Below are 121,896 nucleotides of genomic sequence, written 5' to 3' on the forward strand. Positions count from 1 at the left end.
CGACGTGTGCAGCAATTGAGCCTCCTTATCAGCTCCCTGACAGCTCAGCAAATGCTCTGTGGAGAAGACCAGCCTTGCTTTCCGGGTCCCTCGGGTTTCTCTGTCCTGCCAACTCTTCAAGATGGCCACATCCTCTGTGGTTTCTCTTTCCCTCAGTGGAGTCCCTGTTTACTCAGATCAAGGGCACACCTGTGCTCAGACCAGGCAAATGCCCCCAGGGAAGAAAATGGGGATCGGGGGCCTAGGAAAGGTTCTTCCTTCCCCAGGTTAGTTGCTTCGGATTCTTTGCTTCCAAGGCTCTCCATTATCTTTCCACATATGCTTTGTACAGTGTATCCAGTTTTCCTCTCTTTACTGCCTTAGTGTAGCCGTTGTGATGGCCTGTTGCAACTCTGTATCTTACCCAGAAGCAGATGTCCAAGTTCCTTCCCTCAGCTTGGCTTCCTCATTGTGAAATGATGATTATGGTGTGAAGTTTAAATGAACAGAGGTATGGCAGTGCCAACACAGTGCCCAGAGCACAGTGGGCACTCAGCAGGGTCTGACCTGTGGTCAGCCACCTAAGGGATTTGCAGGGCGGAGGGCCTCTGGGTCCTGCTGAAGAGCACTGGACTTGGAGTCCACAGGTTCCTTGAATCCCAGCTCCCCCATGTGCAAGTTGCATGACCTTGAATAAGCTGCCTAACTTCTCCTAGCTTCAGTTTTCTCCTCAAAGAGGAAAACTCATGTCCATCTCATAGTCTTGGGCACATTAAATGAGATGCCATCTGTGAAGCCCTCAGCAACGTGCATGGCTGGCTCTCAGTGGGTATGCGGTGGTAACTAGTAGTATATCTTCTCTCACTAGATGAAGTAAGGCAGGTGGATTAAAGCATTATAGCATTTGGAGAGTGCGAAAAGACCAAATGTCATAATGGGTATCAGAAAGATATAAGGCGATGATAAATATTTCTCACATTTTCTATCCACTTAGCAATTTTCTCGAGTGTTTCGACATTATCTCTTCATGTTCTCATTACCACGAGGTAGTAGACAGTAGAACAAATATTACCTCCATTTTAAAGATGAAGAAACTAAGCTTTAGTGAGATTAACTGAATTAGCTACTCAGGCACAGAACCAGAATAAGAATTAGTCTTTACATCCCTAGTTGCTGTCTTCAAGGACCTAATAATCCTACCATGAAATGGGCCAGAGAGGGACGCCTAGGCAGTTCAGTGGGTTATGCCTCTGCCTTCAGCTCAGGTCATGATCTCAGGGTCCTGGGATTGAACCCCACATCGGGCTCTCCGCTCAGCAGGGAGCCTGCCCTCCCCGCATGCCTGCCTCTGTGCCTACTTGTGATCTCTGTCTGTCAAATAAATAAATAAAATCTTAAAAAAAGAAAGAAAGAAAGAAAGAAAGAAATGGGCCAGAGAATATAATCAGGTGGTATAAGGTAATCAGCAGGGGTATGGTAGAAGGTCAAAGAGAGGAGAGCTGTGGGAAAGCTTGCTAGCCATGACTGTGTTTATGGGTTGTTTAGAACTCCAGTCATCATTGCCTAGTGCAGACCAGAGGTCTAAAGAGAACCAATAAAGCCCAGAAATCCTGAAAAGATGGAGACTGGGAGTGAGTTCATATTTCAGGTGGTTTGGCAAGGTCCAACTGCACATTTTTTCTGTGTTCATTCAGCAAAAATGTTTTCAGCTCTTACCTCCTAGCAGGTGCTGTGTTAGACACTAGAACACAGTCAGGAACAAAAACATAGTTCCTATCATCATGGAGTTTATGGTCTAGTGAAAGAGACAAACAATGATGAAATAAAGCCACACACAGATATATGATTACAAAATACATGTCATGATGAGAAAGTACCAGGTGTGTTAAGAGAGCCCCTAACCGACAAACTTGGACAAGGGCTGGGAGGGGCACAAGAAGGCCAACTCTGAGAGCCCCACAGGCAGAAGGCTGTGGGGCTCCTTCAGGGGAATCCCCACACAGAGTGGATGGAACAGACAATGAGGGAGAGAAGGCCAGGGAGGTCAAAGAGAGACTGATCACCCAGGACGTGGGGCACGGAGGCCCCCTAGGCCCATATGGCCTGGGCCTTTAGGCTGCTCTGGGAGCTGGGTCTTGCTCTAAAAGAAATGTGAAGCCACCAAAGCCGTAAGCAATGGGGGAGAAAAAGGAGCAGAGGGTGGCCTTTTTGGGGTTCTTTGATCATAAACAACAACAACAGGGTCTGGCTTACTTCAGAAAAAGCTAATTTATTGGAAGCAGATGTTGTGGCATCAAAGGAAAGGCTAAACAACAGGATCTTAAAAAGGACAGGAACAAGGGAAATGCCACAGACCCCAGGAGTGGGGATTACAGAGAGTCACCATCATCCCCAAGAAGCTGCCTGACCACTTTCTAGTCCTTGTGCTGCATCTCTCAGACTCTGATTCCCCAGGGAGAATCTCGGACCGCTCGGTTTGGGTCACATGCTTACTTTTGGCCACAAGACAACACAACTACACTGACAGACCCTCATTAAGACAACTTCCAAGGGGAGGAACGTTCTCCCAAAGGAAAATCGCAGAGAAACTGGGGAGATGTCCCCAAAGAAGTGGGAAGGGATTCTGCCCCCCCCCCAAAAGAAATTAGGCATTTACTACAGACTCTGAAAAAAAGGTAAGAGGATCATTAAGGACAAAGTGAATTTACCTGTGGTTTTGCCTAAGAAACAAAGTCAGGCAGCATCATGTCAGGGGTTGGGCCATAGGGGAGGTTTGGGAGATGAGAAGTAGAGAAAGGAGGTACCACATGGTGCCTAATATCAGGTCACATGCCACATAACCCTCCCCAGGCCTCATTCTCTGACTCATCCATAACATTCAGAGAGATAAAGTAACCAACCACTAAATAAATAAGCCACTAAGCTATGGAGAGGTGGCAGAGGAAACTGAAAAGGAATTTTTTTATTCCACCAATAATTATGTATAAATATGTCCATCCAAGGAAGAAGGCTAACTCTGAAGTGTCCCCCTGCTTTGGAAGGATGAAGGAAGGGATAAGTATTACCCATCCATGAGATTCTGGATGTCAGAACAAAAAGCCAGGAACATGAGCTGACAGACTATAGGCAGGAAGCACCCAGAGACAGGCCAAAGCCCCTTCTCCTCCTCCTCCTAAAGATCTATCGCATTAGAATAGCACTGTAGTTTCCTTCCTGGACAGGCAACTTCCCCCACCATATGCTAATTCAATGCTTCATTTCTCACCGGAAGAACATTTCATTGTGGGTTGCAGTATCTTAAGAAATCCACAATGCTTCAAAGAAAATAGACATTGCAAAAGAACTAAAGATAAAAAGGGCACAGGCTTGGAAATTAGGGTGGGATAGAAAGCTTTGCCTGTCTCGGTGCTATTTCCACTGGAATAGAGCTCAAGGTTCTTTGTGCAATTTCAAGGCATCAGCCTGACAGTTTCAGAAGATCTTATTCCTGCCCCCCCCCACCTTTCCGCCCCCAAACACACATTTCTTTCATTGCAATGAGATGAAAACTTTTTGGTGCAAAAAGAATGGCATTGATTCTAAGGAGAAAGCTCAGAGATGAAACTGACGTGTAATGTGTCAAGTCTTCAAAACTCCACTGCCAAAACCAAGAGATGTCTATTTGCAGAAAGACAGTGGGGAAAATTGTGGCCACTTCCAACCGCACATGTTGCTTCCACGTGAAGCAAGCTGATGAATTTACAATAAGACCTTGGGCAAATAAAGGAACGTGTGGAGGAAAAGTAGCACATGTTCCTTAAAGAGGAAACTCTTACTACTAATGCATTACAATAGTGTCCTTACTGGTCTCTCCAGCCTAGATCACTTTTTCCACTTCACTCCACTTTACACCAGCTCCCAGATTGGTCTTTCTACCCACACACCACCCTAAACACTAATGTGCCTACCCTCTTAAATCTTTCTAAACTTAGCCCACTTTCCCTGAATTTTTCCTTGACGGTTTTTGTCATATCTGTGCACCATTCAAATTATTACTTCGGGGCTCCTGGGTGGCTCAGTGGGTTAAGGCCTCTGCCTTCGGCTCAGGTCATGAACCCAGCGTCCTGGGATTGAGCCCCTCATAGGGCTCTCTGCTCAGCGGGGAACCTGCTTCCCCCTCTCTCTCTGCCTGCCTCTCTGTCTACTTGTGATCTCTGTCTGTCAAATAAATAAATAAAATCTTTTAAAAAATTATTACTTCGGGGCGCCTGGGTGGCTCAGTGGGTTAAGCCGCTGCCTTCGGCTCAGGTCATGATCTCAGGGTCCTGGGATCGAGCCCCGCATCGGGCTCTCTGCTCGGCGGAGAGCCTGCTTCCTCCTCTCTCTCTGCCTGCCTCTCTGCCTGCTTGTGATCTCTCTCTGTCAAATAAATAAATAAATAATCTTTAAAAAAAAAAAAAAAAGAAAGAAAAAATTATTACTTCATGAATTTGATTAAACTGCCTCATTTTCTTTGTTTTCGTTCATCATAGGCAATATTATCATTAATGTTTAAATTTTCCAAAGTTCATTACTATAAATGCCTAACTGGTAAACTCTAAAGTGTCCATCATAGGCCACCGAAAACCATTTCATGCATCCCCTGTACACTGAGCTCCCCTCATTCATCCACCCAGCACTCTGGCCAAAGCAGACGATTCACCATCCCCCCACCCCACCCCACCCCACCCCCACACACACCACTCACTGCAGGGTTTGTCCCACCACCCAGCTCTGTCTCTCAAATCACACTAATCATTCAAGACCCTCCACTGCCACCCCTTCCTGAGGTTTTCCCAGATGCACTCAGGAGTTTTTTCTCCCTGAGCTCTCACAGCACTTAGAGCACCAGGACTTCTTTCTTAGAACTCTCTGTTGGCCTCTTCGAAGTATGAGGTTTGGTAGACACCTTTCCTTTCAGAATATCTGCAGGCTTGCTGAGACCAGAGGTCAGAGCTGGTTATTTTACATAGGCTCTTGCTCAGTTAACACTTGCTGGATGAACGCATTCTCCTTGCTGACCAGTGCTCTTTTTGGCAAAGCACAAATCTGCTCATATCATTCTCCTGCTCCCCACAAAATAAAAGTTCAATAGCTTAGCAGACATAAAGAAACAGGGTCCTTCGTGATTTGGCCTGAGTTGTGGGGGAAAAGCAGTCTCTTCCCTCTCCCTTCGCCCTGGCGGAGTAAGACTTGCCCTCTCTCTCCAGTGTGTCAGTGTATTTTTAGCATTCTCTTATAAAGCCAAGGTGATAGGGAATTCCCTTGGCTAGTAAACTAGGTTCCATTGCATCCCTTTGCAAGTCCTGCACAGACAGAATGGTGGTTATTTTCATGTGTCAACCAGACCAGGGACAGGGTGTCTAGACATTTGGCCAAACATCATTCTGCGTTTGTCTGTGAGGGTGCTTCTGGACACAGTTGAGTCAGTAGATAGAGTAAAGCAGATACCTCCTCCCCCACCCTGCCATGTGGGTCTGCCCCATCCAAAGAGTTGAAGATCTGAATAGAACAAAAAGTTGAGGGGCGCCTGGGTGGCTCAGTGGGTTAAAGCCTCTGCCTTCAGCTCAGGTCATGATCCTGGGGTCCTGGAATCGAGCCCGGCATCAGGCTCTCTGCTCAGCAGGGGGCCTGCTTCCTCCTCTTTCTCTGCCTGCCTCTCTGCCTACTTGTGATCTGTCTGTCAAATAACTAAATAAAATCTTAAAAAAAAAAAAGTTGAGTAAGAGAGACCTCCTCCCACGTGACTGCTATAAGCTGAGACATTGGTCTTTTTCTGCCTCCAGATTTCAACTGAAAAATCAGTCCAGCGTTTGGACTGGAAGTGCACCGTTGGCTCTGCATCTGCAGACTACAGACCTTGGGACTTTTCAACCTCCCCAGTCATGTGGGCCCATCCCTTATAATATATATTCACATACATTATTTTGGTTCTGTCTCTCTAGAGAATACTACTAGTACAGATGATCATACACCTTGCTTTAGAATGTAAAACTCCTTAGCATTTTGTTCTCGGTCTTTGGGGCCTTCGTCAAAATTTAGAAACAACAGGGAAAGTCACACAAAATTATGCCAGCTTATTATTCTGTAAGTGTGTAAAGTTTTTCCTAATCCATGTGAAGAAAATGGGGATCATCTATGAGATACAATAAATATTCACACTTGGACTTGAATGAGTTATATTCTCTCCCTTCCCACCCCCCTATAAAAATGAAAACAAAGGTAAATAGGTTATTCCCATAGGACCCTATGGAAATAATCAATTATCCTTTGCATTTGTTCCCTCTCCTGTTTCCTGGTCCCGTCACTGGCTTCACGCTTGTCTACACAAGTAGGCGCGCGCACCTTCCTCTCACCAGCAAACACAGAATCGAAACAAGGATGAGAGGGAGCTACTGCTGCTTGAATGCTACAGAGAAAACATTGAAGGAGGAGAGCTCAGCCACCTGTGACCAAGGCATGGGTTGTAATCCGGAAACCAAGGCCCTTGCCTTCCCTCTCTCTGGGTATCAAAGAAATGGCTGGTTTACAAACCTGGAGCCCACAGACTATTTTCCAGCAACAATTGCATAGCAACAAGATTCATGCACTGCAAACCCAGGAGTCAAAAACTGTTCACATCCTGCTTATCAAAACCAAAGTTACAAAGTGCCCGGGTGGTTTACTCAAGCAGGCATCTGCCTTCAGCTCAGGTCATGATCCCAGAGTCCTGGGATTGAGTCCTGCATTGGTCTCATTTTTGTCTCTTCCCTACTCTCATGCTTTCTCTCTCAAATAAAAAAATAAAATCTTAAAAATTAAAAAAAAAAGTTATGATAGAGGCACGCCAGTCTTCTTTTTCCAGCAGTAGGGCAGTCTCGATATACCAAACTACTTTCTCTATTGAAACTGAGACACTGGATAAAATACATCAGCATCTTTTTAAAAACACATTGCTTAGCTAGCACAAAGGCCAAAGTGAACCTAAAGCAAGAATCCTGGGAAGGAAAGGTGCCGAGGCCACCTCCAGACCTAAGTTTCTGTTTCAACAGCTGCAGAGTCTTGCAGTTCATCGAGTAAAGTGTGAAATCCTACAGAGGTCAAGGAACTCTGTTTAGGAACCCCTTGCCAAACCTGATATCCCCTCCCAAGGGCTATACTCTCAAGGTAGGAATAGAGAGGAAATAAACCCATCATAAGAAAGGGGGCAATAAGGAAATGGCCATGTTATGATCTTGAAGTTGACAGGGGTGGGGCGGGGGGGGGATGGCGTGGGCAGAGGGGTTTCATGTGAAACCTCCCCTGAGAATTTGTAAAGCCAGCCTTGAAATCATACTCTGTGGTATTACCTTCAGATAACTGATCTGCAAAAGTCCAAGTAAATCCTCTCCGGAGAGACAAAACCTCAACTCAGGATACAAAGCATTTCCAAATTTTCCAAGGAAAAAGAGCAGCTTACAGGAAGAAAAGAGAAAGAAATCACACAATTCACAAGGAAACAAGATGTTAAGATCAACAAGGCAGAAAGTTCCACAGGCAGCAAAATCAGATCTCAGCTCAAGGGTTGAGATTAGGCAATCTAGAAAGTTAGCTTTTGCTACACCATCTTTGCCTGTTTTCTCCCATCTCCAAATGTAGACCTCTGTCAGCTTCTATCTCTCCACACCTGCCTATTTCTTCCCGATACTCTGCTTTTGCCGCTTCTTCAACCTGTGTTTCTCCACAGACACCTTCCCAAAGCACCAAGAACATGTCCAAAACTTTCCATTCAGGAAAGAAGAAAAGAAAAGGAAACTTGCTCCCCCCACCCATCTTGCTCTACCACTCTTACAGCTGGGTTTCCCAAAGAGTGGCGACAGTGACTCCCCCACTGTCCATTCACCACTAAACTGCAGCCCAGCCTCCACCCCCACCCCCACTCGTCTGAATTAACCCTTACCCCAGATTCCCGAGTGACCAGAGCACCGAATCCAGTCAAATCTTATCTCACCTGATTCTGCTAAGGTTCTGTGCTCTGACAATTCCTCCCATTCCGAAACTTCTCCCCCACCTTCTCCTCCACCACCTCTATGACATCACTTTCTTCTGATTTTGCTCTTACATCTCTGGTCATTTCCAGCCAGTCTCCTTTAAGTATTATGTCTCCTCTGCCCACTTCTTAAAATGTAGTTGTTTTAAAGTTTCCATTCTTAACACTTTTCACATCCTCCCTGGCCATGTCATCCACTCTCGTGGCTTAAAGCACCCGTCCCATCTCTGGGGCATGCATAACCTGGCAACGTAAGAAATCTTTCCAGAGGGCACTCCAACATGAATACTTCCAAGAGAATCTGTTTCCAGATCCTCCATTGCCATGTGTACTCCTTCCTAGAGTCAATCTGCCTGAGAATATGCCTGAGATCAAGCTGTCTTCCTTTAAAAGCTCTTTCTCACTCATCCTAAATCTGAGAAGAGTACATCTCTTCAGAGTTTACAGAAAAATCTCTGTATTTTTACAGAAAAATCCCAGCGACTTGAAAAACTACTGTTGGAGAAAACAGTCTGATGGTTGCTAGAGGGGAAGGGGGGGGATGGGCAAAATGGGTGAACGGGAGTGTAGCGTGAGGGGTGAAAGGAGATACAGGCCTCCAGTTATGGAATGAATAAGTCACAGGCATGAAAGGCACAGCATAAGGAATATAACCAATGGTACTGTGATAGCCTTGTATGGCGACAGATGGCAGCTGCACTTGCGGTGAGCATAGCCTACTTGTATAGACTTGTCAAATCACTCTGCTGTACACCTGAAAGCAATGTGATATTGTGTGTCAACTATATTTCAATAAAAAAATTGCCATAGACATTGCAACTACCTACAATGACTATAATACAAGGAATGACTATAATATGGGTAATAAATGCTCTTGCAAGTTAGAAGAGTTCCAACTATGCTTTCAGTAAAATTGAAGAAAGACCAAATGGAGGTGTCAGCTTATTGATCATTTGATGATAGTTTTTGATGAGATATCCATATGTGAATTGGGTTCATAATTCAGAAGGGGTTTAAAGAACTGATTGGCATTGCTCTAGCAACTTCTTCCTCCCTCATCCACTTACTTATCTTAACAACGTTTCTCAGCATTAATATTAAAGCAATGAAAAATATTAAGGGAATTTATGCTGAGCCCTGTATTATTCTAGCAATAAGGAATATTCATCCATGGATACATGAAGTAGTAGGAAAAAGTCTCAGGCCCACCGAACTCGTTAAGAGATGCAGCTCCAGTAATATTTTACTTTTATGTTTAATAATTGTGTATTTAAGCTATATTGTTATTTTAACCAGTAATTAATTTTGTACTAAGAATAATTTTAATGATAGTTCAAGCTAGAATAAATTAATTAACCCTAACACTTAGGGTCTTAGGAGGCAAAACTTCTTCTAATAAGCATATTTTTAAAATAAAATAAACATATAATAAGGGGAGAGCAAGAGGGTGGAGGAGTAGGAAACCTAAATTTCGTCTGCTCCCAGGAGTTCAGCTAGATAGTTATCAGACCATTCTGAACACCTGCAAACTCAACAGGAGATCGAAGAGAAGAGCAGCAATTCAAGGAACAGAAAATCAACCACTTTTTGGAAGGTAGGACGTGTGGAGAAGTGAATGTGAGGTACAGGGAAAGAGACTGCGGGGGGAGGGGGTCAGGTCCCGGCAGGTGGTAGAGCAGCAGATCACAAAATCGGAACATTTAGAAGTGGCTCCACTGAGGGACGTTGCTCCCCGGTATCAGAGCAGGGAAGCTGGCTGCAGAGACGGAGCCGAGGAAGAGGCTCTCCACTTGGGGTTACCTTATACCGTGATGAGGCACTGTCAGACCACTGCTCTTCGGGCAGGGACCCCACAAGCAGCAGAGTCAGGAAGACACCTTCCTTCCCGGGGAGGAGTAGCATGGGAGCTGCAGGAGTCAGGGGGCATTGGAGACTCCAAATAGGCCATGTGCCAGACACAGAAATCCTCAGTCACAGTCCAGGTGAGCTCCGAGCATGGCCAGAGACCAGGGAGACAGGAAGGGTTGACTGCTTTTCTCTGAGGGTACACTGAGGAACAGGGCCCAGAGCTCTTCACTCCTCCAGGCTGGGGATTGGGAGGCCACCATTTTCATTCCCGTCCTTCAGAGCTCTACAGAAAGCATCAGGGAACAAAAGCTCCTGAGAGCAAACCTGAGCAGATTATTTAGCCCTGCCCCTGGCAAGGGCAGTGCAATTCCTCCTCCAGCAAAGACACTTGAGAATCACTGCAACAGGCCCCTCCTGCAGAAGATCAGCAAGAACATCCAGTAAAGACCAAGTTCACCAATCAATGAGAACTGCAAAACTTCAGAGCTAAGGGAAAGCAACACGTAGAATTCATGGCTTTTTCCTCATGATTCTTTAGTCGCTCAAAGTTAGATTGTTTAAATTTTATTTTTTTCTTATTCTATTTTTAAAAAATTTTCCCCTTTCCCATTTTAACCTATTTTAACTATTTTATCTTATAACTACCTTTTAAAAAATCTATTTAAATTTTCATTGTTATACTCATATTCTATCCCTCCATTGTATTTAAATGTATTTTTTATATACATAGAGGTTTTCCTTTCTTTAAAATTTTGGGATACAGTTTCTCCTAACAGATCAAAATATACCCTAAATCTAGCATATGGCTTTGTTCTAATCTCTAGCCTGATCACAATATCTCCCTTTTTTTCTTCTTTCAACCACCTTCTTATCTTATCAATTCCTTTTTTAAAATCTTTTTTAAATTTCACTTTACAATCATATTCCATCCCTCCATCATGTTTACCCTTACTTTTGTGTGTGTGTGTATGTGTGTATATATATATAAGTTTTTCTTTCTTTAAAAATTTGGGAGACATTTTTTTCTAACAGACCAAAATGCACTCAAAATCAATTGTGTGGCTCTGTTCTATTCACCAGTCTAATCATCTCTATTAAAAGAAAGCTGGGGTGGCAATCCTTATATCAGATAAATTAGATTTTAAGCCAAAGACTATAATGAGAGATGAGGAAGGACATGATATCATACTTAAATGGTCTGTCCAACAAGAAGATCTAACAATTTTAAATATTTATTCCCCTAATGTGGGAGCAGCCAATTATATAAACCAATTAATAACAAAATCAAAGAAACACATTGACAATAATACAATAATAGTATGGGACTTTAACACTCTCCTCACTGCAATGGACAGATCATCTAAGCAAAAGATCAACAAGGAAATAAAGGCTTTATTTTTTTTTAAGATTTTATTTATTTATTTGACAGACAGAGATCACAAGTAGGCAGAGAGGCAGGCAGAGAGAGAGAGGAAGGGAAGCAGGCTCCCTGCTGAGCAGAGAGCCCGATGCGGGGCTCGATCCCAGGACCCTGGGATCATGACCTGAGCCGAAGGCAGCGGCTTTAACCCACTGAGCCACCCAGGCGCCCTGGAAATAAAGGCTTTAAATGAAACACTGGTGGGACGCCTGGGTGGCTCAGTTGGTTAAGCAGCTGCCTTCGGCTCAGGTCATGATCCAAGCATCCTGGGATCGAGTCCCACATCGGGCTCCTTGCTCATCAGGGAGCCTGCTTCTCCCTCTGCCTCTGCCTGCCATTCTGTCTGCCTGTGCTTGCTCTCTCTCCCTCTCTCTCTCTGACAAATAAATAAATAAAATCTTTAAAAAAAAATAAATGAAACACTGGACTAGAAGGACGTCACAGATATACTCAGAACATTCCATCCCAAAGCAACAGAATACACATTCTTCTCTAGTGCACGTGGAACATTCTCCAGAATAGATCATATCCTGGGTCACAAATCAGGCCTCAACTGGTACCAAAATATTGGGATCATTCCCTACATATTTTCAGACCAAAGTGCTTTGAAACTAGAACTCAACCACAAGAGGAAAATTGGAAAGAACTCAAATACATGGAAACTAAAGAGCATCCTACTAAAGAATGAATGGGTCAATCAGGAAATTGAACAAGAATTTTAAAAATTCATGGAAACAAATGAAAATGAAAACACAACTGCTCAAAATCTTTGGGACACAGCAAAGGTGGTCCTGAGAGGAAAGTAAATAGCGATATAAGCCGTTCTCAAGAAACAAGAAAGGTCTCAAATACGCAACCTAACCCTACGCCTACAGGAGCTGGAGAAAGAACAACAAAGAAAGCCTAAACCCAGAAGGAGAAGAGAAATAATAAAGATCAGAGCAGAATCCAATGAAATAGAAACCAAAAGAACAGTAGAACAAATCAATGAAATCAGGAGCTGGTTCTTTGAAATGATTAATAGGATTGATAAACCCCTGACCAGACTTATCAAAAAGAAAAGATAAAGGACCCAAATTAATAAAATCATGAATAAAAGAGGAGAGATCACAACCAACACCAAAGAAATATAAACAATTATAAGAACGTACTATGAGAAACTACACACCAGCAAATTTGACAGTCTGGAAGAAATGGATGCATTCCTAGAGACATATAAACTACCAAAACTGAACCAGGAAAATAGAAAACCTGAACAGACCTATAACCAGTAAGGAGATTGAAGCAGTCATCAAAAGTCTCCCAACAAACAAGAGCCCAGGGCCAGATGTCTTCCCAGGGGAATTCTACCAAATATTTAAAGAAGAATTAATACCTATTCTCCTGAAACTGTTCCAAAAAATGGAAGGAAAATTTCCAAACTCATTTTATGAGGCCAGCATCACCTTGATCCCAAAACCAAAGACCCCATCAAAAAGGAGAATTACAGACAGATATCCTTGATGAACACGGATGCAAAACTTCTCACTAAAATACTAGCCAATAGGATCCAACAGTACATTAAGAGGATTATTCGCTGCAACCAAGCTGTATTTATTCCTGGGCTGCAAGGTTGGTTCAACATCTGCAAATCAATCAATGTGATACAATACGTTAGTAAAAGAGAGAAAAAGAACATATGATACTCTCAATAGATGCTAAAAAAGCATTTGACAAAGGACAGCATCCTTTCTTGATCAAAACTCTTCACGGTTTAGGGACAGAGGATACATACCTCAATATCATCAAAGCCATCTATGAAAAACCCACAGCAAATATCATCCTCAATGGGGAAAAACTGAGAGCTTTCCCCCTAAGGTCTGCAACATAGCAGGGCTGTCCACTATCACCACTGCTACTCAACATAGTCCTAGAACTCCTGGCCTCAGCAATCAAACAACAAAAAGAAATAAAAGGCATCCAAATTGGCAAAGAAGTCAAACTCTCATTCTTTGCAGATGATATGATACTTTATGTAGAAAACCCAAAAGACTCCACTCCAAAAAAGCTAGAACTCATACAGGAATTCAGTAAAGTGTCAGGATATAAAATCAATGCACAGAAACCAGTTGCATTTCTATACACCAACACAAGACAGAGGAAAGAGAAATTAAGGAGTCAACCCCATTTACAACTGCACCCCAAACATAAGATAGGCAGGAATAAATCTAACCAAAGAGGTAAAGAATCTGTACTCAGAAAACTGCAAAGTAGTCATGAAAGAAATTGAGGAAGACACAAAGAAATGGAAAAACATTCCATGCTCATGGACTGGGAGAACAAATACTGTAAAAATGTCTGTGCTACCTAAAGCAATCTACACATTTAATGCAATCCCTATCAAAATACCATCAATTTTTTCAAAGAAATGGAACAAACAATCCTAAAGTTTATATGGCTCCAGAGAAGACCCGAAATAGCCAGAGGAATGTTGAAAAAGAAAGCCAAAGTTGGCAGCGTTTCAATTCCAGACTTCAAGCTCTATTACAAAGCTGTCGTCACCAAGACAGTATGGTACTGGCACAAAACAGACACCTAGATCAATGGAACAGAACAGAGAGCCCAGAAATAGACCCTCAACTCTATGGTCAACTAATTTTCAACAAAGCAGGAAAGACTGTCCAGTGGAAAAAAGACAGCCTCTTCAACAAATGGTGTTGGGAAAATTGGACAGTCACATGCAGAAGAATGAACCTGGTTCCATTTCTTTACACCACACTAAAAAATAGACTCAAAATGGATGAAACACCTCAATGTGAGACAGGAATCCATCAGAATCCTTGAGGAGAACACAGGCAGCAACCTCTTCGACCTCAGGCACAGCAACTTCTTCCTAGAAACACGGACTAAGGCAGGGGAAGCAAGGGCAAAAGGGAAGTATTGGGACTTCATCAAGATCAAAAGCTTTTGCACAGCAAAGGAAACAGTCCACAAAACTAAAAGACAACTGACAGAATGGGAGAAGGTATTTGCAAATGACATATCAGATAAAGGGCTAGTATCCAAAATCTATAAAGAACTTATCAAATTCAACACCCGGAGAACAAATAATCCAATCAAGAAATGGGCAGAGGACATGAACAGACATTTCTGCAAAGAAGACATCCAGATGGCCAACAGAGACATTAAAATGTGCTCAATATCAGGGAGATACAAATCAAAACCACAGTGAGGTACCACCTCACACCAGTCAGAATGGCTAAAGTTAACCAGTCAAGAAATGACAGATGTTGGTGAGGATGCAGAGAAGGGGAACCCTACCACATTGTTGGTGGGAATGCAAGCTGGTCCAGCCACTCTGGAAAACAGTATGGGGGTTCCTCAAAAAGTTGGAAGTAGAGCTATCCTATGCCCCAGCCATGACACTACTGGGTATTTACCCTAAAAATACAAATGTAGTGATCCAAAGGTGCATGTGTACCCAAGTGTTTATAGCAGCAATGTCCACAGTAGCCAAACTATGGAAAGAACCTGGATGTCCATCAACAGATGATAGGGATAAAGAATGTGTGGTATATATGTACAATGGAATGCTATGCAGTAAAAAAAAAAAAAAAAAAAAAAAAAAAAAAAAAAAAAAAAAAAAAAACATTGGGGCGCCTGGGTGGCTCAGTGGGTTAAGCCGCTGCCTTCGGCTCGGGTCATGATCTCAGGGTCCTGGGATCAAGCCCCGCATCGGGCTCTCTGCTTGGCGGGGAGCCTGCTTCCTCCTCTCTCTCTGCCTGCCTCTCTGCCTGCTTGTGATCTCTCTGTCAAATAAATAAATAAAATCTTTAAAAAAAAAAAAACACCCCAAAATCTTGCCATTTGCAAAGATGTGGATGGAACTAGGGCATATTATGCTAAGTGAAATAAGTCAATCAGAGAACGACAGTTATTATATAATCTCCCTGATATGAGGAATTTAAGAGGCAGGGCAGGAGGTTGTGGGGTTAATGGAGGGAAAAATGAAACAAGATGGGACCAGAGAGGGAGACAAACCATGAGAGACTCTTAATCTCAGAAAACAAACTGAGGGTTGCTAGAGGGGCAGTGGGTGTGAGGGTTGGGGTGGTTGGGTGATGGACATTGGGGAGAATATGTGCTATGGTGAGCGCTGTAAATTGTGAAAGAATGATGATTCACAGACCTGTACCACTGAAACAAGTAATACATTATATGTTAATAAAAAAATAAAAAATAAAAATAAACAGATAATAATATTTTTTCAGGCAAGTATAAAGATTCAAGAGAAATGTTTCAAGCATAAAAATTACTTTAGGATTACACTTCATGGAAAAGATGGAATGGAAATACAAGTTCAAGGAGAAAAAAAAAGATGTCAAACTTTCGCTCAGGTAAAGAGGTGTTTATTCAGACTTTTTCATGTAGCTAATGAATATGTACAAATAACAAATTATGTTGTACACTTGAAACTCATATAATGTTGTGCATCCATTGCACCTCAATAAAAAATTATTTGAGTCAAGTTTCTCATCAATGAGAAATATTTAAAAATTGAGAGCTCGCCATCTACAAGCATTGATCAAAAATTTCCTGTTGTCATGTCAAGCACTAAACCTGATACATAAAAACAAATGGATGATGGTAGGTAGCAGATCACACTGACACTAAATTTCTCCTGGGTGCATTAAAATGAGGAACATGACCATTTTTTTTAATGTCAATATTTAAAATACATTAGAAACAACATCTTTTGCAAACTTAAAATTAAAGAATTTTGTATGTCGGTTGAAAAATAAATGAGGGTAAATACTGTACAATTTCACTTTTATGATGTTACAGAACAGGGAAAATTAATCATGAAAAAAATCAGAACAGTGTTTGGTGCTATAGGTGGTGGTATAGACCGACTGTAAAAGGGTTCAAGGGAACTTTCTAGGGTGATAGCAATGTTCTATACCTTAACAAAGTTTGAGGTTAGAAAGGCAAAAGTGTTTGTCAAAAATCATCAAATGGTGTACTTAATATGTCTAAATTTCATTAAGGTAAATTTTATCTCAAGAAAAAAAGAAAAACTATAAACAAATATATGAACTCTAGTTCATGTTATGCATGCTGAGGAATTTAGGGGTGAAATGTATTGGTGTCAAGAATTTATTTGGAAATGTATAAAAAATAAGATTGACAAATGGACAGATAGAACTAAAACAAAATGTTTATAGTGGAATCTAGGTGGTATGTATATGTTGTTCACTGTTCAATTTCAACTTTTCTGTTTGTTTGAAGATATTCACAACAGGGGCACCTGGGTGGCTCAGTGGGTTAAAGCCTCTGCCTTCAGCTCAGATCATGATCCCAGGGTCCTGGGATCGAGCCACACATTAGGCTCTCTGCTCAGCAGAGAGCCTGCTTCCTCCTCTCTCTCTGCCTGACTCTCTGCCTACTTGTGATCTCTGTCTGTCAAATAAATAAATAGAATCTTAAAAAAAAAAAAGAAAAATATTCACACAAAATATTGGGGAACAAATAATTTTTTTTTCATAATTCTTTAAGGCATATATGGGTAAAAATTTGAAGACCATTGGTTTCTGTCATCACCATTTGTTAATGAATCTTTAACCTAAACTTACAGCCCAAACCTCTCTCCAGAATCTCAGTCATCTTTCCATCTGTCTCCTGGAATGCTCCATCTGGATTTCCCATCAGTTCTAAAACTCAACAAATCCAAACATGAATTTATTGTCTTCCTGTGTCAGTTAGAAATACCATCAGCTACAAGTAACAGAATAGAACAAACAAAACAAGGGTGATTTCTCTTATGTAACAAGAGATCTGGAGGTAGGTGGCTGCTGGTGTTGGTTCATCTCCTGGCTAACAGGTCTACCATTCCCTTGCCTTCCCTCATAGTCACAAAGTGTTCTGCGTCTCCAGGCATCATGTCTGAGTTCAAGATAGGAAAAGGGGGAAGGAAGCAATGCCAGTGACAACTGAACTTTTATCAACACAGCTTCAGATTTTCCAGAAGCCTCCCAGCAGACTTCCCCATAAATCCCATTAATCAGACTGTTGCCCTAGCTGCAAAGGAAACCAGGAGGCAAGTACTTAACTTCCTTATCCTCTAAATTCAATGAAGGATTGGGTGATGGGTGAACCTGCCTACAGTATCTGTAACATTCTTCCCAACCCGCTCCACCTCCTATACCCCTCATCTGTGTTTACAGTCCCAGGACCTGACTAGTCACCCAAGTAAGGAGCCCCAGGAGTTATCTTTAGCTCTCTTTCCCCTCTACTCATCATATCCACTGTTTGGATCTTTTCTCAGTCTTTGAATCTCTCTCACATCTGAGCCTCTTTCCCATACCCACTGCCACTGTCTTGGCTCATGTTCTCATTTCCTCCCTGAACTGCTCTAACAGTCTCTTAGTCTCAAGTCTTAACTTCAAACCATCCTCCATGTGGCCCCAGGTTGACCATTCTAAAAACAGACATCTAACCATCTTATCCCCTGCCTAGATGTTATCTGTGGCTTTGCCTAACACCTAGTTTAAAGGCTAACTTCCTTAGTATGTTATGTAACATAGTCCTGCAGTTTCCTTAATAACATACTCCTGAAACTGCCTCGTCAGAGTGCCCCAGTCCTGTCAAGGATCAACTCCCTTAAGACACAACTTCCTAGAGGGAGGAGCTGGGGAAGTCGATACTCAAAATCCAAACCTGTTGTGCTAGGCAGACAGCCATCTGTCTTTAATACATTTGTGCTAAAACTGTAGTATGAAAGAACAATAGATTTACATATTATAATAAGGGATCTTTTCCCAGAGACTATAGAATATATCATCTCTAAATGTTATTTTATCTTGGAGACATAAATTTAACAATATATTTAAAGGTTAATGTCATTGTTGTTCATTCAGTTCAGAGATTTACTGAATGCCCACTATGTATTAGACACTATACTTTAGTTCTTTTCCTTTATAATAGAACAGAGATGACAGATCTAGAACAGTGTTCAATTGAAGCTATCTGCCACTTTCTGCATACCTAATGACTTCCATCTTTTTCTCTATTGCACTATTTAAGACTTATTCTTATCACCAGCATCAGCACTTTCATGTTTCTATCTTCTACTCATTTTCATAAATAAAATTCATTAGATATTCAAACATATGTCTAAAGGCACAGATGGAGGCAAAGATGGCAACATGGTCAAAACTGGTTGATTTTTTTTTTTTTTTAAGATTTTGTTTATTTATTCGGCAGAGAGAGAGAACACAAGCAGAGGGAGCGGCAGGCAGAGGCAGAGGGAGAAGAAGGCTCCCCACTAAGCAGGGAGCCCAATGTGGGGCCTGATCCCCCGAGTAGAAGACAAACACTTAACCGATTGAGCCATCCAATCCAGGCACCCCAAAACTCACTGATTGATAGAATGCCATGTGATAATAGTTAAGCTTTCTAGAGCACTTATTTTGTGCCAGGCACCCTTCAAGGCACTCTACAAATAGGATCTCCTTGATCTTCACAACTCTATGAAGTAGGTACCATGATCTCCACGTGGCAGATGAGGAAACTGTGGCCCAAGGGTAGTTTTGCACCTTTGTCGGATGAAAGCTATGCCCAACACCTCCCAGACTCACCTCCTGTCTGCTTCACTTGAGTTAACTACATTTCTCCTAGTTCCAGGTGGTGGTCTGTGGTCTCTCCAGCGTTATGCTTCTGCACATGCTGTCCCTTCTGTCCCGACTGCTTGTCCTCTGTGCTCATTCCTGGAGACCGAGTGAGGCCCACGCTTCTCAGTGAAGTCTCCTCTTTCTGGTGAGGTGCGGTCAGGCTGTGGTGGCAAGCACCTTGCCCAGCGTCCTCATCCTGCTCTATTTACGTGCTTACAGCTCTCTCTCTCTCACCAGAGATGATGCTGCCAGGCATGGCTGTCTCCTCATGCTGGAGTCCCTGGGGCTTGCTACTATGCCCGGCCTGGAATCAGCACTTAAAGGCTTGCTGAAGTGATGCATAGCATCCCTGGATTTTACACTCTGTTGTCGCCCCCACGCCGTCTGACACCACATATTGCAGACACTTAGTCAATGGGGAGCGGGAGCCTGGTTTCCCAGCCAGCAGCCTAACTTAATGAAACAGAGCAAAACAAAACCCGCCCCCTTTTCTCCCATCTCCACATCACAATAATCCCCGAGGGCCTGAACTCCTTTCCAAGCCCTCCCATCAGTCGAATGCAGAGGGACCCTAGGGAGACCCTGACTCCCCTCCGCTGGCTAGGCGGAGCAGGGTGGGGAGCAGCCGTCAGGGCGCAGAGCAGCCTCATCCCGCGCCTTCTGCCAGTTCTTGCCTATTAAGGTAAGATTTCTCGGAGGAGAGCGGGAGGGACCGGCGGAGGAGCCAGGGGAGCACAGACCCCGGCCGGGTGCCCCGCGACGGGTACTGCCAGCTTCAGGGCAGCCCCGGATCCTACTTTGCTCTTCTACCCGAGGCCACCTTCCTAGGTTTCCATAGCCACTGAGGCCATGTCCTCATTCTCCACCGCCACCGCAGGCCTCAAATGAGTCTCTGCACAGGACGCTGATTAAATGGGTCTCGGGTCCCCAGCGGACGCTCCTTCCCGGCAGAAGCACCGAGGGCGCTGCGCCCGCGGGGCACGGCACCGGCAGAACGCACCCGGCGTTACCCGGGCAGAGCCCGGGACGCGTCCTTCCGGCCGCCAGATCTCCGCGCTCTCTGCGCCCCCACCCCACGCCAGACTCTCGGGGTCCTCGGGGGCCGGCTCCCGCCCAGCGCCCGGCTCGGGCCCCGCCCCTCCGCCCCGCCCCCCGAAGGCCCCGCCCACGGCCCCTCGCGCTCCGCCCCCTCCCCGCCGGCTCCCGCCGCTCCCGGCGCTCCGAGCGCGGGCCTGGGGACACGGGATCCCGCCGCCGGGGCCGCAGCATGGGGCGCTTCCGCGGGGGTCTGCGGTGCATCAAGTACCTGCTGCTGGGCTTCAACCTGCTCTTCTGGGTGAGACCCGCAGCTGGGCAGGCCGGGCAGGGGAGGGGCCGGGCGGGGGCGCAGGGCCGGGGTCCCCGGGGAGCTGGCCGCTGCAGCGTCCGAGCCGGGCTCCAGAAGGCTGGGTGTTCAAAAAGGCTGAGGTGAGGAGGAGGCAGACAAAGAGGGAGGGGAGGGATAGCGGGAGGGATGGAGGGAGAGAGAGCAGAGGGAGGGAGAGATTGAGCAACAAGGAACGGTGAGAAGCGGGTTGGGGGGGTGGGGGGACACCTTGTGGCTCTTCCCTTTGAGGAAGCTCTGCCTCAGCTGGTGACTCCAGGTGCGGGGACACCAGCCCCTCCTCACCTCACCTCCTGAGGAGTCAGCTCCCCACCTGGCCTCCGGGGCACTCACCCCTTGTCTCTCTGCCCTTCCGCTGCAACCAGGGCCTGGCCAGGGCGCTGGGAGAGAAACCCCTGTGCCAGTGCGGGGGCTGCCAGGGGTGGTGCCCCAAAGCGCGTGTGTGGAGACACCACCTGGCGGTGATGGTTTTGTTTAAGGAAATTGGGGGTAGGAGTGAAAATGGTGAGAGGGGGGCAGCTGTCGTGCTTATTCTGGGTGTTAGAGGAGGGTACTTGGCTGCGAGGAGGTGGTGATACTCTTCCCTGAAGCGAACGGACAGAAGAGAGGGGCTTCCAAAGGGCAACAGCATCTCCCAACAGCCCCTAGCCCACAGCCTCTGCTAAATACCACAGATGATCTCATTCAACTTCGCACTGAACCAACATTCCCCGGATTAGTGGTTCACAGAGAGACAGGGGCCATGCCCCTTGTCTCCCATATTATTGGGACAAGGTTAGGGCCAGACTATCCCTATATTCCCTGGTTACCCTGTCTCAGGCTCTGGAGGACTGCAAAAATTATCTTGTCTGCACATTCCTCTTGGGCTTTCTGAAGAAACTGTCAGTCAGTTAGACCCTGAGGGAAAATATAAATATTGTTTTGGGCTCTTAACGCTAGTGGGGAACAGCAGCAGCCCGGGTACTCAGAAGCAACTAGGAGAGGGGAGGGTGGTGATTGTCCTATCTGCTCCAGGGAGTTTGTCTTCCATGACTGCAACTAATTAATTATTGAATGATGGGCTCTGCTTGTGTCTGCCAACCCATTAGCCCAGATGCCTGGGTGACTCCAGCAACTCTAACCTCTCATAAGACAACTTGTCATGCTCTGCATCCTTCAGCAGGGGAAAGTGTGAAGGAGGCACCCCAAAGACGGCCCCTGAATTTTAAAAACACACATGGTTTTTGTACACCGGGCATTTACACTCAGCACACTACAGGGAGGGACATTTCTAAAGGTCCTTTATGTTGGCTTAATTTAAAAGGCTGTTAATTATAGATGTCATGCTTCGGTGACACCCTTCGCTCTCACTGCTTACAAATTCAAAACAAGTTTTCTCTCAGCCTCAGAAGGACTTCTCAGGCTGGGCTCAGTGCTTATTTAGTGCCTGATGCTGTGCCAGCCTTTCCAGAGATCATAGGAAGCATTTATTGAATGTTTTCAGTGTGTCAGGGACAGTGCTAAGCACACTGCATTCATTATTATACTCAATCCTGACGGTGATGCTCATGTATATAATATTGTTATCACCATTTTTACTCATGAAGAAACAGAGGCGCACATGTAGATTGACTTGCCCAAGGTCACATAGCCAATGTGTGGCAGAAGTGGGACTCTGACTCAGCCTCTGTGGTCCTAAGCGCTGTGGCACATTACACTCTTAAGCAGTGGTTCTCAGAGGGTGGTTCCTGGACTAGCAGCATCAGCATCTCCTGGGAACTTGTCGGAAATGTACATTCACTGCTCCATCTAGGCCAGCAGAAGCAGGATCTCTGGGGGAGGGACCCAGTAGTCTATGTTTGCAAGCCTTCTAGATAATTCTGATGCTTTCTTAAGCTTGAGAACCAATGTCAAACAATTATTAAATAAATATTATAAAGATAATTTATAATATGTAAATATAATTCAGTATATATAATTTATAAATATAAAATGCTGTTCCCTAAGATGCCAATGTTGCTAAGGAAACAAATCCAATGTATATAGAACAAAAAGTTAAGAAGTATATAATCAAGTGACAAATGTCACACTTTTGGCCATACATAGTAAAGAAGGTAAGCAGGAACAAAGCAATGTTTGAGCATTTGCCATGTGTTAGCCACTGGGGTTAGACATGACCTTTTATATATAGGAGGGTGCCTGGGTGGCTCAGTCAGTTAAGTGCCTGACTCTTGATTTTTGGACTCAGGTCATGATCTCAGAGTGGTGAGATGGAGCCCCACATTGGGCTCAGCGCTCAGGGAGGCATCTGCCTGAGATTCTCTCTCCCTCTCTCTCTGGCCCTACCCCTTGCTCTCTCTCTCTCTCTCTTTCTCTCTCTGAAATAAATCTTTAAAAAAAAAAAAAAGTTCAGAGAAAGGATTGCAGCAACAGTGAGGAGTCAGGACAGTTGTTCTGAAAAATAAGGTGTTTAAGCTGGACCTCAGAGGACTGGTAGAATGAAGGTGGGCAAGGCAAGAGGGGTGACATGCCACCTACCAGAGAGGAACAGCACAGGGCTGAGTGTGACTACCATCTGACAAAGGGGTCAGGCTCGAGGGCAGAGATTCCAAGCAGGGTGTGTTTGAGTAAGTTATTCTTACTTCTAGGTGTGTGTTTGCTCATCTATACCATTAGAGCAATAGGGTTTTCAGGAGGATTAAAACAAAATGGTGTGAAGTGCCTGACCTCATCTTCTTATGAACCTAGTACATAGTAAGTGCTCAAAAAACATTATTTTTTTGTGCCTGTTATTATGTTATTAGTGCCTGCACGTAGGAGCATCCAGTAAAACTTAATTCTCTTTCCCGAGTCCCTTAATTTGGGGTAATAGCATCTATGTTCGCCAAATGACTTGGAGCTTGTCTTTGTTGTAGGGTGACTACACATTATCCTCTCAATTTGTACTTGTGAATTTTCTCCACTCGAACTTGGAATGTTTTGAGAGCAGGCTTTTTTTTTTTTCTTTTTTTCTTTTTTCCTCTTATGTTCACAATTATATCTCCAGGGCCTAGAACAGAGCCCAGCACACAGGAGGCATTCAGTAAATATGCGTAGAATGAATGAATGAATCTGCAGCTTAGAGCACTTGGTACCAACGGCCTTCCCAACTTGCACTGATAATCAATGATCTGAAAGATTGATCTACCTCTTCCTGCACATTACCTGTTGATCTGTCCTTTGTCTGCACAGACTGAACCCAGGAGGGGGTTATGGGGCCTTCCTCTCTCCCAACTCCATGGGAGGATGGGGCCGAGGGTGTCTGAACAGCGCAGTTATGGAGGCTTTCCCGAGTCTTAGATATGCACCACCATAGGGAAAGGGCCAACTGAAACCGGTACATCATCATTTAGGGGAAAGTGATTATTGGGGATAAATTATCTAGATATCTGCCTTCACTGTAACTGAGGGAACCTGATTCCAGGAAAAGCCCCACCCTAGTTTCTGAAGTTGTTTTTCCTGGTTGGAGGGGTTTGTGGGAAGTTTGTGGAAGGGCAGAGGGTGGGGGCTGGTTTTCCTCGAAGACTCAGCTTTAGCTGTGACTTCACTTGTCTTATTCACGCACCCCTTGGCATGCTTGGGTGCCTGCCCTCCTGAGCTATAAAGTCCCCCTCTTTGACCGTACTCTCTTTTCCTATCAGGAATTCACCAGAAGGCAGGCAAGGAGGTGGGGGGCGGGTGTGTTCTGTGATCTGCAGTTTGTCCCCTTGGGTGACCACACTCTTTCCTATCAGGAATTCACCAGAAGGCAGGCAAGGAGGTGGGGGGCGGGTGTGTTCTGTGATCTGCAATTTGACAAATTGATTTGCAGGCTCCTCTGGCAGCTTGGTTTAAGTAAGTTTCCCTAGGCTGTGCTCCTGATTTTATAAACATTCAGCTAGATCCTGCCAGAGCCGGCACAGCTCTGCCAGCCCAGGGCCGCCAACTGTATTCACCACTATATTTTTTAAAACAAAAGTAGAGCCTGGTCATGAACCCCACTAAATTCATTTCTGTTGTCATGGTTGATGTCTAACATGGAACCCCTCCCACCATCTGTCATGTCTAAATTCGGACACTATAATCAGATAGCACGGCATAGGCCCGTGCCTCTCACTGGAATCACCTTTATTTTTTTTTTCCTCCGTTGCATAGCAATATAAATAAAACACTACAGTCCACCAAGCCACATATGTTGGTTTCAAGAAAAACTTGGGCGCTGTTTATTCCTTGCTTTATTGTTGTACGCTCAGCGTTTTCCTATCATTGTGCTGTACTGAGCAGCTCGGTGTTAGCGACCGAGAGGAAGCAGGACTGTTCACATGCCATATATGGCTTGTCTGAACTTGCTTTCCTTTCCTTCTCACCAGCATTCATGCAGCTCTGGGGGTTTGGTCAATGTCGCCTAACGGGTGGCTGTTAGGAATGATCGTGTCCCGCCAGCCCGGGAGTGAAAGATGTTTGATGCTACTGGGTCCCAGTAGCTACTGCCTCCTCCTCTTCCTCAAACTTGTTTCAAACAGTAATTTCAGAGCTAACACCCCTGTCAGGAATACTGGTTGAAACAAAAAATTTCCTGAAGAAAGTATTCTTTGGGGTCCACCCAAAAGCTAGACCACCCCAGAAGGCAGATAGGAATTTCCTTGGTCTTCTTGTAGGATAGTCTTCGTTTCTCATAGCTGTCAAGGTGGGAAGACAGCAGGAGAGGCCATCCTCCCCTGACGTGGATGAGAAAGGCCTGGTGTGGCTGGAAGGGTCCAAGTGTCTATGATAAGGGCCAGTGTGCAAAGGCTAGAGGGCGAGTGCCAGCAGTCCACAGACCTCGAACAGGTCCAGGCAGGATGGCCATTCAAAGCCAGGGACTCAAAGCCAGGAAGGTGGATGCTGGCATCACACTGCCTGGGTTGACTCTTCCCTGTATTATTTACTAACTAGGGGACCTTGGGTACACTGTTTAGCCTATTTGAGCCTCAGTTTTCTCATCTGGAAAATGGACATAATTAAGTACCAACATCAACCTGTGATTTTTTAGTGCAGATAAAATCGGTTAATACCTGTCAAGTAGTAAGTAGTATGGTCCGCGTACATAGTTAATACTCAGTAATGTAAGATAGTAGTAGTAGTTATATTTAAGCACTGGAAACACAAGTAGAAACCAGAATCCAAGAGGTTCATAAAAGTAAAAAGAAACAGCAAATAAGCATCCTAGGTCCAACCAACCAAGAAAAAGAGCAAGAGTTCCACAGATTCTCAAAAGCATGGAATTCAAAGGAGAGATTTCCTTCTCTGCAGGCACTTGGGAAACATATACTGATGACCTAGTGTGTGCCCAGCACCCTGCCAAGTGTCTGGGCATTCAAAAATGATGAAGACTCGGTCCTTGATTTTGAGACACTCGGGCGTCTATTTACTCCTCCATTTTGCCTTGGAGTAGTTTATTTCCTCTCTAGTGTCTTTGTTTCCTGAGGCAGTGGCTATCTCTTGCCAAAGGAGGAGGGATCCTCCTCCTTTCAGCCCTCAGCACCTAGCAGAGGTTCAGCAGTTACTGGCAAAGCTCCAGCTCCCAGGATTCTGGGCATCAATGCCCACACAGGCACTGCTCTTCGTTCCCTGCCCTGACCCTCTGCTACCAAAGGGAAGCCTTGGAAGGCACAGGAAAACCTTGGGGATTGGTACTGTCTCATTTCAGTATGTATGCAAATCATCTGAGGATCTTGTCCAAATATATATTCTGTTCTACTGGGTTTTTTTTTTTTAAAGACTTATTTATTTATTTATTTATTTATTTATTTATTTATTTATTTCAGAGACAGACAGAGAGAGAGAGAGAGAGAGAGAGACATGCACATATGTGCATGAGCATGCAAGCGGGGAGGGGCAGAGGGAAAGGCAGACAGAGAATCCAAGCACACTCTCTGCTAAGTGCAGACACTGAGCTCAGTCCCAGGACCCTGACATCATGACCTAAGCTGAAATTAAGACCCTGAGGTCATGACCTGAGCTGAAATCAAGAGCCCAACACTTAACTGACTGAGCCACCCAGACACCCCAGTAGGTCGGCATTTCTAACAAGCCTCCAGGTGATGCTAATGCTGCTGGTCTAAGGAATACACTCTGAAAACCAGTGGTAAAGACCTACTGGTCGCTCACATTTCTGAATGGGGCAGAGAGGACCCTATGTCTTGGCTTCCTTATGGCACTTCTCTCTCTCTCTCTTTTTTAAATTAACACATAATGTATTATTTGCTTCAGGGATACAAGTCTGTGAAATATCAGTCCTACACAATTCACAGCACTCACCATAGCACATACCCTCCCCAATGTCCATCACCCAGCCACCCTATCCCTCCCCGACGCCCCAGCAGCCCTCAGTTTTTTTTCCTGAGATTAAGAGTCTTTTATGGTTTGTCTCCTTCCCTGGTCCCATCTTGCTTCATTTTCCCCCTCCATTCCCCCCACGATCCCCCACCCTGCCTCTTAAATTCCTCATATCAGAGAGATCATATGATAATTGTCTTTCTCTGATTAATATATTTTGCTTAACATAATACACTCTAGTTCCATCCACGTCATTGCAAATGGCAAGATTTTGGGGGCGGGGGTTGATGGCTGCATATTATTCCATTATATATATATATATATATATATATATATATACATACACACACACACACACACACACCTATATACCACCTTTTCTTTATCCATATCATCTGTTGATGGACATCTAGGTTCTTTCCATAGTTAGCCTTTCCATAGCCTTTCCATAGGCTATTGTGGACATTGTTATAAACATTCGGGTACGGGTATCCCTTTGGATCACTACATTTGTATCTTTAGGGTAAATACCCAGTAGTGAGACTGCTGGGTCGTAGGGTAGCTCTATTTTCAACTTTTTGAGGAACCTCCATGCTGTTTTCCAGAGTGGCTACACCAGCTTGCATTCCCTCCAACAGTGTAGGAGGGTTCCCATTTCTCGGCATCCTCGCCAGGATCTGTCATTTCCTGACTGGTTAACTTTAGCCATTATGATTGATGTGTGATGGTACCTCACTGTGGTTTTGATTTGTATCTCCCTGATGTCGAGTGATGTTGAAAACTTTTTCATGTGTCTGGTGGCCATTTGGAGGTCTTCTTTGCAGAAAGTCTGTTCGTGTCTTCTGCCCATTCCTTGATTGGATTATTTGTTCTCCAGGTGTTGAATTTGATAAGTTCTTTATAGATTTTGGATACTAGCCCTTTATCTGATATGTCATTTGCAAATACCTTCTCCCATTCTGTCAGTTGTCTTTTAGTTTTGTGGACTGTTTCCTTTGCTGTGCAAAAGCTTTTGATCTTGATGAAGTCCCAATACTTCCCTTTTGCCCTTGCTTCCCCTGCCTTAGTCCGTGTTTCTAGGAAGAAGTTGCTGTGCCTGAGGTCGAAGAGGTTGCTGCCTGTGTTCTCCTCAAGGATTCTGATGGATTCCTGTCTCACATTGAGGTGTTTCATCCATTTTGAGTCTATTTTTTAGTGTGGTGTAAAGAAATGGAACCAGGTTCATTCTTCTGCATGTGACTGTCCAATTTTCCCAACACCATTTGTTGAAGAGGCTGTCTTTTTTCCACTGGACAGTCTTTCCTGCTTTGTTGAAAATTAGTTGACCATAGAGTTGAGGGTCTATTTCTGGGCTCTCTGTTCTGTTCCATTGATCTAGGTGTCTGTTTTGTGCCAGTACCATACTGTCTTGGTGACGACAGCTTTGTAATAGAGCTTGAAGTCTGGAATTGAAACGCTGCCAACTTTGGCTTTCTTTTTCAACATTCCTCTGGCTATTTCGGGTCTTCTCTGGAGCCATATAAACTTTAGGATTGTTTGTTCCATTTCTTTGAAAAAATTGATGGTATTTTGATAGGGATTGCATTAAATGTGTAGATTGCTTTAGGTAGCACAGACATTTTTACAGTATTTGTTCTCCCAGTCCATGAGCATGGAATGTTTTTCCATTTCTTTGTGTCTTCCTCAATTTCTTTCATGACTACTTTGCAGTTTTCTGAGTACAGATTCTTTACCTCTTTGGTTAGATTTATTCCTGCCTATCTTATGTTTGGGGTGCAGTTGTAAATGGGGTTGACTCCTTAATTTCTCTTTCCTCTGTCTTGTGTTGGTGTATAGAAATGCAACTGGTTTCTGTGCATTGATTTTATATCCTGACACTTTACTGAATTCCTGTATGAGTTCTAGCTTTTTGGAGTGGAGTCTTTTGGGTTTTCTACTTAAAGTATCATATCATCTGCAAAGAATGAGAGTTTGACTTCTTTGCCAATTTGGATGCCTTTTATTTCTTTTTGTTGTTTGATTGCTGAGGCCAGGAGTTCTAGGACTATGTTGAGTAGCAGTGGTGATAGTGGACAGCCCTGCTATGTTGCAGACCTTAGGGGGAAAGCTCTCAGTTTTTCCCCATTGAGGATGATATTTGCTGTGGGTTTTTCATAGATGGCTTTGATGATATTGAGGTATGTATCCTCTGTCCCTAAACCGTGAAGAGTTTTGATCAAGAAAGGATGCTGTCCTTTGTCAAATGCTTTTTTAGCATCTATTGAGAGTATCATATGTTCTTTTTCTCTCTTTTACTAACGTATTGTATCACATTGATTGATTTGCAGATGTTGAACCAACCTTGCAGCCCAGGAATAAATACAGCTTGGTTGCAGCGAATAATCCTCTTAATGTACTGTTGGATCCTATTGGCTAGTATTTTAGTGAGAAGTTTTGCATCCGTGTTCATCAAGGATATCTGTCTGTAATTCTCCTTTTTGATGGGGTCTTTGGTTTTGGGATCAAGGTGATGCTGGCCTCATAAAATGAGTTTGGAAATTTTCCTTCCATTTTTTGGAACAGTTTCAGGAGAATAGGTATTAATTCTTCTTTAAATATTTGGTAGAATTCCCCTGGGAAGACATCTGGCCCTGGGCTCTTGTTTGTTGGGAGACTTTTGATGACTGCTTCAATCTCCTTACTGGTTATAGATCTGTTTAGGTTTTCTATTTTCCTGTTCAGTTTTGGTAGTTTATATGTCTCTAGGAATGCATCCATTTCTTCCAGATTGTCAAATTTGCTGGGGTATGGTTTCTCATAATATGCTCTTATAATTGTTTGTATTTTTTGGTGTTGGTTGTGATCTCTCCTCTTTCATTCATGATTTTTTAAAAAAGATTTTGTTTATTTATTTGATAGACAGAGGTCACAAGTAGGCAGAGAGGGACGCAGAGAGAGGGGGGAAGCAGGCTCCCGCTGAGCAGAGAGCCTGATACAGGGCTCAATCCCAGGACCCTGGGATCATGACCTGAGCCGAAGGCAGAGGTCTTTAACCCACTGAGGCACCCAGGCACCCCTCATCATGATTTTACTAATTTGGGTCCTTTATCTTTTCTTTTTGATAAGTCTGGTCAGGGGTTTATCAATCCTATTAATTGTTTCAAAGAACTAGTTCCTAGTTTCGTTGATCTGTTTTGTTCTCTGGTTTCTATTTCATTGATTTCTGCTCTGATCTTTATTATTTCTCTTCTCCTTCTGGGTTTAGGCTTTCTTTGCTGTTCTTTCTCCAGCTCTTTAGGTGTAGGATTAGGTTGTATATTTGAGACCTTTCTTGTTTCTTGAGAAAGGCTTGTATCGCTATTTACTGTCCTCTCAGGACCACCTTTGCTGTGTCCCAAAGATTTTGAGCAGTTGTGTTTTCATTTTCTTTTCATTTGTTTCCATGAATTTTTTCAATTCTTTAATTTCCTGATTGACCCATTCATTCTTTAGTAGGATGCTCTTTAGTCTCCATGTATTTGAGTTCTTTCCAACTTTCCTCTAGTTTCAAAGCACTTTGGTCTGAAAATATGCAGGGAATCATCCCAATCTTTTGATACCGGTTGATACCTGATTTGTGACCCATGATGTGACCTATTCTGGAGAATGTTCCACATGCACTAGAGAAGAATGTGATTCTGTTGCTTTGGGATGGAATGTTCTGAATATATCTGTGATGTCCATTTGGTCCAATGTTTCATTTAAAGACTTTATTTCCTTATTGATCTTTTGCTTTGATGATCTATCCATTTCAGTGAGGAGGGTGTTAAAGTCCCATACTATTATTGTATTATTGTCGATGTGTTTCTTTGATTTTGTTATTAATTGGTTTACATAATTGACTGCTCCCATGTTAGGTGCATAGATATTTAAAATGGTTAGATCTTCTTGTTGGACAGACCCTTAAAGTATTATATAGTGTCCTTTCTCATCTCTTATTATAGTCTTTGGCTTAAAATCTAATTTATCTGATATAAGGATTGCCACCCCAGCTTACTTTTGATGTTCATTAACATGGTAAATTGTTTTCCACCCCCTCACTTTAAATGTGGAGGTGTCTTTGGATCTAAAATGAGTCTTTTGCAGACAGCAGATCAATGGGCTTTGTTTTTTATCCATTCTGATACCTTGTGTCTTTTGGTTGGGGCATTTTTCCCATTTACATTCAGGGTAACTATTAAAAGATATGACTTTAGTGCTATTGTATTGCCTGTCACTGTTACTGTATATTGTCTCTGTTCCTTTCTGGTCTGTTACTTTTAGGCTCTCTTTTTGCTTAGAGGACCACTTTCAGTATTTCCTATGGGGCTAGTTTGGTGTTTGCAATTCTTTTAGTTTTTGTTTGTCCTAGAAGCTTTTTATCTCTCCTTCTATTTTCAGTGACAGCCTAGCTGGATATAGTATTCTTGGCTGCATATTTTTCTTGTTTAGTGCTCTGAATATATCATGCCAGTCCTTTCTGGCCTGCCAGGTCACTGTGAATAGGTATGCTGTCTTATGGCACTTCTCTTAATTCCAGTTACAATTTAACCATTATTGTTTCAAGACTTTTTTTTTCATATAAAGACTTGATGGTTTCTAGAATTACCAGGTAGCCATGTTTTCATTGTCCATTGCATTTCACTGTGTAATTTTAGAACATCCATGCAGTGTGTTTGGACCTCCAACTGTGTGGCAAAAGAGAACATAACCTCTGTCTTCTACCTTAATATTGACAATTAATATCACAACAGGGCTGTTCTCCTGAAGTAAGTGATACTGTACTGACTACTGAGACATGTCATGGTTGCTAAAGAATCAGGAGGAGGAATGCAGGAAGAAGCAAGTAAAATGAGAATATCGGGGGCACCTGGGTGGCTCAGTTGGTTAAGCAACTGCCTTCGACTCAGGTTATGATCCTGGAGTCCCAGGATCAAGTCCCGCATTGGACTCCCAGCTCTTTGGGGAGTCTGCTTCTCCCTCTGACCTTATCTGGTATCATGTTCTCTCTCTCTCTTTCTCTCTCTCTCTCTTAAATAAGTAAATGAAATATTTTTTTTTTTTTAAATGAGACTATCAGATTGGTTGGGATCACATCTTACAGATGAGTAAGGGTTACCCTGGCCCACCTTTTAATCTTTTTTGGGTTTAATTGGGAACAAAAATAATAATGCTAATTAACATTCATATGATGTTTTAGTTTACCAAATGCTTCCACATGCATATCCCATTTGATCATGGATTACAGCAATCTCATGAACTAATGTAATTATCCCCATTTTAGAGGCATTGATGCTGAAAGTCAGGCCCGCCTGGTATATGAGAGAAGCAGGTTAGGTTGAAACCAGTACTGATCAGTTTAAGGCAGAGGAAAAGCAAGATGGGAATTGAGAAGGGATATGTATCAAGAGATTTTTTTAACTCAATTTCGGTAGCAAAATCTTGAGGAAGAGCAGTGTGATGTAAATGCAAGCTCTGTGCTGCTGCTTTCCTGAGCACATTTTGTACCCTGGCTCCTTTAATCCTCACATTGACCCCCTGAAATAGCAGCTCTTGTCATCCCCTAGTGTACACAGAAGGAAGCTGAGGTACGGAGAGTTTCAGAGATTTGCCAGGGACTCAGAGACAGCCAGCAGCAGGGCTGGGGTTCTGTGTGTGGCCCCAGAGTCTATGCTGTCCACCACTCCAATATGCAGAGGAATGGGAGACAAGGTTGGAGCTATGATGAGCACGTGAATTCCGATATGGTGGCTAGGCTACTAACCACATGTGGCTATTCAAATTTAAATTCATTAATACTAAAAGAGATTTCATATTTGGCTCCTAAGTCTCAGTAGCCACATGTCACATGCTTGGGAACCGTAAGTGGCAAATGGCTGTAATATTGGACAGCACAGATGGAGAACGTTACATGTATATCACTGAAGAAAGTTCTGTTGGATAGCTCTAGCCTAGATATAGTTATTCTTTCTCTCTAAATCATTTTTCCATTTCTCTCTTATTGGGTCTTATAAAACTAAAACTAAAGAGAGAGAGGGAGCATAGCTTCTAGAATGGGGCATTGACATACTGACTATGGATCATTTAGAAAACTCAAGGGATTCTAGCTGTCCTGGAAAGAGCATAGAGCTAACATAAAAATGAGTAGAGAAAGGCAGCCAAGGGCTTTGTTATTGGTACTATGGGAGTGGTGTTTCCTACCTTGGGTCAGATTCAGTTTTCGGTCTGAATGTAACGTTAGCAAGTCTACCACTAGAGTAAAACTAAGTGCTGGGCACTCCCCATTCTCAATGTGAAACTTGAACTCGTTTAACCTCTTAGGAAGGCACTATTATTACCTCCACTTTGCAAAGGAAGAAGCTGAGGGTTTGGGCAATCAAGTGTCTTGCGCAAGATCATAGAACCCGATTCAAATCTAGGATGCCTAGAAACAACCACCCCCCCCCCCCATCTGCTGCAGCCTCTTGACGTCACGACACCACAGTGTTATTATCCTGCCTCAAGGCACTGCTACACAGACTGAATACTCAGAAGAGCTAAAAGTTTCTAGAAGAGCAGTCAGCAGTGTCCCAAAGTGTATGCTTTGTTGTCCTCCCCATCATAATAGTGATTGGGAAAGAGTCAGCTTATAAACTGGGGCAAGGGAATTGGGCAGGGGTGGAAGAGACCCTAGCAGGGCAGGGCCTGGTGCCTTGCATGCTGCTGGCACTCGGCCAGGAAGCCCACTTGCTCGCCGTGCGCATGCTCAAATAGGCCTGGTCCCCTGCAAATGATCCAGTGCTGCTGGCCTTCAGGACACAAATGGCTTCTGGCAAGACTGCTGTGAAGTGAAAGCTCTCTGGAACACCAAGCTGGACGTCCGTGATTTCTCCGGGATTTCATCCAAGCTAACTTTTTAATAAACCAGAGCTCTTAGGCTTGTTCCAGGCTAACCTGAGTTCTACCTGAAATGTTTTTTTCCTGCCGTTGTCTCCCAGTAACACCTTAAACTGAGTATAGATCATTTCCATTGATTGACATGTAAGAATCCTATTTATCTCAAGAGTGGTTCTCAAACTACCTTGAACAATATTAGGCAGTAGAACAAATGTTAAACACCCAGTCTTTGCTCATAGGAAGCTCAATATAGATGAGACCTCACAGTAGCCATTGTAGACTTTGGAGCTGAGTGTTTACTCAGAGGGCAACCCTGAGATAAGCACCAGCTGGTGTTGCCAGGAGGAAGTCGGGGGATGTCATCAAGGCCATTACCGTCCTGGAAATCATCCGCTAGGTGAGGCAAGGCAGACCTTGGATTTTACTCACTTCGGTGACTGAGTGGATTGGATCTTCGTTCTGTGTGTATTTGATCTTCACTTCACCAGGCCATCTGCTCACTGCAGTCAGAAGCCAGCAGTCTGATACTTGTGTGGGTGTCCAAGACAACTATCCCACCATCCTCTTTCTCCAAATTCTTGCCGATATTTCCTTTCTCCTCCTTTGCCCTGTATTTCTTTAGAGAAAAAGCCTTGTGTAGAACCACTGAATAAACCCACTTCCCACCACCTGTCTTGGATCTGCTTTGTCACGACAGCAAGCTTTCCCCCAGCCCAGGTTAGTTTCCTTCCCCTGATCCCGGAATGCCACCAACCCTTCCACACTGCCTCCGTGCTGTCTGCCAGTTGATCCACACAAGTCAACTCCCAAATGATCTAAGCAAACAGAAGAAGGTATGTTCGGCCCAAATACATAGCCCCGCATTCCCTCCAGAGATGAATAGCTCACTCCTGATCCAGTCACAGCTGTGACTGTGGAACGCTACTGTCACGGCAGAGAATTCAACACTGATAGGTTTTAAAATACATCCTTACCTGAAAGAAGTCTTTCGGGAATTTCTTAGCATGAGCTGATTCTCATGGATTCGTTATAAGAAAAACAATAGGGAAAATCAGAAACCCTGGTCTCTAACTGGCACATTTCCAAACTAACCGCTGCCTCATCACATGCTGTCACATTGCTTTCCGGTCCCACCTCACCTGCTCCTGAGGTCAAGGGGAAGGCAGCAGGCTACCTCCGGGGTGGTTATATATGGATGCCCGAGGACATTAGGGTCTTGTGTTTCTTCTGAGAGGTTCCTTGATTTTGAGAAAGTGCCATGTGACTCCTTGCCTTGCTCTCACTGAATAAGAGGATGAAAATCTTGGAAGCTGGCTTTCCTCTTGGAGAAAATTAGTGTCATCTTCCAGAGCAAATGTGCTTCTGACTTTTGCTGCTAAAAGGATGGAACTCCATTACCCTTATGGTATCGTGATGCAGTTTGCAATCAGATCAAGATCGGAAATGCTCATTACCTGATTGCGTCTGGGATGGGAATTGCCACCAAGAGCAAGTATTAGCTTAAAAGCTTTTAATGAAAACTCTAGGGTTACAGTGTCATTTCCAGCTCTGTGGGACTCCATTGCAAAGAAGAGATTTGCAGATGAGGTGGGTTGTGTAGATACCTGGTGTTCCCCCTGGGGAAGCAAGAATACAAAATTGACCTTGTTCATTCTTGTGTTTAAGGGCATTGTGCGCATGCTGCTCTAATTGCTTTAGGCATTCATAAGCCCCTGCCTCTAAAAGGCACGTGTGGCTGTACCCTTGGCATCCGTGCATGAGGCACAGTGCACATCCCCACAGGCTTAAGAAAACACAGAGCTGATACTACATGGGCTAGTTTTGTTCTGTTTTTCTGTGGGAAAGTATTTTGCTGAGTCAATTCAACAGTGTATTCACACCGTGCCTTCCGAGGTGTCTGTTTCAGTGTTACCCAGGTGCAGATGTTTTTTGAAAATAGTACTTGGCAAAGGATTCCCTTGGTGGCGGGGTGGCGGGGGGTGGGCAGTCACTCCTGGCAGCCTGTCTTAGTCAAGTCAGGTTGCCATTAAAAAGCAAAACAAAACAAAAAACAGTGCCTTACACAACAGGATTGGATTTCTCACAATCCTGGAGGCTGGAAAGTCAAGATCAAGGTATCGGCCGATCAAGGTATTGGTAAAAGCTTTCTTCCTGGCGTTCAGAGGGCTGCCTTCTCACTGTGTCCTCACATGGCAGACAGAGAGACAGAGAGAGAGAGGCAGGGTTCTGGGATCTCTTACAAGAGAATCCCATCATGGGGCTGTACCCTCATGACCTTGTCTAAACCTAATCACCTCTCTCTAAAGGCCCCACCTCCAAATACCATCACAGTGGGGGCAGAGTTTCAGGAGATGAATCAGGGCGGGGGGGTGGATGACACACATTTTGTCCATAGCACAGCTTAAACGGTACCTGGGTGAAGGCCTTCCACTCTTTCCTTGAACAGATGTCCATTGGGAGCCTGCTCTGCACACAGGGGGCTAAAAGCAGTGTACACCCTGTCCCTGTCCCCATGCAGCTCAGGCCTTCATTTTTTTAAATTCCAGAAATATTTAAATAGAAATGGCTATATGAAACATGAAGGCAGGTACATACCCAGGTCAGGGTAGTGACTTTGGGCTGGTTGAGTTAGAAGGACAGGTAGGGGAAGAGAGCTTTCCCAGCTAAAGAAATAGGAGGAGCAGAAACCCCCAAGTGGGAGAAGGAACTGAAACGCACAGGCTAGAGGATCTGAGGACAACAGTCTTTATCTAGGTGAAAAGACACGCGTCATGTGAGAACTTCCCCAAGTGAAGCTTTTTACCCAGAAAGAGGGCTTTCTGAAAGGTGGGCTTAGTCATCAGAAAAGAGAGCGGCATGACTAGGGGTTGTGATCAGGGTTGGCTGGCCTTCTCTGGGTGGGGGTGGGGGCTGGGGGGAGCTAGGCAGCCTGGGGCACCCAGGACTGGCAAGTGATCCTGGCATCCTTTCATCTCAGCCCTGACCAATTTCCATCTTACTACCTTCCTAAGAACCATGTTCATGATTCATGAAATCTTTTTTTTTAATATTTTATTTATTTATTTATTTGAGAGAGAGAGAGACAGTGAGAGAGAGCATGAGCGAGGAGAAGGTCAGAGGGAGAAGCAGACTCCCCGTGGAGCTGGGAACCTGATGCAGGACTTGATCCCAGGGACTCCAGGATCATGACCTGAGCTGAAGGCAGTCGCTTAACCAACTGAGCCACCCAGGCACCTGAATCTTTTTTTTTTTTTTAAGTGAAAAAAAGAAATGTGTCCTCAAGATAGAACATTTCAGCAGCAATCCCAGGAAAGTAGAAGTAAATACAGTAAAATGAAACTGAAATCCTTTAACCAGTTCTGCTTCATGCTAAATGACCTATTTCTGACAGATAGCCATTACTTAAAGGAAACTTCTGGCCCATCCACTTTGTTTTAGATGCTTTCCGAGCAGGTCCATAGTCCTCTCTTCTGCCACTTCAGTTTTAGAACACTAAACTGTCTTCTCTAAAAACATACGCTTACAATTTGCAACCTTGTGTCCTGCAGACTCTCTGGAATATGGTTAGAAGCTGAAATCAGCTGAAGATGCTGATTGCCCCTGAAGATGCATAATATAATTGTATCTGGTGATACCGCCCCCAATTTAATGACATGGATTAATATATCACTGTTCCTTTCACTGCTGCCTTTTTCTTTTCTCTATTTTGTTTCTTCTTAAATAATGGACACACTTTTGCCCTCGGAATCCTGTTTCATCACATTCTCTGAGTTCCTAACACACTGTTGATGCTATCCATCATCTTCTCATGGGCTTGTTCTGTGATTGAATTCTCACCTGCAAAGTTAGTGTCCCTCCTGGACCATCCAGTGGGAATCAGCTTCTCCATGAGCCCCTGAGAGCTTCCTGAGAAGGAGGTGAATCTTCCTTTCCTATGAATCCTTGGCTCCTCACTCACAATAGATGCTCGGTAAATGTTTACTAAGTGACAAGCAACAAAGACCCACTCATGGTGTTGTACGAAAAACTCCATTCCTGGAAAAACAACATTTCTAGTGATGATTATTCCAAAGGCATGGGAATTGGTGCTAGTCCTGGAAGCAGGGCAGCCCTCAGTAGAGTGGATCCTTCTGGTTCTCAGTGCTCACCGCATCCACTCCCCATTGTCCCTGCTTTGTCCCCACTCTCGCCTTCCGCCATCAGACCTTTATCCCTGGCTCCTCGCTGTCTGGCATCCAAGAGCACCTATGCTCCTGATTGTTCCCGTCAGGATGAATAACTACCTTCTCCCCTCCCTCAAGGCCCTGCCATGGGCTTTCCAAGATGGTAGCAGGCTAAGAAGAAGCTGTGGGCCATGCATGGTCTGCCCCAACTTGCCTTTTCCAACCCCAGATTCCTCTCTCTGCCCAACACAGGCTGCAGGTAAGGAAGCGAAGCCTTACCCATGCTGTTCCCTCTGCCTGGTGTTTGCTCCTCCCTCCAGCCCTCTCCTGCTCAAGGACTTCAAATTCATGCTTGAAGGTGTAAGTCAAAGCAGAATGTCTTCTGCTGAACACCACTTGTCGTGCTTTGCTCTGCTTCCTGGGCAGTGTGATGTTCTTCCCCTGAGCACCGAGCTTCCTTCCTTCTATTGCATGTACCCATTTGCAGGATCAGCTCCTGTGTGAGACTGTGAGTCCTGTCTTTTGTCATTGATTCCATGAAGCCTAGCACACCCCCAACCCGGACTGCAGTTGATTCCTTGAAAGACAGGGAGGAAGGGGAAGGAGATGAGAGCAGGAGGCAAGAGAAGGAAAGGACAGCCTCTCATTCCTTACTTGTTCTAATGTAGCCTGAGGGGCCATGTTGTGGCTGAGACTAAGAAGAGAAGAAAGAACCGGAACAGAGGGGGTTGGGTCTAGAAGGGGTTAACATTTTTCGTGGGCCTGAAGGCTTCCCCGGGTCATTTTGTGAGAGGTCTCTTCTGGGCTTGGGACCCACAGAGCAATGGGACTTCATATTACTAGCCTTGCTCACTTTGCTCCTGACTGGTCTGGAACCAAGGTGAATTTTTCCAATTCAATTCCATTTCTAGGGTGAGGCCGACCAACCAAAGCCCGGTGACCAGAGTATTACAGGAGCCTTACAGGAATGGGGAGTTTGGAAGGACCAAAGGGCTACGTGGTCTCTGTTGATGTCACTTTCCAAAGCAGTGATCGTTGTTGTCACAAGCAACCTCAGGCCTGACGGGTCCTCCCCCACGTATTCCTGACACAGCCCGTGGCTGTGTGCTGGGAGGATTCCCTCCACACAGTGATGACATTCAGTTAAGCCGCAGTTTCCTTGACCCGGGAGGAAACCCGTGTGGTTTGGGCTTGGGGGTGTGGACGAGCAAGCGCAGATTTTTTCCCCTCGTTACCCCGTGGCTTGAAATTGCAACCTCTGTTTTAATTTTCCATTATGCATCAATTACATCTGTGCCAGAAGTGGACAAATGTATTCCGTCTGGGAGGATGATCCCAGACAGCAATAAATTAGAGTCTGTGTACAGACATGCCAAAAATGTGGCCGCGTGGTAGGGTGTCCCTGGGACCAGTCACCTCCTCCACAGTCTGCTTGGTGGCTGCAGGCCTTGGCGTGATGCCTCTGTCAATAGGTTCTGCTTTGTATTTGGAAACTGTCTTTCCATCAAGTCACCACAAAGGCAAGATGGGGAGGGTTGCCTGTGCGGCTTTGCTGGGCACATCTGTCCCAGGCAGCCTCGAGGAGCGTCTAGGACAGTGCCTTCCTAAGGGCATCGCTCTCTTCCCTGCACCAGAACAGCAATGACTTCAAACTGGTTTTCTCCCAAAACTAGAGCATGGCCCAAGAAAATCCTCCCCACTTTTTCTGGATTGAGCAGATAAACTACCATATAATGCATGGAGAAAACATTTTTAAATGTACGAGAGTAATTCCATGCTTCGTGTGGACAATTTAAAAGAGTGAAAAGAAAAAAGCCACCTATAATCCTACCTTCAAAGATAAATACTGTGAATGGTTTAGCATGACTTCTGTCAATATTTTTCCATGCCATGCTACCTTTTTAAAAATGCAAAAGTCTTTGAAAGCTGGTTGAGTCCAGCTCCTTTAGCTGTCCCTCACTTTATCCAATTAGTGCTTTCCTCTGAGTACTGGAAAATTTTACTTATTTCTCATGAGAGAGTTCAGCTGGTAGAGCTCTAGCCCCTTAGACTCGTCAGTGAAGTCACGCCGCTTTTCTGAAGAAGCTGGCCTGGAGGGGAGTGAAGGGAATGGCTAAGGCCTTCTCTAAGTCCAGCCAGAGAGCGCCGAAGGGCAGCACTAGCCTGGCTTGCAGCCCTGCCAATAGAGGGCCCCTGTGTACCGAGGGCTCTGGTCTGCCCCTGACTTTGATACCATTTTTCCTTATTAAACCTCTACTCGTCTGACTGCATCCTGTCTTGTTGCTGACATCTGTGTCCACTCTTCCCTGCTGGGACAGGGACAGAGACAGCGACAGTCTCTAATCTGTTCATCTGGTGACAGGCCAGGGGCCCCCACATGAACTAGACGGGTTGGCAGAACCAGGAGGCCGTCTTTCCATCTGCTTCCTTCCCTGTGTGACTTGAGTCCAGAAGGTGTCCAGCGGACGTCTGTTGATGGATCGGCCTGGTGCAGCCCGGGATGCGTGCTTGTGGCGGGAGCCTGCAGGCCAGCAGTCGTCCCAGTCCTACAACAGTAGAAAAGACCCAGCGTTGACACAGAGCCTCACAGAAGCCCTCAGAGGAAGCAGGCGATGACTCCACGGGCCACCAGCCTGCCCAGCCGGGCCTGCGCCAGCCACACGGCCTCACCGTGAGCCGCACAGCACACAGACCGTGCTTTTTCAGAAAATTATTTTTCCTTTCTCACTTTCCATGGAAACTCAAAATAGCAACCAAAAGAAAAAAAAAACCCAAAACAAAACAAAAACCGGCTGAGCTTCCTCTCTGCCAGCAAAACCATCCCCAGGCAGTGGAGTGACCGTGGAGGCCCCGGGAGCAAGGGTTCTAGATGTCTCTGGAACAGCTTTCTAACTGGCACTGCACATTCATGAGGTGTGGGTGGGTTCTGAAGGCTATGTGTTTCCCCCCAATTTAAAAGAATGGTTTTCCCCCAGGTCTGAGAGTTCATCTTGCTGTTGGTGACCCAGAGGCTGAAACACAGTCCCCTCTCTCCGTGATATTGCTGAGGAGGTCTGGGGTGCCCAGCAAAGGACAATATGTCAGGGGACAGATGCCTTCCAGGGACTGTTATTGGAATATTCTTCTTGAGATGCCTCCCCAGGCTGTGCTCTCTATGCCCAGCAACCACAGGGAAGCCCAGAAGAATAGGGACAACTCAGCTTGGAATCAGGAAACCCCAGTTCTGATATCCCGTCGGGAACCTGGGGGGCTCTGAGCATATCGTTTCTCTTCCCCCAGGAAATGTGAAGGGTGGACAAGCTGATCTCTAAAGGGACAGCCTCTTCAGCCTCAATGCTCTGTACCCCCAGCCCACTCCTGGGCTGTGCACACCCATCCCCTTCCCTTTGCTGAAAACCAGTATTGTTTCCCTTTCAGCTGGCAGGGTCGGCTGTCATTGGTTTCGGACTATGGTTTCGGTTCGGAGGTACCATGAAGGACTTCTCTTCGGAGGACAAATCCCCAGAGTATTTCTACATGGGTGAGTGACTTCAGCTTCCCTGAGGGTTAGCTGGAGCTGCCCCCAGGGGCTTAGAGCAGAACTCACCCCTGGACTTCTGGGGGAGGGGAAGTGAGGAGGCAAAACTGAGCCCTGTAGCCTCTACCTGGCTGGGGGCTGGAGGGACTGTGTAGTCATGGTGGGCGAGGGCACTGCATGCCTAGCCTGCCCCTCCCCACGTGGTTCATCGAAATCAAGAAAGACCAGTGTCAGAGGACAGACCTGCCGTGCTCTTTCAGCCGCCATCCATTTCCAAAGAATTAGAAGACTCCCTTTTGCCCACTGAGCAAAATCAGTTATGCATCAATCCATCTGGGCTGATGGGGTCCCTGCCAAGTGAGGGGTTTATTTGTGATCTTGTATTTTAAGTTGTCGATGAGGGAGACATAATTCCAAGTACAGAGACATCTCGAGGTTGGGAGGTACTCAGTCCCTCCCTAACTAGGCACTGCAGAGGGCAGGGTTCCCCTGGGAACGAGCCTCCTGCAGCACCAGCTGTGAGGAAGGGATGAGTGGTGAGGGGGGTGGCCTGTAATTCTGAGACAACGTGGTAAGTAGGGGCTGAGCATTCTCCTGGGTTTAGTCCCTCTGATCTACTTCTCGTCCTCTTCTGTGGGCTGTCCTCACTCTCCAGCCGAGTACACCCAAACTCTAGATTTCAACAAGCCTGAGACTGTTGTCACTACAGGTCATAGTCCTATGTGTCTGGCCATTCCACGGTCTGCCCCAGCTACAGGGTACATAGAGTACGGGGAGAAGCAGGATCCTGGACAGGTCATCTGCTCTCAGTGCCTAGAAGAGCAGTGTCTGCTTCCCAGGAGGGACGGAGCACCCAGGCTCACTCCAGGCTTCGTAAAGGGCAGGTTCCACAGCCGAGCCTCCTGAGGAGGGCAGCCATAGTGGCAAAGACACTTCTAGAAGGAAGTAACCACAAACCTACTGTAAGATGGGCAGCAGTAAGGACAGTCCACAGTTCACCAAAGCGTAGATGTAGTCTTTTGTAAAACACATAGTTAGGGGCGCCTGGGTGGCTCAGTGGGTTAAGCCACTGCCTTCGGCTTAGGCCCTGATCTCAGGGTCCTGGGATCAAGCCCCGAATCGGGCTCTCTGCTGAGCGGGGAGCCTGCTTCTCCCTCTCTCTCTGCCTGCCTCTCTGCCTACTTGTGATCTCTGTCAAATGAATAAATAAAATCTTTAAAAAAATTTTAAAAAAACCCACATAGTTAGTTCATATAAGTTCCCCTAAGAAAAGAAGAAATGCTGCCACTTCAACCACGACATACCATAAAATATGCATCCCAATTTTAGGGACTGTAAAATGTGAATATGTCAAATGTATATTGAAATCGGTGAAACACAGTGGAAGAAATGCGGTGATGGGGACTCTCCAGAGTTCAGAGTTCCACACAGTTATCGAGGACCCAGGTTTTTTTCCCATCTTTCCACTGGCCGTCCTCGAGATGACCTCAATTGCGTCCTGTCAGGTTTAAAAGAGCTGTGGTGGCTCCAAGTGTCATATCCTCATGCTGCCAAGTCCAAAAGAGAGAGGGAAAAAAGGCCAGTTTCACCTCACACGGCCCTCTTCAGGAATGAATACAACCTTTGTCGGAAGACCCCCGGGAGCCCTCTTCTTGCAGCCTGCTGGCCAGAGCCGCCTGTGTGCTCGTGCCTGACCTAGTCACGGCCGCCAGGAGAGCTGCTGGGACTGGCTCCTCTGACTAAAGGAGCGTCACCCTGGGCTTGGAGGGGCCCAGGTGCCCCAGAGGGCCCCTGACACTTGGACCAAGTCAGAGTTCTGTCCCAAGGAAGCAGCAGAGGAGTCTGTCATTATACTTAACACTGAAATGCTCTTTTCCACCATGTGGTTTCCAGGTAGCACACACCCCTCCGTCCAAAACTAACACACACATTCAACACATTTCTCCTTGAGGAACCCTGGGCCCTCCAAACTTCTTCAGAAGCGTTCTCCATCCCAGAGTGAGCCCCAGTGCCCCAGGACAGAGCTCAGCCTGTCCTTGTTCCCCGCCACCTTGAGGGGGACATGCAGGGACAGTCGGGGAAGGGTACCAGAAGGAACACCTCTCCCCTCATGTTGATCATGGTCCCGGGGCAGCTTTTTTTTATAGCTGTTCCCTGTGATTTCGAACTCTGTTCGGCATTGTCACACCTCAGTGCCCACAGGATGACCCACAGCAAAGGTCTGATCCCGCCGTAATGGGATTCTTGCCTCTCCAGGCATATGCAATGATAAATAGCAGACAATAATCACAACCATATGTTAAGTGCTCATGAGTGGTGCAAACAGCACCACTGAATTAAGAAGTGAGAAGGGACGCCTGGCTGGCTCCATCGGTAGAGCGCGCAACTCTTGATCTCAGGGTGGTAAGCTTAAGCCCACATTGGGTGCAGAGCCCACTTAAAATAAAAATAAAAAGATCCTGTGGGAACAGTGGTGATATGCGCCCGTGAATTTAGTAGTCATGTTTTTAAAAAGCATCAAAGATTTAGGAAGAAGCTTCTAGCAACCGCCTGGCTGGCTCAGTCAGTACAATATACTACTCTTGATCTCAGGTCATGAGTTTGAGCTCTACGTTGGGTCTAGAGCTTACATTAAAAAAAAAAAAAGTGAGAGAGAACAGTGTGGGTCAGCAAGATAACCGTCAGGGTGGATGGGTGCTTGAATGGGGCTTCAGAAGACAGTGGGGTCTCAGACGGACTGAGCTAGGGAGAGCCTTGTTTATGACTCTTGAGTTAGCGCTGGCCCGTAGAAGGCAGGCAGTGGCCCGTCATTTCTTTAGCCTGAGGAAGAGACAGCTCATCGTTCAGGATACTCTTTTAGGGGCTTCCTCCTAACCTAGCTCCTCTGACCACTTACAGCTGATCCTCAGGGTGAACATTATTTTCTCTCCCTAGTCTGAATTCACTAGTTACTTATGTCCCAACGCAATGTCAGTCCCCATAAAATGGTGGGAATCTTTTGCTCCTGCAGTTCAGGCATGAAGGGGTTCGGGGTATCAGCCTTCAGTCTGTCTTCTCCTCACGTGCTGCAGGCTCTGCACCGGAACCCAATTTATCTCCAGTTCCCCAGGTAGGACTCGCAAGACTTGCCCTCAGAAGCAGCAGTTGTGCCCTCAGGTGGTTGGGGAGGGAAGGGTCCGTCCTTCATTAGAACCAAAACGAGACACAGCATCCCTGCCCCCCCCCCCCCCCCTTAGAGGCAGACATTCTCCTTCAAGCGGTTTGGCAAAAACTAACCACCTAAAATCGAGCCACCTAGCCCCTCACGACCCCCAAGAGTGAGGTTGAAAGATGTAAATCCCTATAATGTAATTCTTCATCCTGAACTGGGAATTTGGGGCAGCAGTAAAGAAACACCATTTCTAAAAAACTACGAAGAGCTGGGTTCCCTGAAAAACAAGTAAGAAAGGCTGTCTCCCTTTCAATGAGGGTAAACACCTGACTATCTAAAAATCTCTTCATGGTGTTTTTAATCTGGGGATTTCATCAAATTTGGGTTTATGCAAACATCATTATGCATTGAAGCAGGGGCCCTTCTAGTCTTTCCCTCTTTTTTTATAGGCTCCTCCATTTAGGAAAACATATAATCTATTCACGGCTACATCAGCCACCATCTATAGTCCTGGGCTCCGGAATCACACAAAAGAGGATGAGAACGCTGTACTGGCTCCCATGTATCTTTGCGATCTATTTGAAAAGACTCACAGAGTTAACAATTTAAATTCTAATGGAAACGAGCATGTAACTAAATGCCAGCTAAGTGGTATTTGCTGTGGGTGCATCAGGGGTCATTCTAAACCAGTGAGGCAAGAATCTGATTTCGGTTTTAAAGACCAGCTGTCATCAATGAGTGGAAGACAAACAAGGACAGCGGAGGTTGTGGGGCAAAGACCGTGCCAGTCATGTCCACGGGACAGTGATCAGCAAGCCCAAGCTGGGCAGAGGACTCTGGCTGGAGTGGAACAGATTGGGGCAAGGTGGGAGGTAGGATTAGAAGAGCAAGGGAAGGAGAGGACAAACACACAGGACCCTGAATGTCAACGCTTATTCATTTGGTAAAGCAACAGAGGGATAATTCAGGGTTTGGGGGAGGGATGATCGGGCCTGCATTTTTAAAGAGATTATTCTGGCAGCAGTGGAATGAGAGGGGAGACAGGAAAGAACATGCTAGGTGACTCAGACAGAAGGGCATCACCGTGGTGCTTGTCAACAGTAGGGACTGTGAAGAAAGACAAGAAACTTTATTAAACATTATTATTAAACAGTATTAAAGTCAGGGACAGAAGGAATCAAAACGATCAAAGATATCAGCGAGAGAAGAGTCAAGTCTAGCAGGAATCATTCACGAGCCTCAGTGGGAACCTGATTTGCGGAAGGAAGGGCTCCCACTCAGAGGGGGTACGGTGTGTGGACGTGGGGAGCAGCCTCTGTCCGCCTTGTCCCACACGGTGCTGACCAGCAGTTTCACACGTGTCGATTTGGGTCCAAGGTAAGAAAACCTTTTTCATGCTTTTGTAAGCCCACGAAGCTAAGCAGACTCCCACAGGTAAGCGTGAACTTTCCCCTACGTTGGTATTTAACCACTAACTGGCAAAAATCAGAATGGAGTGTTTGTCAATTCAGGAGATTCCTGGGTTCAGTAGGAGGGGGACCCGTTCCGTGCGGACATTCGTATTCGCTAATCTAAACCGAAGCAATATGAGCGGTCCATGATGCAAGAAATGTCATATCTTTATGGACATATCTGTCAGAACTTTTTTAGTTGCAAGTCACAGAAAGTTGACGCAGGCTGTCTTGAGCACAACAGAAATTTCTTGACTCGCCAAACCGAAAAGTCCAAGATTTGTGCAAGTGATGGGGTCAGAGTCCCACCTGTACCCATGTCTTCCCTCTGCTTCCCTTAAGGGAAGGGCAGTTTTCCTCAAGACGTGACAACATGGCCGCTCCCAGCCCCAGGTGCCAGCTCCCTAGTAACCCTGGCAACGGAGGCCCCTCCTGTTTTCATTCCAGCAGCTCTGACTAAAATCCCGAGCATCAGTCTTGCTAGCAGTCTCGGGTCCAGGGCTTGCTGGATGGGATGGGCTTGCGATCCCACACCAGTCATTGGGATGGGCTTGCTGGCCAAAGTCTGGGCTTCACCTTTGCCTTAAAGGTCAAAGTCCACAGGGACTGAGCAAAGGAGGTTGGTTTCTGTCACAGAGATGATGAGGAAGTGAATGCTGGCTGGGGAAAACAGTCCATACGGCAGGGCCTGAGTCCTTCTAGTGTGTTCTTGGTGGCCTGGGGCATGGATGTGGGTTCGCCCACCCTTAGCTCTTCTTCCTCAGCCACACCTCCCCTCCCCAGGTCTGCCCTTGAGTGGCTGGTGGTGAAGATGCTCGTGGTCAGCGCTCAAAGTTCGGGGAAACGTGTTATCAGGAATCTTAGCACCAGTGGAATAAGGAAACAGCACAGGGGAGAAGAAACGGGAGGTTGGCAGTCAGTGGTGGTTTTCCAGCTCTTTGTGGCGGGGCTCAGCCCACAACCCAGGTCTGCTGACGCCTCGGCCTGTGCTTGTTCTCTTTACCTGGACAGTGACAACAATAAACAGTCCCGGGAAGTCAGAGACCTCCTCTCCACTCAGGTGTTTCTTAGACTATAACTGGAGCCATATACATGTTTGCAGAAATCAGTACTTCTTTCTTCAATAAATAATTATCCAAATAGGAAAGATACCTGCTCTCTGGCAATAAAACAAGAAGACAAATACACCAGGACACCATTTATAGACTTACAGAGCACACGGTGTGAGGTAATAGGACTTTAAAAAAGAAGCAGGCACAGGTTTTGGAAAATCTCACTTCATGTCATAGGGTGGTGGTCACTAAGCTGGGTGTTTTCTTTTCAGAATTAGTGCCAGAGCAATCAGCCCATGAAACTCTTATCACCCCTTTGTTAAAGAGTGTTGGTGAACAGGCAGGGGCACTTTCCAGTGGTTTTTAAAGAAAGAGCCTCACAGCCAAGAGGCCCATCTCTGAGAGCGACCTCAGGAACACATAGGGCCTAGCTCCCTGTTTCTGGGCAGATGACTTCCAGGCTTTGTAGGAGAACTTTTTCTCTGTCCTTGGTGGGGAGGATGCTTTTCTGTCTGGGATCCTTGCTTCTTCCTTGTGATGGAGAGAGGTTCCCTTCCTGTGATGAAGATCTACCCTGACGTCACAGCTGGGGACAGTGTGGAGAGATCCAGACTGGAGCCCTGAGCCCTGAGGGCTTCCCCCTGCCGCCCCTTCTCAAGGTCCTCTGAGTCCAGGCCAAGGTGTGGAGGTTGGGGCAGGATATCCGTGTCCCTGGAGTGCTAACGTGGAGAACAGAGAGCCTTAAAGAGAGGAACTGCTGGGATAACTTGGGGTTTCCTGCCCTCTTTCCACTGTGGTCTCTCTCCACAAACCCCAGGGGGACGCTCCCCTGCCCCCTGGCTTGCAAACTCCACTAACCTGCCCCTCAGAACTCCTGTTACAGTCCCTCTCCATGGCGGCCTCCTAGAGGGACAGACAGCGCAGGGGGCCCTTTCCAGGAGTGCTGAGCAGGGCACTGGCCTCCCGGGCCTCAGAAGCCTGGATGGGGCACTCATGCTGGGGCACATGAAGTCGTGTTTGTGAGCCAAGGACGTTGGCAGGTTTTTTCCACAGAGGGGCGGGCTGCCCACACGGACAGCAGCCCTTTGGCTCTCCAGGGTCCCAGGCTGACCCGTAGCTTTCTCCCCCTGTTGAATTCAGAGTCAGGGAGCCTGGTTTCGATTGTGTGTAACATTATGTGTAGAGGAAAGGGTTCCAGGGCTGAACGCTGAGGAGCTGGCTTGCTTTTTTCAAAACTCCAACTCACTCCGATCATATTTTGTTATTTCTTGGTTTTCAGCTGTCCCCGAGAGTCATGGTGTCTTCAGAAGAGAGGTGCTGTAGCTTACCTGGTTGAGACAGTTTCTCCAAAGCGTTTTTACAAGTGAGATTATTATTTCCATATCGTAGATAACAATACCCGAAGGTCAGCTGACAGGCCTGGATTTCTGGCTCCCAGCCCTGTATTTTCAGAGGAAGACCCAGACATCATCCCTTAGAGACTCTGCAGGCCCTCACCCTCCTGACATTTATAAATTGCAAAGTGAACAGCTTCTAGCTGAGAGTCCCCCTTGTCCTGGATTCCCACTGGAATTGCACCAGCGGGGTCAGAACATGAACTTTACAGCAGACTCCCTAGCTTGGTTCCAGGTTTGCCCCTCATGAGCTGGGCAGTCCCTCTGGCAAACGCCTTCCATTCTCTGTGTCCCAGATTCCCCAGCTGTGCGATGTGACAACTAATAAGCCACAGACCCCATCGCGCCAGGTGAGGCAGGAGAAGAGCACACTTACAAGCAGGACCTGTTGTGTGGGCTTTATTATTTTTATGTAGGGAGGTTACTGTGTTCCTCGGTAGAGGGAGGAGGCATGACTCCACGTGAGGATACGGGGAGGAAAGACCAGGGAGTGAGTGGTTTAGAGGCCATGCAGTCAGAAGGAGAGAAGGGTTGATGGTGTGGGGGCCGGTTCCTGGCCCAGTGCCCGTCGGGTGCACAGTGTGGCTGCTGCACAGAGAAGGCTGAGGTGCCAGGAAGTGGCAGTTGTCACCCCAGGGCTGAATGACTCCATGACTTATCCGTGTTCAGCTCCACACAACAGTACTCCATAACCAATGCTGTTACTCACGTAGAGCTCAAGTCTCTACCATCCCCATCAGCTAAGCCCCATCCTGCACTCCACATACAGATGTAATTATGTGCAGCCCGGGCCAGCTGGGAGGGAGGGAGAATGGCACCAAGGCAGAGAAAAAATATTCTTGGATGAAAAATGGTCATTAGCCGGGTCTGTAAAACCGTCTGCCTCCAGAAAGTCACGGAAATGGATGACCGCGCCACTACCCAGTCCCGGAAAGCGGGGGAGCCATTTAAAAATGAGTTACTTCAGATAAGGCTTTTTGATTGCTGGGGAGAGCCTCAGGGACTGGAGCTGCTGGGTCAGTCCCACAGTGTGTTTGCTCTGAGCTCTAGGATTACGAGAGCCTAAGAATGGCCTATTATACAAATAAGCAGATTTTCTTGGTGCAGGGAGGTGGGGGGTGTCATTATTTTAGAAGGACAAGGATTGTTGCCGGAGGGGCTGAGTGAGCTTGTCTACAGTGCGGTACAATGTTGTCCTCCTCAGCCCCCGTGCCTGTGTCCACTGCACCCCAGCCTCCCCAGGAGCAGACCCCTCTTCTCTGCATTCTGGACTCCCGGAAGCCCCTTCTCAGGAGTGCAGCCACACACTCATCTGCCCAACCCTGAGAGAGCCCAGGCCTGTGGCAGCTTCGTGGAGGTCTGTTGAGATGTATTCCTAGCGTGTATTTCCCGGCAAAGATGGGCAGTGGCAGACAGCCAGGCTGATCAAGAATCCTGTCTTGTGCTGGGCATATTCTAGATCGGGTGAATAAGGTTAGGTGGTGGACTTCAGAAACAGAGAAAGACAAATACGAGAACCTGCAAAAGCACCAAATGGAAAAGAGCAGGCCGGGTCCAGTCCCGATGAATTCCCCTGTGGCTGGAGCCCAGGCTATAGAAGGCTCCAGGGGGCCCAGGCCCTTGACTGTCACTTGGAGCAGAATCTGTAGAGGGAAATCAATATACTACGTCAGCCCATGCATGTGACCCTTTGTGAGGGGACAAAATAAGGTGGTGCCACTGCTGCCTGGTCGCACAGGACAGGAGTCGGGTCTCCGGGCCCGAACCCTACTCACAAACCAGAAATAGAACTCTTGCTTCATCTAATGGGCTTGTTCGAGAAGCCAGTGAGATGATGGAAATGAAAGAGCTTAGAAAAAGAAAGTGTTTGAAGCAATAAGGTGTTGAGGCAGCGGAGCCAACATTAGCCTGTTTTTTTTTTTTTTAATTTTATTTTTTATAAACATATATTTTTATCCCCATGGGTACAGGTCTGTGAATCGCCAGGTTTACACACTTCACAGCCATTAGCCTGTTTTTAATACTGTGTCATTTCTCTCATGACCACATCCATTCCTTTTCTAGTGAAGGGGAAAGGGGAGGAAGGGGCCAAGCCGGCAGAGCAGGAGAGAGAGAGAGAGAGGGAGGGAGGAACACCTGCCCCAGGCCGGCAGACGCTTCAGGGCTTCAGCAGCCCTGAGGCCCTGACAACAGCCTGGGGGAGACAGGAAGAACAGCAGTCTGGCCTGCCACCCGGTCTCTGTCAGGGACCCAAGAGATCTGCCCACAAACCACCGGCAGCACCCAATGGGGTCCCCCGGAGACACCCAGCGGGCGCACTCAGGACTCCTCCACAGAAGCGGACCGCTGGCTCCCCACCCTTTCAGAGAATGGGAGGGGTTTCCAGGTGACTCATAGGACTAAAATGCAAAAAATAAAATAGAGACAATTAGCATTATTCTAAGCAAGTCCAGCACCAGGCCTCACATTGTGTGCTAACTTATCTCTGGATCAGAAAGGAAATACGAAAGGGCTTGGCTTTATTTCTCTCAGAACAAGAACATTTCTGTCCTTTTCTTTCTCTGTGAGCAATGGTTTCTATGGCTTGCCTTCAGTAGTTAGGGAAATTAGCGCCCAAATGGAGGTTGCTGTTGGTGCTGGGCTGGTGGGGCAGGTTAGGGTAGTGGTGATGTCATGGCTTTAAAAGCAGATGGGTATTTTTATCCCAGCTCTATGAACTTGGGCAAATTGCTTAAACTTTGGGGGCCTAGTTTCTCTAGAAAATGGATATAATAATGGTGCTTTGCTTAACGAAGACTAAATTAAGAAATCTGTGCCAGTTGCCATGCCCGGAAAAAGTAAGCCCTTCATAAATGGAGCTAATATTGTATTAGTAACAGTATTTGGTGTGTGTTACCTTGTCACCTCCTCTCTTGGCTGTTTTCTTAGAACATTGCAACTACCCGTGTGCCCAGCGTGCAGTGATGCCCTCTAAAGTGTGTGATTCTCACAAAATTTATGGCCTTATTTCTGTGTCCTCCAGCCCCTCTCCGCTCTTCTGCCCCACTGTGTCCGTGAGCCCTCCCAGACACTTTGTCCTCCTGGCCATCATAGATGGTGACAGCCATGAATTCCTGAGTGCCATGAGAGCCCAAGGGGCTCGTAGGGAGGTGTGGGTTTGTGCCCTGCCTCTGGCACTGATCCTGACCGCCCCTGGATCCAACTGCCTCAATTTCATGCAAATGATAGTAATGACCACTTGACAGGGGTGGTAGAGACCTGAGAGGTAAAGTGCCTGGCATGGTTGGGGGGGGTGCAGGGAGAGGGCGTGTGGAGGTGGTTAAGAGCATATATGCTGTGGGAATCAGACAGAAGAGCTTTCTGATCCTTGCCGCTCAAGTGAGGGTGAGGAGGTCCCTTCACTTGGATAAGTACCAACTTTCTCTGTTCCCTGGGGGTAACTGAGCCCCTGCCTCTCAGGATCCCCGCACAGGTTCTGGCAGGTGCTTTCAACAGGTGTCTCCCATCACATTAGCAGCAGCGGAAGACTCGCCGCAGAGCCCGACCAGGAGCTGACCCCTGGAGCTGCTGGGCAGCCAGTGGGCTGAGGGTCAGCCGCTCCTCTGACTCTTCCCCGCAGGGCTGTACGTGCTGGTTGGAGCAGGGGCCCTGATGATGGCCGTGGGCTTCTTCGGGTGCTGCGGAGCCGTGCGGGAGTCGCAGTGTGTGCTTGGATCTGTAAGTAGGGCGTGGGGGGAGGGAACTGGTCTGAAGGGGGCCCCCAGGTCTGGCCTCCAGCATCAGCTCCTGGACCTACTGAGACCTTGGCACTCACTCCTTCTTCCTTGAGTCTCCATTTCTCCATTTCTTCCTTAAGAATAATATTATCTTTGTCCCCGCCTCATATGGAAAGTATGAAAAAAAAAATGAGGTCACTGGCATGAAGATGTTTGGGGAGGAAAAGTGCCTAATAATTGTAAGGGGTAATTATGATTGCTCTTTCAAAATTATTTCACAGTGAGGGAGGCAGCCAAGGTTCCTATAGGTAGGGAAGTGTTATGAACTATAAGAAAAGAATTGCTGTTTGAGATCAGTAACATCAAACATCCTTCTTGTGATTTCTTTTAATAAGCAGTCTCTGTCTTAAAAAGAAAAAAGAAAGAAAGAAAGAAAGAAAAGAAAAGAAAAGAATGAATTTCAGTTATTGCTCTACATCCAATGCCAGAGTGACCCTAGAGAAACAAGAAGGAAGAGGGGCCGGAAGAGAGAAAGATTTTGTCTTTCTCCATGAGGGATCAGAAACAGCAATTTTAGGGGCAGTCTCTCCTTCTTGTTGCAATCTTTGATTTTTAACTGTGGCTTCTGCTTCTGATCTTTTGCAGGGTAAAATCTCTAACTCATCTCCTCCATCCTCCATTCTTCCTGTCTTTCCCGTGTTGCTGAGCTCCCTGTCATTTATCACTGAACACAGAGCAGACCCAAGAGAGCAGAACAGAAATCTGTCCAGGAGGCTGCCCCTCACCAACACTCCCACTCCCCAGAGAAGCATTACAGTCCGCAGAGTCTGGACCACACCTTCCCCAAGCCTAGACCCCACCAGTCACTTCCTGTGTCCTGGCCTTGTTTTATATCTTTATGGAATCTCTTTCATTCATCAAGAATTCATTGACTGCCTAGGGGCCAGGCACTGTTCTAAGTGACAGGAATTCTTTTTCCTTCTTTTTTTAAAATTTAATTATTTTTTGTTAACATATATTGTATTATTTGCCCCAGGGGTCCAGGTCTGTGAATCATCAGTCCTACACTATTCACAGCACTCATCATAGCACATACCCTCCCCAATGTCCATCACTCAGCCACCCTCTCCTTCCCCCACACCCGCAACAACCCTTAGTTTGTTTCCTGAGACCAAGAGTCTCTTATGGTGTGTCTCCCTCCCTGGTCCCATTTTGTTTCATTTTTCCCTCCCTTCCCCTCACGAACCCCAGCCCTGCCTCTCAAATTCCTCATATCAGAGAGATCATATGCTAATTGTCTTTCTCTGACCAATTTATTTCTCTTAGCATAATACCCTCTAGTTCAATCCACATCATTGCAAATGGCAGGATTTAGGGGTTTTTTTGGTGGCTGCATAGTATCCCATTGTTTGTATGTGTATATATATATATATATATATATATATATATATATATATACCACCTCTTCTTTATCCATTCATCTGTCAAAGGACATCTGGGTTTTTTCCATAGTTTGACTATTGTGGACATTGCTGCTATAAACATTTGGGTGCACGTGCCCCTTTAGATCACTACATTTTTATCTTTAGGGTAAATACCCAGTAGTGTAATTGCTGGGTCATAGGGTAGCTCTATTTTCAACTTTTTGAGGAAACTCCATGCCGTTTTCCAGAGTGGTTGCATCAGCTTGCATTCCCACCAACAGTGTAGGAGGGTTCCCCTTTCTCCGCATCCTCACCAACATCTTTCATTTCCTGACTTGTTAATTTTAGCCATTCTGACTGGCATGAGATGGTATCTCACTGTGGTTTTGATTTGTATTTCCCTGATGTAAGTGGTGGGATTTCTTTATCATTACCTGAAATTATCTAACTCACTTTTTTATTGCCTTACTCATTTATCATACTTCACATTTTCTTTTTTGTTATCATGTTTAGTTAGCCACCATATAGTACATCATTAGTTTTTGATGTAGTGGTCCATGATTCATTAGTTGCATGTAACACCCTGTTCTCAGCACCACACGTGCCCTCCTTAATACCCATCACCATTACCCCATCCCCCCATCCCCTCACTTTGGTTCCCAGAGTCCAGAGTCTCTCATGGTTTGTCTCCCTCTCTGATTTCTTCCCCGTTTGCCCTCCCTTCTCCTGTGGTCCTCTGCTCTATTGCTTATGTTCCACATATAAGTGAAACAATATGGTAATTGTCTTTTTCTGCTTGACTTATTTCACTCAGCATAATCTCCTCCAGTTCCGTCCATGTTGATGCAAATGGCGAGTATTCATCCCTTTTTTCTAATAGAAGGTCCACGATAGCAGAGACGTGGGGATCCTATCTTATCACCACTGTATACCCAGTGCCAAGGACAGTGCCTGGTGCAGAGTAGATATTTAATGAACAATTGCTGAATGAATTAATGAGCAAATGAATGAATGAAAAAACTTACAGGGGAATGGTGTAGATGATTTCTACCAGATCAATTCAAACTAATAATCTTGCCTAATGTTTTGGGTTTTTTTTTTTTTTCAAGTGGAACTAGCATTAAAGAGGCCAAATAAATTGAAAAGGTATTGAGTTAATGAAGTGAGTATTTTCTCTCCTCTACAGTTCTTCACCTGCCTCCTGGTGATATTTGCTGCTGAAGTAACCACTGGAGTATTTGCTTTTATAGGCAAGGGTGTAGTAAGTAGAAATTACAATTTCTTTTTATGATGGTTAAAGTGTTTTTTTATGGCAAAAGCTATGAGAATATTTCACCCACAATGATACTGAAAAACTAAATAATCCCCACAGATATCCTTTACACAGAACTTTTTAACCTACATGTATTGTGCAGACCTGTGCATACTGTATGTGTAAGTATGCATACATTTATTTGCACATATTTTTCTGAGAAGATGATAGTTCATTAGATCTGTAAAAGAGTCTATGATTTCTTTTAAAGGATCTCTAGTTTAAGATGATCCCATTTGTAACAGGGAAGCAGATAGATTGCACACATGAGAAAGAGGGATGGAGAGGAACATGTATTTTTACCCTTTGTTAGATTATCATTTGTCCATAGGCCTTGGCCTGAAAAGAGGCCACATCATCCTCAAAGTCTGAAGTCTGACTTGCTGTGTGCTAGGAAATCCAGTTTATTTAAATTGGTGCTCAAACTATAGGTATCCAAAATACGTTATCAAGAGAACCCACAGAGGCCACAGAGGAAATAGCCTTTTTAGAAGGGACACACTGTGGGAAAGAAGGGCATGAAAAGGAGGAAGAATGGAATCTTAAGTTTACTGTATTTCCCATAAACTCATGTGCTATCAGTATTGTGTGTATGAACTTCGGATTTTTCTAAAAAATGGTAAACATGTAGAATAAGTAAATATCACCTCCTTTAGAATATTTCTAAAGTAACCGGTTCTTTCTATAGGTTGGAGGAATTGGATTTTAGGACTTTTTGAGATCATTAGGGACATCAGAACACATGCTGGTATAACCAGAAAAAAACATTCTCTAAGTTTCATGATATTTGTATGCTGAACCAGTTTTCCTTGGTCATGAACATTTTTCAAACCATGTCATGGATAGACTTGAGTACTTCTAACAAATAGGGTACCAAGAACACGTAAGTCCCCACTCTGGTTGTACGTCAGAATGTCCTGGGGGGCCCAGGAGCCTGGGGGCTGATGGATGCCAATGTCCATTCAGGTTTGAGAACCTCCGCTCTAAGAAATTTGCTAGTCTATGAAAGCTGTTCTTGGTTAGTCTATCCTTCCATCTCCGAAAGTGTCTGAGAAAAACTCCAGAGTCTGTAATTTTTCCCATATATGTAGCATTGTCTTTAAATATAGATAAACATAGGGCAAGGCTGTATTTTCCAAGGATAAGGAATGGGGGGTTTTTCTTGATGAAAGGAGAATGTTTGAAATTTCCCCACTTGTTGTCCCCTTGGTTTTTTAGGCTATACGACATGTTCAGACCATGTACGAAGAGGCTTATAATGATTACCTGAAAGACAGGGAAAGGGGAAATGGGACTCTCATTACCTTCCACTCAACAGTAAGTAACTTTACTTCTTCCTTGAAATCATCTCTTCTAAAGATCATTCATTAGCCAGGTTCTCTCTCTTCACCTGGATCAGAATAAATTTGGTGAAATGAAGCTGGAGCACTATATTTCAGCCCTCTCAGGAGACACAGTTGGCATTCTAGGTAAAACCTAGAAGAGGAAGAGGCCTAGCACAGAGGCTTCGCAAGAGGAAGTCAGGAAATGTGCCCCAGGAAGACAAAAGAGCACAAATAAGAACACCCAGAAAGCCTCCCAATTAAATACCAAGGTCTCTCAAAAGGCGGCATAGTGGTATAACAAACAGCCATGACCTTCAAGTCAGAAAAGCTCATTTCTAGCTGCAGGCCTGCCACTTAAGCACGTTCCTTGTCTCCCTAATAATCGCTCAGCTCCCCATTTGTAAAATGAAAGGGCACAGAGACAGCCATGCTCCCTCTATCCTGGAACGTTCCATGGGACTGTGCTGTCAGTGCAGTGCTGAGGGCTGCACACAGGCAGCCAAGGAGGAGGTACAGAGGAGATGGGCCAGGCCAGAGTCTTAACCTTTCCCTGCAATATGCAGAAGTAGCTATGAACTCCTGGGCCAGGTGCTTTCAGGTAGCCCCATTCTTGTTCGTCGCAGGACTGTCCTGGAAGTACCAAACATTTCTCCTGCTCAGCCTCAGCTGCCCCCGAGACATCAAGCCGCACACATCTCCTTTGTCCTTGAAGGGCCAGCTGTAAAGCAGGACACCTGTTTGCTGACCAGCCTTCAGGCCCTGGCCTTTCAGTCCCAAGGGTTTATTTGCTGTGGTCACTTTTCCTCTCTGTCCCAGACTATCCCCAGCTAATGAGCCCTTCCTGAAGCTCATAAAACTTCAGCCACTCAGTAGATTAAATTACTCCAGGCTGAAAAAAAAAGAATCTAAAAACCCAATACCTGTCTAAAAAACAATTTACACAGATACCATCCATTGGCTTCTTGCTTTGTTTGGGTTGCCTTGAGTCACTTCCCAACGTGAAACTCAGAAAACTTGACAGAATTCATTTCCCTGTTTTGCTAGCATGATTATGTGACTCTTCACCATCTTTCTAGAAATGGCAGCTTGGGTTGCTCTGACTGGGCCCCATAGCTGCTTTGCTGCCTCAGTCCCCTGGTCCTCAGCAGTGATGCCCAGACTTGTAGCTCCCACTTCTCCCTCCTCTGCTCTAAAAACTCTTTTCTGACTCTCCAGTTTCAGTGCTGTGGAAAGGAAAGCTCTGAACAGGTCCAACCCACATGCCCAAAGGAGCTTCTAGGGCCCAAGGTAAGCTTCTCTGCCAGGGTCCCTATCCTACTTTTGTGTAAGATGGTTCTAGCCGGAGGCGGCGGGGGTGGGGGGGTTGATGGGTGTGATCTAGGAGGCCCTCTCCCAGTGGCTTCTGTGCCTCAGCTCTATTCTGCATAGAGTAGGAAGCAATGCTAAGTCCCAGTTTCCTGGTCCCCTGGGAAATGGTGGTATGCGGCCTTGCCCACAAGGGTGCAAATGCTATGGCATTACTTAAACTTGCCAGGTCCAAGGGTGTGTACCCTGAGAATGTCATGCAAGACCTCTCTGTGGCATTACTGATAAATGCTTCATTTATTAAGTGCTATGTGTCAGGCACTGTGCCTGTTTCTGAAAACTCCAAGATGAAAAACGAGGCTCTTACGTCCATGGCCTCAAAGTCTAGTCAAGGGAGAAAGTTCTGTGCCTAGTCCGTACAGAGTACAGTGCAGACAGGGGCATTAGGAAAGCTTCACAGAGATTGGAATCCTCGAGCTGCATTTTGACAAGGGACGGTCATCCCAGGCCGAAAACAGCAGGAACAAAAGTGTGGCCGAGTGGAACTCCAGGGAATAGGGACTCTGGAGGGCATGGTAAGGGACATGCTTGAGGAGGTAGACAGAGGCCTGATTGTACACCTGGAAGTTTGGGAAAGGTGTTGCTTTTAGCAGAGGATTAACATGGTCAGTTTTGAGTTGTAGAAACAGTACTCAGGCTGCCAGGTGTGACAGATAGATGGTTGGAGAGTGATGGAGGGAGGCCACTTCAGTGGCACTTGTGCGCACCCTGGAAGGAGAGGATGAGGAGCTGATGCAAGTGACGGGCAGTGGGAAGGGAGAGGAAGTAGCAGATTCTGAGATGTTCAGGGGTGGAATCCACAGGCCTCTTGCATGTGAAGGGGAGTTGAGGGGAGGAAATTAAGACTTCAGACTTCTCTTTGGGCCGAATGGGTGGGTGGAGGCTCTGCTCTCCACAAGAGGTGAATACAGGGAGAGGAGCAGATCCTGGGGCAGTTTTGGTCAAGTTTGCTCTTTAGGTAACTGTGGGTATTACACATAATCTGAGCTCAGGATGGGTGTAGGGATCCCAGCATGGCGGTGGTAGCCGAAGCCATAGCAGTGGAAAGGAACGCCCAGGGGGACTGTGTGGAATAAGATAGAGGTGGGCTGACAACCCTGTCATTTAAGGGGTAAGCAGATGACTAGAAGCCAGAAGACTGAGTCCAAAGACAGTGTGGCTGGGGCAGTGAAGGCAGAGATGGTTTGCCCATAGAGTCCAATGCTGGGAAGAAGACAAAGAAACGAAGGCCGGAAATAACCTGTTGGATTTGGTCTTAGGAGATCGTTAAATGTGTTTGCTCTGCAGTTTCAAGGAAGAGGTCTGGGAAAGAGCAGACATAATGTGGGAGGTAATGGGAGGGTATGAGAATATGGGGACAATGACATGGATGCTCTGGGCATGCAGCTATGAAGGCACCGAGGAGACATTAGCTCCAGCTTGTGTCATGAGTCAGGCATTGGACACTTACTGACTCCCTGTGAGTAGGATGGTGTGAATAAGGCAGAGCCACTGCCCTCACAGCTCTCCCCATCTGCTGGACAGGCCCACAAGGGAGCCAGCTCCACCACTCAGCAGTGCATGAGTAAGGCTACATGAGAGGAGCACCACAGACTCAACAGGGGGCACGTGATCTGAAGGGTTGTGGGAGGCCCTCCCGATGTGATTCGTTTTTGTTGTCGTTCAAATGTCATTGACATACAGTGTTAAATTTGTTTCAGGTGTATAATGATTTAATACTTTTTTAATTTTTTAATATATTGCTTTATTATTTTTTTTACATGTGGTAAAATACATTTAATAAAGTTTACCATTTTATTTTTTTATTGTGCTATGTTAGTGACCATAAAATATATGATTAGTTTTTGATGCAGTGTTCCAAGATTCATTGTTTATGCACCACACCCAGTGATCCATGCAATACGTGTCCTCCTCAGTACCCACCACCAGCCTCATTATCCCCCCACCCCTCTCCCCTCTGAAACCCTCAGTTTGTTTCTCAGAGTCCACAGTTTTTCATGGTTCGTCTTCCCCTCTGATTTCCCCCAACTCACTTCTCTCCTTCTCCTAATGTCCTCCATGTTATTCCTTATGCTCCACAAGTAAGTGAAACCATATGATAATTGACTCTCTCTGCTTGACTTATTTCACTCAGCATAATCTCCTCCAGTCCTGTCCATGTTGATACAAAAGTTGGGTATTCATCCTTTCTGATGGCTGAGTAGTATTCCATTTTATATATATATGGACCACATCTTCTTTATCCATTTGTCTATTGAAGGGCATCGCTGCTTTTTCCACAGTTTGCCTATTGTGGACATTGCTGCTATGAACATTGGTGGCAATGCAAATTGGTACAGCCACTTTGGAAAAAAGTGTGGGATTCCTCAAAAAATTAAAAATAGAGCTACCCTGTGACCTTGCAATTGCACTACTGGGTATTTACCCCAAAGATACAGATGTAGTGAAAAGAAGGAACATCTGTACCCCAATGTTCAATACTTCTGTACATTATTCAGTGCCCATCACAAACAACTCCTTAATCCTCTTCATCTATTTCACCCAATTCCCCACTCACCTCTCCTCTGGCAACCACCAGTTTGTTCTCTGTTATCTAAGAGTCTGTTTTTTTTCTCTTTTTTCCTTTGTTTGCTCATCTGTTTTATTTCTTAATTTGCACATATGAGTGAAAATATATGGCATTAGTCTTTCTCTATGTTTCTCTGCTTCACTCAACATTACACCCTAGGCTCATCCATGTTGTTGCAAATGGCAAAATTGCATTCTTTTCTATGGCTGAGTTATATTCCATTGTGTATATATACTACTTGTTTATCTGTTTGTCTATTGATAGACATTTGGGTTGCTTCCATATCTTCACTTTTTTAAAAATTTTTTATAAACATATATTTTATCCCCAGGGGTACAGGTCTATGAATCGCCAGGTTTACACACTTCACAGCACTCACCATAGCACATACCCTCCCCAATGTCCATAACCCCACCTCCTTCCTCCCAACCCCCCTCCCCCCAGCAACCTTCAGTTTGTTTTGTGAGATTAAGAGTCACTTATGGTTTGTCTCCCTCCCAATCCCATCTTGTTTCATTTATTCTTCTCCTACCCCCTTTATCTTCACTTTTATAAATAATGCTGCAGTGAACATAGGGGTGCCATATATCTTTTCAAATTAAAGTGTTTTTCATTGGGTAAATACCAACAGTGGAGTTGTTGGATCATATGGTATTTCGATTTTGGATATTTTGAAGAACCTCCATTCTGTTCTCCATAGTGGCTTCACCAGCTTGAATTTCCACCAGCAGTGCACAAGGGTTCTTTTTCTCCACATCCTCATCCACATCCACATCCACATCAACACTTATTTCTTGTGTTTTTTATTTTAACCATTCTCACAAGTGTGAGGTGGTATTTCATTGTGGTTTTCAACTGCATTTCCCTGACGCTGAGCAATGCTGAGCATCTTTGTGTGTGTCTGTTGGTCATCCCAGTGTCTTCTTTGGAGAAATGTCTATTCAACTCCTCTGCCCATTTTTTAAATGGATTATTTGGATTTTTGGTGTGGAGTTCTACCAGTTCTTTAGATATTTTTGGATATTAACTCCTCATCAGATATACCATTTGTAATTGTGTTCTCCCATTCATAGGTTGTCTTTTCATTTTGTTGATTGTTTCCTTTGCTGTGCAGAAGGTTTTTATTTTGATGTAGTCCCAATAGTTTATTTCTGCTTTTGTTTCCCGTGCCTCAAGAGACCTATCTAGAAAAACGTTTCTCCAGCCAGTGTCAAAGGGATTACTGCTCATGTTTTCTTCTAGGAATTTATTTTTTCAGGTCTCACATTTTGGTCTTTAATCCATTTTGAGTTTATTTTTGTGTATAATGTAAAAAAGTGGTCCAGTTTTCTCAGCACCATTTATTGAAGAGACCATCTTTTCCCCATTGCATATTCTTGCCTCCTTTGGCATAGATGGGTTGATCATAAAAGCATGGGTTTATTTTTGGACTCTATTCTGTCCCATTGATCTCTGTGTCTTTTGTGTCAGTACCATACTGTTTTGATTATTGCATCTTTGTAGTGTATCTTGAAATCTGGTACTGGTTTTTCTCTGGCTTTGTTCTTATTACTCAAGATAGCTTTGGCTATTTGGGGTCTTGTGTGGTTCCATAGAAATTTTAGGATTATTTGTTCTCATTCTGTGAAAAATATTTTGTATTTTGATAGGGATTGCATTAAATGTGTAGATTGCTTTGGGTAATATGGACATTTTAACAATATTTGTTCTTCCAGTCTGTGAGCATGGAATGTCTTTGTGTCATCTTCAATTTCTTTCATCAGTGCTTTATAGTTTTCAGAGTACAGATCTTTTACCTCCTTGGCTAAGTTTATTCCTAAGTATTTTATTATTCTGAGTACAAAGGTAAATAGGATTGTTTTCTTAATTTCTCATTCTGCTACTTCAGTGTTAGTGAAGTAGCGTAGTAGTAGTGAATCTGTTGCATTAGAAATGCAACAGATTTCTATATACAGATTTTTGTATCCTGTGACCTTACTGAACTTATTTATCTATTCTAGTACTTTTCTGGTGGAGTTTTTAGGGTATTGTATGTATAGTATCATGTCATCTGCAAAGAGTGAAAGTTTTATTTCTCCCCTACCTGTTTAGATGCCTTTTATTTCTTTTTGTTACCTGATTGCTATGGCTAGACTTCCAGTGCTATGTTGAATAAAAGTGGTACGAGTAAGGAAAAAGAAAAAAGAAAGAAAATTGTAAGAGTGGATATCCTTATCTTGTTCTTGATCTTAGAGGAAAAGCTCTCAGTTTTTCACCCTTAAGTATAATTTCAGCTGTGGACATGTCATATGTGGCATTTATAAGGTTGATGTATGTTTCCTCTACACCTACTTTGCTGAGGGTTTTTATCATGAATGGATGTTGTACCTTGTTAAAGGTTTTTTTACATCTATTGAGGTGATCATATGGTAAAACCTTTCTCTTATTGATGTGATATATTAAGTTGATTGAGTTATGAATATTGAACCAGCCTTGCATACCAAGAATAAATCCCACTTGATCATGGTGAATGATTTTTTTAATGTATTGTTGGATTTGGTTTGCTAGTATTTTGAGGATTTTTGCATCTTTGTTCAACAGACATTGGCCTGTAGTTCTCTTATTTTGTAATGTCTCTGGTTTTGGTATCATTTTGGTATCAGGGTAATGTTGACCTCATAGAATGAATTTGGAAGCTTTCTTTCCTCTTCTACTTTTTTGGAATAATTTGAGAATAGGTATTAACTCAGGGAACCTGGGTAGCCTAGTCAGTTAAGCATCCGACTCTTGATTTTGGCTCAGATCATGATCTCAGGGTCCTGTGATCAAGCCCTGCGTCAGGCTCTGTGCTGAGCATGGAGTCTACTTAAGATTCTCTCTTTCTTCCTCTGCCTGTACCCCAACTCTGATGCAGGCTCTCTTTCTCTAAAAAAAGGGGGGGAATACTAAAAAAATAAAATAAGTATTAACTCTTCTTAAATAAGTGGTAGAATTCACTTGAGAAGCCATCTGGTACTGTACTTTTGTTCATTGGGATTTTTATTTTTTTATTTATTTATTTTTTTTTAAGATTTTATTTATTTATTTGACAGACAGAGATCACATGTAGGCAGAGAGGCAGGCAGAGAGAGAGAGAGGAGGAAGCAGGCTCTCCACTGAGCAGAGAGCCCGATGCGGGGCTCTATCCCAGGACCCTGAGACCATGACCCGAGCCGAAGGCAGAGGCTTTAACCCACTGAGCCACCCAGGTGCCCCTCATTGGGATTTTTAAATTACTGATTCAATTTCATTGCTAGTATTCAATCCATTCAAATTTTTCATTTCTTCCTGATTCAGTTGTGGGAGGTTATATGTTTCTAGGAATTTGTCCATTTCTTCTAGGTTGTCCAATTTGTTCACATAAAATTTTTCTTATTCTTTTGTAATCTTTCATATTTCTGTGATATTGCTTTTTCTTCCTTTGTTACTGATTTTATTTATTTGAGTTCTTGCTCTTCCTTTTTTGATGAGTCTGGCTAAAAATTTATCAGTTTTATTGATCTTTATCAAGAACCAACTCCTGTTTCCATAGATCTGTTCTACTGCTTTTTTAGTCTCTATTTCATTTATTTCTGTTCTAATGTTCATTATTTCCTTCTTTCCACTGGCTTTGGGCTTGGTTTGTTTTCTTTTTTCTAGCTCCTTTTGTGCAAGTTTAGGTTGTTTGAGATTTTTCTTGCTTCTTGAGGTAGGCATGTATTGTTATATTCTTTGTCCTTAGAAAAGCTTTTGCTGCATCCCAAAGATTTTTAGAATGTTGTGTAATCATTTTCATCTGTCTCCATGTATTTAATTTTCTCTTTGATTTCTTGGTTGACTCATTCCTTGTTTACTAGCATGTTATTTGGCCTCCATGTATTTGTGTTCTTTCCAGATTTTTCCTTGTGATTATTTTCTGGATTCATACCATTGTAGTCAGAAAATATGTATGATTTCAGTCTTTTTGAATTTATTGAGATGTGTCTTGTGGCCTAACATATGACCTGTTATGGAGAATGTTCCATGTGCACTTGAAAAGAATACATATTCCATTCTTATTGGATGGAATGTTCTGAATATCTCCATTAGGTCCATCTGGTCCAATGTATCATTCAAAGCCACTGTTTCCTTGTTGATTTTCAGCCTGGATCATCTATCCATTGATGTAAGTATGGTGTTAAAGTCCCTTACTATTACTGTAGATCAATTTCTTCCTTTATGTGTGTGAATGGTTGCTTTATGTATTTGGGTGTTCCCTTGTTGAATGCATAAATGTTTACAATTGTTGTATCCTCTTGTTGGATTGTTCCCTTTATCATTATGTAGTGACTTTCTTTTGTCTCATTATAGTCTTTGTTTTAAAGTCTATTTTGTCTACATATTGCTATCCCAGCTTTTTTTGCTTCCATTTGCATGGTAAAGTTTTTTCTACCCCTTTATTTTCAATCTGCATGTGTTTTTAAGCCTGAAATGGGTCTATTTTAGACAGAATGTAGATTGGTCTTGTTTTTATATCCATTTGGTCACCCTGTGTCTTTTGATTGGAGCATTTAGTTCATTTACATTCAAAGTCATTATTGATAGGCATGTACTTATTGCAATTTTTAAACTTGTTTTATGGTTATTCTGTAGCTCATCTCTGTTCTTTTTTCCTTTTTGTTCTCTTCCTTTGTGATTTGATTATTTTCTTTCATAATTTACTTTAATTCCTTTCTCTTTATTTTCTGCATATTATTACAGGTTTTTGATTTGTGGTTACCGTTAAGCTCATATAACATCTTGTGCATATAGCAGTCTATATTAAGCTGGTGGTCACTTAAGTTTGAACCCATTCTAAAAGCACTAAATTTTTACTTTCCCTTCTCCACATTTATATGATGTCACACTTTACATTCTTTTATTTTGTGAATTCTTTGATTTTCATAGATAAAATTGATTTTTCTGCTTTTGTGCTTTATTCTTTGTACTGCTTTTATAAGTGTTTAATCTACTGCTTTTTAAAAATTTTTATTTATTTATTTAATAAATAGACAGAGATCACAAGTAGGCAGAGAGGCAGGCAGAGAAAGACAGGGAAGCAGGCTCCTCACCAAGCAAAGAGGCCAATGCAGGACTCGATTCCAGGACCCTAGGATCATGACCTGAGCCGAAGGCAGAGGCTTAACCCACTGAGCCACCCAGGCGCCCCTAATCTACTACTTTTATTATGTTTGTATTTACATGTTAAGTTTTTTGCCTTTCATAATTTTCTTATTCCTGTTTATGGCCTTTTCATTCCACTTAGAGAACTCCTTTTAATGTTCCTTTTAAGTCCAGTTTAGTGGTGATGAACTCCTTTAATTTTTGTTTATCTGGGGAACTCCTTTTCTCTCCTTCTGAATGGTAGCTTTGGTTGATAGCTGATATCCTTGGTTGCAGGTTTTTTTCCTTTCATCACTTTGAAATGTTCATGCCTCTCCCTTCTGGCTTTCAGTGTCTCTGCTGAAAAATCAGCTAGTAATCCTATGGGGTTTCCTTTCTATGTAACTTTACTTTTCTCATGCTGCTTTTAAAATTCTTTTATTATTATTATTATTAACATATAATGTATTGGGGCGCCTGGGTGGCTCAGTGGGTTAAAACCTCAGTCTCATAACATATAATGTATTATTTGCCCCAGGGGTACAGGTCTGTGAATCATCAGTCTTACACCTTTCATAGCACTCACCATAGCACATGCTCTCCCCCAATGTCCATCACCCAGCCACCCTATCCCTCCCACCCCACCCCCCAGGAACCCTCAGTTTGTTTCCTGAGATTAAGAGTCTCTTATGGTTTGTCTCCCTCCCTGGTCCCATCTTGTTTGATTTTTTTCCCTCCTTACCCCCATGACCCCCCCACCCCGCCTTGCCTCTCAAATTCCCCATGTCAGAGAGTCATATGATAATTGTCTTTCTCTGATTGACTTATTTCACTTAACATAATACCCTCTAGTTCCATCCACATCATTGCAAATGGCAAGATTTGGGGGTTTTGATGGCTGCATTGTATTCCATTGTGTATATATACCACATCTTTTTTAACCATTCATCTGTTGATGGACATCCAGGCTCTTTCCATCATTTGACTATTGTGGATATTGCTGCTATAAACATTTGGGTGCCCTTGCCCCTTCAGATCACTACATTTGTATCTTTAGGGTGAATACCCAGTAGTACAATTAAAATTCTCTATCACTATTTTTTGCCATTTTAATTATTATGTGTTTTGGTGTGTATCTCCATGGGTTCACCTTGTCAGGTGCTCTTGGTGCTGCCTGGACCTGTTTCCCCAGATTAGGGAAGTTTTCAGCTATTATTTCTTCAAATAAATGTTCTTCCCCCTTTTCTCTCTTCTTCTCTGGTATTCTTATAATGTGAATTTTATTATGCTTGATGATATCATTGAATTCCCTTAACCTATTCTCATTTTTTATTGTTCTTTTTTTTTTTTTGCTATTCAGCATGGTTGCATTACATTACCCTGTTTTCCAGCTCCCTGATCCATTTTTCTGTTTCTTCTAATCTACTATTGATTCCCTCTAGTGTATTTTTAATTTTGATTATTGATTTCTTCATCTTTGATTAGTCTTTTTTAAATTTTTCTCTTTGTTGAAGATTTCAGTGAGATCCTTCACTCTTTTCTCCAGTCCAGTGAATATAGCCATTGCTTTGAATTCTTTATCAGGAATATTGCTTATCTACATTTCAGTTCATTCTTTTGCTGTGTTTTTGTCCTGTTCTTTTAATTAGGACGTCTTCTCCTAATGGTGTCTAAATATTTGTGTTTGTATCTATGTATCAGGAAAGTCAGTTACATCTCCTGACTTTGAAAGTAGTGGCCTATGAGGAAGAGGTCCTGTGGTGCCCATAGTGCAATGTCCCCCACGTTCACCAGGACCAGGAGCTTCAGGGGTGTCTTCCATGTGGGGTGCATAGGCCCTACTATTCTGGCTGAGCCTTGTTTATCTTCAGTCCAAATGACTGCAGTGGCCCACTTTGCCTATGGTGGGCAGGATTTGCTCCCTGTATTGTTACAGGACCAGTTCGGGATCACAGTGGGCTTATTGTTGGGCAGTGTCAGCAGTCAAACCAGATGTCTGCCCTCCTCTCATCTACTGTAGCTGTGGTCATACCAAACTGCAGAGCACTATGTCTGCCTTATCCCCTAAAAGGCTTTCATTTGTGGGTGAGGCCTGTAGTCAGCCCAGATGTCTGTTCCCAGTCCATCTGCTGATGCTGCAGGGACCATGAACTACAGGGCTCTCTTCCTGTGAGGTCCTCAGGAGGTTTTTGTTGGTGGGCAGGGCCAGTAATGAGATCAGATGTCTGCCTCCAGTCGGTCTAGTGGAGCTACATATGCACTGATTGGCAGAGCTCGCTCTCTCTCTAAACTGCCAGTTATAAAGGTTTGTCTACTGGGACTACAGTTGAAATGGTGTGTATGGTTATCTTGCCCCTTCCCATGGCAGGAGTCACTTTGGGGTGGTGGCGTCCCTGCCTGGGCTGATTGCAGGTTGAGATATGGCAGGAGCCACTCTGGAGGGACTCCTGCCAAGTGGAGCTAATTGGATGGGGTGGACCCAGATCCACAGGAGAACACAGAGGCAGGCAATGTGCTGTTAGCAAACTGGAAGGCAAGTGTTCTCACTGGTTCTTGCAGGTCCCTAGGTATCTAGGTATTTAGGCTGGAGAGCAGAGGGGAGAGAAATGGTGCCCACCAGGAATTTGTTCTTGGAAAAGTCTCCTGAAGATCTCTGCCCCTCCAGCTCATGTTCTGAGATGTAAATAAATCTCCTTCCTATATACCCAGGTACTTTTCAAACTGCTGCTTCTGTGCTGTATCTCAGTAGGCCTATTTGCTATGCAGGCTCTTTAAGAATAGTGACTCACTTTCCTAGCACCCTCTGGCTCTCCTAGAGCAGAGCATGCTGCTTTTTAAAGTTCCTGGTGTTAAACCCCACTGATTGTAAAAAAAAAAAAAACAAACTCTCAAAATTAAACCCTTCTGGTTTTCAAAGCCAAATGTTATGGGGACTTATCTTCCCAGTGCCAGTCCCCTGTGATGTATGTTATGGGGTCTGTCTCTCTCCATTCTCTGTGCTTGCTGTACCCCTCCTGCTTGTGGTTAAGACTAACCATCCCAACTGCATCTCTGCCCTCTGTTACTCTTCTCAAGGTAGCCTTCTCTCTATGATTAACTGTGGAAAGTCTGTTCTGCTAGTCTTCAGGTTTTCTGGGTTGGTTGCCCTGATGTAGCTGTTATCTAGGTGTGTCTGTGGGAGGAGGTGAGCTTAGGAACATCGTACTCTGCCATCTTTCTAGAAATCCTTTCCCCTGATGTTGTTCTTAGGATGAGTTTTAAAGGACGAATTGGAGTTTAGCAAACAAAAGAGAAGGGTATTCCAGGTAGAATGGGTGGGGTAAAGCATGGAGGCAAGAGAAGGTAGTTGTATCCAGAAAAGTATCAGCAGTGGGGAGTGACTAAAAGCTCAGATGCCTGTGGATATGAGTCCTTCAAGGAGGAGGGGCTTGTCCTTGAAGGGCCTTAAATACTCCTGTGAAGCCAAAAGTCTAGATTATATGCTGAATGCTTAGGAAAGCACTAAAGGTAGAATCTGGGGTGGGATTTGCATTTTCCTGAGTTTGCTGTGGTAGCAGTTTGGAGAATTGATGGAAAATGAATAATCTGGAGCCAAGGAGACCAGTTGAGAAGACTGCTATCTCATGGTCAGCCAAGAGATGTTAATGGTTAACAAGCTGGACTGAGCACCAGGAATGGAGAGAAGGCCATTTAGAAAGTAAAATCTGTAGGCCCTGGTGACTAGACCAGTTAGATATGAAAGAAGAGGGGTAGATACCAGCTGAATAGATGGTATCCTTTACTGAACTGAGGAATAGAAAGAAGGAACAAATTTTGGAGAAAAGAAAGTGAGTTCAGTTCTTAACATGGTAATTTTGAGGAGCCAGTGGAACTTCCAACTGGAAATGTCCAATAGATAGTCAGAAAATGTAGTTTGCAGCGCAGGAAAAAGGTCTGACTGTCAGTATTTTATGGGAATCTTAAAGCTGTAGGTAAGAATTTGATTCATTAGGTTTGGAATAAAGGACAAGGAGAGAACTCCAGGGAACAAGAGCATTTAAGAATGGGAGAGAAGAGCTGCCAAATAAAGAACATAAAAAAAATAAACACACATGTGACAAGACATATGCTGTGGGGAGGGAATGGTTACCAGAGTCAGGTGGTCAGGTGCTGCCACTGAGGTCAGCTCAACATTTATCAATAACTACCTTAGGCCCGGCACTGCACATACAAAGGTGAATGATACAAAGTCCCTACTGTCAAGGAATTTGGAGTTTAACAGGAAAGATAAGCACAGAAATGAAGAAAGTGCAGGAACAGAAGTATGAACAGAGTGTACAAGTGCTATGAAAACCCAACACGTTACTTAGGCCAGAGGCTAGATGAATCAGGGGAAAGCTGATTGGAACAATGATGTCTCAGTTAACTCTACAGGTGTGAGAAGTAACTATAGAAGCATTAGACAGCAGAGGGTAGGGGGACATCTCTCTGCAGAGGAACTAGCATAAGCCATGGCACAGAAGCAGAAAATATGATGGTTTGTGTAGGGAACTAAAAGTTCAAGGAGGTCCAGTAAGATAACTACCAAATTATTGACAGGACTGAGCATTTAAAAAGGTGCCTTCGTGTCAGCAACAGAGCCCATGCTGAATGAAATGAGATGTAAGGAATAAAGGTGCTCTTTCAAGTAGTCTTGGGGCAAAGGACAGGAAAAGAGAGTTCAGAAAAGATGAAATCCAAATTACCATTAAACACATAAAAATATAGGCAATTAATAGCAATGTTTTTTAAAAATTGCAAATTAAAAAGCTGCCGTTGTTTAACCTATGAAATTGGCTAAGTTCTTTTTTCTTATTAATTATATATGATATTGGCAAAAATGATCTAAAATGAGCATTTTCAGAGATATCGGTACAAAATTTATAGAGGTCATTATGATTGCAAAATCTGTGAGTTAAGAGAGTTTCTTAGGGGGCAGAGTACGAAAACCCTGGCCTCACCTTGTTTACTGTTAGCTATCACCCACATCCAAGTCAGTAAACTGGAGAGCAGTCCAAAAACTGAAAAAGCGAACTTCACAACAAATATAGAAAAGCTGCATCTGAAGAGTTAGAAAGGTCAGAAAGGCAGAGGGTGGCTGCCTGCAGCAGGGAGGGAGCTGCATGTACAGAAAGGACAGAGAAATGGACTCTTGCACCAGGGAAGACTAATCCCCATAATGTTTGGTTTTAAAAACCAGAGAGGCTGACTTCCGTGAGTTTGTAAAACCTGTGGAACTTGGAGCCTGGAGCTTTAGAAGTCAGTTGACTCAGCACTGGGCAAGATGGGAGAGTTAGAGATAGCTGGGTCACCACCCTTAAAGAGCAGTCTATATGAAGAAGCAACAAGAAAATAGCAGTTTACACAGTGCCAGAGGCAAACAGGAGACAGATCTGTTCATACTGATTTCAGAGCATGTTGGGTGACTTTGAAAATAAAGGAGCTGGCAGGTGCCATTTTCCTCTGTCACCCTCCAGCATAAACCCAGAGTCCCCTGCATAAAGCAGGACTGCACAGATACCTGCTACCTAACCTTCTAGCAGTGCACCATGACCACAAGATCTCTTGAAGACTCACCCACTCCAAGCCTGCTAACCTCGGCTCTGGACAAATTTTTTTAAAGCTGCCCACACTACTACCCAGCCTCTGAGTGCCCAACAGCTGCACCATATCCAGCTGAGTGTCCCTAGCCACTGTCATGTGCCAAGTCACAACTGCATACTAAGCCCAGCCTCATACTCCTGGCTGCCCTGGCACATAGCCCCCAACTCCCACAATGCCTCAGGGGTGTAGCATAGGACTAGTGGCCTGTTGCAAATTTGGCTAACACTGTTAACCCTGCTCCGAATTTCCCTGGCAGGCATGCATACTCAGAGCTGGCTTCCCTGGGTCCCAAACACCACAGAGAGCAAGCACAACACAAAACAGGCAGAAAGTCAGTGCAGATGATTGCATGGAAAGGAAAAGTGACTCAGACACAATAACAGCATAAGCAACATACATAGGATACTCTTCTGAAGTGCCTGCTCTTTTTTGTAAAAGAGCAGTTTCAAGAACAGAAGACACAGCTGACTTTCTTAACACAGAGAAACAGACAGAGAGAGGCAGACAAAATGGGGAGACACAGAAATTTATCTCAAATGAAATAACAGGACAAGGCCATATCTGGAGATCAAAGCAAAACAGATAGAAGTAACATGCCTAGTGGCATGTTTAAAGCAATAATCATAAGGATACTCACTGGACTTGAGAAAAGAGTGGAAGACCTGAGTGATAGCACAGAGATAAGGAAAAATAGAGCAGAGATAAAGGACTCCATAAACAAAATGAGAAACATGCTTGGTGGAATGAACAGCAGGATGAAAGAAGCAGAGGAATGAATTAGTGACCTAGAAAACAGAGTAATGGAGAGTAATGGAAAGCTGAATAAAAGACAGAGAAAAGAGTTATGCAAAATGAGAATAGACTCAGGGAATTGAATGACTCCCTCAAATATCATGCCATTCCTATAATAGGAGTCCCAGAAGAAGAAGAGAGAAAAGAGCAGAAAATTCATTTGAAGAAATAATAGCAGAAAACTTCCCCAATCTGGGGAGGGACACAGGTATCCAGATCTAAGAGACACAGACAACTCCCATCAAAATCAACAAAAACAGATCCACACCAAGACATATTGTAACTAAATTGGCAAAATATAGTGATAAAAAAATTTTAAAGCAAGACAACAGAAGTCAGTACAAGAGAAAACCCATAGGCTAGCAGGAGATTTTCCAGCAGAAACCTTCCAAGACAGAAGAGAATGGCATGAAACAATCCAAGTGCTGAATGGGGAAAAGTCTTTAGCCAAGAACACTCTATCCAGGAAATAATACTCTATCATTTAGAATAAGAGAGATAAGGAGTTTCCCAGGGTTGGGGGGGCACCTCACAAAAACAGGAGTTCATGACCACTGAACCACCTCTTTAAGAGATATTAACAGGCCTTTGAGTGATATAGAGAGACCAAAATTGACACCATAGAGGTAGGATATACAAAAGGAATAAAAATGAATATTTCTGTAAAAAAATCAGTCCAGCAACTCACACAAAAAAAGGATATAAAATAAAATAATAACATATAAAAACATGGGAGGAGAAGAAAAAGCAATCGGTTCAAACTTAAACAACCACCAATTTAATATAGACTGCTATATGCTGAAGAGGTTCTGTACAAACCTAATGGTAACCATCTATCAAAAACCACTAATAAATATGCAAAGAATAAAGAGAAAGCTAAATATATCACTAAAGAAAAACAGCAAACCATAAAAGACAAGAAAGTTTCAGAGAAAATCTTCACAAAGAGCCACAAAACAAATAATAAAATGACAATAAATACACATCTATCAATGATTATCTTGAATGTAAATACACTAAATGCTCCAGTCAAAAAACAGAGTGACAGATGGATTAAAAAAACAAGACCCATCTATATGCTGCCTGCAAGAGGCTCATTTTAGACCTAAAGACTCATGCAGATTGAAAGTGAGGGGACAGGGAAATGTCCAGCATACAAATGGATGTCAAAAGAGAGCTGGGGTAGAAATACTTAAATTGGACAAGCTAGATTTTAAACCAAAGACTGTAACAAGAGATGAATAAGGACATTATAGTATAATAAAGAGGACAATCCAACAAGAAGATGTAACAATTGTAAACATTTATGCTTATAACAAGGGAACACCTAAATACATAAAACAGTTTAAAAAAACATAAAGGAACTAATCAATAAGAATACAATAGGAGGGGACTTTAACATCCCACTTACAACAATGGACAACTCATCTAAACAGAAAATGAACAAGAAACAATGGCTTTGAATGATACACTGGACTAGATGGACTTAACAGATACATTCAGATCATTCCATCCTAAATTTGTTAAAATACAACAGGGAACATTCTCCAGAATAGATCACATATTAGCCCACAATAAAAAGCCTCAACAAACTGAAGATCAAAATCATACCATGCATATTTCTGACCACAATCCTATGAAACTAGAAATCAATCATAAGAAAAATTCTGGAAAGACCATAAATACATGGAGGTTAAATAACATTCATAAACAATGAATCAGTCAACTGGGAAATAAAAGAAGAAATTAAAAAGTACATGAAACAAATGAAAATGAAAACACAATCATCCAAAACCTCTGGGATGCAGCAAAAGCAGTTCTTAGAGGGAAGTTCATAGCAATACACACATACCTCAAGAAGCAAGAAGAATCTCAAATAAACACCTAACCAGACACCAAACAGAACTAGAAGAAAACAAAGCCTAAAGCCAGCAGAAGAAAGTAAAAAAATAAAGATTGAGCAGAAATAAATGATATAGAAACTAACAACAACAACAACAAAACAATGGAACAGACCACTGACACCAGAGCTGCTGCTTTGAAAAATCAATAAAATTGATAAACTTCCAGCCAGACTTATCTAGAAAAAAAAAAGAATGGACTCAAATAAGTCACAAAAGAGGGAGGAGAAATAACAACCAACACCATGGAAAAACAAACAATTTTAAGAGAATATTATGGAAAACTATATGCCAACAAATTGGACCATCTAGAAGAAATGGATAAATTCTTAGAAACATATAACCTCTCACAACTGAATCAGAAAGAAATTTTTTTTTTAAATGTGAAAAGACTGAATACTAACAGTGAAATTGAATCAGTACTTCAAAAACTCCAAAAACCCCCACAAAAATCTAGTACCAGATGGCTTCACAAGCAAATTCTACCAAACATTTAAAGAGGCAATACCTATTCTTCTTGAATTATTCCAAAAAAATAGAAAAGGAAAGAAAACTTCCAAATTCATTCTATGAAGTCAACATTACCCTGATACCAAAACCAGATGAAACACCATCAACAAAGAGAACTTTAGGACAATATGCCTGATGAACATGGATGTAAATATTCTCGACAAAAATACTGGTAAACCAAATCCCAACAGTACATTTTAAAAAATCACTCACCATGATCAGCTGGGATTTATTCCCGGGTTGCCGGGGTAGTTCAGTATTCACAAATCTGCATCATATCAATAAGAGAGAGGATAAGAAACATATAATCAGAGAAAGCATTTGATAAAGTATAAAATCTATTCATGAAAAAAACCCTCAACAAAGTAGGTTTAGAGGTAATATAACATAATAAAGGCCATGTATGAAAAACCCACAGCTAACACACTCAATGGGGAAATAACAGACATTTCCCTTAAGGTCAGGAACAAGACAAGGATGTCCACTCCCCACTTTTATTCAAAATAGTACTGGAAGTCCTAGCCACAGCAATCAGACAGCAAGAAATAAAAGGCATCCAAATCAGTAAGAAGTAAAACACTCATTACTTGCAGATGACATGATATTATATATAGAAAAACTTTAAAGTCTCCAACCAAAAAACTGCTAGAACTGATAAACAAATTCAATATAGTCTCAGGATACAAAATCAGCACACAGAAATCTGTTGCATTTCTACACACCAATAATGAAGCAGCAGAAAGAGAAATTAAGAAAACAATCCCATTTGTAATTGCACCCAAAATAAAATACCTAGGAATAAACCTAACCAAAGAGGTGAAAGACCTATACTCTGAGAACTGTAAAACACTGATGAAAAAAATTAAAGACAATTAAAGAAATGGAAAGATATTCCATGATTATGGATTGGAAGAACAAATAGTATTAAAACATCTACTATGCAATGCAATCTATACATTTAATGAAATTCTATCAAAATACCAAAAAACTTTTTCACAGAACTAGAACAAATAATCTGAAAATTTGCATGGAACCACAAAAGACCCTGAATAACTAAAGCAATCTTGAAAAAGAAAAGCAAAGCTGGAGGTGTCATAATTCTGGACTTAAGCTATAGGGCAAAGCTGTAGTGATCAAGACAGTATGGTACTGGCACAAAAACAGACACACAGATCAATGGAACAGAATAGAAAATCCAGAAATAAACCCACAACCCTAAGGCCCATTAATCTTCAACAAAACAGGAAAGAATATCCAATGGAAAAAAGTCTCTTCAAGAAATGGTGCTGGGAAACTGGACAGCAACATGCAAAAGAATGAAACTGAACCACTTTCTTACATCATACACAAAAATAAACTCAAAATGGATTAAAGACCTAAATGTCAGACATGAAACCATAAAATATCCTAGAAGACAACACAGGCAGTAACTTCTTTGACATTGGCCATAGCAACATTTTTCTAGATATGCCTCCTTTGGCAAGGGAAACAAAAGCAAAAATAAAAGCAAAAAAAAAAAAAAAAATTGGAACTTCACCAAAATAAAAATCAGCTGTACAGCAAAGGAAACAATCAACAACACTAAAATACAACCTAACGAATGGGAGAAGATATTTGCAAATGACATATCTGATAAAGGGTTAGTATCCAAAATATATAAAGAACTCACAAAACTCAACACCCAAAAAAAACAAATAATCTAATTAAAAAATAGGTAAAAGACATGAACATTTATCCAAAGAAGACATACAGATGGTCAACAGCCACATGAAAAAATGCTCAATATCACTAATCATGAGGGGAATGCAAATCAAAACTACAATGAGATATCACCTCACACCTTTCAGTATGGCTAAAATAAACAACACAAGAAAGAACAGGTGTTGGTTGGGATGCAAAGAAAAAGGAATCCTCATGCACTGTCAGTGGGAATGCAAACTGCTGCACCTGCTGTAGAAAATATTATGGAGGCTCCTCAAAGAGTTAGAAATAGAGCTACCTTAAGATCTAGCAATCGCACTACTGGGTATTAACCCAAAGAAAACAAGAACACTAATTCAAAGTGATTCATGCACCCTGATGTTTATCGTACCATTATCAACAATAGCCAAAATATGAAAGTAGCCCAAATGTCCCTTGACTGAGGAATGAATAAAGAAGATACGGTGTATACACACAGACACACACACAATGGAATATTACTACACCACTAAAAAGAATGAAATTTCTCCATTTGCAGTGACCTGGATGGAGCTGGCGAGTATAATGCTACCATATGATTTCACTCATATGTGGAGTTTAAGAAATAAGCAAAAGGGAGAAAATATAGGAGGGAGAGAGAGAAACCAAGAAACAGACTCTTCACTAGAGAGAACAAACTGATGATTACCACAGAGAGGGGGGTGAGGGGCTCGGTTCAATAGGTGATGGGCATTTCAGAGGGCACTTGTGACGAGATGGGGTGATGTATGGAAGTGTTAATTGTACACCTGAAACTGATATAACACTGTATGTTAAGTAACTGGAGTTGAAATTTTAAAAGAAATTTAAAGACAAATGAGTTAAGTATGTTCATGCCCTCTGATTCAGAAATTCCACTCCTCAATTTATTTTAAGGAAAAGAAATCAGAGATGTGGTATTATTGCAGCGTTATTCATAAAAATAGAGTACTGAATTGGCCACTAATATGAAAAAATAAGGGATTGTCTAAATTATGTACTATCTTATGATGAATTATTTTATAATCATTAAAAGCCAGTATTTCAAAGAATTTTTAAAGAAAGTAATTTTGAAGTCATAATTTTAAGTCTAAAAAGCACATAGTTGGATATAAAGAATGAACTAAGTGTGTGTTTGTGTTTAAGAATATACCAGGGGCGGGGCACCTGGGTAGCTCAGTGGTTTAAAACCTCTGCGTTCGGCTTGGGTCATGATCCCAGGGTCCTAGGATTGAGCCCCATATCAGGCTCTCTGCTTCCTCCTCTCTCTCTTTCTCTCTCTGCCTGCCTCTCTGCCTACTTGTGATCTCTGTCTGTCAAATAAGCAAATAAAATCTTAAAAAAAAAAAAAAAAAGAATATACCAGGGGCACCTGGGTGACTCAGTCAGTAGAGCGTCTGACTTCAGCTCAGGTCATGGTCTCGAGGTCCTGGGATGAGCCCCGCATTGGGCTCCATGCTCAGTGGGGAGTCTGCTCTTCCCTCTCCTTCTCCCCCTGCACCTTCCCCCCTGCTCATGCTCTCTCTCACTCTCTCTCAAATATATAAAATCTTAAAAAAAAAAAAAAAAGGAAAGAGAGAAAAGAATACACCAATAAAGGTGGCTGGCTGACACAGTTGGTAGAGCTCTGGGATGTGAGTTCTGGGTTGTGATCTCTGGGTTGTAAGTTCAAGCCCCACATTTAGAAAAACAAAATCTTATTTTTCACATTTAGAAAAATAAAATCTTAAAAAAAAATACACCAGCAGTGTTAGTGATTACCTTTAGTGTAAGACATACAAATATGTCTTATTTTCTTTTCTTTAATAATCTGTAGTAGTTCCCCCTTATCGGCAAGGGATATGTTGCAAGACCCCAGTGGATGGCTGAAACATGAATAGTACCAAACCCTACATATACTGTCTTTTCTCCTATACATAATATCTAAAGTTTAATTTATAAATTAGGCACAGTAAGACATGAACAATAACAAATAATAAAATAGGCAATCATAATAATATATTGTAATAACAGTTATATGAATGTGGTCTCTTTCTCACTTAAAATATCTTGCCATACCGTACTCACCCTTGTTCTTGGGATGATGTGAGATGATAAAATGATGAGATAACTAGGTCATTGGACTACTAATGACTTAACAATATGTTAGGAGGATCATCTGCTTCCAGACCCATGGTTCACCAGAGGTAGCAAACTGCAAAAGCAAAACCACAGATAAGGGGGAACTAATGAATTTCCCAAATTTCAACAGTAAGCAAAAATAAACCATATTTCTCTTACAAAAAGAAGCTGGTGTGAAAGCAAGGGGGGGATATGGGTAGAGCGAGAGGAGGACAACACTAGAGAGGATTGTTTTGTTTTAGACTAAAGTACACAGGCATGGCATTATACGATGAGTGGAAATGTCAATGGAAAAGTAGAGGCTGAATGTATGGAAGACAAGAAGATAACTGACAGCACAGGCTTCCTGAGAGATAATAAGGAATGAGGTCTGGCTCTAGTAAAAGAGTTAACTTTCAACAGAGAAGGGTACTTCTTTGACTTTATAAGAGAGAAGGAAGTAAGGAGCAGAGCTCCCTTGTTGACTTTGCATGCTCACTGCCTTCAACACTGCCTGGCCCTGAATGGAGCATGTAAGTTTATAGGTGAAGGAGAAGAAGGTTGGAGGATTTACTATAGGTTGACTCCCATTTTCTCCAGTGAGAGAGCCAATATCTAGTATAGTGGTTCTCAAACTTTTATTAGAATGTATTATAATGTATTATTTTTTGTGGTCTATATCCTTTTCTAAGCTGTGAGCTCCCTAAGGGCAGAAGAAATCATGTATCTTCATATCTACTATATCATTCCAGTGACTGACTGATGCAATGTAGATGCTCAAGAACAGTTTGTTGAATGAATGATTGATGAATGAATGCAGTATGATAGAAGACACAAGAATAGTGGTAAGGTTTTATATAGCTTATGTGAGTGTTAAAGGGAGTTGACCAGTGACAAGTAAAAGGACCTGGGCAGCCTAAAGACAAAATTGCATACCTCCGTGCTTAAGAGGATTCCAAATAGAAACTGGAGAAACTAATTATAATTACAAATGGTCTGCTCTGTTCTCTGTCCAATAACCCCTTTTCTTTGAACCTGCCCTGCACAAGTCTCTATGGGGCAAATGAAAGGATAGAGATACATGCAGCCCAGCCATCATAGAAAAGAGTGGTCCTCTAACTGCTAACATTCAGTTTTCCTTTGTTTAATTTGAACCTGTACAGACTTTTAAGCCTCTTACTAAGTAATACCTACCTTGCATAGTAAATTGGACCAAGTATGCAGAAAGTCTTTTAAGTTATTAATGACAACACAAAAGCAAGGGACTACTATTTGGGGGATATTTTACTTATTTTTATATGCCAAAAGCAAGAAGATGCCCCAAATTTTTAAATGCTTCAGGTCCTAGAATAGCTTCCTCCAGCCAGGTTTTAGGTTCTGAAGCCGTCGTTGGCCTAAATAGGAACATTCCACCAAAAGAAGAGGATTATATTTTTTTCCCCAATACACACTTTCGCTTTAAGGTTATCAGAATGGTGCTATCTATGAGAAGTGGTTTAAATGTGAGCAGAAGCTGACATGGATTAACTTTAACAGAATGCTATAGAGAAGGAGAGTGTTGGATCAGAGTGATAACGCACAGATACATCATTTGTTATTCCTGACTTTTTTTTTTTCCAAAACAGAATTGCATTGATGAAATTGAGGCCATAATCAGTGTTAAGCTCCAGCTCATCGGAATTGTTGGTATTGGGATTGCAGGTCTCACGGTGAGAAAGTTCCAGAACTTACCTTTTTTGCTTTCTAAGAAGCCTTTGCATCTTATTTGTCTTCAAGTGTGATACGGCAGTATCTTAGGAGAGATTTCTCATAAAAGACAGATGGTTGTTGACAGGACATCTTCTAAGAACAAAGCATTTGATTATCAATACTCAGTTCTCTCAAATATGATACCAATTTTAACTTGAACCTAATTATGACCTTGAGTTTATCATTGCAATAACGTCCCACATTAAGACCAGCAAGCTTAAACTAGACAAGTGATTTCCAATTCTGGGTCTCTTCTTACTGTTAGAAATTTAAAATAGCCCACCAGGTAAATCTCTCTTACCTATGATTTGCAGAAGTAGTGTAGTGTAGGGAATAATAGCGCAAGCTCTGGCACCCCAATCTGGGTTCACCTCCTAGCTCCACTACTTACAAGCCCTGGGATCATGGGAAAGTTTTTTAGTTTCTCTAGTCCTCACTTACCTCATCTGTAAAATGAGGATTTTAATGTTCCAACCTCCTAAGATTGTTGTGAAGATGAAATGGGATAATACATATAAAGTATTTGTAGGCATTAACTCATCTGAAGTGTCTGGAAGATAGCACTCAACGAATGCTGGCTCTGTACACAATCTGAGCCTCCCAAACCAGAACCCCGACAGAAGGAATAACATGCAGAAGCGGGAAGCACAGTGCATCCGGGCACCTGCAGATGGCTCTGGGCCTCCAAAGCCCACGAGCGCGCAAGAACTGGTAGGGGCCCGCGGGAAGAGAGGACAGTGAGGAGGCTGTGAGAGTCCGCAAAACTGTGGTCTTTGTGTGCCCTTTTGAGGGATTGGGCTCTGTCCTTAAGGTAGAAGGAAGCCGCCGAGGGATAGAAGGACCTGTGTTGCCGTGTGGAGGTAAGCTGGAGGGAAGCAGGATTTGAGTCAGGCTAGGAAAGTGGTGATTTCCACCGTCCAGGGCTGAGTAATAACAGCTGATGCTGAGGTAGTACTTACCCTCTAGTTCTGTATGTAGATGAATTCATGGCATCAGCTAAGGTGGGGGCAAAGGGAATTGCAAGGAAAATCAAGGAATTGGCAGCTTTCCAGGCCACACATGCACTTTCCCTCTCTTCTGTATTTAGAGTGCAGCGGGATGGGGCAACAGGTGAAATACTATACTGAGGGCCTCCCAGCCCAAGGGACATCTCTCAGGCCCTCCTCACCTGCTCTGGGGCTAGCCTGCTCGCTATTCTGTGGCTTCCTGAGAACAATTTTGAGGCAGAAGATTTGAAAATGGGCTGCATAATAGAGGTACCAAAGAGACACCCCTAACAATTTCATCATCTCAAAGAGTGAGCATCGTAGAGACAGTCACCTGTACTCATGACAGTGGCAGGACAGTGCTAAGAAAGTTCCTTTCTGAGGGGATCCCTTTAGGGTACAACCAGGACGAAGCAAGTGTTGTATCCAACCTGACAACCACACTACCGGGAAAGGCCCTCTATTGGTCATCTTGAATCCGCACCCCCAGATCTGACCCTTTTGTAACTCCTTTCTTCTTAGGGTAAGAGTTGCAATCAGTGAGCCAGATGTCCTGAGGTGTCTCCTCTGCCACACACTGGTACTGAGTTCTGGCAGCCAGGAGCTTAGAGCCCTGCTCCAGGCTGCTTTTATTAAGCCTACTTTCTCCCTTCCATATAGCAGATAGTACATGGCTTTTTAAATTGAACATTTATAGATTCTAGTCTGATGAAGGATGGATTAAGGAGAGAATCATAGGGTTATGGTACAGATTTCTTTAAACAAACACTGACAGTAGTTTATAAACATTGCACCCGCTGATAACATTCTATGGGGTCTAGGAAATTGTTGGGGAAATGATTGAGAACAAGAAAGATCTTTTGACATCCTTCTATTCAAACTATACCAATGGCTATTGGATTTGCCAAGTATTTGGCTTTTCAAAGAATTATCCAAGAGGCAGAAGACATCAGTAATACCATAGTTCTAACACCTTAGTTTATGCTTTGGGCAAACTATTGAGTTAAATAGTGAAGCATCATTTGTACCTTAAAATGGAGCAGGAAAAATGAAAAGATGCTCTACTTTGTAATATGTGGTCACTGTTGCAAAAGTTCAGAGCTTTTCCAACATCAGGAGACTCTTTAGACCTAAGTGTAAACAACTAATAGTTCACATGTTAATATGGAAGTCTTTAGCCAGCAACCATAATTAAGTAGTATATATAAAAATGTCACTTACAGTCAGTAATTTTTGGCTTTAATTATTAGACACCCATGCAGTTTGCTTTTCCTTTTTTTAAAATCAGTTTCTATTGTTTGAAAGTCATTAACAAGTGGTTCCTCCTGTTGCAGATCTTTGGCATGATATTCAGCATGGTGCTTTGCTGTGCAATACGAACCTCACGAGATGTGATATGAAGCTACTTCTACATGAAAATTGCAACCTAGAGCTTCCATACGGCTGTCACCAGAAGTGTCTCCTGACTCATTTTTAATATTCAAAGGACATTAGGATCTAAAATAATATGCTGTTAATTGTACATTTGCACATGTATGTATGTTTGGCTCATTACTCATTTACCCCTTGAGTGAATGCTGTGTGTGTTGACTGAGATTCATGTGTGATCTGTGAGCTTCTGGTGTATGCATTGTACATAATGAAATCTGTTTTGCTGGAAATTCCTGGTTCTTACTCTATCAGAGGAATGACCTATTTGACTCTTAGAAAAAGATCATCAAATTTTGATAAACTTTAAAAACTTGGCTATTTAGAAGAAATGATCATGGGTCATTTTCCCAGATTCTAGCCAGAGAAAGTTAGATACAGAGAATTCAGGATTTCTGGTTAACGGAAGCAATAAGCTACAGGACTTGAGAGATCATGGTGTAGGATGCACTGACTGCATCTGAGTTAGGTGTAAGGGTTTCCTGGGATTTTTTTATATACATACTCCCCAGAACACAGTAAACCACAGTTTTAGAACTAAACATATCTGTGAGACTAAATACAGCATGGAAAATCTAATTTGAATAAGTCATACTTTAGTAGTATTTAAAAACAAAAAACTCCCTCTGGAAAGAGTGGTCACACAGACAATCATGTGCCCTATAAAAGTGAGTGTTTTTAGGACTTAAAAAAAAAAAACCTTTTAGTAACTTTTTAAGGATATTTTTTGTTCTTATATAAATACATTTAAATATTACTTTACAACTTTCTTTTTCTGACTCCGCTCTGAACTATAGCAGCCCTCACATGAGCAAAAGGGCTTTTATCTCAAACTTTTCCACGTTTCTTCAAGTGTGCAGACAGAAAGACTAAAGCAAGAGCTCTGGCAGTTGCAAATAGTGGGAAAGAGCATTTTTACTGGCACTGTATCTCTGAAATACCTCATAACTTGAGTTTACATATTTTCCTAATTTTTTTGTATTTTTCTTATTCACCTAGAGAACTCTTCTTCATGGATTTTGACCTATAGTTTTTACCACTTAAGCTAAAACAAAATTCTTCCTAATTCAGATATTATATCAGAAGCATCCCTGGCCAAAGAAAGAAAGAAAGAAAGGCATCTACTAGTTGTGTGCACACAACAGGAACAAGCTAACTAAAATAAAACCCACAGAACAGAAATGTGTTTTTTTCTGTGTAAATCTCCTTATAAAAATAAAATTTTCATATTCTTTATGGTCTTGATGCTTCAACTGAGGTAGGTAAACCCAAATTTAGAATCTAAACTGGTATCTTTGTCAATTTTTAACAACATAGTACATTTATTAGATCATAGAGAGTGTTTTAAATTACATTTTAAAAGGCCACACAAAAGTGAAAGTACTGGGGATTTTGGAAACCTACTTAAGCTCATCCACCTGTGAGAACACAATCTTTGGGTATGCACTAAAGAAAAGTGTGCACCCCAAGAAACTTCTACAAAACGTTTTGCTGAAAAGACCTAACAACTACAAATAGTCTCATTTGCATAGAGAACCACACTTCTGCTGTTGCTTACTTGCTACTGCTACTAACGTTGGAGGAAGCTTTTCTGGGAAAAAAAGTCAGATTGGAAGCAAGCTAAAAATTTAATTGTACATGGCTACTTTACTGTGTCTATAGCTGAAGAAAAGATTATTTTAAGAAAATCACTTCATGAAATAGATGTTTATACTCCAGTAGGTGAGAAATATAAACTTTTAAACGAAGAACAAACAGTCCATCTCTCTTCATGGCTTTAGTTCATCCTCTACCTGAAGACAGGCCCAAGTGCATAGGTTTCTTCCACCTCAGAATTGTCTCTAATTTAAAAAAAATAAAAATAAAAAAGTTTCATTCTATACCTGATTTAACAACCTTAAGAGTACAATACTTAAAAGTGGGGGAGTAGAGATCTGTTCCATCTATGGTTAATGTGTTCCTTTTAGGAGTAATTTTTCCAAAATCTGTGCCGTGAGAAAGCTGAAGAATTCCACCTCTGAGTGAGGGCAGATTTTTATATATCGTAAATCTATATATATCTTGAATTCCTATATATCTTGAATCTATATGTGTCTTGAATTTATAACTCTTGAATATATACATAAATAAGTTAATATATGTATGCATGAATGTGTATACAGACATACATACATGTATACATATATGGGTACATATATACATATTCATATATATAAATTCTTGGTTATAGCTATTTATCTGAACTGATTTGAGATCAGACCCAAACTTACCCTGAAGCATCTGGTACCAAGGCACTGAATTAAAATTTCTTGATGAACTATTTTATTTTAAATTAAATTTTCTATGTACTGGAATTCTTGTTTGATTTCTCTTAAAATTCTATTGTATCTTTATACACATCTTTATACAACTTATCTAAATGTCCAACTACCAAATAATATGGCTTAAAAAAAAAAAAGGAAAGAGTAGTAACCCTTCTGTAGTGTGACTATGAGGAGCTAGATGTAAAAGTAACTTCCTAAGGACTTTTGTGCAAGTAGTTAGATTTTGATTAACATTGTCTCATCCAGATTATACATCTTTTCCCCAGAATATCTCCTTTGTTGTCCAGGGTTCAATCGGTAAAGCCATACACTGATACAGGGACCAGTGTAATCCTACACACAGTCATCCAGGAGAGTTGCTCTCCTTTCCCTGTGTGCCCCATTAATAGGTTTACTTGAAGAGAAGAGGCTTGTGGGAAGAAGACAGTGAAGGAGATAACATATCTTCCCTTCTGAAATAACTATCAAAGATTAAAAGGAAGAGGCACCCTTGGGTGTTCAAGAACTTGCCTGGCTCACTACTGTGTTGACATCCCCTTTGACCACCAGCCCCCTGATTTCAGCAACCATATCTTACACATCCCTGTGAGAGAGCATTCGTGGGCCCTGAGGCCATCAATTAACTACATCATCTTATTTGAATTCCTCAAAATCAAATTTCTGTTAAGGTGTATTTTGAGGGGCACAAAAATTTCTACTTTCAACATGATTATTTTTTCCTATAAAATGTATCTCTAAGTTATTATGTATACGTGTTCATTGAAAGGTAAAAAGACTTAACTAATGCAAAATGTTATTAATTTTGTTGGTGTCCTCACTGTCAACAAAAGTTAAATACATCCCAGGAAACCACTTTTCCAACGGCTGTCTCCTGAGGATATGGAAAGCATAAAGTATAGAAGTAATATGTCCTGAATGTTGCAAAGCAAAATTTATGCTGATTTCATAAAATTTTTAGTTAATGTGCCGGAAACCCATCTGAAGCTTTTGGGATTTTTGTTTTGTTTTCTTGCATAATTTACTGATGATTTTACTTATATTAAATAGAAGAAACTTAAAATAACCAACTTTGAGGTAAGCAAAGCTGGCAACTAATGCATATTATCTAAATTGTTATAATTATTACACTGACGAAAATTTCTGTTAATTATAAATCAAATATGCATCATCTTGCACAACTAAAGGTACTTCTGCATGATGCCAAATACCTATTTGAAAATATTAATTTATAGAATTAATGAATAGCTTTTGATGTATTTCCCAATTCTATTTTAATTCAAAGATTTGATATCGATAGCCATAGCCAGAGTCCCTATATTTTCCTCTGGACCAGCTCTGCCTTGTAAGATGCAACCCACTCTAATATTAGAATTTGTTTTACTTTGTTTGAGGACTACTATTTTATACATTTGACAAAACTCTTTAGAAGATAGTGAGATGCTAAGATGAACAAGAGAAGTCTGCCTTCAAGGAGTTGAGAGTAAGGGGAAAAAACAGGCAAATATAATTCCCATGAGGTAAGTGCTATGATATTCATTAACCAAAAGTAGACCCTCTCTACCTTAGAGAGGATGGTCAGGGGAGAAAGATTTTCTGAATTTTGAGGTCTCTATACTGAGTCCTGAAGAACCCATACAAATTATCCAAATAAAAAGTAACAGCAGTAGAGAAGAAAAGCGGATCACTTGGGGAACAACATCAAGAAGACCCTGAAAGAGATAGCATGGAAGAATTCCAAGAGAGCATGTCAAGAACTGGGAAGATGAAGGGTCCCATTAAACTGATCCAAGGAGTCTTATCTTTGTACAACTATCACGGCAAAAATTTTAAACAATGAGTTACAAAATCAAATTTGCACCTTTCAAAAATCACTTAGTATGAACAATGATTGGAGGGCAAAGGCCAGAAGATTTCATGAGGATTTCTAACTTACATACTGGGATTCCTACCAAGAAGTAGATAGATGGGACACCTGGGTGGCTCAGTGGGTTAAGCCTCTGCCTTCGGCTCAGGTCATGATCCCAGGGTCCTGGGATCGAGTACCGCATCCGGCTCCTTGCTCAGCAGGGAGCCTGTTTCTCTCTCCATGTCTGCCTGCCTCTCTGCCTGCTTGTGTGCTCTTTCTCTCTCTCTTTCTAACAAATAAAATCTTAAAAAAAAAAAAAAAGTAGATAGACATAGGGGCAATGTAGAGAAAGAGGAACCTGGAATCATTCCAGGTTTCCTGACAGCTAAGGGATGGTGGTGCCCAGGAGAAAAAGCAAACTACAGTTGGAAGGAAGTTGAAGCCAGTTGGAGAGGACTATAGGACATCCAAGAGGATACATAATCAGGCACTAGATACACACACTGAAGCTCAGGAAAGGAGTCTGAGCTAGAATTCTAGTCTAGGAATCTGCAACATAAAAGTAGTAGTGCCCATATTTGAACAATATGGGTAGCCTTTCATGTTGAAGACCTCAGTGAGAAAGTTTCAAAAACTAGAATCCTCTACTCCAGTAAAGTTTAAATCCCCCAAAAGTTCTTTACTCCCCATCCATTCCTCCATCTCAGGCTGGAGGGTCTCCATCAGCTACCTGCATTCTTTCAATAGGTGCCATCTAAACCATCTTTTATTGAAATGGGTAGTTTCTCATTTGTTCTACATTTAACAGTGTCCAAAGGGTCAATAGGATAGATTATATAGATATATACGTGATAATGTAAGATTATCACAGCCCTAGCCCTTCTTTCACAAAATGTGCAAACTTCACTCTTCCAGCACAAAGCAAAATTACATTTCCAGAAGAAGTACAGTTCAGAACTACATTACAGTTGACTGCTAGACCATAGCATGGATTTCTACTCATCACAGAAAAGGGTAGCAAGAAAAGGCTTGAAAAGAAAAAATGTTGACGTCGGCCTCATTAGGACTGATTACAAATGCCATAGATGTATTATGTTTTGAATCCAGATATATGACCTCCACTGGGCCCTCTAGGGTAGCACAGAGTTCAGCGAAGATCAGAACCCATATATTGGACTATCAGTAAGTCATTGTTAACCTTACTAGAAACAGTTTCAAAGGAAGATAGGAGTGGAAGTCATATCATAGTGGGTTGAGAAGAGAATGAGAAGTGAGGAAATAAAATGGTCAGTATAGGAGGCTTGCTGTAGTCTGAAGTTTTTTCTCCCTAAAATTCATGTGTTGAAATCCAAATGCCCAATATAATGGTATTAGGAGGTGAGATCTTTTGGAGGTTACTAGGTCATGAGAGTGGGGGCTCCACTCTCATGGGATTAATGTTCTTATAAAAGACCCCACAGAGATCTCTTGGCCCTTCCATCAAGTGAGGACATAGCTGAGAAGGACCAGTTATGAACTAGAAAAAAATCTCTCACTCGAGTAAGACCATGGTGAGTACCATGACCTTGAACTTCCCAGCCTCCAAAATTGGTTTCTGTCGTCTATAAGCTACCCAGTCTGTGGTATTTTGTTATAACAGCCCAAACAGATTAAGATGGAATTTTTACACACACACACACACACACACACACACACACAGGAATAAGAATTCAAAGAGAGAAGAGCAAATAAACAGAAGGTTGTGCAGGCTCACAAGAAGATCCTAGGTCTTCTAAGATCCTAAGATTATTTACTTGTTTTTGCTTTTTCTTTTTTATTCAGGAAGAGTTTGAAGAATGATTCTTGCTGAGGAGATCTTGCTGAGGAGAAAAAGTCAATAAATAGGAAGCAAGAGAAGAGAAAACAGCAAAGTCCTGGAGGAAATGCAGAATGGGGTCTTTTGAAAATAATGGGAAATATGCCAAAATGCGGGATGGGATCTTTTGAAACTAATGGGAAATATGCCAAATCAGTCACTACTCTTCAGTTGCTAGTGTCAGAAACCCAACTCCCACTAGCTTAAGCAGTTCTGATTAAAAGTTACAATTTCATTTAGAATTGAAGCCAGCTTCTGATTAGACTCAAATGATATCATTAGGTCTCTCTCCTTCACTCTGTCCTCTGTGTTGGCTTTATTCCCAGGCTGGCTGTTTCCAGGAGATGCCAAAGATGGCCAGTAGTGGCTCTAGGCTCACAGCTTACAAATCCCAACAGGGTTTTGTCCTCTTTGCCCAACAGTTACAATAAAAGTCCTGAGACTGACTCCGACTAGAAGAGATCAGTTCACATGCTCATCCCTCAATCAGTCAGGGTCGGTTGAGCCTAAATATCATGTCTACCTCCATCATCTGAATTGAAAATGTTGGTTGGGGTGGTACAGGGCGAGGGACACTTAGAGAAAGGACACACTATACTTGTGGTCCCAATGAGAGTCAACCCCTACTCAATCATCAACATCCTACCTTTCCAGGAGGAGCAGCCCCCACCCCCAGACCCAGATGCTGAAGAAGCAAACATGAAACTGCCCACGCCCAGCAGGTACTCCATGCCCTGTGGCTGTGCTGCACCCTACAACCTGCCACTCCACCTGCTGGCCTACTCCACCCCTGATGTCATCTCTGGGTCCCTGAATGAGGAAGTGCACTCCCAGGAGACAATGACCTTAAGTATCATAACTCACACCCTGGGAATTTCATCTGTCAGGAAAGACACCTCCAGAAAGACTTTTGACCTCGCAGGACAGGCCCATAATTATCAGGAATTGCTAACCACCTTTGTGCTGCCAAACTTCAGGTAACAGACTCTTGGATTCACATGATGCTTCTGAAGAAAGGACCACAGCCTGACTGCACACCATCTGGTGACCTGAAAGTAAATATTTCCTGGAATTGAAGTAGACACATCTGATGAGACAGCTTTTCCAAGATGTCTGGACAGGCCTATATACCTTTTTCTTACACTGTTTCTTTTCTCTGCTTCTTCTGTGGAAAGACTCCTTTTCTGCATTTCCCAAGCCCTTGCAAAAGAGAAGAACCCGGTCTACTGATTATCGCCTTTCAGAAATCACTTCATTATTCACTTCAAATTCACACTAATTCTCACTTGCTTTTTCTGAAGGGTTAGAATTTTCAGAGTTCACAAAAATTTTCTTTTATCTAAACTATTAACTGACTTTGGATTTTTATCCAGACTTACGGTTTATGAATTTGCAACCTTACGGGTTGTGTTATCAATAACACATTTGGTTTCAAAGAGTTCTTTTGAGATAGTGTTTTAAAACATCTTTGAAGTTCTGCTATTTTTCAAAAAGTTCATCAACTACTGCTTCATGCTTAAATCTGCACTCTGTCTTCCCAAATGCACTCAGTTAATTCCTCCAGGGCGCTTCTGCAGTACTCACTAGTCTGCTTTCATGGTCGCTTTAAGCAGAGACTTCTAGGAGGCATGCATGACTCCAGGTTTGCCTTCACAGGGAGAACAATTCTCCCCATAACTGGAATAAATGCCAATAAATATTTCAGTTGGTTATTTTCAGATCTAGAGTCCTGGTTTAAAACCATCATGCAATTTGGAATTGTTATTTCTTTTGCATATAATTATGTTAAGTTTTGTATTTTCTTTACCATCAAACTTATTTTAAAAACCACTTATCCAATAAAGTGATGTTACCTTCTGGGTTACTTCCAACACTTAAAACCTTGAAAAAAAAAATAGGCTTTTTTTTTTTTTTTTAAAGATTTGCTTACTTGAGAGAGAGAGAGCATGGGGTGGGGGAGAGAATCTCAAGCAGACTGCCCACTGAGCACAGAGCCTGGCACAGGGCTCAATCTCACAACCCTGAGATCATGAGCTGACCCAAAATCAAGAGTCAGGATACCTAACCAACTGAGCCACACAGGTGCCCTGAAAAGATAGACTTTAGATGAGAAGTACCTGAGAGTTTCTCCCTGCTAACCTTCCTTGCTGCTCAGATGTGACCAGAAGTGGTTTCTAACTGTTGTGCACATTCCCTCTGACATAGGACATGACAACCAGGAAAAGTCCTTCCTGGTACCAAGGGACAAAACCATACAATAGAAAGAACTTGACTTTTGATCAGTGATGCTTTCAAAGAAAGGTCTTGATCAAAATGTGAAAATTAATAAAAGGAAATTTTGTTCAGAGGGGGAGCTCTCATGCCCCAACATGGTTTGTCAATTTCAGGTTCCATGAAAGTCATATGTGATTAGTGCCAGTTAGGTTTGAACATCAGACATTTTACTCATTGGTCAAAGATCTATGTTTGATACACAGTTTTTAGAGGGGATGTTATCCTGCAGCTTTAAGTGTTCATGTTATCAAGTGATATGAGAACTCAAAATTCCAGATTAATATTTAAAGACTATGCAGATGTCAACCTCAAATATTAAAGTAAGCATAATGTGGACCCCTGACTTGGTATATAAATGTACAACTATTCCCTCCCCATTGGCAGAACATGAGCTTGGCACTAATCCATTGACACTACCATCTGTACACAGACACACACACACACACACACACACACACACACACACACACAGAGAGAGAGAGAAAGAGAGAGCTACACACACTATGTACTGAATGCATGTAGACATTTACAAGATGCCCCTCTGAATGCAGCCAGTGACTGTGGGATACAGCAAAGCCAACCATTCCAGCTGATAATTGATTTTTACCCCAATGGTAGCAGTTTAGACAGAGAGAAATGGGCAAATATAGGATAAATCATCTTTTTGAGGTCAAGTCTGCAGGGCACTAGGTCTGTCTCACTTCATGCATCTATTGAAACCATGAAAGAGTACCTAAGGAAGGAAGAAAAAAAATAAACAGCCACTTACCAAGTGCATTTGCTGAAAAATAGTGTTTTAATATTGATGAAGGTTTAAATTAGAATTTAGGATGATTCTATGCTATTTAATCCCTTAGCACTCTCCCCCATCCCTAAAATCTTTCATAACCATACTAATTTTTCAGGACATCAAAAGCCAAAGCAGCACAAGTTGCTTTTGGTATAAATACTGAGAAGTGTCTCCTATTACTTGAAAGAATACAAAGGATTTAGACTTCCACATGTAAAATGATCATGGCCTCTTTTCTAGGCTTTTGGGGTATAACTTTCATAAGTCAGTTGGCCATCAGAATAATTAAATTAAAGAGAACAGTTTTTAGAATAGAATATACTGTCTGCTGAGTTTTGGTTAAGATCTATCCTGTGCATTTGAATAACTAGAATAAAGTGCTATGTTGCAGATTTCACATATTTTTTATTTTTTACCTTCCATGTCCTCTCCAGTCCTGCTTCTAGCTTGTGGATGCAAATGCCTCCAAAACACTGATGCTCTGTGTTGCTTCAGTTTCTGATCACATTATAACTCTGCAGCATCCCTACATCCATTTTCTATGTCAAGACAAACCTCATGTCATGGTCTTCTGTTAAAGAAGGCCAGCTCAAGGCTGCTTTTCATTAGTATTTCATATCCCTCTTTGCCATTTTACCTGCACTGTGCCCTTTCATGTGGAAACTATCTCTCATATGAGTTCATAAGGCTCTTTCACTCACCTTTTCTTCTAAAGCCCATAGGCTCTCTGATGCATGTGTGGGTATGGGTTTGGGTGAAAGAGTACTCAAAATGTACACAATGTGTTGTGAAATATATTCACATTTTATTAATTTTATTCCAGGTGAACACATTTAACTGAATTGCAAGTTACATCACTATAGAAGTTAGATAGAAAATCCCACCACATAGGACTTCTGAGGTTTGGTACAATAGTTTGTCTTGATGGCCTCATGTATACAGTCACTGTAGTCAGTATTACACTTGCCACACTTACAGCTTACAGCTACGGGGTAGGAGAAATAGGGAGTGACATGGCGTGGGCATCCTGGTATTTCTACAGTCTTGTACATGAAGTCTCTATATGTACAAACATCCTGGGACAGAGCATATTTGGGAAGAAAGAGCTTGCCATTGATATCCTGAGGAAAGAACAGAGCAGAAAAGGGAGTATAGTGTTAATTCACTTATATTCCTTTGACACAAATAAGACTGGGGGAGGATTCCTTAGTCCCATTCCCCAGTACCAATTCAATATATTCACACTGAATCCTTTATCACACACACACACACACACACACACACACACACACACACACCTTCCTTTTATCCTGATCATGAGAACAATATAAGGTTTAAATAAATTCTGGGAGTAAAATCTGTACCAATTGTGTTAAGTAGATCCATATAATATTATAACCTGGGGGCTCTACCTCTAAGGAGCCAATAACCATTAGATTTAGGAAATAACGTTGTTATTTATCTCATTTCCTTTCTGGATAGAAATGGACTGAGTCTAGGTTTATCTAATTTACAGCCAAAAGAAGTGAGATGAGCTACATACCCGTGTCATACAATATCCAGCACAGATGGTAGTGTTGATGGTTAGGCAATAAGCGCACTCTTTCCTTTCGACATGCATTGTATACTCAGTTGGAAAACAAAAAGACATTACTTGCCCACATGCAAGGCCAAAAAGCATGGACATCAGGTAGATAGCAGTCATGCTAAATCAAAGAAAAAAATTAAAGAATCTATTACATATATCCTTTAGGACATACAGAAGGGACTTTTTTTCATTTTATTTGATTTTTTCAGTGTTCCAGCATTCATTGTTTATGCAGCACACCCAGTGCACCATGCAATATATGCCCTCCTTAATACCCACACTGAGCAAAAATGTGTGTGTGTGTGTGTGTGTGTGTGTGTGTGTAAATATTTGTAGCTATTGAATGCTTACTTCGTTCTATGCCCTATGTTGGGTGCTTTTGCATAGTTAATACTCTTAGTAACCTTTCTTTATGCATTTAGATGTGACTATGAGCCACATACCTCATAACGTAGGAACTCACATAGTGAAGGTCCTACTTGCAAGTGCCACTTAGCAACACTGGGCAGTGGAAAGGAAAGCCTGAAACATCACAACAGAACAGTGGCAGAGACACATAATGTCAACTAAGTGTAAAACAATTTACTCAGTGGAAAAAATCCAAATACCTGCCTCTAATTATAAGAAGTCCACTAAAGGGGCACCTGGGTGGCTCAGTGGGTTAAAGCCTCTGCCTTCAGCTCAGGTCATGATCCCAGGTCCTGGGTTCGAGCCCCACATCGGGCTTTCTGCTCAGCAGGGAGCCTGCTTCCTCCTCTCTCTCTGACTGCCTCTCTGCCTACTTGCGCTGTCTGTCAAATAAATGAATAAAATCTTTAAAAAAAAAAAAAAGAAGTCCGCTAAAAGTGAGACCTCAGTAGGCCTTTCTCAGAACTGTAGTTTTCTAAAAACTTTACTTCCTTAAAAGGCCAACAAACTGGTTATAATCAGAAAGCCTAAAGAAACCAAGAAAAAGTATAATCCAACTTCATTACCATCTCAGCACAAATCATCTTGCATATAATTCTATCCAATGTCTATAAAGGAAGACAAAACAAAGCTGGAGAACATTCAGAATAGGTCAACTAAAATCAGCACTGGTGATTTAGATAAAGGGCTAACCCAGAAATCTAGAAACTCCCCTTTTTACAACCCTGAGGATATTCTTTGATGGTTGAAAGAAGTGGAGTTGGACAAATAAAAATTATTTTACTAAGAAAATGTATGGAATGTATTATCTTTAAAAAAACTATAGAAGCAAAAAATATAGGTTGACACAGAGAAATACTATCAAGGACATACCCACTGTGGGTTAGCCAGGAAAAGTAGAGTAAGTTTTGGCTGCATGGACGACAACAGAGGTTCCATTGTGAATCAGACAGAGGAGAATATGTATCTCAATAGAACCTGTGTAATGAATAGTTTGTTCAATATCAATTGATTATTATAATGAGCTGGGTAATATTATTATAACTAATGGTAGATAAATTAGATAAATATATCCTGAGCATTTGAACCAGGCAAAGAGAAATATAAAATGGATAAGCTATGGTCCTTCACATCAAGGGCTGACAATCTAAGCAGAGGAGGTTAAGTATGAGCACCAATAAGAAAAATATTGTTCTAAGTGCTCTGAAAGAATAAAATTATGACTCTGAGACACAAAATTATCAAAAATTTCATCTTTATAAACAAGGAAGTAAAGTAATACATTAAAAAGTTTTCCTGGTTAACTCCTTTAGATAAAATGTTGCATATTGAAGTATTCTTCAGAATTTTTTGTATTTCAATTAAAGAGAAAAATGTAAGAATCCCTTTGCTCATGGAGTCTGGCTTTCTCAAGTGCTTCACAAATGTGAGGTCCCTCTATGGTACAGAATTGATTTCATTATTTTAGAGCCATAGTCCTAGAGGATCCTCTAAAAATGACAGAAAATACTCAGCCATCATGATCATATGGTTCTTGCCTCTCTAGCCAGCCAACTACTGAGTTTTTGCACAAAAATAATTAATTCACATATTTTAGCTCTGTAATTCTACATAAGGTAGATGTGTGGTGATCCAGTGTAGAGTCCTCGAGTTAAGGAATAGAATTCTATTTCAAGATCTCTCATGAAGCTATTAGAAATTGACTAAAAAAAATTTAATCTGTCTGGGCCTTATTTTCTCATCTGGAAAACACAGAGAGACAAGTAAACCCAACCCTATTTTTTTTTTATTGTGTTATGTTAGCCACCATAGAGTAGTACATAATTAGTTTTGATGCAGTGTTCAATCATTCATTATTTGCGTATAACACCCAGTGCTCATTACATGTGCCCTCCTTAATATCCATCACTGGGCTCGCCCCATCCCCCCGACCCCCCTTCCTTCTGAAACCCTCAGATTGTTTCCTGGAGTCCATAGTCTCTCGTGGTTCATCTCCCCCTCTGATTCCCCTCCCTTCAGGTTTCTCTTCTATTTTTAATTATAGGATAAAACACCATTTTAGAACTTTTACCCATTGTTGTCATATTCATTATGGATACTACATTTTTTCAAAGTTCCTCTTTGTAAATGTAAATCTCTAAACTTGCAAAAGGAAAAACTAGAAGTGCTGAATTACTAGCAATGTTGGCTGTATAATTTTGTGGATACAAAAAAAGTAAGAATTATTCTTTCCCCTTTATTGCAAATAATAAAACTTTACTTACAGAATCTTTCTGAGCCTCAATTTCCTCATCTATAAAAGGAGGGCTTAGAACCAGAAGATGATTAAGAGGGTCTTTTCAGACAAACAGACTGTGATTCTATGTGATAAATTAGTATTAGGTCCCTATTCTATAAGAATCAGTCGTCTGTCTTACTTGTGGAGCATAAGGAATAACATGGAAGGCATTAGGAGAAGGAAAGGAAAAGTCAATCGGGGGAAATCAGAGGGGGAGACAAAGCATGATAGTCTGTGGACTCTGAGAAACAAATTGAGGGTTTTGGAAGGAAGGGGGAGAGGGGATAGGGGAGGCTGGTGGTGGGTGTTAAGGAGGGCATGTATTGCATGGAGCACTGGGTGTGGTGCATAAACAATGAATCTTGGAACACTGAAAAATTAAATTAAATTTAAAAAAAAGACTCGGTGATCTAGAATTCTACTTCTAGATTTCATTATAATTATGTGTAACTGAGCAACTTAATATCTTTTGCCTTCATTTTTGCATATGTTCCTTCCTAAAATCATTAAAAGAATAAAACAATATATGTGAAGCTCTTGGAATGGTATGGAAGAAAGCCTAGTAATAACACTATATAAATCAGTATTAGTTAATACCTCCCTATATTATCTGCCATAATTTCTCCTTTATTGTCACCTGGACTCCAATCTCTGCAACTTAATTGCCTCTTTTAAAATCATGATAGATGATTTATTTAGAACTTAAATACAGAAGACCCTAATATGATATGATTTCAGGCCCTGAATAATGAGAGATTCCTTTTTCAGTGGCATGACCATCTGTCTACACTTTCAACATTTTTCTTTATTATATCTTCTTTCCTTTGCCACTTACACTGCCTTAACCTCCTCTCCTCCTTTTTTTTTTGCTCTTACTACCTTCATTCTTAATAAACACATTGCTCTCTATTCTTCTAATTTTCTTTGCCAATCTTTTCTCACCAAATTCCTTACTATGCTATGAAAAGAATCAATTGTCCACCCTATGAGCAATCCAGGAGCTTCTAAACTAAAACAATATATTTTTCTGGAAAACAAAATGTACTATAAGGCAAGGAACGTACATTAGACACTATCCAAAGTGAATTTACTATACGTTCTCACAGAAGTATATAATCAAAGATAGCCATTAGTAATTGACAGATTTTAATATACAGATAATTTAATTGATAAAAATGTTGAAATCAAAATATAAATAGAAAGAGAAAGCCAGGTACATCAATTAGCCTTCATTAGGGAATTGACAAGTTGTTCCTCTTATTTTAAGTCAATGAAATTTTTCTTTTCCTGATTAGCTCACCTACCTTTACTCACCACTGAACAATTTTGGAGAAATAACTGGAGTTCTTAGATTCTATAGAAGCAAATTACCACTTATCATTTGCCATTTTTGAATATCAACTAAAATGGTGAAAATGAAAAAAATAATTAGAATAAGAACGTTTCATTTCACAAAGCCTTCTCAGTGTAGACACCTACCTTACTTTGCATTGGGGAGCTGATCGTATAATGACCCAGACTAAAAGCTCTTGGTTCATTTTATACCCTTCAGGATAAATCCTTTCTGATCTCCTTGTTTATATAATTGAGTTTGAATTACTGCTTTCTTATCTGAAAAAACATCGATTGAAAATTCATACTGAACCCCAAATAAAATGTGTTTAAACAAACAATTTCACAACATACTCCTCTGGAAACTCTGACATTATTACAGCATGAATTTTCCTCTCTCCTATTTCAAAATAAAATTACCCTTTTAAATACATCCTTTATAAATATTAACAAAGGATATACACAGAAGGAGAAAAAAAAACAACATCATCTAGTAAGTCTTGGGAATAAGGAACTTATTTTGGGCTTGAATGTCCCAAATTTTGCCTAAATGCTCATTTACAGATATATAAAATTATTGCTTACTTATAATACAAAGGCAATTTTCAATGGAAACCCGGGCAAATAACATATGTGTTGCTAATTAAAACAAAAAAGAAATCATTAATATTTTATTGTTCTCAAAACAATATTTTATTTTATTGTTTTATCTTTGGATTTTAAAAAATAATAAATACAATTTATATGTGTGAAAGAACAGTCATTTAAGTAAATGACCAAATCTCACAAGATGTCAAACTGATCTGAAATCAAATCCTGGCTCTGCCATCTACTCTGACATTAGCATATTTGAACTTTATTTCAGTTTTGTCACCTATTTAAAGGTAGTATCAGCGTCTATGTAAAACACTTAACACAGCATCTGCATATAATAAGTACTTAATAAGTGATAGCTAATTTAATAATTCAACACTTATTTGTTTAGTAACTATTTAGTCAGAAAGCCTAGTATGTAACAGACCGTCATTATATATGTTTAATATGTAAATTGCTGAGGGAGTACATGAATAAATACTTACTGAATTTTTTAATAATTTTTTTTTTTTTGACAGACAGAGATCACAAGTAGGCAGAGAAGCAGGCAGAGAGGCAGGCAGAGAGAGAGGAGGAAGCAGGCTCCCTGCTGAGCAGAGAGCCTGATGTGGGGCTTGATCCCAGGACCCTGAGATCATGACCCGAGCCAAAGGCAGAGGCCTTAACCCACTGAGCCACCCAGGTGCCCCAATAATTACTGAATTTTTTAAAACAACATACACTTTTCTCCATTTCCACGGCTATAACTCAGTTTTACTTCTTTCAATCCATTTTCCTCTCTGTGCAATGTAATATGACAAAAGTTCAATAAGAATTTTCCACTGCCCTCAGAAAAAAGTCCAAACTCCTTAGTATCATGTACAAATCCCTTGGAATACATCTTACCTCTCTGATTTTATCTGTTACCCTTCCCCCTATCATCGCCACCCTCCCTCCACTTTTTAGGTTCTTCAGCCAAACAAGATGGAATTCCTCAAATTTGCCACTTTCTTTCTTGCCTCCAAGCCCTTTCATATGCCATTCTCTCTGTCTAGAACATCTGCCTGATGCCCCACTCCATGCCTCATCTCACCTAATTCCTACTCATCCGTCATTAGTTAACTGAGAAAGCAGACCTTCTGGAAAGCCCTCTCTTGATTCCCCAAGGCCTTCCTCATGGTTAGTGGTATTAAAAGAATTAGAGAAAATAATAGAACCTCTGCCACATGGAAGATACTCAATAAATCATAAGTATTATTCTTGATTATTGACAACTCCATTGATTTTGATTTATCCTAGTCTTTATCAAAAGTTAATGAAAAAAATGAAAGATGGTTAGATGAGTCTCCCTGGAGGTGACATGGAGAAACCAAGGCAGAATCTGGTATATGTACCAGGAATACTCACTCCAGAGGTCTCCAAATCTCAGAAATATAAGTTACCTTATAGCAAGAGAAAGACTCTGAAAATAGGAAAAGTGGAAATAAAGATACCAAACTTAACCTGCTTCATGTGATTCCAAGCATGTTAAGACAGGAGTATACAGGAAAAAAATGAGGGTTGCTGGAGGGGAGGGAGGTGGAAGGGATGGGGTGGCTGGGTGATGGACACTGGGGAGAGTATGTGCTATGGTGAGTGCTGTAAATTGTGTAAGACTGATGAATCACAAACCTGTGCCCCTGAAACAAATAATACACTATATGTTAATTTAAAAATTTAAATTAATTAATTTAATTAAATTTAATTAACTTAAAGTTAATTTAAATTAACTATATGTTAATTTAAAAGAGAACATTAGCTGTTTGTTTCTAGTAGAAGTAGTACCTCTGTTGTACAAATTATTGATTCAGGAACTCAGTTACTAGCACATTTACATACATACCCCTGAGAAATATATATACATATAACAGAACTGATATAAACTTGGCCTATTACTTTTAAAAAACTATTAATATATATCATATATTTAGATAATTATTTTCTTTTAAAGGGAATATCATGTATAGGATCTCATACTCTTAAAACAATCTAGGCAGACTGAACTTTCACTTCTGGCCCAGATTTACTATCTCATCTAAGATAACTGTAAGCAGGACAAAATATATGAAACAATGCTTTACATACAGTGGACATTAGGCAGCAACAACAACAAAAGTGCTTCCAGAGAGACAGGAAACAAACAAGAGAATTACAGCTTACTGCCTGAAGAAAGTTTCTGGCAAGTGGTACAGAGAGATGTACTATGCATGGCTGAGGACAGAACTATCCTTAAATTGAGGAGATGGACTTGGGAGTCCATGGAATCCAAGGTCTTAAGAGTTCACAAAGAGGAATATTGGAGAGGAGAGAACTACACACAGAATTCTGGAGATCTGCAGAGGATCTCTTCAGTATTCAGCTGAAAATGAAAAACTCATGCATGTGAGAAAATCAGATGAGGCTAGGAAAAGAAATATCTAAAAGGATTAAAGAGAACAGTCCTGGGATTCACACAGGGATAGGCACAATGCTTGTATCGACCAGCAACAGTGAAAAATCTCCTAATTCATGGGAAATCAGGTAGTATCCTCAGAAGGGTTTTGCATCAATTAGGGGAAAATTGGCCCTAAACTAAATGCTGCCCAAAAATGCTTAAAAACAAGAACTAAAAGGATCAACTGTTTGCAAGTAATAACCATCAGTGAACAAAGCTGAAGAATATTTATAGGAATGCAACAATATTTGGAACCAAAGAAGGTATAATCTCCAATATGTGGCATTTATTTAAAAAGTTGGTAGTCAGGCAAAGTAGCAAGATAACACAATTCATAATGAAAAGGAAATTAATTAATTGAAATTGACCCAGAAATGGTACAGATAACAGAATTAGTAGATCAAAAGAAACAAAACAAACAAACAAACAAAAATCAAAACATGACTCTACTAAAGGAATACAAAATTTTCTAGTAACTAATCCCAAAGAAATAGAAATTGGGGAGTTACCTGAAAAACAATCCAAAATAATAATTTTAAGGAGACTCAGGAAGATTCAAGGGAATGTAGGCAATTCAATGAACTCATGAAAAAGCAAGAAGTTTAACAAAGACACAGAAATAATAGAAAACAAAACAAGCGTTCTGGAATTGAAGAATCTGTAAGTCATATTGAACTTTAGTATGTAACTTAGAAGAGAACTGCTGAAAAAAATTTTGTTAATGGATACACAATATATAAATTGGGGCACCAAAACATAAAATGAGGGAAGTCAGTAAATATGCAGAACTTTTTATGCAAATGAAGTAAAGTTGTCAGCTTAAAAAGACAATTACAAATATTGGATATTTTATATAAGTGTCACGGTAATCACAAAACCAGTAATAGATATACAAATAATAAAAAGAAAAGAACCAAAGAATACCACTATAAAAAATCACCAATTCACAAACAAAGATGACAAGAGAAGAAAAGGGGGACAGAAAAAGAACTAAATGAGAAAACAATTAACAAAGTGGAGATAGTAAGTGCTTATCTATCAATAATCACTGTAAATCTAAATGGTTTAAATTCTCCAATTAAAAGACATAGAGTAGCTGAATGGAAAAAAAAAAAAAAAGAAGAAGAAAAAGACCAATGATATGCTGCCTATAAGAGACTCACTTAAGCTTTGAGGACATTCATAGGCTAAAAATGAAGGGATGGAAAAAGTCTATGCAAATGAAAACCAAAAGAGAGCAGGAGTAGCTATACTTGTGTCAGAAAAAGTAAACTTTAAGTCAAAACTATAACAAGAAACAAAGAAGGTCATTATGTGATGATAAAGGGGTCAATCAAAAGTATATAACAATTGTAAATATACATGCATCCAGCATCAGAGTACCTAAATACATTAAACAACAAAGAACAGATCTGAAGGCAAAAATAAACAATAATACTTGAAGGCATCAAAATCCTTGAGGAGAACACAGGCAGCAACCTCTTCAGCCTTAGCCACAGCAACTTCTTCCTAGAAACATCGCCATAAGCAAGGGAAGCAAGGGCAAAAATGAACTATCGGGATTTCCTCAAGATCAAAAGCTTTTGAACAGCAAAGGAAACAGTCAACAAAACCAAAAGATAGCTGACAGAATGGGAGAAGATATTTACAAATGACATACCAGATAAAGGGCTAGTATCCAAAGTCTATAACAAACTTATCAAACTCAACACCCAAAGAATAAATAATCCAATCAAGAAATAGGGAGAAGACATGAACAGACATTTCTGCAAAGACAGCCAAATGGCCAACAGACACATGAAAAAGTGCTCCACATCACTAGGCATCAGGGAAATACAAATCAAAACCACAATGAGACACCACCTCACACCAGTTAGAATAGTTAAAATTAACAAGTCAGGAAACAACAGATGCTGGTGAAGATGCAGAGAAAGGGGAACCCTCCTACACTATTGGTAGGAACGCAAGCTGGTGCAGCCATTCTGGAAAACAGTATGGAGGTTCCTCAAAAAGTTGAAAATGGAGCTACCCTATGACCCAGCAATTGCACTGCTGGGTATTTACCCCAAAGATACAAATGTAGTGATCTGAAAGGGCATGGGCACCCCAATATTTATAGCAGCAATGTCCACAATAGTCGAACTATGAAAAAAGCCTAGATGTCCATCAGCAGATGAATGGATAAAGAAGATGTGGTGTATATGTATATATATACATACACATATATACACACACATATATACATACAATGGAATATTATGCAGCCATCAAAAAATGAAATCTTGCCATTTGCAACAACATGGATGGAACCAGAGGGTATTATGCTAAGCAAAATAAGTCAGTCAGAGAAAGATTATCATATGATCTCACTGATATGAGGAATTTGAGAAACAAGACAGAGGATCATAGGGAAAGGGAGGGAAAAATGAAACAAGGCAAAACCATAAGAGATTCTTAATCTCAGGAAACAAACTGAGTATTGCTGGAGTAAAGGTGGGGTGGGAGGGGTGCAGTGGCAGAGTGATGGACATAGGGAAGGGTATGTGCTATGGTGAGTGCTGTGAATTGTGTATGACTGAGGAATCACAGACCTGTATCCCTGAAACAAAGAATACATTATATGTTAATAAACAAAACAAATGAAACAAATAGCAATACAGTGATAATAAGAAACTTAAATACCCCACTTTCAAAAATGGATAGATCATCCAGACAGAAAATCAATACAGAAATAATGGACTTGAACTATAAGCTGGACAAAACAGACCTAACAGACAGATTTTTATATATATATATATATATATATATATAAATATATATATATATATATATATAACATTCCATTCAACAGCAGGAGAATACACATTCTTCTCAACCACGTGCGGAACATTCTCCAGGACAGAACATATGTTATGTCACAAAACAAGTGTTAGCTAATTTAAGAAGACTGAAATCATAACAAACATCTTTTCTGCCCACTAAAAATCAATAATAGGAGAAAAACTGGAAAATTCACAAACAAGTGGAAATGAAACCATACACTCCTGAACTGCCAATTGGTCAAATAAGTGAAAAAAATCTTTAAACAAATGAAAATGAAAACACGACATATCAAAACTTACTGGATACAGAACACAATCCAGAATGGTCAACATGGTGGTCACTGTAAGATGCCTCAGTAGAGTCTTGATACATCATCAAAAGCACAGTCTTTCCAAGATGGCTTATCGGACACCTCTTTCTCCTTGTTCTGTATACGTTCAGGGGCCCAGCAGACATTTTGCTGCTGCTACAAAGCCTGCAAGGAAAACAAAAAAAGGTGTGAAAGACAAAGTATCAGATGAGAAAAAAGATGAGATTGAAAAAATAAAGTCATACTCCTTTATGGAAGGTAAACCTGAAGATGATGTCTACTTAAAACGCTTATATCCAAGACAGATATATGAGGTGGAGAAAGCTATTCAGTTACTTAAGAAATTTCAAATTCCAGACTTTACTAATCCAAAGCAAGGGGGTTTATTTTGATTTGACACTGGATATGGCACTGGAGAAGAAGAAAAAAGTGGAGCCATTGGCCAGTGTTCTTCATTTGCCATACCCATTCGTTTCAGAAATCAATAAAGTTCTGTATTTACAGGGAATGCATCAGAGATTAAAATAGCAGAAGAACATGGAGCTGCATTTGCAGGAGGAATTAATCTGATTCAGAAGATTTTGGATGATGAAATTCAATCAGACTTTTGTGTAGCTGTTCCAGAAATAATGCCCAAGATTAATCCATTAAAGGAAAAGCTGAAAAAAAATTTCCAAAATTAACTTGAAATTCCATTGGCTGTGACATCCCCAAAATGCTTGAATTATTTAAAACAGGACATGAAATTAAGGTAGATGAAGAAAGGGAGAACTTTCTCGAGACCAAAATAGCAACACTGGATATGCCAAGTGACTAGATAGCTGCAAATCCGCAAGCAGTTATTAGTGAAGTTTGTAAGCACAGACCAATTTGGGACCTTTCACGGTACAAGCTTTCCTTTGTAGTTCAACAAGTGAAAGTTTGTTACTAAAGATCAAGCCATTGTTGCCTAAAGAAATAGAAACCAAAGAAAGTAACAGAGAAGATGCCAAAAATATTATATTATGAAATTATTTTCAGTGGATTAAGAAGCAACAGGGAAAATTATAAAACTATATCATTTCTACAAAAAAAGTCTTCTGCATACAGCAAAAGTAGTTCTAAGAGGAAAGTTACAGTGATAAATGCCTACATTAATGAAAAGATATTAAATACACAACTTACAACTATATCTCAAGGAACTAAAAAAAGAAGAACAAATCCCAAAGCTAGAAGGAAGAAAATAATAAGTTTTAGAGCAGAAATAAATGAAATAGAGACTAGAAAAAAAAAAAAAAGAAAAACAATAGAAATCAATGAAATTGGGCCCCTGGTGGCTCAGTTGTTAAGCCTTTAGCTCAGGTCATGATCTCAGGGTCCTGGGATTCACCCCCTAGTCAGGCTCCCTGCTCAGCGGGAAGCCTGCTTCTCCCTCTCCCAATCCCCCTGCTTGTGTTCCCTCTCTGGCTGTGCCTCTGTCAAATAAATAAATTATATCTTAAAAAAAAAAAAAAAAGAAATCAATGAAACTTGAGAGTTGAGTTTTTGAAAACATAAAGAAAATTGACAAACCCTTAACTAGGCTCACCAAGAAGAGAGATGACACAAACAGTAATTACAAAAACAAACAAACAAAACAGTAATTACAAATGAAAGAGGAGACATTATAACTGACAACGGAAATGCAAAAGACCCCAAGAGATAGGTTGAATAATTACAAACCAACAAATCAGATAACCTGGAAGAAATGGATAAATTACTAGAAACATACAAGTTACAGTATACAGTATACAGTAATAGAAAATCTGAACAGACCAATAACAAATAAGGAAATGGAATCAGTAATTGAAAATCTCCCAATGATAAAATCCCAGATGGCTTCATTGGTGAATTCTACCAAATATGTAAAGAAGAATTAATATCAATTCTTCTCAAATTCTCCTCATAACCAACACTACCCTGATACCAATCTAGACAAGGACACCATAAGACAAGAAAATGATAAGTCGACATCCCTGATTAACAAAGATGCAAAAATCCTCAAAGAAATGTTAGCAAACCAAATTAAAGAGCACATTGAAAGGATTATACAGCATGATCAAGTGCAATTTATCCTTGGGATGTAAGGATGGTTTAACATATACAAATCAATCAGTGTTAATCTATTAACAAAATGAAGGCTAAAAATCACATGATCATCTCAATAGAAGCAGAAAAAGCAATTTGACAAAATTCAACATTCTTTCATGATACAAACTCTCAACAAATTAGGTATAGAAGGAATGCATTTCAACATAATAAAGGTCATTTATCACAAACCCACTGCTAACATCATGCTCAATGGTAAAAAGTTAAAAATCTTTCCTCTAAGATCAGAGATAAAACATCAAAAACATTATTGTCAAGTCAATAAGGTACTGGAAGTCTTAGCCACAGCAATTAGTAAAGAGAAAAAAAATAAAGACATCCAAGTCAGAAAAGAAAAAATAAAATTACCTGTTTGCAGATGCCATAATCTAATATATAGAAAATCCTAAAGTCTCTACCAAAAATGTATTAGAATAATGAATTCAGTAAATTTGCCAGATATAAAATCAACACACACAAGTCACTTGCATTTCTATACACTAATAATAAACTCTCTGAAATAAAAATTAAGAAAGCAATTCCATTTAAAATAGCATCAAAAAATAACAAAATACTTAGGAATAAATTCAAACATGGAGGTGAAAGACCTGTATGCTAGAAACTATAAGACACTGATGAAAGCAAATAAAAAGTCACAAATTAATGGAACAATCCTGTGTTCATGGATTAGAAGAAATAATGGTGTTAAAATGTCCATTTACCCAAATTATTCTACAAAATCAATGCAATCTGTGTCAAAATTCCAAGGGCACTTTTCACAGAAATAGAAATGATCCTAAAATTTGTACAAAACCACAAAAAACTGAAACACTAAAGCAATTTTGAGAAAGAGAAACAAAGCTATAGGCATCACACATATTGATTTCAAACTATATTACAAAGATACAGTAATCAAAACAATATGATACAGATATTTTTTAAAAGCATATATAACAGTGGAACAGAACAGGGAGCCCAGAAATAAACCCACATGTATATGGTCAACTAATCCTTGACAAGGAGGCAAGAACACACAAGAGAAAAAGGATAGTCTCTTGAATAAATGATACTGAAAAAAATAGGATAGCCACATACAAAGAAATGAAGCTGGATCCTATCTTATACTATTCAAAAAAATTAACTCAGAATGGATTAAAATTTTTTTTTCATTGTGATAATATCTATGTATTTTTTAAATCATTTTTTAAATATATTTTCAGCATAACAAGTATTCATTGTTTTTGTACCACACCCAGTGCTCCATGCAGTCCATGCCCTAATACCCACCACCTGGTTCCCCCAACCTCCCACCTCCCCATCTCTTCAAACCCTTCAGATTGTTTTTCAGAGTCCATAGTCTCTCATTGTTCACCTCCCCTTCCAATTTCCCCCAGATGCCTTCTCCTAAATCCCCATGTCCTCCATGTTATTTGTTATGCTCCACAAATAAGTGAAACCATATGATAATTGACTCTCTCTGCTTGACTTATTCCACTCAGCATAATCTCTTCTAGTCCCGTCCATGTTGCTACAAAAGTTGGGTATTCATCCTTTCTGATGGAGGCATAATACTCCATAGTGTATATGGACCACATCTTCCTTATCCAGAATGGATTAAAATTTAAATGTAAGACCTGAAACTAGAATTCGTGGAAGAAAAGATAGGAAAAAGCTCTTTGATACATGTCTTAGCTATGATCTTTTGGATCTGACTCCAAAAGCACAGGTAACAAAAGCTGAACTAAATAAGTAGGACTCTACCAAATTTTTAAAACTTCTGCAAAGTAAATGAAACAGTCAATAAATTGAAAAGGGAACCTACAGAATGGGGGAAGATATTTGCAACCCAGGTATCTGTTAAGGAGGTAATATCCAATGTATATATAAACTCATACAACTAAATAGCAAAAAGCAAATAATATTATTTTAAAATAGGCAAATGACCTGAATAGACATTTTTCCAAAGAGGGCATACAGATGGCCACCAATAGTTACACGAAAATGTACTCAATATCACTAATCATTAGGAAATGCAAATCAAAACTGTGAAATATCACTCCATACCTGTAAGAAGAGCTATCACATCCCAAAGACAAGAGATATAAAATGTTAGCAAGGATGAAGAAGAGAAAATCCTTAAATATTGTTAGAATATAAATGGTTGTAACCACTATGGAAAACAGAATGGTGGTTTATTAGAAAGTTAAAAGTAGAACTAGCGTATGATACATTAATCCTAGTTCTGGATATAAATCCAAAGGAAATGAAATCAGGATCTCAAAGAAATATCTATACTTCCATGTTCAGGGAAGTATTATTCACAATAGCCAAGATATGAAAACCACCTAGGTGTTTGTCAACATATAACAGATAAAGGAGATGTGGTGTATATGTATGCAGTAGAATATTATTCAGCCATAAAATAGAGGAAAATCCTGTCGTTTTAACAATATGGATGAACCTGGAAGATCTTATGCTAAGTGAAATAAGCCAGACAAAGACAAATCCAGTATGGTATCACTTATATGCGGAATCTAAAAAGAAAAAAGAAGCCAATTTCATAGAAATAGAATAAAATGGTGGTTTCCAGGAGCTGAGGATAGAGAGAAATGGGGATATGTAGGTCAAAGTGTATGAAGTTTCAATTATAAGAGAATAATTTCTGAGGTCTCCATTATAGCATAATGGGTATAGCTAATAATACAGTATTGTAAATACTTGAAAGTTGCTGATAGTGGATGTTAAGCATTCCCAATACATAATAAAAAAAGACTTAACTATGTTAGATGATGGTTGTATTAATTATCTGGATCTTGGTAATTATTCCACAATGGGTGTGTGTGTGTGTGTGTAAGATCATCATGTTGTATAATCTTAACATATACAATTATTTTGTCAATTATTCTTCAATATATAAAGTTAGGGAAAAGATATTATAACTAATTTCCATATATTCAAGTACTTAGAGGAAAGATTAAGCATATAGAAACATGGAGATATAAAAGACCCAAATTGAACTTTTATTTATTTTTTTAAAGATTTTATTTATTTACTTGACAGATAAGTAGAACACAAGTAGGCAGAGAGGCAGGCAGAGGGAGAGGGAGAAACAGGCTCTCCACTGAGCAGGGAACCTGATGTGGGACTTGATCCCAGAACCTTGGGATCATGACCTGAGCTGAAGGCAGCTGCTTAACCGACTGAGCCACCCAGGTGCCCCCAAACTGAACTTTTAAAAATGAAAACAATGGTTGTGATGGAAAATACATTTAAATGAGTTGACAGGAGAGGAGACATTGCTAAGAAAAAAATTAGTAAAACTAAAGACATAGCAATTCAAACTCTTCTAAATAAAATACACAGAGAAAAAAAAAATGAACAGTAAAGATTCAGCTGTGGAACAACTTCAAGATCCCCAGAATATATATAGTTGGACTCCTGAAGGTAAGGGATACAGAAAAAAAAAAAAAACCCACAAAATTTGAAGATATAATGGCCAAAAAAGTTTACAAACATGATCAAAACTATAAATTTACAGATTCAAAAAGACCAGTGAGCCCTAAACATTAAAAGTGTGAAGAAAATCAAACCAAGACACATTGTAATTAAATTGCTTAAAGCCAGTAAAAAAGAGAAAAATCTTAAAAGCATCCAGAGAAAAAGACACAAAATGCAGAGTAGAACAAAGATAGTGACAGGAGATTTCTCACTGAAATGTGAGAAATTAAGTCAAACTTAATTGAAACAATTAAGTCAAACTAAAAGGCAGTTGACCATCATCTTTAAAGTACTGAAAGAAAAAGAAAAAAAAACTATCAACACAGAATCCTTAAGTCAGCAAAAATATCTTTCAAAAATGAATGGAAAATAGACACTTTCCCAGACATTTACAATCACAATCCGAAAGAGTTTACCACCAACAGATCTGCAACATAAGCAGAAGGAAATGATACCAGATGGAAACCTAGACAAAAGAATAAAGAGCACTGGAAATGGTAATTACATGGGTAAAAGATTTTTGTATCATTATTTACATATCTTTAAAAGATAATTGAATGGGGGGAGGAGTCAAGATGGTGGAGAAGTAGCAGGCTGAGTCTACTTCAGGTAGCGGGAGATCAACTAGGTAGCTTATCTAAAGATTGCAAACACCTACAAATCCAACGGGAGATCGAAGAGAAGAAGAACAGCAACTCTAGAAACAGAAAATCAACCACTATCTGAAAGGTAGGACTGGCGGAGAAGTGAATCCAAAGCGACGGGAAGATAGACGGCGGGGGGAGGGGCCGGCTCCCGGCAAGCGGCAGAGCAACGGAACACAAAATCAGGACTTTTAAAAGTCAGTTCCTCTGAGGGACATCGCTCCAGAGGCTTAACCGGGGTGAAGCCCACGCAGGGTCAGCATGGCCTCAGGTCCCGCAGGGTCACAGAAGGATCAGGGGTGTCTGAGTGTCGCAGAGCTTACAGGTATTAGAACGGGGAAGCTGGCTACAGAGACAGAGCCGAGAAGTAAGCTCTAAGCTCAGGGTTACCTTGAACCGGTCGTAGGCTCGGTCAGCTTGGAGCGTGGCCAGAGGCAGGGTGACGGGAGTAATTGGGCGCTATTCTCTGAGGGCACACTGAGGAGTGGGGACCCGGGCTCTCGGCTCCTCCGGGCCGAGGCCAGGAGGCCGCCATCTTCATTCCCTTCCTCCGGAACTCTACGGAAAGCGCTCAGGGAACAAAAGCTACCGAAAGCAAACCTGATCGGATTACTCAGACCGGCCCCAGGTAAGGGCGGTGCAACTCCGCCTGGGGCAAAGACACTTGAGAATCACTACAACAGGCCCCTCCCCCAGATGATCAACAAGAAACCCAGCCAGGACCAAGTTCACCTACCAAGGAGTGCAGTTTCAATACCAAGGGGAGCAGTGGAATTCAAGAGGAGGAGAAAGCAAAGCACGGAACTCATGGCTTTCTCCCCATGATTTTTTAGCCTTGCAGTTAATTTAATTTTTTTTCTTTTTCAATTTTTTTTCTTCTTCTGCTAAACTTTTTTAACTTTTACCCTTTTCTTTTTTAACATTTTCTAACTAGTTTATCTAATATATATATATATATATATATTTTTCCTTTGTATATTTTTTCTTTATTGGTTTTCTTTTATTAATTGTTTCCTCTTTTTTTTTTTCTTTTTTCTTTCTGAACCTCTTTTTATCCCCTTTCTACCCCCTCACGATTTGGGATCTCTTCTGATTTGGCTAAAGCATATTTTCCGGGGGTTGTTGCCAACCTTTTAGTATTTTACTTGCTCCTTCATATACTCTTATCTGGACAAAATGACAAGGCGGAAAAATTCACCACAAAAAAAAAGAACAAGAGGCAGTACCAAAGGCTAGGGACCTAATCAATACAGACATTGGTAATATGTCAGATCTAGAGTTCAGAATGATGATTCTCAAGGTTCGAGCTGGGCTTGAAAAAGGCATGGAAGATATTAGAGAAACCCTCTCGGGAGATATAAAAGCCCTTTCTGGAGAAATAAAAGAACTAAAATCTAACTAAGTTGAAATCAAAAAAACTATTAATGAGGTGCAATCAAAAATGGAGGCTCTCACTGCTAGGATAAATGAGGCAGAAGAAAGAATTAGCGATATAGAAGACCAAATGACACAGAATAAAGAAACTGAGCAAAAGAGGGACAAACAGCTACTGGACCCCGAGGGGAGAATTCGAGAGATAAGTGACACCATAAGACGAAACAACATTAGAATAATTGGGATTCCAGAAGAAGAGGAAACAGAGAGGGGAGCAGAAGGTATATTGGAGAGAATTATTGGAGAGAATTTCCCCAATATGGCAAAGGGAACAAGCATCAAAATCCAGGAGGTTCAGAGAACCCCCCTCAAGATCAATAAGTCCACACCCCGTCACCTAATAGTAAAATTTACAAGTCTTAGTGACAAAGAGAAGATCCTGAAAGCAGCCCGGGAAAAGAAGTCTATAACGTACAATGGTAAAAATATTAGATTGGCAGCAGACTTATCCACAGAGACCTGGCAGGCCAGAAAGAGCTGGCATGATATATTCAGAGCACTAAATGAGAAAAACATGCAGCCAAGAATACTATATCCAGCTAGGCTATCACTGAAAATAGAAGGAGAGATTAAAAGCTTCCAGGACAAACAAAAACTGAAAGAATTTGCAAATACCAAACCAGCTCTACAGGAAATATTGAAAGGGGTCCTCTAAGCAAAGAGAGACCCTAAAAGTAGTAGATCAGAAAGAAACAGAGACAATATACAATAACAGTCACCTTACAGGCAATACAATGGCACTAAATTCATATCTCTCAATACTTACCCTGAATGTTAATGGGCTAAATGCCCCAATCAAAAGACACAGGGTATCAGAATGGATAAAAAAACAAAACCCATCTATATGTTGCCTACAAGAAACTCATCTTAAACCCGAAGACACCTCCACGTTTAAAGTGAGGGGGTGGAAAAGAATTTACCATGCTAATGGACATCAGAAGAAAGCAGGAGTGGCAATCCTTATAGCAGATCAATTAGATTTTAAGCCAAAGACTATAATAAGAGATGAGGAAGGACACTATATCATACTCAAAGGAACTGTCCAACAAGAAGATCTAACAATTTTAAATATCTATGCCCCTAACGTGGGAGCAGCCAACTATATAAACCAACTAATAACAAAATCAAAGAAACACATCGACAATAATACAATAATAGTAGGGGACTTTAACACTCCCCTCACTGAAATGGACAGATCATCCAAGCAAAAGATCAACAAGGAAATAAAGGCCTTAATTGACACACTGGACCAGATGGACATCACAGATATATTCAGAGCATTTCATCCCAAAGCCACAGAATACACATTCTTCTCTAGTGCACATGGAATATTCTCCAGAATAGATCACATTCTTGGTCCTAAATCAGGTCTCAACCATTATCAAATGATTGGAATCATTCCCTGCATATTTTCAGACCACAATGCTCTGAAGCTAGAACTCAATCACAAGAGGAAATTTGGAAAGAACCCAAATACATGGAGACTAAACAGCATCCTTCTAAAGAATGGATGGGTCAACCAGGAAATTAAAGAAGAATTGAAAAAATTCATGGAAACAAATGATAATGAAAACACAACGGTTCAACATCTGTGGGGCACAACAAAGGCAGTCCTGAGAGGAAAATATATAGTGGTACAAGCCTTTCTCAAGAAACAAGAAAGGTCTCAGGTACACAACCTAACCCTACACCTAAAGGAGCTGGAGAAAGAACAAGAAAGAAACCCTAAACCCAGCAGGAGAAGAGAAATCATAAAGATCAGAGCAGAAATCAATGAAATAGATACCAAAAAAACAATAGAACAAATCAACGAAACTAGGAGCTGGTTCTTTGAAAGAATTAAAAAGATCGATAAACCCCTAGCCAGACTTATCAAAAAGAAAAGAGAAAGGACCCAAATAAATAAAATCATGAATCAAAGAGGAGAGATCACAACTAACACCAAAGAAATACAGACAATTATAAGAACATACTATGAGCAACTCTATGCCAACAAATTTGACAATCTGGAAGAAATGGATGCATTCCTAGAGACATATAAACTACCACAATTGAACCAGGAAAAATAGAAAGCCTGAACAGACCCATAACCAGTAAGGAGATTGAAACAGTCATCAAAAACCTCCAAACAAACAAAAGCCCAGGGCCAGATGGCTTCCCGGGGGAATTCTACCAAACATTTAAAGAAGAAATAATTCCTATTCTCCTGAAACTGTTCCAAAAAATAGAAATAGAAGGAAAACTTCCAAACTCATTTTATGAGGCCAGCATCACCTTGATCCCAAAACCAGACAAGGATCCCATCAAAAAAGGGAACTACAGACCAATATCCTTGATGAACACAGATGCAAAAATTCTCGCCAAAATACTAGCCAATAGGATTCAACAGTACATTAAAAGGATTATTCACCACGACCAAGTGGGATTTATTCCAGGGCTGCAAGGTTGGTTCAACATCCACAAATCAATCAGTGTGATACAACACATTAATAAAAGAAAGAACAAGAACCATATGATACTCTCCATAGATGCTGAAAAAACATTTGACAAAGTACAGCATCCCTTCCTGATCAAAACTCTTCAAAGTGTAGGGATAGACGTCACATACCTCAATATTATCAAAGCCATCTATGAAAAACCCACCACAAATATCATTCTCAATGGAGAAAAACTGAAAGCTTTTCCGCTAAGGTCAGGAACACGGCAGGGATGTCCATTATCACCACTGCTATTCAACATAGTACTAGAAGTCCTAGCCTCAGCAATCAGACAACAAACAAAAAGAAATTAAAGGCATCCAAATCGGCAAAGAAGAAATCAAACTATCACTCTTTGCAGATGATATGATACTATATGTGGAAAACCCAAAAGACTCCACTCCAAAACTGCTAGAACTGGTACAGGAATTCAGTAAAGTGTCAGGATATAAAATCAATGCACAGAAATCAGTTGCATTTCTCTACAACAACAACAAGACAGAAGAAAGAGAAATTAAGGAGTCAGTCCCATTTACAATTGCTCCCAAAACTATAAGATACCTAGGAATAAACCTAACCAAAGAGACTAAGAATCTATACACAGAAAACTATAAAGTACTCATGAAAGAAATTGGGGAAGACACAAAGAAATGGAAAAATGTTCCATGCTCCTGGATTGGAAGAATAAATATTGTGAAAATGTCTATGCTACCTAAAGCAATCTACACATATAATGCAATTCCTATCAATGTACCATCCATTTTTTTCAAAGAAATGGAACAAATAATCCTAAAATTTATATGGAACCAGAAAAGACCTCGAATAGCCAAAGAAATATTGAAAAAGAAAGCCAAAGTTGGTGGCATCACAATTCCGGACTTCAAGCTCTATTACAAAGCTGTCATCATCAAGACAGCATGGTACTGGCACAATAACAGACACATAGATCAATGGAACAGAATAGAGAGCCCAGAAATAGACCCTCAACTCTATGGTCAACTCATCTTTGACCCCAGGAAAGAATGTCCAATGGAAAAAAGACAGCCTCTTCAATAAATGGTGTTGGGAAAATTGGACAGCCACATGCAGAAAAATGAAATTGGATCATTTCCTTACACCACACACGAAAATAGACTCAAAATGGATGAAGGACCTCAATGTGAGAAAGGAATCCATCAAAATCCTTGAGGAGAACACAGGCAACAACCTCTTCGACCTCAGCCGCAGCAACATCTTCCTAGGAACATCGCCAAAGGCAAGGGAAGCAAGGGTAAAAATGAACTATTGGGATTTTATCAAGATCAAAAGCTTTTGCACAGCAAAGGAAACAGTTAACAAAACCAAAAGACAACTGACAGAATGGGAGAACATATTTGCAAATGACATATCAGATAAAGGGCTAGTGTCCAAGATCTATAAAGAACTTAGCAAACTCAACACCCAAAGAACAAATAATCCAATCAAGAAATGGGCAGAGGACATGAACAGACATTTCTGCAAAGAAGACATCCAGATGGCCAACAGACACATGAAAAAGTGCTCCATATCACTCGGCATCAGGGAAATACAAATCAAAACCACCATGAGATATCACCTCACACCAGTCAGAATGGCTAAAATTAACAAGTCAGGAAATGACAGATGCTGGCGAGGATGAGGAGAAAGGGGAACCCTCCTACACTATTGGTGGAAATGCAAGCTGGTGCAACCACTCTGGAAAACAGCATGGAGGTTCCTCAAAATGTTGAAAATAGAACTACCCTATGCCTCAGCAATTGCACTGCTGGGTATTTACCCTAAAGATACAAACGTAGTGATCCGAAGGGGCACGTGCACCCGAATGTTTATAGCAGCAATGTCTACAATAGCCAAACTATGGAAAGAACCTAGATGTCCATCAACAGACAAATGGATAAAGAAGAGGTGGTATATATACACAATGGAATACTATGCAGCCATCAAAAGAAATGAAATCTTGCCATTTGCGACGACATGGATGGAACTAGAGGGTATCATGCTTAGCGAAATAAGTCAATCGGAGAAAGACAACTATCATATGATCTCCCTGATATGAGGGAGAGGAGATGCAACATGGGGGGTTAAGGGGGTAGGAGAAGAGTAAATGAAACAAGATGGGATTGGGAGGGAGACAAACCATAAGTGACTCTTAATCTCACAAAACAAACTGAGGGTTGATGGGGGGAGGAGGGTTGGGAGAGGGGGGGTGGGGTAATGGACATTGGGGAGGGTATGTACTATGGTGAGTGCTGTGAAGTGTGTAAACCTGGCGATTCACAGACCTGTACCCCTGGGGATAAAAATATATTATATGTTTATAAAAAATAAAATTTAAAAAAAAAACAAAAAAAGATAATTGAATGCTTATGGAAAAAATAACAATACTATAGGGGTCATAATATATGAAAAAATAAATTACATAATAATAATAGCACAATGGCCAAGATGCAAAAATGTTATAATATTCTTATAACCCATGTAAAATGATATAATATCACCTAGGTTGGCTAAGTTTAAGTTAAAGATCAATGAAGACATAATACTTAAACTATTAAAATAACAAGGAATTGTTAAGTATTAAGCCAACAAAATAAATAAAATTGAATTATAAAACATGCTCAATCCAAAAGAAGTCATAAAAAGAAGGAAAAGGTAACAACAAAAACAAAACAGATGGGTCAAATAGAAAATAAGATGATAAATTTAAATCCAACCATATCAATAATTGCATTAATTTAAATAGTCTGTGGTAGGCAGAATTTCAGAAAGCCCCTAAGATTCATGACTCCTATTAGGTATACTTTGTATAATTCCCTCCCCTTGAATATGGGTAGGCTCTTTTAAAAGATCAGAAACTGAAAAAGTCAGAAAGACTCAAAGAGATAGCGGTGCTCTCCTCTTACACTTGAAGAAGCAAACTGTCATGTTGAGGAGAGCACCAATTGACAAGGACCTTAGAGTGGCCTCAAGGAGCTGGGAGTGACCCCTGATGATAAGCCAGAAAAAGAGAACTTAACTCATACAGTTTCTAGGAACTGAATTATACCTACAACTTGAGGGAGCTTGGAAGCAGATCTTTCCATAATCAAGCCTCCAATTGAACGATGCAGCCTACTGGCAACTTGATGTCAGCTTTCTGAAGCCCTGAGCATAGAGCCCAGGTAGGATGCACCAGACAAGTGAACCATGTAAACTATGAGATTATAAATTTATGTTTTAAATTGTTGTTTGTGGTAATTTCTCACTCAGCAAATTAACACATGCTATAAACACACCAATTAAAAGGCATAGACTGTCAGAGTGGAGGGGAAAAAACCCTACTCAATTACATGCCACCTATAACAAAATTACTTTAAACATGAATAAACAAGGTTACAAGTTAAAAGAATATAAAATGATATACTATATTAGCATCAATCAAAAGAAAGCTGAATAACTATATTAATATATTACTATACTATATATATTAATATAGTTACTATTATATATTAATATAGTTGATATATTATATTTTATATATTAATATAGTTAATAGCATATATTATGTAGTAATATATTAATATAGTTACTCCAGTTGATATATTACTATATTATTATTATTATTAATTATAATTATAATTATTGTTAATATATTACTATATTACTAATATAGTAATATATGTTATATGATATTAATACAATATTTCAAAGACTATTACCAGGGTTTTTTAAAAGGGTCATTTGAAAATGATAAAGAAGCCAATCTATCTAGAGGGCATGTAGTAACAAACCTTCAAATTATATGAAACACTGATAGCACTTCAAAGAGAAATTTGCAAATCCATAATTGTAAATGGAAATTTCAACACCCCTCTCTCAACAGTTGATAGATAAGAACAGCTGATAGATAAGATAGAAATTTACTAAAGATAGAGAAGATTTAGGGATGCCTGGGTGGTTCAGTCATTAAGCATCTGCATTCAGCTCAGGTCATGGTCAGCCCAGAGTCCTGGGATTGAGCCCCGCATCAGGCTCCCTGCTCTGTGAGGAGCCTGATTCTCCCTTTCCCTCTGCCTGCTGCTCCCCTACTTGTGCTGTCTCTCTGTCAAATAAATAAATAAAATCCTTAGAAAAGGTAGAGACAAAGATTTAAACATTACCCAACATTTCCTAATTGATATTTGTAGAACATTCCATCCAAAAAAAACCACATTCTTATAAAAAGATTCAAGTCATACAAAGTATAATCTCTGACAAAAATGGAATTAAATTACATAGCAATAATAAAAAGTTATCAAGAATAACCTCAAATATTTAGAAACTAAATAACACACTCTATATAACCCCTGGGTTGAAAAAACATTTAAAGGGAAAATTAGAAAGTATTTTGAATAGAATGAAAATTAAACACAACACATAAAAATTTGGGATATGCAAGTAAAGCACTTAGAGGGAAATTTATACCACTGCGTGCCTGGGAAGATAATGCCTTAGAAAAGATAATGTTCTCAAATAATGACTTTAGATTCCATCTTAAGAACTATAAGAACAAAATAAGCCCAAAATAAGCAAAGGAAAGGAAATAAAGGTCAAAAAGAAAAATCCATTAAATAAAACACAAGAGTAGAAAAACATCAGTGAAACTAAAAGTTAATCATTTGAGAAGATCAATAAGATCAATAATCCTCTAGCCATACTGAAAAGGAGAAAGATAAACACCTATTACTAGGATTAGAAATAAGAGAGCTGACATCACTACAGATTCTACAGGTATTAAAATCATAAGTGGCAGGGGGTTGGCTGCCTCAGTCATAAGAACATGCAATTCTTGATCAGTTTGAGCCCCATGTTGGATGTAGAGATTAGGTAAATAAAACTTAAAAAAATAAAAATAAAAAATAAAATGATAATAAGGGAGTATTACAAAGAAAAAAATCAACAATTCAGATAAAATTGACAGATTCTATGAAAGACACAAACTACCAAAACTAATGCTAATAAATAAATAAATAAATAAAAATATTAACTTGAATAGCCCTTTATCTATTAAAGAAATTGAATTTGTAGTTAAAAACATTCCCACAAATACTATTCCAGGCTCAAACGACTTCACTAGGGAAACTCCACAAAACTTTTAAAAAAGAAATACAACAAAATTTACAGAAATACAGAAGGTAACAGACAATGGAACATTTCTCAACTCATGTGATGAGAACTACATTACCAATTGTATACAAACTCATATTCTTCAAAAATGTGAAGAGAAGGAAGTACATCACAATACATTATATGAAGCCGACATTATCCTGATACCAAAGCTAGACAAAGACATTACAAGAAAAAAAAGGAAAACATAGATAGTAGCCTTCATGAAATTCTTCATAAAATTTTAACAACTCAAATCAAATAATATGTAAAAGGATAAAGCATGACCAAATAGAGTTTATTCCAGGAATTCAGGTTTAATTTATATTCAATCAATGTAATTCACTATACTAACAGACTAAACAATAAAAACTATGCACTGTGAAAAACAATAAAGAGGTTCCTCAAAAAATTAAAAATTGATATACCACATGATTCAGTAATTCCATTACTATTTACCTAAAGGAAAAGAAAAAAACACTAATTTGAAAAGATACATGCACCTCTATCTTTATTGCAACATTATTTATAATAGCCAAGATATGAAAACAACCCAAGTGTCCACTGATAAATGGGTAAAGAAGATATGGTATATATGTACAATGGAATATTCAGCCATTAAAAAGAAAGAGATCTTGCCATTTGCAACATTGATAGACTTTGAGGTTATTATGCGAAGTGACCTAAGTCAGACAGAAAAAGACAAATACCATATAACTTCACTTACATGTGGAGTGTAAAAAATGAAACAAATGAATAGACAAACAAACAAAAAAACAGAAAAAGACCCTTAAATACAGAGAACAAACTGATGGTTGCCAGGGAGTAGGGGGTGTGAGGCAGAATGAGTGAAGGGTAGTGGAAGATACAGGCTTCCAGTTATAGAATAAGTCACAGGAATGCAATGTACAACAAAAAGATAATAATCAATGGTATCATAATAGCATTGTATGGTGACAAATAATAGCTATACTTGTGGTGAGGATAGCATACCTATAAATCACTTTGTATACCTGAAACTAATGTTGCATTGTATGTCAATAAATAAATAAATAAAAGTTCTTCATGAGTCTTAGGAATATACAAATTAAAACTTAAGTGATGTGCTACCACACAATTCTTGGGATGTCTAAAATTTTTAAAATGACATATCAAGTGTTAGCAAGGATGTGGAACAACTGAAATTCTCATACACTGCTGGTGGAAATATGAAATGATGTCATTTGTCAAATAAGCAATTTCTTAAAAAGTTAAACATTCACCTATATTTTGACCCAGCCATTACACTCTTAGCTACTTACCCAAGAGAAATGAAAGGACATGCTCCTACAAAGACTTGTACACATTCATAACATCTTTATTTGTAAAAGCCAAAAACTAGAAACAACCCTAATGTCCATCCAAAGGGGATAAAAAATAATGACATATACATACAACGGAATATTTTTTCAATAAATAGGAATAAACTATTGATACAGTAATAACATGAATGAATCTCAAAAAATAATTATGTGAAAAAGCCAGACCCAAAAGAAAAAAAGTATGTCTCCATATGACTCTGTTTAGAGGAAATTCTAGAAAATACAAATTAATCATAAAAGAAAAAGCAAATTAGTGAGTGCCTAATATGGGGAACAGGAAGAAAGAGCAGAAAAGAGAGGTTGCAAAGGAGCAGAGGAAACGTTGAGAGGGGATGAATATATTTATTATATTGATTGTGATGTTATCTTGATTGTGATAGCATATACATGTCAAAACCCATCAAATTGTGTCCTTTAAATATACGCAGTGTTATGGTTTGAATTGTGTACCCCAAATTTCACATGCTAAAGTCCTAACCCCTAATATCTCTGAATGTGACCATATTTGGGAAACCGGAGCATTACAGATGTAATTAGATGTCATTCTGGAGTAGGGTAGTGCCCTAATTCAAGATGATTGGTACCCTTATAAAAAGGGGAAATCTGGACACAGACACATGGACAGGGAGAATGCCATGTGATGACTGGAATTATGCTGCCACAAGGCAAAGAACTATCAGAAACTAGGACACAGACCTGGAACAGATCCCTTCCCAGCACCTTCAGAGGGAGCCTGTCCCTACTAACATCTTATCTCAGACTTCTAGCCTCTATGACTGTGAGACAATAAAGTTCCATTGTGTAAGCCACTCAGTTTGTGGTACTTTATTATGGCAGCCCTAGGGAAAAAATACATGCAGTTTATTGTACGTCAGCTATTCCTCAACGAAGCCATTTTTAAAAATCCAGTCTGTAGAAATGATCTGTGCCCACTACTCTGGCTTCATGTCATACAACTCTCACATTCTACCCATTACTTACAATGTTCCTTTGAACATTCTTTTTTTTTTTTTTTAAGATTTTATTTATTTGCCAGAGAGAGAGAGAGAGCAAGTGAGTACACACAAGCAGGCAGAGAGGCAGGCAGAGGCAGTGAGAGAAGCAGGTTCCCCGCCGAGCAAGGAGCCGGACGTGGGACTCAATCCTATGACCCTGGGATCATGACCCAAGCCGAAGGCAGAGGCCTAACCCACTGAGCCACCCAGGCATCCCTCCTTTGAACATTTTAAACTTGTTCTCGCAACAGGACTTTTTCATTTGCTATTGTTCCTTATGAAGAGCTTTTCCACGTTATCCAAATGGCTTCCTCATCAGGTCAGTTTAAAAACTACTTCCTCAGGGCACGTATTTTCATGGAGCACTGGGTGTGGTGCATAAACAATGAATCTTAGAACACTGGGGGGAAAAAAAAGAAAAAAAAACCTACTTCCTCAGAAAAGCCTTCCTTCACCAACTCTACTATAGCACCTTGGACCTTTTTTTTTTTTTTTTAAAGATTTTATTTATTTATTTGAAAAAAAAAGAAGGCATGAGCAGGGGGAGGTGGAGGGGCAGAGGGAGCAGAACAAAGAGATTCCCTGCTGAGCAGGGAGCCTGACACCAGGCTCAATCCCAGGACCCTGAGATCATGACCTGAGCTGAATTCAGATGCTCAATGAACTGAGCCACCCCAGGGTGCCAACTCTGTCATTTTATAATTATCTCACACTTTCTTTATAGAACTTAAAACTTTGATGTTTTGTTATTTGTTTACAGGTTTATTTTCTATTTCTCCCCTTCCAAGTAGGATGTTAGCACCCTACGTGGAGGGGATTATCTGTCCTGGTCATCACTGTATCCTTAGATTTCAAACTAATCTATTAAATATACTAGATGTTCAATTAATATTTACTGAATGCATAAATAAATGGAAATAGATAGCTTTCCCCAGAGTTTATAATTAGAAACATAGAGATGTTATTAATTACTCGAATGTTCTGGATTTTTTTTTGTTTGTTTTTTTTCTTTTTAAGTAGTCTCTGCTCAACATGGGGCTTTAACTCACCACCCTGAGATCAAGAGTCACATGCTTTACCAATTGAGCCAGCCAGGCACCCCAACTTCTCTGATGTTCTATAGATAGTTACAGGCAAAGGCAAGCTAAAAAGTTTCCTGATGTCCTTATATTGCATTCAAATTTTAACTCATTCTCAAAGGAAAAAAAAAAAAAGCCACCCACAATCTTCAATTAGCTAAAGAGAGGAGCGACACTGGAATATGAATCAGACTTAGTGATTTTCTAGTTTGCTCTACTTCCATAAAGTTCTAAAAATCTTGTACAACAGTTTTTAAAAAATCAGTTTATCTATCTGAATTCTGAGTTATCAGTAAGAGTCATGTTAGAAGAGTCTGCCATTTGAAGCAAAACCTGTTTATTAAACTCTTTCTAATGCTTTCTTTTAAAACAATACAGATAAATGATAGCAAGTAGAGTTGGACCTAATGTGCATGTTGATCATTTCA

General features: G+C 41.2%; 2 protein-coding genes and 1 pseudogene across 10 annotated transcripts; 2 read left to right on the forward strand and 1 right to left on the reverse strand.

Annotated features, from left to right (window-relative positions):
* The first annotated feature begins 20,123 nt into the window (after positions 1-20,123).
* Positions 20,124-88,090, forward strand: TSPAN2 (tetraspanin 2). 3 transcript variants are annotated; one of them, XR_007126972.1, is made up of 9 exons: positions 20,124-20,258; positions 41,075-41,177; positions 51,842-51,939; positions 54,549-54,623; positions 55,893-55,991; positions 57,215-57,286; positions 79,321-79,404; positions 81,765-81,963; positions 87,850-88,090. XR_007126972.1 is itself a non-coding variant. In XM_047728147.1 (8 exons), exons 1-8 carry the CDS (start codon positions 20,190-20,192, stop codon positions 81,828-81,830), a joined length of 666 nt encoding a protein of 221 aa, XP_047584103.1. In that variant the 5' UTR covers positions 20,124-20,189; the 3' UTR covers positions 81,831-83,092. The 3 variants fall into 3 exon arrangements, 2 of the variants coding, with proteins under 2 accessions (XP_047584103.1, XP_047584104.1); XM_047728147.1 differs by lacking the exon at positions 87,850-88,090 and having other exon boundaries at positions 81,765-83,092; XM_047728148.1 differs by lacking the exons at positions 79,321-79,404; positions 87,850-88,090 and having other exon boundaries at positions 81,765-83,092.
* Positions 88,091-91,741: 3,651 nt separating this feature from the next.
* On the reverse strand, positions 91,742-102,855 carry TSHB (thyroid stimulating hormone subunit beta). Of its 7 annotated transcripts, none has more exons than XM_047728409.1 (6): positions 102,722-102,855; positions 97,139-97,192; positions 96,701-96,832; positions 96,536-96,622; positions 92,491-92,653; positions 91,742-92,068 (listed from the first exon to the last, which is right to left on the reverse strand). In XM_047728409.1, exons 5-6 carry the CDS (start codon positions 92,650-92,652, stop codon positions 91,814-91,816), a joined length of 417 nt encoding a protein of 138 aa, XP_047584365.1. In that variant the 5' UTR covers position 92,653; positions 96,536-96,622; positions 96,701-96,832; positions 97,139-97,192; positions 102,722-102,855; the 3' UTR covers positions 91,742-91,813. The 7 variants fall into 7 exon arrangements, with proteins under 7 accessions (XP_047584365.1, XP_047584362.1, XP_047584366.1 ...); XM_047728406.1 differs by having other exon boundaries at positions 96,526-96,622; XM_047728410.1 differs by lacking the exon at positions 96,701-96,832.
* Positions 102,727-103,620, forward strand: LOC125099051 (39S ribosomal protein L1, mitochondrial-like; annotated as a pseudogene).
* Positions 103,621-121,896: the final 18,276 nt, after the last annotated feature.

This window comes from Lutra lutra, chromosome 4 (assembly GCF_902655055.1).
Source record: "Lutra lutra chromosome 4, mLutLut1.2, whole genome shotgun sequence".
NCBI lineage: Eukaryota > Metazoa > Chordata > Mammalia > Carnivora > Mustelidae > Lutra > Lutra lutra.

Coding starts and splice junctions, on each gene's coding strand:
- TSPAN2 (XM_047728147.1), top strand. CDS start 20,190: ATGGGGCGCTTCCGCGGGGGTCTGCGGTGCATCAAGTACCTGCTGCTG. Junction 51,940..54,548: donor CGCAGTGTGTGCTTGGATCT/GTAAGTAGGGCG, acceptor TCTCCTCTACAG/TTCTTCACCTGCCTCCTGGT. Junction 54,624..55,892: donor CTTTTATAGGCAAGGGTGTA/GTAAGTAGAAAT, acceptor TTGGTTTTTTAG/GCTATACGACATGTTCAGAC.
- TSHB (XM_047728404.1), bottom strand. CDS start 96,759: ATGAACCAAGAGCTTTTAGTCTGGGTCATTATACGATCAGCTCCCCAA. Junction 92,654..96,700: donor GCTCCCCAATGCAAAGTAAG/GTAGGTGTCTAC, acceptor TCTTTGATTTAG/CATGACTGCTATCTACCTGA. Junction 92,069..92,490: donor CTGGATATTGTATGACACGG/GTATGTAGCTCA, acceptor TTCTTTCCTCAG/GATATCAATGGCAAGCTCTT.